Source organism: Aythya marila (assembly GCF_965140915.1).
Source record: "Aythya marila genome assembly, chromosome: 4".
NCBI lineage: Eukaryota > Metazoa > Chordata > Aves > Anseriformes > Anatidae > Aythya > Aythya marila.
The window spans coordinates 51,826,905-51,971,083 of record NC_139045.1 but is presented as its reverse complement, the minus strand read 5'-3'; the positions used below and the strand labels follow the sequence as shown (position 1 = coordinate 51,971,083).

Genomic DNA, 144,179 nt, shown 5'->3' with positions numbered 1-144,179 from the left:
GTTGCTGGTGTTATATGGCTGTGTTTAAAGCTGGAAAAATTACGTGTAGCACATATTGATTGCCCCCCAAAATGTACACACAGTAGCTCACACTGTATTTTCAGGAATTTGATTGCCTTTTCAAGGTAAGCTGATTGAACATATGTTTTATTCTTTTTATTTATTTATGGATTTATAGTTTGAGGATAGTTTCTGGGTGGTGGTGGTGAGAAAGTTGTTTTGTTTGGGCCTGTTCTGGGATGTAGCCTTTTTAATGAGAAAGACAGACTCTGTAGGTGTTTGATTAACCTAAAATAAAAGTTGGAAGCTGCTGTCATTACAAAGTTCAGGAAGATTTCTTCAGGCTGCATCTTTACTTGAGAAACTCCAGTAGATCTATTTTGGTGACACTGCAAAGACCAAACCTGGCAAAGATCTATTTTGGAAAAAAATATATTTATTTACATATGAACTTCCTAAGGTTTATGAATTTTCATACTTCTAAAGTTGGCTCTCTGGAGGGTCAAGGAGCCAGAGCAGGAGCCAGCCAGTTGCTCTGTAGTTGCTCTGTGGTTTGTCCAAAGGGGTCCTGGTTGTGACCAGGCCACTAAAGTGCTACAGCAGTGAGGAGAATTGCCCTGTTCCTTGCTCAGACCCACTTTCCTTTTTTAAAATTAGCTCCTCCAGACAACAGCTAAATGTGTTTGAACGGACTGACATACCAAAATCTGCCAAAAGTAAGCTAGAATTTGTAAAGTAGGAAATATTGTTACATCTGAGAGGATGTATCTTCATGCTATTTAAAAGCACAGTCTGAGTGATCTGCAGCTTGGCTTTGAAGGTTGTTCTGCTGAGGAGTGGTGGTGATTTGTGACCCTGGGCTACATAGGACACTTTCACGTGTCCTGCACTTCAGAATGCCAAAGAAATTGGAAATTCAGAAGTGGCCACAGAACCAGAGCCTTCATCTTCATGCATAGTTTTCCTGAAGAGGTAAGAGGTAGATAACTCTACTGATAATATAACCAGATGCCCAAAATGCATTTGTACTTAGGCAATCTGTGTTGTATTATGTTCCTGAGAAATGAGAATGTCACAGGAAAATGTCTTTGGCAAGAAAAACATATTAAAAAATAATAATTTACTTCCAAGATAAATGATGCTGGATTATATCTGGATGGATTATGTTAGCACTCACTTTTGGGGAGGGTGCTCAGGATTTGCACTGAAGGCCCACCATCACCTGGCTACCAGCAATGAGTTTCATTCTTTCTTCTGAAATCTCTCCCAAGTGCAGCATCAGGAGAAAGCCCAGTACACAGAAGCACATTTGGACTGTACTAGGGCAGTGTTTTTTCCCCAGTCCCCCTCCTGCCATGGGATACCACCTGACAATGCCTGGGCAGTACGTGTAACTTCCCTGTCACCCCAAACTCACCTGGCATTTCAACTTGCACACATCGCAGGCAGCAGCATCCTTTTGTTCATAAGGAGCTCCTGCAGCCCGAGCAGGGATGAACACAAATTGGTGCACGTGGGGAGTGCAACTCCAGGCATTCACGATTTACTGAAGGGGCAATTATTTTGGCCTGTCCAAAACCCAAAGCACCTCTAGAGGGCACTGTCAGACTCCTTTTGGAGCCAGTTTGCCTCTGTCGTGTTGCAGTGGCCGAGCAAGATCGCTTTTCTTTTTCAGCTAATCAGGTAAAGCATCTGGTGCAGGCATTTTAAGGCACCGATTTTAACAGAACCAAAATGTGCATACGCAGCCTATCCGTACCCAGACCACACTTACTAATGAAACCTACTGGCACCAGCATCCGACTTTACATAAAAAAGCAGTAAGATGTATAGGGAAAATAATAATAATAATATATATATAAATATAAATATACATATAAATATATATATATATTTCATTAAGGACTGTAGTTTTGATTAATGAACAAAGCTCTTGAAATATTTGGAGGATTACTGCTGCAAAGACCATACACAGGGAAATGGGGCACAGACATATTTCCATAAACACTTCATTTCAATAAATAACCCAGAGCAAAAAAGAAGGAAAGGTGGTCATTTTGGACAAACATATATAATTTATACTTTCTAATTCCAAAGTTTTTCCTTGTACTAATATCTTTGGGGTCGATCTTACTGGAAAGTTTTCCAGCCTTTCATCTGGCAGTGTATGGAGTTGAGCTCAAATAAATATGGATGCCCCTGTCCTGATGGTGAATTCAAAGCCTGTCAAGGTAGTAATGGGGCTGTCTGAAAATAAAGGAATATCAAGAAAAAGTCCACAGCTTTAATTTATTCAGACTGCAAACAATGCAGCAAACCCCTGTGAATGTTTGGGATGTGTCATTGTTTCCCTGAATCTGCCAGTTATGGCTTTTCAGGGCACAGCTCCGATTTGTTTGCACACGCTGGCAGGGGAGACGGCTCGTGCTGACGAGCGGCAGGCACAGGCTGCTCCAGCAGATTCCAGGGATTTGCTCTCGCTGTTTATTCCAAAAATAAGCACATCTTCCCCTAATAAAAGTTGTATGCAAATATGGCTCAGTCATTTCTACACAAGCTTCTAATTCATTCATTTAAAGATGTTAATTTTGTAGTGTATGCAAATTTGCATATGTAATTCAGCAAAGGCAGGAGCAATCTCTTATTCTCATCACTTCTGACATTTTAATCAATGATTTATGTCTTATTCTTACAGTTATTAGCCCTCTCTCAGAATGCTAAAGCAGATTATTATGCATTGATATTTCCATACATATATAAAGCTCATTAAGACTCTCTGATAGAGGGATGGCCAAAGTGCAGGAACGGGGGGCAGGCATTTGGAGGCTTGTGCTTTACCTTCTCTCTGGGCTGGTTGCACTTGTTTGATAAACAACTTCCCTGTGTCACCGTTGTTCCAGCTGTACAATAGAGATAGCATTGCCCGAACTCAGGGGTGAGGCTAACTGGAGTTTTTAAAGCTTTTTGAGCTCCTTAGCTGCAAGCCGCTGTGTAAATATTCTTCTGGTCACAAAGAAAATTAATGAGGTGCAGCCCTACGTAACAGAGATATCATCCGTTATTTCTATTTCTCACCTGCTCTTAAAGGTGGCTGCGGAAATGGCATCCTCTTTTTTGAAAGACTGCCATTTGTAGGTATTCATCATCACATACCTGCTGGCTTTTTGACAAAATACGGCTTTTACTGCTGTTTCCTTCCTCTAACTCCATTGGCTTTTCAGATCTGAAGGAGCGAACTGCATTTTTTTACCTCCTAGGCACCATGAACAGAATAATTTATCTACTCTCAGTGCCAGGTGGTCGCTCCTCTGTGAGTCCTTGGAGGGAGGTTGAGCTACACGGATGATTGGGAAAGGCTGGACTGTAAGGCAGAAGTATTGAGGAGTAATTTTTAAGGCCTAATTTAACCTACAAGACCTTCATAGCTGGGATGACTGTGTGAATAGAAAGACAAGAGCTTGGATCACAGATCCCATTTTGAGTCTGAACCTATTTAAAATAGTTATCTGTGATGACAGAAAACAATAAGAGATTTCTTCAAAAGTATAACTTCAACTTAAAGAGTGTAGTGATAGGACAAGGGGTAATGGGTTTAAACTAAAATAATATAGATTTAGATTAGATACAAAGAAGAAATTCTTCACTATGAGGGTGGTGAGGCACAGGTTGCCCAGAGAAGCTGTGGATGCCCCATCCCTGGAGGTGTTCAAGGCCAGGTTGGATGGGGCACTGGGCAACATGGTCTGGGGGGTTGGAACTGGATTAGTCTTTAAGGTCCCTTCCACCCCAAGCCATTCTGTGATGCTATGAGTCTGCAAATCTGGCTCTGTAATTTGCTCTGAGCTACAGCTTTGTTCATGAGAGTTTTGGAAATATGTTTATTTTCATATATGCAATAAAGTCAGCTCTGTGGAATCCAGTTTTAATCTCCAGAAGTGTAAATCCATTGATAGTACTTATGAGAATCAAAATCCCAAACGTATTTACACTTGGAAATGGAAACAATAAACATACACTTTGTGCATGGAGGTGTGCGTTTGTTAACCAGCACACCATGTTCTCAGAGAATGCACACGTGTAAGAAAACTGTTGTTTATTCAGCACAGATGTTGTCACAGCCACCGTGCACCCTACAAAAAGAAAATTTCTGGAGGACATCTGAAGTCTCAATTTAAACTCTTTCAATGGAATAATGTATGAATTGCCCATATGCATACTCCATTCTACATCCTTTGTTTGAGTAAATCCATGTGACTGCAGTTACTGACACAGCTGACTAGTTGTTCTGAAGTAAGGATGACAGCCATGAGAGACCGAGAATATACAACTGAGTATTTTCATTGTAGGAAAGTCTAGCCCGACATCTAACTCTTCTCAAGTATTTTTATGGGTCATATGGCCATCAAATACACTCAGTTTTGATGCCGTGATATCAAGCCTAGGATAATGGGGATAAGTAGGACAAACAACTTGCATTATGAGTTTCTTTCTAAGAACAATGTGTAACTATAGTGATACTTACAAAAATAAGTATTTTTGACATTCCTGGAATGCTAAAGGTCCTAAAGAGAGATATATGCACAACTGTCAAGAAGTGTCATAATATTTTGCCGATTTCACTTTTAAAACAATTAGTCGGGACTCTCCTAAGCAAACTATTGTAAGAAAAGCCTCATTCTACAACTCCAAGGCTAGAAATGCAACTGGAAAAAAAAAAAAAAAAGTCTAAAAAAGAACTTGATTCCAGGTGTTGGAGCTCTAAGAAAGCCTCTCTCCTCCTCTGTTTCTGCCCAGGTAGGAAAAAGCATGAGTATTTCAACCAGAAAATACACCACTGCCCCCTTCTAACTCCCCAAAAAATCTTCCATAAAGCTGTTACCCCACCAGAGGAATCTTCCCCAACACTTCTCAGGGTTTCTCCAGTCTGCAATTAAATAGACAGATTTGAAGATCTGAAAGACAGAGCTGCAGATCTGAATTAATAATAACCATAGCAAATATAAACCTAAAGGAAAAGGAGGGATGGATATGGTCTGAAGAGAATACAACAAAGGACTGACTGGAATACTAACACACTGGTTGCAAAGAAACAGTTTTTCTCTCTGCTATGACGAGGCAGACTCACAGCTGGATCCCCACAGAGGAAAAGGCACAGGCAGTGTAGTGCAAGCCACCAGTAGTTAGCGTTGTTCTTATCTTTGTTTTAGAGCATCCACCATCATGTGGACACCTTCAAACATGCTCCAGGCCAGAGGCAAGATTGCACCAAGATGAACAACGTTAGTGTGTTACCAGAACTGTGGTGTGGTTCCACTGGTCTCCACCATCCCACAGGAGGGCGAAGACCCTGACACATGCCCTTTTGGCTCATTAAGTACCTTATGAGAAGAAGACTTTGTTAGTGGAAGTCAGGAGTCTAAGGATGAATGGAGCCATACCTGAGCATGGACAGCAAGACAGAGTGTGGACCTCAGCTGAGTCCTTGGTTCCTACACTGCAGCTTTTCTTCTACTCTTCTCTTCTATTCTTCACTTGTCTCTCTTCTTCTCAGCTGTGGTTTGGCTATTAATCTAACATAAGTCACAGCACTCTCACTTCAGGGTCTGCTTCTCTGGTGCCAGAAAGGTCCAGCAGAGCAAACACCAAACTTCCTTTCAATGGAAAAACAGCATAAAGAAAGAGAATTGGACTATTAAGAATGAATTACAAAGTGATTTCTGCTTCTGTATCAGATGCCATCAAAATAGACACATCTTCAGCCAGGTACCCATGTTTTGAGCTTTTAATTGCACAATATGTGGTGTCACTGGACATCACACATTGAGCATCAGGTTTTGTGTGGCTGCAGAGCTTGTCCAACAGTGTACAAACTTCTTCAGCCATTCAAACATTTCATGAAAGCTGCATTTTCAGAAGGTTTGATATGTTTGCCAGCATCTCCACAGGTCCTAGCAATTTAAGTGCTACTCATTCATTTAACTTCAGGGTTTTTCCTGTGTGGTTTTAAAAGTAATTTGGCCAGAGGTAAGAGCTGCAGGCCCCATGGTCTGTAGTCAGCATTTGCTTCACATAAATCATAGCTTGCTTTAGGTTACATTCTTTTTTGAACGGAAAGTTAATTTATTTAGTTATGTTAGTCTGAGAGCAGCAGATTGGGCCATATTGTCACTAGTAACAAAAGGAAACTTAAAGGTTGCTTGAAACTTCAGCAATCAATCAAATAGCTTCATCCAGGCACAACTCTAAAGGTAGATTCCTGATAAGTTAAGCCAAGTTTCACCTTTCATGAGTTGTCAGTTCATACATCACCCTTAATGTGAAAAGGGCCTCATTCCCATAACCTTAGCATCATATTTTTTTTTTTTTTTTGTGGTGTTTTAGTCTTAAAAACAACATCTGTGCACAAGATAGTCTTGGAAATTTTATACCAGCAACTAATATTTTACTAAATCAAACCTTAAGGATAGTTCTCCTTGAGTTTATTTTGTAATTGTACTACTCATTCACTGATTTGATTACCTTTCAAGTCAAACCTTACTATTACATCCAAACAAAATTATCAATCATGTTTCCAGATTCTAACAGTAAGATGAAATAAGTTGAATTATTCAGTAGAATTGCTTATGGGCAAGTGACTTAGTAGCCTCTGTCATTATTATGTCTCAGAATAACATAACAAATTTTTATTAAAAATCACTTTTTCATTTATTAATTATCTCCTTTTAAAACTTAAATGCTGAACTTCACAGATTGTAAAGTAATTCTAAGGAAAAATACAATGGTCTCATTTATGGTTGACATGAGGATGTTCCCTCTGCTCCACAGCAGGCGTTACTAAAACCCTGCCGGTGACCACCACCATGTACATTTTCAGTGGACTCCCTGTCCAGGTGTCCCAAAGCTTTCTTCCTTTACGTTAACATGGAATTAATCTTGTCAAAAAGAGCTATCTCTAATACATACTACTGGATATGGATCCAGATATCTTGATCCTCTCCTTAAATTGTCTTTGCTGAAGAATTAAAATTCAAGAAAAGAAGTCTCTGTGCACCAAACTTGGTTATCTTCAGAAATGAAGTACCACCATGGTACCTCCTGATTACCTCCTGATTTCCTTCTCCTTTTTTCTTTTCTTTTCTTTTCTTTTCTTTTCTTTTCTTTTCTTTTCTTTTCTTTTCTTTTCTTTTCTTTTCTTTTCTTTTCTTTTCTTTTCTTTTCTTTTCTTTTCTTTTCTTTTCTTTTCTTTTCTTTTCTTTTCTTTTCTTTTCTTTTCTTTTCTTTTTTCTTTTTTCTTGCCTTGACAAGCTTTAATAGGTATGGTTGCATTGATTTTGATCAAATACTCCTAGAGAATCAAAGGTGTTAATATGACCCTGACATTGTACAGCAATAAATAGTAAAACAATCTACAAGTTTCAAATGCAGGAACTTCAGCACCATTATTATGATGATCTTTTAATGTTGTAAGGAAAGAAACATTAGGTAAAGTATATGAGATGTGATTCATTAAACTTTTTTTCTAACAGCATTCCTTATAAATGTTTTCTAGAAATAAATTAAATATTTTCTATTCTTTCATATTTTCTATGCATCTTTTCTTTGACAGGAAGAAAGAGAAAACTGAAGAGAGAACAGAGAGAAGAAAAAAAAAAAAAAACACAAACAAACAAACACAAACACAAAACTAAGCAGTAACACTAAGAAACCGTTGTGTGTGCTGCCACTGGAATCCCTTATTCTCTTGGTGCTCAAACAAGCAGTCTATACCCAGGGAAGGAGAGAAAGTCGAAGCAAAATAGACCTAGTACCAGCTCCAACATGCAACCTGGGGAAAAGGGGGTGTACTAAGCGTTCCTGGCAGCTTCTCTGACTCCATCGTGGTTGGAGGGCCATGAGCAGTGGCACTATCGGCTGCAAACTCAAATGCAAGGGAAAATCATGACAGACCTTGAGTACAATCACCCCCTCTGATGTCTGGCAAGCTTATTCCAGTCAAGCTGCTTGCAATACTGCTTATGGTTGTGCTCCCACTCACATCAAGTTTTATCTTTTCCTTGGATGGAGTATTTTCCTACAAAATTGTCTAGTAGGGATTTTTTGCGTGTCTGTTTCATATGTCTTTCAGAGTTTGAAATGTCCAATCCCAAATCATGATTAGAATTTTCTAATTTTATAGCCACCACCTGCTACTACTAGAAGATATAGTGAGCAACTGCTCCTGATTCATTTTCTCTGCGCTATTCACACTTCAACTATATCCTCCCTACATATTTTTTTCTGTTCTATGCTAAAAAGCTGTTCTGTCATTGCTCCTTGTAATGGAGATACTCAATCTGTTTACCCATTCTTGGCACTCTGCTTTTTTTCTTTTCCAGTTGTCCTGTTGTCTTTCTGAGTCTCAGATCATCACTTCTAGCACATAGCTATTTATATGCCTGCACCACACAGTTTATAATCAAACTACTTTGCATGCATCATTTAGTAGGAATTCTGTCTCCTTACACATATTCTAGTATTCAAAGGATGTTACTTCTACACTAATACCCAAATATCCTAATGATAAGCAGAAATGAACAAATCAGCAATAATATACCAAACAGATCTCAGTATGCAAGTCTTGTACATAGAATTTATTGGACTGTATATAGAGAAATTGGAATGTTTCTTCCTGAAAGTCTACTATGTAAAGTATAATTTCAGCTACTACACAAGCATCTAAGCAGACAATAGATGTGAGGCTTTATTACTCTCTTCTTCAAAGTTGGGGTACAAGCTATTGAAAACTGGTCAAAATATTAGGCTTTTAGTCCTTTCCATTAGTTGCTTATTACACTTTTCTACATGTTTTCACATTACAACAACTCATTCCAATACATGATCAGGAAAAGAAAATGGAGGCATTACAATATCAGGGAATTGCTCATCTGAGCTCAATAGCTCTATCTTAATAATTATTGATTAAAAATTAGTCTCTCTGAGGGCTGCTGAAATACATTTTCATGATAGATTTTGCACCAGAAATACCAATACTTACTGTTCAATAGTTTTGCCTTCAGTTTACCTAGTGCCTCATCATTCTAACTTTGAGATCAACAAATGCTCTGGAGACACACGTTTAATGACCACTTGATAGTAGCCGTACAGGAAGAACTCTGTGCTTTGATTGCATGTTTGTGCTGCTGCACATCATGAAAGACACTGAGAATGATCTGTTGTGGAGATCTGTGGAAAAATATCTGTTGAATTGATGGATAATATATATCTCTTGGATTACTGGAGCTGTAGCATTGTGTACAAAATGCAACAGTAATCCTTTGTTTAAGGCTGGGTGCTCATCTCAACATATCATGTTTCTTGGAAGCCAGATTCTGCCTAGTGGAAATGGGGTCCCTTTGCCCCTCCAAGGACATGAAGGACATACTCATCACTGCCTTCCTCTGTAACATCAGCTTTCAACCTGGGGAATATATTCCAGCTGGAGTGTGAAGTGTGGTTACAGATCTGACAGAGAGGGTGGTGTTATGCAGCTGGGGGTACTGGTGTGACTAGAGGAGAGCAGACAAAGGGCAGTGAGGAGGACAGGACCCACAGTTCCCAGAGCCAGGCTGGCACTGAAGAAGCAGCTTTTGGCATGTGAGGTTTCATGCTACCTCCGTAGTAGGAAGCATAGGGAAAATCACCATCCGACTGCTAGCTAGAAAAAATAAGTGAACCAAGATTATGTTTCCTGTTTCTCCAAGCATTGTAGAATATTTTCAGGTTTCTTTCTTGCTCCTTCTGTACATGAGGAAGTGATGAAGCCTCTACTGGTTTTGGACCAAGAATCCTATGCGGACACAGAACTGGTTAGTCTCAAAAAGCATGCTGTTGTTGAAGATTGTCAGGCATTTTAAAATTGTGCAGTCAACAGAAGTTTCACTACGTACCTGTAATTTTTTGGAATGTGCCCCAAAAAGCTCTTCTCCCAAAGGATGTTCATTAAAAATGTTAATAGGGACTTTAACAGCCAAGCAACATGAAAATGCACAGCCTTTAAGTACTGTCCTCAGCATTAATAAAATTAGCAGGATACATGCTGCATTCGTGTAACAATTATCCCCCAGTTTCTATTTTTTTCATCTAGATCATCTTGCTTGCTTCAAGTTTTCTGTCTCCATGATTTATTGCTAGATCTGCTTTGTCACCATCTGCTCTGCTGTTGCTCAAGAAAGCACAAATCCCCAGAAAACATTACTGTCCAGACTAAGCACCATATAAGCATCCTTTGCACATTCAGCCAAACATTGACTAATGGAGAGCTCAGCTATAATCACAAATTCCCTCCTTTCCCATTCACTACAGTTCAAATTCGTATCAAAAACTTGGTGGAATTCAGCTATCCTCCTTGGGGATATAGGTTACCATCTGCCTGGTTTCCAGTGGTACATTTAAAAAACATTTGTCCTATTTTCATAAAACATCCTGCTGCACAGCAACCACTTTAATATCTAATTACACAGCATTATGTATCGCATGTGTCACGACCAGAATAATTTGACCTAAGTTTCTCTTATCTAGTCTAGTCTGTTTTGCTATTTTAAATTAAGTTATCCAAACACCTACAAATCTAAAAGTATGCCCGTAGGTAATGTAATTAGAAAAAAAAAAAAAAAAAAGTAAATATTGAACTGCCTGAGGAATATTTGGGATTTAATTTTGTAATTTATATAAGATTTCATTTCAAAAGCAAGCCTGATTTGAAACTAAAGTTGAATGTACTTAGCATGGCATAAAACAAATAAAAAAAAAAAAAAAGAAAAGAAAAAGAAAAAGAAAAAAGAATCCAAGTTCATAAAAGCAAGTAAGAGAACAGCAAAAGATATCAATTTTCACGCTGCCCACATAAATGCCAGAACCATAGCAAAACAAATGTTTCTCCACTCCTGAAATCTTCCTGGCTGTCCCCAGAGGCTGGTGCAGAGAACAGGTAGTCCAGACCTTCTGTGGCTGGCCAGAGAGGAGCATCCTCCCAAGCCCATCTTCCTAGGGTGTTTGACATGGAGCCAGCTCAGGTCTGTGGGAAGCTTCTTGTTGACTACACCAAGCCTGGGCATTGCTGGGGAGCCCCGAAGCAAGGCTGGAGAGAGGCAGCCAGACCGCCCCACAGCAGTGTCCCTCCCCCCTGGCCAGCCACTGAGCACCTCTGAACTCCTTTACAATGCAGCTAATGATGATCCAGGCACAGATGCAATGGGATCACTATGATTGTAAGTGCACAACAAATTACTTGATGCCAAAATCCCAAGGGGTTGTGGAATTCATCAAAGTTCTTTGCCTTGCACTGCCTTGTTTGGCTGTGCTGTATTTCTCTCCTGCTCATGCAAGGGTGGTGCTCCAACGGTGGAGCCTCCCCTGGCTGGCACCTTTCTTCCTCCTAGCCATGTGTTGAAGCAAAGCAAAGATACTGTGAGCATGGATCTGGGGTAATGGTCTGTAGGTCCTTTCAGAGATGTTGAGGGTAGGGGTTAGGGAGTGGAGTGACCCTTGTCTTGGAGACCCCACTCAGTTCTTCTGGGAGAGCTCTCAGCCTAGGAGCAGGATGAGAGTCTTGGGAATCAGCAAGAGGAGAAAGAAAAACACAGGGGAAAAACAAAATCTCTCCCTTTTCTACCTATAAACTCATGCAGACTCCTTGGCCAAAAGTTTTGGTATCCATTACTTAGTCGTGCCATGATACTTTTTTTCTGCGGTGAAGTCCTGGAAGATTCAAATGGTGTTTGCACAGGGATAACAGTTGCAGCAGACCACTCTAGAGATGATAGATGATGAATAGCAACATTATTTTCTTTAAGTACGTATTCTTTTCCATCTGTATCTAGTCAGAAAACAGCTATCTCATTCACAGCTATTTGTATAAAAGAAGATATAAATTTAACTAAAGTTCATAGGGAACATCAATTTTTGGGGAGACGTAGTAATCACCTTCACCTGTAATCACATCAGTTCTGTCTGCACTGAATCTGAGACAAATTACTCAGAAATGTCCCTTAATTTCTGAGTCTTTCAGACAGTATGAAGTAATTAGTCCACAGAACAATGCTACTGATGGAGATAACCCACTGCACCGTGAGTCTGTAGTAGGATTCTTCCCAAAATCTCAGCACCACCTCAGAATAACACACAACATCATGAAGCTTGTCCTGAGAAGAGCCAAGCTTAATCAACTGGCTGGTGTCCACAAATAAAAGGTCCATTCAGAGAAGGTTGTTTGTATTGTTGGAGAAGGGGACAGATGGGGTGGCTGAATAAACAGAAATAACTAGAGAGACTAACTCCTTAATTCCTTGAGCATAAATTACCTTTACATAAGGTGCATAACAGAGTGAAGGAGGCTCACATGCCCTGGGACTGGTCATGGGCTGGTTGAATGTTACAAACATCAGTTGCCTGGTAGCAATGTCCTGAAGGCACTGTGGCCATCAGCCAGATTCTCAGACTCAGAATGAGAGGCAGATGGGTCAGCAGTACAGGGCTGGAGGCACACAGGTAGTTGGAGCTACCCATCTTTTGCAAATGATGATAGTTCTCATCACATTATTGGTGTTAAACTGAAGGGCTGAGAATTCACAGTAGTAAATGATAGATTTTGCAAAAAAAAAAAAAAAAAAAAAAGAATGATGCTACTTAAGAAATGGATACTGAATTCCAGGAAGAATTACAGCAAAAAGGAAAGTTTTTAAATCACACAGTTTTTAGAGAACTTGTTCTATTCTACAGACATCCCAGTAGGACAGAAAAAGCTCTTTGTAGGAAATACTGCACAGATATCATATAACACTCCACTATACCGTTGAGCTAGTCAATGAGATACAGAAACTATTTGGACATTGATATCAAAGCCTATTTTATAACTACCCCCAAAGGTAGTATTTATAGTATCAGGAGCAGCTAGCTGCAAGAAAAATAATCTGATACTCATTAAAATTTATCTTCTGTTTCAGGACAGGTTATCTGACCAAGATCAGTATGACTCCGAAAGTACCTCAGAGGAGAGCTCTTCAGCTTTATGATATTCAAACCAACATCTGAAAGAGCAAAAAAGAAAGCAGGTAAGTATAATACTAAGGAGACATTTCATTATAAGTCTATCAGTGGACATCTTCAACTAGACGATAAATGAATAAATACAGAGGGACTGTGATATCTGTTTATTGTAGTGTAACTTTTTGCTGGGTGACAGAATTTGTAACCTTATGTCTAGACCTTCATGTAAACATCCCCTTTCGAGCACATTTGCTCATATGCCCGTGATTGCTGAAACAATCATGCTTGCACCCAACATACGAGATAACCCTCTGTTCATGACTTGTCCATGAATAGTGGTCTAAACACTTCAGTAAAGACCAGATTTAACAGCTCATCCCATTTCTCATCATGAAATTAATCAGAACAACTAATGGTAAGGCAGGTTCGTATTTAATAATCAGATAATAGCCATAAGTTTTACACATATAAATAAATAGTTTCTGATTTCCCTGACCTGTACAGTGGGGGAGAGAGATGGAGAAATCTGCTAAAGAAAACTGAATGTATCTTATCTTTCACCCCTTACTAATGTGAATACAGCTTTCTTTGCATAAACGTGAAGTGTGCACTAAGACAGGAAGTTAATTCCATTTCATGACTGCTGATAAATGGAAGACAGCGAATACACAATATATCATCTCAGAACATAAGCAATAATAGTAAAGATATTAACAAAATAACATCAGTAATAATGAAAACAACAACAATAGACTTTGAGTTTTAAGAGACTCAGACAACCAAAACGGAATGATGTAAAGTTTTTTTTTTTTTTTTAAATGATTTTCAAAACTGATAATTGTTTCTGTGTCTTAAGTCTCAACAGGACTTTTCCAACTAACCAAAATACCCCTGCTGGTACAATGAACTTGAGAATATGAAAAATGTCTTTAATTTCAAACAAGGTTTCTGTTAAACAGGTTTTCAAACAAGGCTTCTATTAAACAGGTTACCCAAATTGTCTTTTAGGAAACAATAAAATTTTCTTGGTTAGTTAATAAGAAGGTATTGGAGTGAGTCCACAAAACACAAATGTGACTTTGATTACAAACTAGTAGGACAAAATGAGCTGTATTAGTAAAAATGAATCTGAACATTTCTATTTTGACTGTGATTGCCCAAAAGCATGATTGCAATCCCTGCAGGATATTTGAGGGAGGGTGTGAGAACAAACTGCTTTGAAATCTGTGAATGGTCTAGCATATTCAGCTGAAAATGCCTGATGACTGGGTAGTGATGGAAGAACTACCCATGTTTAATGTAAAGATGTGAGAACAGACAGCTTATATCCTGTCTGAGCTCTTAGGGGTAAAGACCATGCAATTTGCTAGCAGAAAGTTTTGCAGAAGAGTTTCTTGATACTTAAACTGAACTCTTAACTGCTTGTGTAATAGAGTAATAATGATTAACCATATAGCATGTGAGCTGCAGAACTGAAGTTTATGCTAAGAAAAAGACAAATAGGTGGCTGTGGAGAAATGCAGTAATTCATAATTTGAAGACTGTACTAAAGAGTGAAACAGCTTTAGAGCAAATAAAAAGCTTCTCACAGAAACATGAATTTAACTCTTAACCAGGTTAATCTGTGTGGCATTTAGCTGTTTCACTCCTTGGTACTCTAAATAGTAGGATTTGCAATAGGTCTATTAATCAAAGTGATGGAAGAATAAAATCTTCACACTCAGCCAGGAAGGCATCAAGTCAATATCAAAATCATAACATTTTAAGTTAAAGCCATCTATCTAGGCTCTGGAAATGTTTAGACTACACAACTGAAAGTTAGAAACCAAACATTCTAACTAAGCTGATAACAAATGATCATTAATTAAGACTGAAGTCAACAATCCGGCACTGAAGAAATTTCTAGGACACTGAGCCAAAAGTCTAAAGATGTCCAGAGTAAATTCATAATAATTCATCATCAATTCAAAATGAGATAAGCTCACTGGAAGAAGCCAAACGTGGATAATACAGGGGACTATTGGCTGTCTGGATGACAAACATTAGCTTCTTTTCTGTGAGTAAAGTTAGCAGGGACTCAGGATTCAGCTAATTTAGGACTGATTTTTACGACTGAATAAAGAATACTTTAAGGCTGAACCTACTATTTATTACTGATATTCGTTAAGACATGTATTGGGATGTCAGTTAACTACCCAAACCAGTTGTTGGACCTGGTTGTACTAGGCTTCGTCCCAGCACATATTAACACCAACCCTTTTTCCACAGGCCTTTTATTCTAAAACCCAACAATTTTTAGTACAGAAGAGCAAACAGTCTGGGTAATAAAGTAATAACACAGTAGGATGTGCTCAGTTTGTAGCTATTTGCTAGTAAAGATCTCAGCAGCTAGGTCAAGAGAAGATGATGCTCTGCTGAGTGCTGGGGATTTTCTGTATGCAGAAATGTATACAGATACATTCAGCTAAGCAGAAGCTGAACGTATCACTAGTTCTTTTGCCCCATGCAACAGTTCCCAATTCCTTTCAACCATCTTGTGCCCTTCAAAAACCCATTTAAGAGGACTGTTGTGCATAAGTTAGAAGACCCTGGGGAGCTGAAGAAAAGGAGTTGAAGGCTGGGAAGTTGAAGGAGGACTATGCCTTGATGTATTTTATCTTGAGCATTTTCTCTTGCAAGAGAGAGAACTGGGGAGAGGGTAAAAGGTTGCCCAGGCACTATGTATATAAGCTATGTGCACAGTATGCTAGGCACCCTCCTGCTTCTCTTCCTTGTCACCATGTGAGAAGTCCCTATGGAGCCAGAGGCTCCTGCAGATGGTGCAGCCTTGTGGCATGGATAGCCTGTACTTGGGGTGACCCCAAGACTGTCCTCCTGCAGCCAGCATAGGCCATCTTGAGAGGCACCTGCAGAAAGCCAGAGACCATCGAGTGAGCACTGTGGCCTCAACCCACCTCCTCCAACCACACCTGAGGCCCACCACCCACCCACCACACAGCCGGGGCTGTGAGGCCTGCAGCCCAGCGGCCATGCCAGGCCCAGGGCCTGAGCTCCTCCTTCCCTCCTTCCAACATGGTTCATTCATATGCCATTCATATCATAAACCATTCATATTCTGTATAATAACAGCCCTTCTGCTGAGCGTGCTCTGCACCAACAGAAGCTGCTGCCAGAAAAGGGGACAGATTGGGGACATTTTTCTGTTATGGACACCCCCATCACCTTTGCTAACTGTAAGCAGCTACTGCAGTACCCCTGGCCTGCACCACAGATGATGGTGTGCAGTCACTTTCCACGGCACTTTCACTTTTTAGCCAGTTCCTTGACATTTGCTAGAAAACTACTTCACTCAGTAAACAGCAAAGACGATAACATCTGAGACTATATTTAAACACTATTAATTTCATATCTGAAATAGGAGTATTTGTTAAGTGTTTGCTGTAAACTTTACTGTAGCATAAATCCAGTTGTTTTTATAGGTCAGGTCCCAGAAGAAATCTAAGCAAAGAGACTGAAATGTAGATAAGGAAAAGAAAATTTCCTCAGGCTGTTATATATAAGAATAACAAGTAATACTTAGGAGCAAAGTTATTAATTCCCCAAACACATGACTACATTCAGCCTATGTAACTATTGTAAGTCATATTCAAAAGCTATATATTTTAAGTCAACATTACTACTCTCCAAAATAACTAATGTTTTCACCAAAACATTTTATGAATCTACTCATAGTTCTTGAAAGATTTAGTCCTTGTTAGGTCTCCTACATGCAGTCTTTACTTATTTTGCATTCAAAGACAACTTCTTATTCAATATTTGTCATTACTATTATAATAGTAATACATATTTCTAGATAGTATAATATAATAATGTAATATATATATATATATGTGCATAATACATAGTAATAGCAAATACATATTGACTACTTCCTACTCAACATATGCTATTACTCAATAGCAACCAGACTTTGTAACTGTATTGTACCTGCACTATGGTAATGCTCTAAATTGCAAAGGGTGAAGTGGGCTCAGGTTTTGTTCAGCTCGTTGAAGGTGGGTCAGTAGATGTTCCTTAAAGCTGACCTACAGGACAGTCAGCTGATGACTGGCAACCAGGCAGAGAGGGATAAATAAAGCTTTTGTTCCTTCTCCCAAGAAGGAAAACCGCTATGGAGACCAAGCTGGGAAAGGACAGGGAGTACCTGGAGCTGTTTGGCTTGAGCAGTACCTGAGGCTGACTTGGGAGCCACTAACAGCAGGCTTGTGTTAGTGGCACCAAGTTACCACCAAGCGTGTGGTCATTGCACTCACACACAAAGGTGGAGGAGCAGGTGGTCCAGGCCCCTACAGGAGCAGGCACAACATTTGAAAGCCACTGCAGTGACAGAAGAGCTCCTCACAGCCATCGTGCTGGGGACACTGCAAGGCAGCATGTCTCACAGGCACCCTCCAGCTGGGGAGACTCCTGTCCTGCAGCTGTTAGTGTGAAGGAAGGTGCCATGGGATGCAAATGCAGCATCTCATGTCCCATTTCCAGCAAAGGCAATGGACAACCACTGGCTAACAGGAGAGGTTGCTCAAGAGAAACCTGTGGTAGGAGGCAAATACAGACCATGCCTGGCACTGCTGAACTGGGTTTGTGATGGTGGTGGGAGCCAGTTTGCAGCTTATCAACTTGTCTGAGGATGAGAGATCTCAGGAGGCAGCCAAACAATGCAGACAAGTTTGGAAGAACTTGTAAAGAGACCTTAATAAGTTAGGTGAGTGGGGAACGCAAAGGCAAACGAAATGCAGTGCCCATTAATACAGTGTAATACAGTTCAGAGAGGCACATTCAGGCTTCAGTTTGGACACTTCACAAGACTTTCACTTGACTGTATTATTTCAAGAAAAGGACAGCTCAATGAAGACATCTGCTCAGTGTTCAGCTGCTGTCAAAAATATTACCAGCAAAATATTTTGGAAAGAAAGTTAGTGTGCCTGATGTAGGACTTGAGTTAAAGCCAATTGCCAATTATTAGTGACCCAAAGTTTAAAACTATTATGTATTGGGCTGTCTAATATAAGACCTATTTCCTGCACATCAGTTTTGTTTGTGTAAAACTAGGGACTGTGCACTTCAGACCAGAAACCCCCAATATTTCTTCTACAAGGCCCTCACTCAGCTGTAGAGCACATGGCCACCACAGCTTGCTCAATGCATATGGGAGCTGGATGTGGTGCTGCTGTGGGGCTGTGATGCAGCTGGAGTTGGCCAGAGCCAGAGAGGTTTTTGGTTAAGGTGAGGGGCTGGAGCCCCCGGTTAGGGGTCTGGAAATGCAGCATATCAGGAGCAACAACTTGTGGAAGTTCCTCTGCAGTTTCTCCAAAAATTATGCCAGGGTGAACCAGTCCCTGACTTGCCTTAGACTGGTGGGAGCAGAGGAATAGCTCTTTCATCAAATCTTACCTTCATGTTACCTTAAATCCTGCCCACTTGTGGCCAGAACACAGAATATGTTTCTCAGCCTTTAAACTCACCTAATACTTCACTCACTGAATAGATCTAATTTTATATCATCAAGTGCTAGCATTTTCAGACCTGGGCTGTATTTGGGGGAATCAGCAGTACACAGGAAGTGTTAAGAGGCTGTACCAAAGGTGGGACAAATGCAACATATGAAAAAAATCTAAGTATCTTGAATGAATCTGAAATGACATAAATGTAAACCTGAGTGGATTGTTTTCAGATGGGTGAAATGCAGCCTGAGGAAGCAGGCTCATGAGGACCTGAGCCAGAAGAATGGAGGGAAAAATCCCATATTCAAAGATGCAAGACTTGTTCCTGTTTTCTAGCATTGGACAGTGGCTATTTAATGCTCAGAATAAATTGTTAACAGCAGTAACATAAGTATTTTTCAAATTCATGTTTGTACTACTAAAATATTAACAAAGTTATCTAATTGAGTGAAGTGTCAGGGAGCAATTTAATTTACCGGGTTCAGTGCTACAAAGGAATTATTCTTTCAGGTCAAGAGGATCTGTTACTAATGAGCTATTTGTGCAGAACTTTGGCTTGTTAAAAACAATCTACTTGTGCGAGGGATTAGCATATCTTATAGAATTTGTTCTCCTGTACTTCTGTGAAGGATAAATCTTGCTTATGGCTTAGGGAACTTTTCAACTGATCTGTCTGAAGGTTTCTTTACACATTAATTGTTAGTTATACTCATGCATTAGTTTCATAACAAAAACAACAAACAACAAACCAAAACAAAAATCACAAAAAACTTCAAACCTTTAAACTTAGGCACATGTAAATTGCTAAATTAGGACTAAAACTGTGCCATCATGTTGAACACTACATATTTTGAAAAAAAGAATTGCATTGGTAGGTTTTTCTTTTCATTACTCTTTTCTTTTTGAATCTTCAAATGTAATTTTTAGTTGGTGAGAATGAAAAACAACATTCGTATTCATGACCTGGTAGGAACACAGGAACACTTTTTCTATACCCAAATATCATGTTTTCTCACATCTTTTTTTTTTTTTTTTTTTTTTTCTCTCTCTCTCTCCCTCTTTGTGTGTGTGTGTGTGTCAGTGATTCTCAGGGTTGTCAGGAAAAAGAAGCACACAGTCTGCTGCAGAGTGAAGCAGGTCTGGCTGATGTTATCGCTCTTCTCTGCCCTTTCTGTAGCACTGTTCATTAATATGACTGCAGCGCGAAGTCTTCTCTTCAGGGGATTAGGAAATTGCAAGGCAATAGCATGTTGAGCTTTCCCCCTCTAGCTGGTAAACTTGGTAGTGCTTGAAAATGGTTACAGTTATGAAAGTTGTTAGAAAACATAGTTATTTACAAGCAACAACTCATTCTTTCACTGCAAGTTACAGAGGAGGAGCTATGTGCCAAACTGTAGCTGATAAAACATTTTTTCTACTAAATCAGTGATCAAAATGTGGCCATTTTTCAGTCTTTTTCAGTTCTCAGTGTATTTCTCCACATTCAAAGCTTTGAAAATAGCTGTCAGAAATATTAAAAAATGGTCAATTCTACATTTCCTTTTTGGCCTTTTCTTTATTATTATTGTTTTTTTTTTTTTTTTTTTTTTTTCTAATTTTAATTCTAATTGTATGTTATTTTATTTGGTTCTCACTGTACTAATGATCAGACTAATTACATATATACATATATATTTCAGAATTGAGAAATGTCACTTGGAGAATTTGTTTCTGAGTTTAACAGCACAGGAACTTCAGGTCTAATGGCAAATTAAACACCTCTTCAGAACACCTGGAGAAGAGATCACAGTGCTTGTTGATAGAAGAGAATAATAGATTGAATAAATTTCAGCATTGCTGTGAATTTGTGTTGCACTTTGCTTGGTAGCCATAAAACGGGCTATTTTTTAGCAGTAGCTGGAGTGAAGGAAGGGTAATTGCACGCCCCATAAGGTCACCAGTTCCTATCTCTTCCAGACATCTGGCCTTACTCCTGTGCCCCTAACAGCTCTGTGTGCATCTGGATGCTGAAGCAGAGAGCAGCAGGCAGCACTGTGGTTGTAAAGAGGAGATACAGCCAGTGCACAGAAGTTGCTGTATTTAAGCAAATCTTTTCCTAAAAGGGACCTCCCAAGGGATAGATGGGGGTCTGGGATAATATGTCCTTTGAACACCAATGGACACATTGATGTCTTGAAGACAGCTTCTGCTCTTGATGCCAGAGAAAGAGAATAATGATGCTGAACCTGATGGTCTGAACACAACCCGTCTGCCAGCAGTGCTGCAGTGCCAGGTGAGGGAGCAGTGCTGAGCCATGCACGTGTATGGACCTATATCCCACTAACCCAGCAGCCTGATTATTGAGTGAGCTCTGAGGTATTTATATCCTGATTAATCTTATCTACCTGGACAGCCATTAGGCTGAGGTAGCCTGACTCCCACATTTTCCTCCAAAAGCTCTAACTGCCTTTCCCGGTGGGTTAGTTCTGTGCAAGTGGTCACATTGCATCCCGAATTTCTTGCTAGTCAGATATAAGTCATAAACTGCAAAGTGCAAGAGCCTGCATCTCCCAACCCACACAGCCCAAAGTGATCCCTCCCTCTTTGATATGTGAGGATACGACTCATACACTGAACCAGAAGCAAGGCAAAAGAAAGAAAAGCACGTTTCCCTCAATTAAACCACCCAAGACACATCCTGTGTGTTTCAAGGCTCTGTATGGTTTTGCTGATGAGCTAAATGTCCTGTCCTGATGATTACATCAAGCAAGACATGAGCCAAACCTATCCTCATCCTAGCCAACATAGAAGTGTGCACTTACATGTATTTGTGAGAGTTGGATGACGCTGTCTCTAGCTGGTCTCTTGCAGCTGGACCAAATTGACAGGTCTTTATGCCTGTGGTATGGCCCACCTGAAATGGCAATAAGAAATGACAATAAATCTCTCCTGCTACAGCTTCATGGCTCACTGTCTTGTTTTACACTCTGCAGGAACCCCAGAACTATCACAGTGGGAAAATAATAATAATAAAAAAAAAAAAGCCCAAACCCAGAAAACCAAGAGTAGTGAAATTATTAGTAGGAAAGATGAATCTGACTAAGGAGTTTTTAATACCTCTTTTTACAAGCCATCAATTTGGCAGAAGTGAGATAATTACTGCAGGCATGGATACAGTGATTTCAGAAGTAATTTAAGAAAAATCGTTTGATCTTGCACCAAAGCATTGCTATAATGAGTTCTCCCCATGGGTTTGCTGTGGGGACAGTGAGAAAAGCCTGATGGATAATAATATCTTAAACTACCAACAGAATTATCTCTTCTGCCTTTTATATGACTAATCTCTCCTCTATTAGTTTTAATACTCAGCCTTATAAACAACAACAGTAATCAGAGCAATAGGTATATGGGCATTTAATATCAGTATTTTTCATTCAAAACAGATGAGGGCACATTACCTGGAAGCTGGAAGGCTTCAGCTAAGGATAAATAAGCAAAATCACTGTGAGTACTTTGCAAGAATGTTACCCAACAAAATGCAGCCTAAACGAGGTACTTGTAGCAACATGATGTTCTCAAACTGCAGGTAAAGAATGCTCACCAGCAGTCTGGATGACTTTTTCCCTGTATTCTTAATTGTTTGTTTAAAACCAATAATATAAATAGACAGGAAGAAATATGCTAGCAACTGAAATTCTTTAAGTATGGGATTGCACAGATGATACAACCTTTACAAAAGGAAAGCAGATCAAACATTTTGCCTTTCCAGGTCAGAACAACTCAGTTCACCTGCGCCAAGCGTTGCATGACATTCTGTCAACAGCATCAGTATTTCAGAGAAAGGGAAAAAATAAGCCCAGAGAAGTCAGTCCTCTGGAAAACTGTGCATGTATCTTCAAACATTCAGAGTTCACAGTGTGTGCAAGAGCAGTACCAAAACCTGCCTCTGATTTCTATTTGGCACAAGTGTGATAAACCACTCAAGTGAGTGAAATGCCATTTATTCCCACAAATATAAACCAACCACATATGCACATTTGAGCAAATACTTGAGCCCTTACAGGGTTTTTCTTGCAAGATGGGGCAATTTGGGATTCAAATAAATTGCTCAGATTTGATAGAGCTGCCTGCAGGTTACACCAGAGGGGAGCAGAGAGTAGCCTCTGTCCAAAGGGGCACAAAGACTGACTGATAACATTTTGTTAACCATCCAAGCACAGGAGGTGTAACACAGGAGCATAAAACCAGGTCAGAGGCTTGCTGATGGCTGTGGATTAGGAGTGTATCCCCCTCCAGCTCCCCCCACTGCAAAATCTCTCTTCCATTCCCGCAGTGAAACAGCTAAATATCTAATATATGTCTGTTGGAATGATTTTTTTCAGACCTCCGTGTTTTGTAAGCTGGTGAATTAATTAGCACGATCAACTCCTGTATGAACTGGGACACAGTTACTGAGTGATTCCTACCAAAGGTGACTTCTTCCAGGAATCCAACAGGACGGACCTGTTGTCTGCAGACCTACAGCACAGCAGAGCACGGGTGAAGGCACTGTGCAGCCCTCGCCAAGCTCCAGCTCCAAGTCGCGTCCTGGTCAACAGCGAGGTTCCTTCTGCCCTTCCTGGAAGCTGGATTAAGCCTCTAAATGCCATACATTTTCAAACATCCCGTGGAGGCTGTGTTTGCTCTGAAACCACAGCGAAGTAAATGCAAAAGTCTATTAATATTTAACATCAGCCTGTAAAAACTGGGAAGTCAGAGTCGGGACAGCTGGTACAAGTTTAATTCACATCATCATTTCAAAATGAAAATGCAGAATGGGACAGAATATCACATCTTTGTGTTAAGAATCTGTTTTCTTTAATATCCAGTTTTGTTATTTCTGTGCCTACACCTGCTAACTAGCCATGAAAAATATTTTGCATTTATACAATTTTCTATTTGCTTTTCCTATCCAGTAGTACTGGTCATGTTTAAAGAAATCAAAATTGGGGGAAAAAAAAAAAGGTCAGAGAAAAAAAAAAAAAAAAAGACAGAATAGTCTAGTTAAAAGAAAAACAAATACAAATATTGTGCTTGTGGACTGTATTTGGGGTTGGCCAGAAGTCTAAGGTCTTGATAGATGGTTCTCAGCGCACAGAGTTTTATTGCTGGTACACAGCACACTTTGTTCCTTTTGTTTCACCGAACCTGCCAACTTTTGAAATTAGTGACACGGGCATTCAAAATGGGTGACAAGCGGTCAGCCTCGGGTATACATATTCATACCCCAGCAGTAAACGATGGCAGGAGGTTTGAGACGCAGTAAAAATTCAGTCATTGCTCCAGCTCAACTTTAACGTGATGCTGGTTTCGTAAGCACTTCTGCTGTGAAAGCAGGAGCGCCTCTTGGATAGCACACAAGGGACGCATCATTTAGAGAAATGTTTCTCTGCCTGAACCAGAAATCCAGATCTGCTCAGTTCATTTAAAATATATTATTTTTCCCCTAGAATAAATGAATAAGCAGTTCCTTTTGTGGTTTTCCCGGTGCTTGGTGACTTGCCGTTACTCCTCCAGCCGAAAAGGATCAGACGATCCTACGAACAGATGCGTCCCTTCTCCCCTGCCCCACACTCTCCCTCTCCGTCTGGAAAAGAAAGGTGACAGGCCTAGAAGAGGCTGTAAATCTCACGCGGGTACGCGTTTGCACTGAAAAAGCATCGAGGAAACGAGTTAAAAAGCGAAGAGTCCTAGCAATAAATAATACGTTTTGCTTGTGAATTTTCTTTCCCAACGAGCTTTCAGCGATGTTTAACGCGCTCCTGGCCCGGCCGGCCCCGCGTTTGGGCGCTGCGGGGGGCGCAGCGTGGGGCCAGCCCCCGCGGCCGCCCCGTCGGGGCTCGCCGCCGCCGCCGCCGCCCGGCCCCGCAGCCCCGGAGCTGCTCGGGGGGGGCGCGGAGCGGCCCGGGCCCGACGGCAGCGCCCGGGGCGGGGGCGGCAGAGGGGAAAGCCGGGCTGCGGGCGGCAGGTGAGTGCGGGGCTGGGGCAGCTCGGGGGGCGGCTCCGCCCGCGGGGCGGTGGCGGGGTCGGCACGGAGGGGGGCTGCCCCCCTTCCCGGCCGGGGCTCGGCTCCGCACCCGGGGCCGCCCCCTGCCTGCCCCGGCGGCGGCGGCGGCGGCGGTGGGGCGATGGCGGGGCGGCGGCGGCGGCTGCTGGTGCTGCTGCCGCTGCGCTGCCTCCTGCTGGGGCTGCTGGGCGGCGGCGGCGGCGGGCAGCCCGGCGGCGGGGAGTACTGCCACGGCTGGGTGGACGGGCAGGGCGGCTACCACGAGGGTTTCCAGTGCCCCGAGGGCTTCGACACGGCGGCCGCCACCATCTGCTGCGGCTCCTGCGCGCTGCGCTACTGCTGCGCCGCCGCCGAGGCGCGCCTGGAGCAGGGCGGCTGCACCAACGACCGGCAGACCCCGGACCCGGGAGTCACCGCCCGTGAGTGCCCGCACCGAGGGGCTTGGGGCGGGCTGGGGACGGACCCCCGGGGGCAACCTGGCTCGGCCCGGCCCGGCCCGGCCCGGTCCGGAGGCTCCAGGTGCGGTGGGGCCGGGGGGGCTCCGGGAGCGGCCCCCTCCGGGAGCGCGAGGCTGTGCCTCGACGGGTCCAGCGCGGGACCACGCCTGTGGCCACCTCACGGCGTGTAACAGCACCTGGGGCACCCGAGCCTGGTTACCACAGGCAGCTACACCGCCAGCCCCAATTTTGGGGTCTGAGGGGGTGGGAGAGGGGTGGGAGTCTGTGAAACCTTAATAGCCGTGTGGCAAACGGAGTCTACTGTCGTAACTGCTAACACCGTCAACAGAGAGAACTTCTGCCTCGTGGCCCTAGGGTATAAACTTTAATTTAGTTCTAATGAGAGCGGTCAGGAGCTCTGCGAGGCTCAGTGTCTAGCGGGACTGAGCCAATGATGTGGGGCTCCATAAGCTCTTATTTCTAAGTAAGAACACGGTTATTTCCACAGGCTAACACGCACGGCTTTTCCTCTTCTTTCTTCTCCCAGAGCCCATCTACGTGCCGTTCCTCATAGTCGGATCAATATTTATCGCCTTCATTATCGTGGGCTCTCTGGTGGCGGTTTATTGCTGCACCTGTTTAAGACCTAAGCAGCCTTCACAGCCAATACGCTTCTCTCTCCGGAGCTACCAGACCGAGACTCTTCCCATGATCCTGGCCTCAACCAGCTTCAGGACGCCGTCGAGGCAGTCGAGCACGGCCACCAGTTCCAGTTCGGCCAGCGGGTCGGTTCGCAGGTTCTCCTTCGCCCGGGCAGAGCCGGGCTGCCTCGTGGCATCGCCACCACCGCCTTACACATCAGGCTGCTTCCAGCCAGCCCACGCCGCCCACCTGAACCAGCCGCCGGGATTTCTGGTGTCACCGCCATACTTTGGGTACCCGCTGCAGCCGGAGCCTGCCCTAGCTGGGAAGAGCTGCTCTGATTTCGGCCAGAGCTGAAAGGAGTCGCCATGGGATAATGCAGCCCTAGGGAGCACAAGGACTGCTGCCATGGGTGTCATATGCTGACATGCTCTGCAATGCCAGAAGTTAGAACCATTCCCATGGGTGAGCTGCCCTTGAAAAGTGCAAGATTTCAGAAACCCAGCCTTCGGTAATTTCCTGAGCTTGGATCGCAGTGACAAATGAATTATAAAATGTTCCAGCCTTAGTTCGACTGCTCTGATAGTTCAGTCTAATGCGTTCAGAATATATTCAGAGACAAATGGAAAAAAAATTGGGATAAAGTTACTCATTTCATGGAACTAGAAATGATGCTTTAACCCTAAATGATATTAACCTAGTTAACAAACTGGCTGTATTCCACGGACCCAATAATCAGAATAGTGCTATAAAGCAGCAGTCAGGCTGAGAAGTAACAGAGAAGTAACATGTACTAAACCGAAGAGTTTGTGGATCCTGAAACAGCTGACTGCTTCCACTTCCACGAGCAATGAAAGTAAGAGGAGGTATTTTACTATAGATACGGAAGCACGTGGGATTTTTTAAATACAGATAATATACCTGAACTTACACTGCATATTTGTATTAGTTAACTTTAACTAAGATAAAAATAGTATGAATTAGGCTAGTTGAAAACATGCCAATCCCAAGCAGCCGAATAATTATGTATGAGAAAGGCAGAATGTATTCAATAATATTGCTAATAACTTCTCAGCATAAAATTCTAAAATTGGCATTGTACTGAAGCCTTCTTCGGAAGGAAGTATTTATTGTTGGCCTCTTGCTCAGCAACACGTCTAAGCTGGACAAACTGATCTTAAAGTCCTATTTGTAAAATTAGCCATGTATAAAATGTAAAGACAGGCTTGTAATTTAAAATGTATTTACGACATTGACAACACTAATTATTTAGTAATCACATCAAAAAAATGTATCAATAAACTGTGGTTGGAATCGAGTGTCACCTGTATGTCTTTGTGGAGATGCTGTTCAATGAGCAAATTTTCACTTTTCTGGTGTAACTATACTGCATTGTTTCCTGTTAAAAACAGTAAATTTTGCTTTTGTAAATGATTTACATCTTTAACTGTGCACCTGCTGTGCAGATTTAATATAATGTAAATTTCTCTATATAGCTAGCTAATAAATTAATTAATATCTTTTTATATGTAACTTGAAACTTAATGTGGTTAAAACCACACTAATTAGTTGGGAATTTTAATCTAAAACATCCTGCCGTAGGAACAAATTTTGTTTGCCCTTTTACATTCCTTCATCCAAATAAGCCAACAGACCAAATGGAAGAAGAAAAAAGGCATCTAAAACAAACACATGCAGCAAGCAAATGGAAAATACACAAGAAAAACGTGCAGTCATTAAAGGGCTTCCCTTTAGACTTATTGTTGTGAATAAATGTAGTCATTCTGTGTGGCAGATTCTGTGATACCAGAGGATCAATTTTCCTATTTTATGAGCCCAAAACACCCTGCGTATAGGATTTATTGAAGTATGTTATAGCTGGCCTATTTTACAAGTATTAGCATATCAATGAGTATTAACATTGTAGCACTTCTAGTCTGAATTATGACATATTTCACTTTGTATTTTAGAAAAAATTAGTTCTTAAGAGTAATTTCTTTTTTCTTAGCAAATATGTAGCAATCTGTATCTTACCATTTATGGAAAAACATTTTGAAAAAAAGATTATGTTTTTTTATTGCATAATTAATGTTACAATCCAATAGACATTATTGCTGGAGATGCTAAGGAAAAAACAACTTAATTTCCATATAATGATGCTTTAAGTAATAGGTTTTGACTTGTTTATTGTAACTGCTAATTGTAAACTAAAACAACAATACACAATGGTGTATATGTTTTATGACATATAATAACAACATAATAATAATCTGTAAGTAGCTGTCAGATACTTGACAAACTACTTGAAAAGTGCTTGCCATTCTTTTTAGAAGCAATCTTCAAGAAAGGGAGCAGGTAAAGTTTTGCCCATCTTTTTAGATGTTTTGTAGGGATCTGTTCTGGTTCCACTGTGCATTTGAGGTACTATGGGTCTGTTCAAGAAATACCTTTCTGGAAAACTTACCCCCAGAATCCAATATTGCAGTAGGTGTCATCTGTGTTGTTTGGAAGCATCCTGCGTGATATACTGGTCATTCACATATACAGCAGAAATAGATATTAAACTATGCTAATTAAAGTATGGTTTACAAATGTATAATAAATCCTTGGTGGAAATATTTTTCATCTAGTAAATCAAGGCAAAACAGATACTACAGCTGGAAGCATAAACTTGATCGATTTTGGCTAGGAAGGAACAATTTTATTTCCCTTTAAGCACTAATTTGTCATCAGTACCATTGACATGGGTAATGGATAGCTGAAATTCTGTGTTTTCCTCAAAGATGCACTGTACACACTGAGAAACTGAGTTTGACAGTCATTGACTAGTACAATTTATTAGCGTACACTAAAGATGCAAGGTTTCGTAATAGTTGCAGCAGGCTCTAAAAAAGTCAAATTTCTTAATGTATTAACATAGGGAATGATTTTTGCTGCACTTGAATTCAGTCTTACAAATTTTTGGGATTATTCAGCCCAAGTAAAGGCTGTAAAGTTTGCTGTGTGTTGTGGAATTCAACCTAGCAGCAAAGACCTGTCTGAGCTACTTACCTCCCTTCCTCCTCTCATGCCGCATAATGTCTTTGACTTCATAAAAATGCTTGAAAAACTTGACACACAGGAATAATTCCTCCGAATCAGACTTGAAAGTTTATGGAGTGCTAAGGACTTTAAAGATTGGTGGCCAGAGTGCAACAAATCTTGCAGACAGGGGGTTGAGACTGTGGGAGCGATCAGCTGAAGTTGAAATAGCTGTACCGGATCACCTGTATGCCAGGTGAGGTGGGGATTGTGCTGTGCAAATAGATTGGCCTTGAAGAATTGTAAATTACTGTTAATGGAGCTAGTGACAGTGACTTATATAGCTGAAGGGACAGGAAAGGAATTGGCAAGAATACAGACCCAAGAATGAAATGGTCATTGCCCAGGCTCATCGCTTCCGACACGGATTTAGGCTCCAGCTTAAAGTCTGAACTTCCTTCCTAATAAAAAGGACCTTATGGCATGGATGCTCCTATGATTTACAGAAAAAAATAAATTATATATATTTTAAAAACTTTCAGACAGAACACAAATGACATTCTGATACACAATTTTAAGACTAATGAAACACTTTGAAGGGTTCATATATGCTTGAACTGAAAAGAACATTTATACAGTACTCACTGAACTGCTATGCCTTTTTTTTTTTTTTTTTTTTTTAAACAGAGCAGGTTTAATTATTTCATTTGTAATCGTGGAGCTATTTCATATTCTACTAGAGTGACAGCAATCTAAGCTATATCAAAATGAAAGAAGAATCACACTCAGGAAACTGATTATTGTCATTCACACACATTATGCACAAAGTGCTTTGATTACGATTAGCTGGTAATTGCATGTATAAAAACCACACCTTCTATGGGCAAAGAATAATGAATAGTGACATGAATTAGATCAGCCCTTCATTTTGTTTTCCTATACTAAGGGTTTTTTAACCACATATCTCCAAAATGTATCAAAACCCTTTGGTGCCAAGGAAAACATGACGTGTGCTGGCAGGAATTTCTGAAGGATTTATTTGAAGCTAGGTAAGCAGTATAGCAAAAATGGCTAGGTAAACTAACAGACTGCTTGTAACACTAGTCCCCCAGGAATTTAATAAGATGATATGACAATTTAAAAATGATTTCATTGCTGCTATTAAAGCTTGACAGTAAAGATACGGAATCAATCCTTGGCACTGTTTTTCCGTGTATTGTGATGTGTTGTGCAGGCTAAACAGAATGACGCAGAACAGACCTGCTTTTGAGGGGGCTGCTGCTCTGCAACGTTCATACAAAGTTTTTGATTTGCAATTACATTGAGGCTGCAATTCCACAATATGCTGTCTTCACTCATGGAGCTAGAAAGAAATGCCTTTCTCTTTTCATTCTCTCCAACTTGTGAATTCAGGGGACTGTAGTGTAAGTCAGGTTGGTGAAATGATTTTGCTTACAACTAACATTTTCCATAAGAAAAGAGGGTAGGGATTTGAAAGGGTAGCTGTATCATTATAAGGATTATAACCTGATTAATTTTAATGGCTTTATAACTGTCAGCATAGTAGAGAAGTTGACATACCGTGAGGTGGAATCTCCTTAAGCCAGCTCCAGCATTTAAGACTGGCATCATGAAACAGCTTAAAAGATGCATCCTTTATTGAGCCTCGGAACACAAAATCTACAAGAAATTAATTGCCTAGTGTATAAAAAGAATCAGTCATCTATCTACAACCCAAACACAATTTAGGGGATGGCTATATTGGTATTTATTGAGTGGGTAGGCACTGTTAGGGAAAAGAAGTATCTGCTACTATTGTAGCCATGGGATACAGTGTCCATCACTGTCATATGAAAAATGAGATGACGTTCCCTTATTCCCACTCTACCACTTTTGTACTGCATAATTCTCTTTCAAAATACAGCATCACCACCAGAAGTATCTTAGGGCTCTGCTGCAAATCACTAAATTGCAGGCTCCCATACTCCTTTTTTGCTTGTTTGCTTTAACGCCTCTCTGGACTTCACATGAGAAGAGAACAAGACATTTGAAAATAACTATAAAAAAATCAAAACATTTTTCTATTCTTCTTTTTGGTTTACCAAAGTAACATGAGTAGTCTCTGATACATAATACTATTTCTGAAATGTCCTATTTTAGAAAAATTAAAAACAAGAATAATGGCATATGTGTTTTCTTCTTTGAAAGCAATCCCTAGCATTTGCAACCAATCACTTCAGCTACGAGTTTTCATTTAATGGCAAAGTTTATTCATTTTTTTTTTTTTTTAACAATTAAAAGACAAAACATTTAAAATTTGCAGTTCAAAACATGCACATTCACCAAATGCCAAGTGACATGTAACACTGCATAGAACTGAATGTGTTACTAAAAGAGAATAACTATTTATAAAACACAGTGCATTTAACATCCAGTTAAAACTAAACCTGAGAAACTACCATAAACACCGACTCAAAAAGTCTTCATTCATGCAGCTTCATAAGTTCCACAACAGTTTCAGCAGTAATGGCTTAGTGGGGCTGTAAAACCTCACTTTACCTTGAATGCAAATTTTGCTTGTACATAGTGACTGCTTTCTGCAGCGGTTCATACATATCAAACACTGAAAATCTTAATGAAAAATTAAGTTGAAGTAGAAAAACAACATTAGTGCATTTATGGCTTCTATTCTACAATAAAGAAACACCATAAAATATGATTTAAAAAAAAATATTATTCTGGTTGCAGCTTTGCAGTTACAAATCACTCAATATACGGAAATGCTTTTATTTAAGCAACCTTCCAAAAGTCCCAACCCTCCAAAGTGCCCGGCTTTGCACATCGTTACTCAGCTGAGCAGTCCTTATACTTACAAACAGTCCAATTGAAGCCTATGTGAGTAACGGTTTGCATAAGCAGGAACCAGGTTTGGAATGCTAAAATATTCCTTTGTTTAATGAAGATCTATTGGTTAACAGCGAACAAACTGGGGGAGTGAGGGCAGAGGGGGGAAGGAGAAACTCATTTGTTGAGTTTTGCTACCAATGAAAACATCCAGTACCAAGAAAGTTGAATTGACAAAAACTCATTTGCTTACAGAGCGCTAGCTTCTGGCTATATTATGAGGAGACTTTTAACAAAGGCATTAAAAAACAGGAAGAGCAACAACCATGCATTGCCTCCGAACACTGAAAAATATCACCTCATGCAGACAGAATGATAAATTCATCAGAACTACAAGTGCTTTTACGCAACATGGAAGAAAAAAGGGAAACAACATCTTTCCTTAAATTTAACACATACTCCAAGTTACTAATCATTCAAGATGAAGTTAAACATAATGAAAATGTCCTAAGATACTTTATACGCATCCTTGTAACACAGGGAATTTTATGGATGTATGTTGACATATAGGAATCTTCAGCTATCTCTCAGTGTTTCAAAATACTTTATTTATTTTATACAAATAGAATGATGTTCAAGTATAAATCTGTTGAAACTGCCTTGCAAAAATAAGTGTAAAATTAGGAATTGGCAAGAAAATTTTCCAAATACAAATTATCAATAGGTTTGTTAAAATTGTTTCCTGTTACTCTTTTGAATCACTCATACACACACATATATATATATATTTAAAAATAATTAAGCAACAGTATTTATAGAAGATATCTGATTTCTAAGTGGCACTGCTTCAACTTTTTGATGTTTAATTTTTAATACTAACTTGTAATTACACAGTGCACATGAAACAGATGGAAAATTCCATGTGAATTCTGTATTTAATACAAATTTGAATTTTTAAACAATAAGAACAAATGCATTCTTATAAGTATTTTTGCCTAAACTGTTTTTTCTTTCAATAAACATCTGCACAATCCCCTTACTTTAACAAAGATATGATTTATGAACCAGATGATAATAGATTATATTACTGTGTACTTAACAAGAAAATAAAGTGCATATTGTATACCTGACCTGATTTAAAAAATGTGCACACATAGCTAGGATGATCTTATATTTTAAAATTAAGTTGCTTACAAAAATCAAAAAATTAAGGTGTTTACAAAAATCAAAAAACACGGTTAGAATTGCCACATTGTCTTTTTACTATTTCCATGAAGCGGTATCTTCCTATCACTAATCACCAGACAATAAATAACATATGTCTTGTGGAAAAAGTAAAGAGACAAGGGGAAAAAAAAAAATAATGAAAAATGTACTTTGTGAAATACTACTTTCAGTTCTATAAAGATGTAAAGATGAAACATTGTGATAAATTTACACTACCTTAAAAAAATAATCACCATCTAAATTAGAACTGTTTTCATTTTTAATATATATAGAGTCATTTTCAACAAACTTTTACAACTGGGAGATGCTTTTTTTTTTTTTTTTTTTTAAATAATGTGCGTTCCTGTAATTTTGTCACAATACATTACAATGGATTTCTAGTCCTCATGTAATTTCTGTAAAATCAGTAAATAAATCATTTAGAACAGAAAAATAATATAAAAATTAGCCAGAAAGAGAGTATGTATGGATTGGACCATTTTATGAGTTAAGTACACTGAAGGATTACAAAAGAACAACAGTGTCATGGTTAATTTCAGAAATGTTTTGAAGTTGGTCATTGTCCCTTCGATGACAGAAAATAGGGAACCCCATTTTAGGAAAGGGCCATGCCCCCAAATTTTTTCTTGCCTTAGGTCAAGTGATTTGCCCCTCCCATATTGATCCATCTATTTATCTATGCCTGAAATGGCTTTTCGGAAGGCAGTTCTTGTCTGCATGACTGACTGGCAGTACTGTTTCTAGTGGGATACGTCCCCTTTGTCCCTATGTCTTCTGTTTTCTCTTCTGTTTAGAGATCACTCCGGGAAAGCGAGAGGAAGACATTGCATAACATGCATATGAAATGCAGACTGCCTTCCCATTGATACGCCTTCCTAAATATGTACTTTCATATAGTGTCTTTTGTTGGGGTTTTCATGTATATTTGTAAGCTTCTCCAAGAATGGAGCACAAGAAAGTTGGACGGTGCACTAACATTACATGTCAAGTGTTTAGTTTGTGGAAAGGCAAAGAGCTAAAATCACCTTTAGTAAATGGTTTTATAAAAATTAGTAAGACTGATCAAGGAAGGTTTAAAAAAGATGTGAATGTAGGACCTGTTACTTTTAAGTTGAAACTGGATGAGTTGGAGAGCAAAGAGGAAACTCTTAATCTAGCAGATCACTAAGGATGTCATTGTTCTGCTTTTCCATCTAGCTGATCTCCATTCAACGAAAAAACTGTCATTTCCACATAATACACTGAAATTTAATTAAAAATAAAAACATCTGTTACTACAGAATAATGTATTCTAGATGCAATTACGGTGGCTTTTAAAATCAGAATTGAACATGGACTAAACAGCTACAAGATTTAACTAACTTCTTAAATTAAAACGTAGCTTTCTCTTATTTGAAACCTGATGGTCATTGGGTGGTAAGCTGAGAAATACCAACTTTTACTACTTAAGAACATTATCATCACCATTTTCCTAGTAATAGATTTTTAATTTACACCCCCCCCCCCTTTTTAAATAAAAAACATAAGTATTTTTTTCTGCAGTCACTATCCTTCTCTTTTTAATTAAAGGTGAGTATATAGGTATTCTGCTTGACCATTAAGTTCTAAAGAGACTGCTGCAATGTAATTCACATCTTTATAGGAAGTGACTTCAGTGCAAATAAAACAGTACATATCACACAACTGAAGGTCATGGTTTGCTCTGTTTCAATGTAAGCATTACTTTAGTATAAAAATGTTGAAAATGTAATTAAATTTAAAAAGTAAATTAAAACAAACTTTCTTTTGAACTTACAGTATAAGCAGATACAATTATCAAACTAAGCATTGCAAAAATAATTCAAGTTTGACGAAGGGAAGTAAGGCAGAGCAATTCTTTAAAATTTGAACAAAAATAACGTGCACTCAATTTTACAAGGTGGTATCCATTTTCAACATATGCACTATTGAATGAAAATGAGGGAAAAGATTCTATAAGGCCAAGGGTGCAATACTTGCAGTTTTGAAAGCAAATGCCATCAAGGCCACACAAATTAGACTCACTGCACAGTAAATCTTTCTTCTTGAGTACAGAGACTCAAGGCATGCAGTTCTGAAATCAGGACTGGAGTTCGTTTCCTTTCAAATTATTTCTGACAACAGAAAACATTTATGGAACTTCTTTGGCAAACGTTTGTAGGCTAGTTTGACACAAATATCTATAAACATCTTGACTCAAAATCTTTCATAAAGAAGGTGAGTGAACACCATTAAGATACTATTTTTTCAGCACTTGTTGAAATCAAAGGCTTGTTATCAACTGTATTTAAATATATCACCACTTGAAAACCTCCACAGATTATAATGGTCTGTCAATGTAAAGCATGTTTAGCAATCTGACCATTACCTTCCAAGTATATGACCAGTATTGATTCAACTTCATTGTAAAATAAGCAAGCTGGCAAGATACAAGGTAAATTCCAATCTGCTTACAAAGGCTAAGCAAATACTTGTTAAAAAATTTAGAGATGGTGTGTTACAGTATAGTTGCACAGTGCTTATGTCTACTGAATACACAAATCCAAACTTTATGGAATAAGATCATCATAGATCTTAAAATCTCTGATAACTGGGACATGGTTGTAGCTCCCAGCAAAGATCTAGTAGTCTGTCTCACAAAAGTAACTTATGAGGCCTAAATCTTGAGCTGTGTTCCTTCACCATTCCTCAGGCCTTTGTTTTGTGGTATCATATGCTCTTATTACTTCAGACTGGGAAACTATTCCATTTTCATCTTGAGAGAAAGCGTAGCCATCTGCAGATACAAACCAAAATAAAAGTTTTAATTGGATTTCACATAATCTTCAATATTTTGAAGCTTTAACGAAAGGAACTTAACAAAGGTCAATATAGATGAATAAGTCTCTTTTTAGTTTCTAGTAGGTAGAAAACCTACACTCTTTCTTACATAATTTTGCAATTGTAAAATAGCAAAGTATCTTAGGAATTAATAGAATCCTAACCACAGGCAAAGAATATAGTCTAACTGGGTTTACATTCAAATACAAACATGGTCACACACAATGTCACTTTCACAAACACAGTATCTAATACTTACACTCCAAACACATCTTCCTTTTTTTCAAGGCAGACTGAATTAAAACAACTTAAAGGTGCTTAAAGTTTGAAAAATTAACTGAAAAAAACTATAAAATTTAACAAAAATTATTGACTAATTCATTTGTGAAAGATAATGCTAAGATGTTAAAAAAGTCCTATCCAAAGCTGTGATACAAAATAAAAAGAGAAATTTTAAAAGGTGCATTCCAGAAAGATGTACTGAAAGCCACCATGACAAATATTAGGATACTGAATCTTTACTATACACAAATGCAGTGAAAGGTAGTGTTTTACCTCCATACTATTAAAATATACTACTTTTTCTTTGTAAGTGAACACTTACGAAGCAAATTTTGCTGCAGAGAATCAGAGCGATACAAGTTCACATGGTTCTTCTTAAAAACATTCTTCAGTAGTTGGGCTCTTTCAGTTAAGCTAGAAAGAAAGCAGATATATGTGAAAAAATTACTCACTAATTACAGTATCCCTTTACCTTTGAGTCCGTTAAACAAGAATTAGTTATTACAAGAGAAATGATCTTTTAAAAATTATTTTTACCTGTGCCTGAATTAATTACTAAATGGATGATTAAAAGCTTGTGCAAGGGGCAGAATAGGATGTCCAGATCCCTTGTATTGTTTTTATTTGTTAAAGTAAATGCAAAACATCTGTCAGAAGTACTGTCGTGCACTGACAAAACAAATAAGTGAATAATATTGTAAATATTTGAGCATGACTCCTTTGGAAACATGTGGTGTAAAGGGAAGGCATTGGGCTCTTAGCTTCTACTGAAACAGTACCCCAGAGTCGAATAGGAAAGGAAGATGGAGGGAAAGTCACACCTGTTGCTATCAGCTCTGTGTACAGTATTTCACATATTTCATATCAAAATGTTTCATATTTTCCATGAAAAGTGATTTAACAAGGTATATTTTCCATTAAACTCTGGAGTTTGTTTTTCTGGAGGTCATACCCAAATAATGGGCTACTATTACTACTGGAAGTGGGTCACTTCAGCCCATCTCCTTTCTAGAGCCGACTTTACCGACTCTGCTATTTTATGTGTTTATTATGCTCTGATATGATCCAAGAGGATTTCCATTTCAGCCTACATAGAAAACACAAGAAGTATTACACTGGTTTTAGACCAACTGAGGCTCAAGGGACAGCTGAATCCTGTGAACTGTAGTGAATGTGTCAGGTTTCATTGCAGTTCATCTCTCTTACATTTAAAGTTCTTTCAAATAGGATTCTACATTACTAAATAAGTAACAGATGGAGTAGCCATAGCAAAGAAAGTTCACAATTTTGGTAATGTATGGAAGATGCATAGGGACTATATTAAAAGAAAAATGACAACACAAAAAAAAAAAAACCACACAACAAAAACACTTTAATCTCTTGCTCTAAATTTGATATTCAATGTGAATTAAAGCTTGTGTTTCAGAAAAACACAAACCTGTCATTTAACCATTTCCAATGCTGGAAAATCCAGCCACTCCCTATGTAAACTGGTCTAAAACTGATTTAATTTACTTATTCATTCTGAGTGTATAGTGATTTGATTTTGTTAGTTCTGCTAGATTATCGAAGTTGTCTCTGTGTAAGGATGTGGCATGTATAATGGATTTCACATGCCTAACTTCAGTGAGTTATGATCAGTCAAATTACTCCTTAATATTACCGCCAATTAGCTAAATAGACTACCTTCCCTAACTACTTGCCAGACTAAATGGTAGGAATGGAACTTGATTCCTTCCCTTCCTAGAGTAGCATTCAAACCATTATATTAGAAATGCTTGTTTTTCGTTCATTGAGCACTTAATTTTTCTAGATAAAATTGAACCATTGGCTTAAACTGGAGAGACTGGTGGTCTGTTTCCCCTTTCTGTTTCCGTCCAATCTCATGTTTAAAGAATATGCCAGAAGGTCAGAGCCTGGCTCTTCTATGTTGGAACAGGGAAATAAACTTATATCCCCACATGCATAGAGGAAGGCTAACTGTAAAATCTACAGGGTAAGAGGATGGGTGTGGTAAACTGTTTCTTTGGCCATGTTTTGAATAGAATGGGACTTGTAAAAAGGAATTAGGTACCAATTGCAGGAAAGCAGTCAGCATCTGCTGAGCCAAAGTCCCAAGAATGGAGAGGTCAGAGTATTGAGATACATCATACTCTCCATGTTTTCATAAGCTTTTTTTTTTTTTAAAGTAATATTTTCCTCTTCACTGCTCCACTAAGTAGTGTAGGTTTTTAGTTCACTGCTACAACTACTAAAGTGACTAGATTACTAAAAAACAAATTAAGGACTGAAGTTTAAACCATAAGGACTCACAAGGTAAATAAATAAATAAATAAATAAATAAATAAATACCTTTACGTAAATGGGAGGGCAAAGAGGTGAAAGACCATATGAAAACATTGTTAAAGGTGTCAACTGTATCTCCTTTGCAACACATCTGAGAAACCTTTCTTAAAATTAACTGAAAACAGATTTTTTTTTTTGTTTGACAAATTCTGTTTTCTAATACAAAGCTATTTTTGTAGGCACAAAAGCACAGCAGACCTACTGCAGCATTTTGGTATCATCACCACATACCCTTATTTCAGACTGAAATATTCAGATTGCCTAAATGCTAACCACTGAAAATACTGCCTTAAGTTTTACATGAATATAAAGTATGCACATTTGTTAGTTTATGTATAATGAAGTTTCCATTGCATAGATCCAATTGCTGGTACAGAAAATACAAATAAAGTAGGAAATATATTTTGGAAAACAAAAGTGCTTCCAGCTATTCAGGCGTCAAATTCTGATCTGTTTTTATACTTGAGGAAATAGTGAAAGCCCTTTATTATGAATCGCCTTGTTGCTATCCTAAACTTTTAAAAATCTTCATGTGAAGTCAAGAAAACATGTTTTCATAATTAACCAATGATAAATCAGCAACTATATGACTATGTTCATTATGCGTACCTATAAGGAAAATCTGAATATTAATTATATTTGAACATATCATATACACTTACAGGAAAAAAAATTACTACTTCATATATTCCTGATCAACCATTTGGCTGGTTTAAAAAAAAATATTCAAAGTGGCTTGAATGAAAAACAATTACTGTATGAAGCAGCATTTGTGGTATCTCCAAAGACACAAGTTAGGGCCGTTACTTGTGTTATTTTTAGTCTATTATGTTACTTTTAGTCTATAAAATATAAAAAATATTTCTATAAGTATTAATATTGTTGTTTCTACTTGAACATTATATACTAGGTATCAGAAAAGCTTTTTTTTTGAACCATGGTTTGTACACAAAAAATATGCTCTTATTTTAGTCATTTCAATTTTAAGTGTAAAAGGCTTTGTCACATCTGTTACTATGTCTTTAATTATAAAAATCATACTTTTGGTAACATAAATTTGCTACTTCACTGAAGCTGGTCTGTTCTTTAAGCTGAAGTAAATGTTATTCCTACATAAAGTTTACTTTCTATTAGAAAAGCTAGTGCTTTTCTAGGCTTTTTTTTTTAGGCTTTGGCTGTGATAGTGTTAATTTTCTTCCTACTAGTTGTTACGTTGCCATGTTTTCGATTTAGGATGAGAATAATGTTGATAACACACTGATGCTTAGTTGTTGCAGAACGGTGTTTACACAGAGCCAAGGGCTTTTCAGCTTCTCATGCTGCCCTGCCACCCAGGAGTCTGGGGATGCACAAGGAGCTGGGAGGGGACGGAAGCAGAAGAGCTGACTCAGACCAGCCAAAGGGATGTTCCATGCCACATGGAGTGATGCTGGACAATAAAGCTGGTGGGGGCTGGCCAGGGGTGGGGTGCTGCTGCTCAGGGACTGGCTTGTCATCAGTCATCAGGTGGTAAGAAATTGCATTATGCATCACTTGTTTTGTATATTTTTTTATCAGCATTTTATTATTATTAGTTTCCCTTCCTTTTCTGTCCTATTAAACTATTTTTATCCTAACCCATGGGTTTTACCTTTTTCTAATTCTTTCCCCCATCCTTCAGGCAGGGGAGTGAGCAAATGTGCGGTACTTTAGTCTGCCAGGCTAAACTACAACATCATGTAAAACCTACACCTTCTTACTCAAGATATGTTCTTACATAATGGCTAAATATATGTGACAAAAAACATTTCAATGTATTACCTACATAAGGATAGAATAAATTATTTGTGGCTATTTATTGGGAAAAAATCTGATCACGTTCTTTACCAAACAGGAAACAACAGGGATGCTCTTACTGAGTCTTCAGTGGTAATGGCTAAAATATCTTTTCAAATCAGCACTGGTAATATATGAAGGATGACAGATCTTAAGATTGCATCAGCCTGTCCTACTTAAAAAACATATGCTAAAATACAATCAGGATCCTTAAAGAACAATACTTCAAATTATTTCAATCTAAATGACATTTTTATTCTAGTTTTAAGAAAACAGATGAAGGTGCAAATTTGGAATTTAAATAGAAAATTCCCATCCCAAGACTGGCAGGAAAACATCAAAAGGTTAAAGCTTTACCATCTTAGTTATAGAATCACATAATCATAGAATATCCTGAGTTGGAAGGGACGTACAAGAATCAATGAGTGCAATCCCACTGGCTCCACGTATTTAAATGTGTGCCATATCAGGTCAGCACAGTTCTAAAAATTTTGAAACAAAAATATTCTAGCTGAAAAAAAAGCAATTAAAATTAACACTAATATATTTCACTAATAACATGAAAATTAACACTAATATTCAAATGCCATCTAATTGTAGCATCTAGCCAATGAAAGAATCCTGGCCAGTTCTTTGTGGAAGCTGACCCTCTAATTTTGTGTTGTAGTATTTTTAAGATGAGAATGGACAGGGTGAAACATTTCCTGAATTATCTTTCTTACTATTTCAGTTTTGTCTTAATCAAAGTGTTTTGTATCTTCTGAGAGCCTGCATTTTAGGCTACTTGGCATTTAATGAGAACAAATCTTTTTCTATTACAATATAGAATGGTATTTCTAGAATTATGCACACTAGAAAAATATTAGTTGGTGTTGAAGAATATACAATAAGATTGTCAAAGATGATTAACTGGACTCACACGACAAGTGCTACCACTCAAGAATATAAAAGTCCCATGTGCATATTTAGAACTGAAGCTGAGGACATTCCTTGCCAATTTAGTTAATTACTCTGCATTGTTAACTAATTAACCCAGGTTTCCGCAACGTAGATGCTAAAACAAAAAAGTTAGAATAGTTCAATCGAGTTTCTGAAGGTATAAGTAATTCAGTCCATGAGACCATCTCCTTAACAAAGGAAACATTCTCCTTAAAGAAGGAAATTTTGGCTCTATTGCCTGAATTTATAACAATAATAGAAAACATTGATGAAATAAATCCCTAGAAGATACTAAGATGTTTAACATCCATTGATTTTGCACGAGAGGCAGATGCTTATACACTTCAAAGAATACAGGTTCAGCAAATGACTTAGTGGAGAATGAATGGATCTAAGGAAGATATTCGGGCAGGTAGATCAAGCAATCTTCATGAAGCCCTTCTAGCTATTTAATTGTCAGATTAAGAAATAATTACAAAACCATTGGTGAAAACACCAAGTTCCTACTGCCTAAATAACAAAGACGTGGAAGGAATTCTGTGGGACGAAGGAATAGCATACTGCCTACACAATGGAAATACCTGAGTTTGAGAACACGGGAGAAGTCTTGGGAATGCAAGTTCAGAACATTGAAAAGGTACAATACCCTAGTTTCTTTTACATCTATAAGATGGTCCCCTTTCAGTACTTTCTAGTACTAATATCTGCTTTCTTTTTTTTGTTATTCTTTTACAACTTTTCTCTTTGCAAAAGAGAACAAAGCATATATTGCTTTCTGGCTCGGAGCTCAATAACAGAATTCTTGTGGGGTGTCAAGTTGAAGTTATTTCTTACCTCGTATAAATTAGTCAAACTAGTTTGCTCTTGACTGGCATTAGATACAATGCCAGCTTGTTCTATTTAATTTCAGCAGATTCTGGACAGATTTTGCTGGTTTTCAATATGCTACCAAGAAGGTAGTTTTTATTTATTTATTTATTTATTTATTTATTTATTTATTTATTTATTTATATTTTTTTATATGCTTAGGCCCAATTTATAACTGTATTAGTAAATGATGCAGGTTTAAACTCCCTTTGCCTTGGCTGTTAATACAAAGTGACAGAATTAAAATTTTATCATCTAAGCATATGAAAAATCACGTAGGCTGAGTAGACCTGAAACCTTTTTACAGATACCTACACTGAATTTGTTTATCTCTATTTACTTGAAAATTCTACTTGATTTTGGAAAATAACCTTTTGCCTTTGATACATGTATGAGCCTGATGATATTTAGCATTATTATTATTATTTTTAAATGAAAGACAATGACCTACAGATTTTTACAGTACCTCTTGCCATGCACAACTGCCCCAGGGTCCTCAGACTTCGCTTCCAACTCCTGAACTTCATCTACCAGTGTCTTAAAAGTAGCTCTTTTTACCCTGTAATACAAAATACTGCCAGATTTACTTTTTGAAAGTAAAAGATCACATTGTTTTAGCACTTATCTAAGCATTCAGTATAAAAATCCTTTTTTCCAGGTAGCTGAATTACACTTTAAAAGAAGAAATGTAATAAAGCAAGTCTAAATAATATATTTTATCAGCTGCTCTTGCAAAGCAGACACAAATATTTTATTTTTAAAACACATTACAATTACTGAAGGATTTAAAATTAATAGCATTTGTAACCAGGTTTGTCTAAAACAAGGTGAAAAACAGTTTTATATAATTACCTGAGCTGATCTTTATTTGCTTTTGTTATAGTAGTAATTAGAACACATGCTTAAAGTCAGTAATTTTTCCCATAAACATCAGCATTTCTGTACTCACACTTTGTATACTACATCAAAAAGTAAAGCTGTCATAGGAATACATAAAAGGCCCATCCAAAATACTCCAGAGCTGAACATCATAGCTGCCTGGAAAGAAAAAGCACAAAATGTGTTGAGGTGATGATGAGAACTAGAAAAAAATAACAACACACAAATAACCATAGAAATATTAATGATTTGATTGAGGGCATCAAAATCAAGTTTAAATGAACCTCTGATGTAAAATACAGCTTTAACACCTTTCTAAAATCCCTTGACATGATATAGAAATCCAGCAGACTGTAAGAACTAATTCATGTTAAGAAGCTGGTAGAAAGATCATGCTGCTTAGCAATTTGAGAGAAGGAGAACCTACCCCTCCACAACACTGCTCTATACCACTATGCTGATTGTAGACATTTCAGATTTATTGAACTCCTTGCTCCCGTTCCCCAATCTTTTTCAATACATCATGAGCACCATCTCTCATTTGCAATCAACCCTAGCAGGTATAATGAATACTGAACCTTGCTATGGATACTGGACACTGTTACAATCATTTCACATTATAATTCAGATTGAAGTTGAGCTATCTCCATTGTTCCCACACTGCTACAGGTTACTGTGCAACAAAATACTTAATAATGAAATGTAACAACTAATTATAAACTAAGGAAGTATGCAACTTCTTAAATTAGTCTTAAATGAAGATCTAACATGCTAATGCATGGTGAAATACTTGCAAAACATGTTACTGTTCTATGTAGTTGTATGCTTCCACTTTTATACCCTGTCCTACATGTATATTACTACATAAATATTTCTTTTTATAACTTGTCTGTTAACATACTAAAAACTAAAACCAAAACAAATATCATAACACATGGACATTAAAAGAAAAAAACGTTAATTGACCCTTGTAATACAAGTATGGCTGCAAGGAATTAACAAAGCATATTACTGACAGATTGTTCTGCAGACAATATAATTCAAAATAATTTTGTAAAAATTCAAAATAATTTTGTAATGGAATTAATGCACAGAGATTGGAAGTAACATTGCTACAACAGTGATACCCTTTCTAATCTGTGTTTCATTACTGTGTGACTAACTCCTTTTAAGGAAATTTAAACCTTAGTACCTGAGTAAACAATCTGAAATTTTATTAATATCAATGAGCAGAAAAATGAAGGTAGCTTGTGGCAGCTGAAGTCTGCCTTCTGAATGCACACCCCTGAATATTTTAGAATTACACTTGGTACGTTATGTGTGTAAAAACAAAAACGAATTATTTTCAGAATAAAAATCTCTTTCGCATACAGGCAAAAACTCTTATTCAATTTGTTTTTGTATTCAAACTCCTAGTGATTCTTTGTATTGTATCTGTAAAGTATTAGTATGTATTTGAACTTAAAGTCTGGTAAACTTCTGACAGCTATAGGACATAGATACTGCCCTGAGATTTTAGCAATTATTTTTGCCAACAGCTGTCAGCAAAGGTATAAACAGTGAGCAGTGACAGGTTCAAAAAAACCCAATTCACAGCTTCAAGGCGAAGGGGGGGAGAGAGAAGGAAAATTTTCTATCAGGATGTGGAGAAAATGTATTTACACAGTCCTTTTATAAGCAAAACAAGACTTATGACATACATGATTAAATACTAATTTCCTAAAACAACAGCTAAACAGCTTATAGGAAATGTCTATCACAACTACGTTTTGCAATATCTTTTCTAATTAAGTAATAATTCAGAGAGACTAACAGTTTCCTAAACAAAACCAAAATGCAAAAAAAAAATGCAACTTGAAGGAATTAGAACTGTTACTTCCTATTATTAATAACATTTTGGTAATTTATAGGAACACAGCTAAGAGCTGTTCTAGCATTAGTCTCCCTGTATTAAATGTTTGCTGGTGAAACAGCAAAAGTGATAATGTAGGTCTTAGGATGTTAATTCTGACCATTGTAATGCTAACTATGAATGAAGGAACAACTGGCGCCTACTATTCAGTCTATCCAGCCTTTGGCTTTACAAATGAACAACATGAATTGAGGAAAAAAAAAGTTTTTCTGTGTCATATTTGAAAGCCTGTCAGATTTTTTTTCTTTTACAGAGTTAATCCAAACCTAAAAGATTTAAAGCCGACATTCGCATTAAAGACAGAGGGCCTCTTTGTATTTTTTGGACGAAGAGGGGAAAAATAAAATCCCACAGAGGTATTTCCTTCCTTTCTGTACAAGAAAGCTCCCCCCTCACTCTGTAGAAAACATTTTTGTCTCTAACTTTTCACATCTCTCTACACATAGGCAGGTCATCTGGGAAATGGCAAACCAATCCTTTTCAGACAATGGCACTAACAGGAGCAGCCTGTTCTGGGGCCGGACTCTGGCTGCCTCTGTTCGTGGTTTACAAATTGTTCCTAATGTGAGAGATTTGTGGTCTATGCCAAGTTTTAGGCCTTGTGAAACCAAATGGAATCTGCCACAAAAGTGGCTCCCAGGGGAATTCAGAAGTAATCCAAAATGAGAGCTGGAAAGCCTAGGTTATTGTAGAACTAACAAATCCTGCAGGGAGGATAAATAATTTGTTGTCTGCATAGCTCATGCTCAATATTAGGACTTTCTAAAAATGAAATAAATTTGCCTGTTCAGATTTTTATACTGGTTCTCTCTCTCTCTCTTTTTTTTTTTTTTTTTTTTTTTTTTTTTAAGTACTGGAAATTATCCGCTTTCGTGATTTAGTGGCGTTTTAGAAATCCTGGATGTAAAATATTTTTATTCACACATGTATATGTACTATTAGGAAATTACATGCCAAAACTAACAGAAAATATTTCCTTTCTCTTCACTATGAAATGTTCTGCTGAAACAGCTATCTCAGATTTTAGAAACGATAGTCTTCTAAAAGCAAAGAGAGAGATGAAAAGAACAGTTGCAGTTTATTTCAGGTACCATCTATATACATACCCTCTCCCTATAAACCAGAGAACTATTAAAATAATACCTCCTCAACACCATCAGACCAACCGTTTCTGTCCTCAACAACCTACAGAGACTTCTTCACTAGTTTTAGTTATCTGCACGTGTTTGTCTTCATACATGTCAAAGTACTTACTGTTGTAATACTAAAACAGATTTGCATTTAACTCCCAGGGCAGTGAACTCCCTGCAAGGACTTATAGTCATGCCTGTAGTGTTTCTTTGCTCTTTAGAGTTTAAAAAACATCTCACAGGTCCCATTCAGTAGAAAATTTGCTCATTAGGTATATTAAAAAGGCAGTCATCCCATATTCTGAAAATGCATTCAAAGGCAAAACAGAAAGTAGCACACAGTTAAGAAGCGGGTAACTGGATATTTGCAGGCAGAATCTCTAAGTTTTTACTTGAACAAATCCCCTGTGAAACAACAACAACAACAAAAGTACAGTACATGCCTTCATTTTTTCCCTAGCTCCTCGTATTTTCTTCAGCTACGGATACTACTAGCCCATTAGCGAGACCACTGATTTTTCTCACTGCAGATGGGTAATAAAGGGTGAAATGTATCCCTCAGAGGGATGAATTATGGTCCCAATTACATAAACACAAATAACATTATGAATAATAAGTACATATATAATAAAGCTCAAGGACACATGCTATAACTCCTGAAGCTTAAAGAAGCATCACTGTGGTGACACCGAGTATATAAACATAAATGAAACCAGACAGAGCAATACAGAGACTAAACTGAGACTTAGGTCTGTCATCTACAGAAGTGTCCTTAGTTCAGCCACTTTCAATTAATATTTTAATATTCTAAGTATCTGTTGGAACACATCCTGCCTTTTCCTAGAGAGTACCTTTGTCACTCAGAGCAAAAGCCAGCATCGTTTCTTCTAGTCCAAAAAATATTGGATTACTCCACAGAAAGTGGAACAGCAGAAGACATCTATTTCAATTTTCTATTCTATCATCCTTTCAGCAAAAATAAGCATTACCCTGAAAGCACAGAGAAACTTAAACCTGGCTCTTGGGTAACGTTCATTTTGAGTGAGTGTTCTTGTCATTTAACTGTTATATAAATGGATGCTTTAAAAAAAAAAAAAAAAAAAAAAAAAAAGTGATATACGGGTCTAACTGTATGAGGTAGTTGAGGTTTGTGGATCATCAGATTTGCATTCATCTCTAACCCCAGTAAAGCACTTGAGTCCAGAAAGAGATTAAATAAAAGACTGAACCATTTTAGATGTTCTTGTGACTAGCTTCAGAGTGTTTGTTTTTTTTTTTTCCTTTGTGAACTAAATTCGTTGATACTTAATTCTGTCCTTGCATTTTATGAAAGCCTAGGTTATATGAAAAAGTATTTAGCGTTTGAGAAAGGATCTCAAACCCATAATGGTAAATTTTGGTGCCAGGAATAGCTGTTATGAAGAGACGTTATCAGTTATTATTTCTGTTGACTTCAGACAGAAATAGGGATGAAAGTGCTTTCAAACGCAGAAAGCAAGAAAAGAATAAAGAAAAAAAAAAGCCTTATAAGAAATATTAATACTTGGAAATTTTCCCCAAAAATCTGAGAGAAAAAAGAAGTTTCCCAGAATTTAGGAAGAGAAGCAAGTTTTTTTTAGCAAAAGTTTGACAAAGAAGGTTGTGCTGCAGTGTGAACTAAAAGCTCTGAAAAAAATAATCAGAAAATTAAAGAAAATTAGCCACCTGGTTTTGATACTAAACATGGTAGAAAATTTTTGCAAGGTGAGATTTGTTACATTACTTTTAATGGTGCTTGTATGCAGAGAATGTAAATTATTTGCAAAGAAAAGGCTAGATTTTCCTTTCGCCTCAGTTGAAAAGATTCTATAGGGGACCCATCTGAGTTGCTTGAAAGACAACATATAAGATCTAGCAAGGGGGATGTAGAGCCACAATGAACAGATGAATTCTCGTGGTTCTACAGCTTTGTTACCAGGATGTGGGCTATCCAAATTGTAACAGGAATAAGGAGTAGGGAAAAAAGTGACAAAAATAACTGGCTAACTTAACATAACTACACCAAGTATTAGACATTTTTCATAAATCTGGAAATAAATTTTCCAGAGATCTGAGAATGAAGTGACTTCAGTATTTGTTTACCTTATGGGGTTCAAGACAACTTTTAGAAATACAGATTGTCAACTGAATTATCTCCAAAGACACCTTAAAAGCAAGGCAGAGTGCCCTTCATTAAATAATTTCAAGGGAATCATTACTTTCTGAATGCTGGGGGCATTATTTATAGTTCCCCCTGTTAACACTGAGGAAAAGCACCATCAAAATTTCCTTAAAAATGTCATTCCAGCTTATTTACTATGCTGAATTCCACAAAAGTTATTAAACTAATACTCATCTGTTTTTAAAGATGCAAGTGACAAGAAATATCCATTAATAGCATCTCTGACTGCTGAAGCAAGAACACAGCAAAGCACAATCATTAGGTTCCTGGAGCTCATCAGCGACAATGTCCTGACCCAAGAGAAACAGAAGCCAATGAACAGAGGTGGACTGTCCAGCCTAGAGAACGCAAGACTCAGGAGGTATTTACTAACGTAGACAAATGTCCGAAAGGAGGGTGTAAAGAGGACTGCACCAGGCTATTTCCAGTGCTGCCCAGTGACAGGACAAGAGATAAAGGGCACAAACTGGAATACAAGAGGATCCACCCAAACATCAGGAAGCACTTTACTGAGCACATGATGGAGCACTGGCACAGATTGCCCAGAGAGGCTGGGCAATCTCCATCCTTTGAGATCTCCAGAAGCCACCTGGACGTGGCGCTGGGCACCCTGCTGTGGGTGTCCCTGCTGGAGCAGGTGCCTCCAGAGAGCCCTGCCAGCCTCTGATTCTAAGATACTAGAATACTAGCTTGAATACTGACTTTGATTTCCATTAGATTAAAATAAATTCCTCTGTCAAATCAGATTTTAGACAAACTTCTCCTTTGAATACCTGAATGAAGAGCTGTTCATGAGAATTTGAAATATTTAGAGTTACATTCATTTTTTTTTTTTTAACATACAAACACACACACACAAACCAGCAAAACTTCTGTAAGGGATCAAAAGCTGAATATTTAATATTTTAACAAGTACAATTCCATGTAAGTTTGCAATGTTCAATAATAAAGAAGGAAGCAAAATTTAAAGAACTAATACTGTTAAAGTAGTATATTCTAATATATCTTTTCTACAGCTAAATCACCCAACAAGGAGTTTTATTGTTTTTCACAAAGATTCTGCAAGCCTCAATCAAATAAGCTGAAATTCTGTACAATACATGTTTTGTTCCTTAACTTCAATTTCTGTTAATTTTATATAATCCCCTGGGTCAGACAGAGCAGAAAAAGATGGGGCTCTGGAGAATTTTAAAGTGCTCTTCTACAGTATCACAATAAAATTAAGAAGTTCTGCAGATACTGAACTTTTGATTTTAATCTCAGTGTCATACTTCTTCTTTCAATATATAATTTTACGCTACTGTATTAATCAGACAGGTGTATAAAAAAAGCCCTAATAACTCAGGCACATGTTATCAAACCCAAAAGAGTCAGGAGTTAATAGTGTGAATCTCACAAGTTGTTTTTTTTCCCCTCCACATTTGTTTAAGCAAGATAACTTCACCACTTTATAAACTTATCATTTTTAATGCAATTAGTTATTGCAAGAGGACGACACAGACAAAAATATAAATCCACTGGATCATAGATTTGAAATGCATGTTGTTCAGCATCACAGATCAGTTTTCTGTGTATTGGAGAGTCTCAAAGGAAAATACCTCATAAAATATGAAGAGATTTCCATTTACTTTTACATATTTATGCAAACTATGTGTGGTTTCAAAGTGAGAAAATACTGCAAATGTGTTTAAAATACTGAACATACAATCCACTTCTTCTCCTTGCTAATATTCTATGTGAAAGAAAATTATATCATCATAGAAGAGACTAATATAGTTGATTTATTCGGGTCTACAATGAAAACGTTCTTTTTGTAGTCTGTAGAGGCACCTTTTTCCAACTTAAATGGCATTCCAATTTCAGACCAGGTAAATCACAGTACTGTAAAATTAAAGAATGAATTTGGACCCACGTCATTGTTAACAGTTTGCACCACTAAGTTAATATTACATGAAATAAGCAGTTTCTATGTATAAAGCTACAATTTGTAGAAAACAAACAAACAACACAGAAATTCCCTTCAGCATGTTTTATCTGATCAGGCCAAAGCAAAATAGACAAAGAGCTACAGAAATACAGGTGAGCTTGTTATCTTAAGTTCTACCAGATGTACTTGGATAGTTCACTTCAAGTGTGAGTCATAACTTGAAGAAATTTGACAAACAGCATTTTAGTTTGAATACTTATGAGAGGCATGGATTTGCTTCAGTGAAACCCAGTGAATTCTGCCCTGCCTGTGAGAAAGCTTCCAGGATAGCACAAAAAAATCAAAAAAAATGGGTTCCTTCCTGAGCCACAGTATTTGTCAACAGGACTGTCTTTGGCCACACAGAACACAGTTCAAAAAGACAGATAAGATTTTAAAATGAGTGCTTAAGGTCTGTGTGTTAGGAGACATCATTCTGATGTTAAAGACTTCTTTCTTAGAAAGAAAAAACACAACCAGAAAGCAACACCTCAAACAACTGTGTGCATGTACACACATCTAAAGCTACTATATATGCATATATGAATAACCAAGCACACAAACTCTTACTAACTAAATAATTAGATCCATTTCAAGTATGGATACAGTTTTATCACAGCAAATAAAGGAATTTGGATAGATCAGATTTCTTTGGTGTTACATTGAATCCAAAATGTAAGAGTATTTATTTTTTGTTGGTAGAAAACTCACTTTAAGAGCAACAATTTTTCAAAGTTTGTAGGAAAGGCATTCCTTTCAACACCATCTTTTATTCACAATTCCAGAGATGGCATACATGTTAAGTAAAATATTCACCTATTTGAACAATGAAGTATCCACATTTATGTCATACCAAGCATAACACATTCTGTTGCTCCCACTGTGCTACTAAGGTTATTCTGTCTTAAAGAACAATCAGACAACACACAAACAGTTTTGACAAATATCTCTTAAAAACAACAAAAAAAAAAACCACAAACTCCAGAAACATTCTAAGATACTTCTAAAAAACACAGTTTATAAATATGAAGAAAAATGCTTAAGTATGATAACTTTAATTACTTTAATTTAGAATAATGGACATAATTTTTTTTTGGAGTGATGGAGGCAACAAGATAACATAAAATTCACCTTTACATAGAGGGGTAGAGGTTATAATAGACAGGAAAACCAGCATGAAATTATATGATTTCAAATTCATTTTTTCCATAGGTGTCCTAGTACTTGAGTTAATTCCTTGTGTTTTCCATTATAATGTAGCAGTCACGTAAATGCCTATATGTTATTTTTCCCATAACTACTTATGTGGGAGGTGAGAATAGTGGCTCTGATTTACATCCAAGCAAGGAAAGGATATTCATTTAAGTTTCCCACATCCTGCACGTTATTTTAAATTGCTGAGTTAAAGGCATCCACTCTTCTACTTGGTGTATGGCTTAATTTACTTGATAAGCTTTGAGAAGAGAAGCCCTGAGAAGAGTATCTTTCTGAAACAAGCAGGTATTCTCAATTTCTGATTCCCAATAAGACTGCACACCTAACTTTTCAGCTCAGGAAATACTGGCCATTCCCAGAAGCAGACATGAGTGTCTGGGAAATTTATACTAAGCGTCAGATGTTTCTGGAACTGAATGGATTTGAGAATTTTAAAGTTCCATTGGATCCTGACAGGAAATTGTGCATCTTTTGTGGATTCAGTCCTATTTGCAATAGTCAGAGTATTTTACTCTGTATTTTACAGAGTATTTTACAGACTATCGCAAATAGTCAGAGTCAGTATTTTACATAAATAGGATAATAAATGAAAGAGAAACCAGTAATTACTGTCAAAAGATTAAAGATACATTACAATAATAATGCACTCGAAGAAGCACATTAATTGAAAAGTAAACATATGCATGATGATCAGCTGCTCATGCAACGTTGTGGCAACTCAAATTTCTGAGATATACTAGTTTCAAACAGTTAACAAATTTGTAAAATTGAAGATGTAAGGACAGCCTTAACTGATGTACTACCAATGTACTAACCAATTAACTACATGTACTACCTCATAAAAAATCTCCCACCGACTACGTGCTGTAATTCTGAATTCGGATTCTCTGTAGAAAATTAAAACTTACTAAAAATATGTAAAGCAGCTTACTTGTCTAGTCTTCCTTCCTAGACCACATAAACCCAATCTGTTACAGAAGAGTAAAAACTCACTGTATTTTAAATAAACATGACAACCACACTGAAGGTATATAAAAAGCAAACATCTTATATAGCTCTTAGCTAGGAGAAGGATCCAATAAAGATGAGGCCTGTACTAAAAACTGAGACAATGTTCTTTGCACATATTCAGAGATTAGTTAAAATATACTTTACCTCTCCTGACATATCAGGTGCCATAGGAATGACTGGCCACAAAGAAGAGTAGATTCCAAAAAACACTATCCAAAGTGCTATGCTGCCCCAGATAGCTATATGGCTAAACTGTTAAAAGAAACAAGGAAAGAAAGAAAACAACAAAATCATCATAGATATATTATGATACAAAAATCTTTGCTACTTGGTACTTACAATGTGTTTCTGATATACTGGGTGAAATTTCCATGCCTAGTATTTTAATTCTGTTACTTCAGTTCAGTACTTCAGCTGTTACTTAAAGCAAGATGATACTTTCAGCAGTAACGTCACTGAATTTTAAACCAATTTAAACTCAATTACAACCAGTTTATAGTCACTTAATTTTTCTAGTTTAAGGATTATTTTAAGCCTTATCCCAAAGTCCTCATTTTCAGTAGTCAGCATTATTATTTGTATATATATATTCTGTCTTTCCATGCAGTCACCACAATTTAATTTGATACTGTGGGGAAGACCAGCAAATTATAAGGACATAATATAATAAGTTAGAAGAAAACACAATTATTTATCCATCATGTTTTATTGCACATTTGAGAATATGATAAAGACATTTGCTTACCAAAGTCCAATACGAGGTCTCTAATCCCGCCTTCAAACACACAGTAAGAACCACAAACTTTAAAAAAAAAAAGGAAAGAGAAAGAGAAGAGGGATTATTACTTAATGGCAATCTTACATAACACATACAAAATTGATTTGTTTGGTTATATTTCAGGAGAACACAGAATAAAAGGTTTCATTATTTTCGTACTTTATGCGCATTTACTTGCATAAATGAAATAAGAGAAAGAATGATCAATATCTTCAATTTAAATGGGATTTCCTTAATAATATTCAACAAAGTACTGTGTGCAATGCAGTACAATGCACTGATGCAATAGGTTTGAATGCACCAATGCATTAGGATCCAAACCCAGGTTAGTAAAGCCAAGTGAAATCATTTCTATGGACCTGCAGAAATTATGGAATGGCCCCTCTGATTTAATAGAAACTGCTCCAAAAATGTAGAACTCTCAGCAGGTTGAATGCAAAATTCTTTTAGACCACAGGTAACTGTTTTTTTGCTCTTTTTGGTACATGTGTAAGTTTAGATCTGAGGTTTAAAAACCCATTTGAAATTACCACAGTAAAATGCCAGTATAAGATTTAAAAGTATATCCAAGTAATGAGCTAGTAATACAGTACTGACAATTAGCTTCCACTAATAAACTTCATTCATTTTATTTGGAAAACTCTTCATTTATATTAAGAATTTTAAATGTTACCCTTGCCTCCTAGAACTCTGGAAGTCTGCCTTTAACTGAGTTGATAGTTGCTTATTCTATGTTATTTTGGTTACACAGAAAGGTTTGTGAAAGCTGTAGTCCACTTAATCAGAGATGACGGCTACACTATAGCTATTGAGGAGATGACTACGACTGTCTACACAAAGACAGGTTTGGAAGATCTAGATGCAGATTCCCTTGAATCTTGCAGAATCACTCTATATAGTTAATTCCTTATGGTTTTGTTGCTCCCTACTCCCCTTGATCCAAACTAACAATAGCTCACTGAATCCTACCAGGAAACAATATATTAAATTGGTATTTTGTACAAAACATTGAGTTACAAAGACCTCTCAAGCATATTTGTACATGTATTTTCATCTTATGCTACTCTTATTTGAAATTTTAAGAAGTAGTTCCAAGACAAGATACGAATCTGTGCATGTTCTGGACTTTGTGGATCAAAAGAACCTGTATTAATTGCTGAATCCCTTTCCTACTGATTTTTGCACACGTGATGAATGTAGACTTCTTAAAAATCTATTAAAAGCTGTAAGAAGAATGAAGGGTAACTTAGCCTTATTATTTTGATTTTCCAAAACAATGAGTGACAACTATCAGTGTACATACAACTTCACATTGCAAATTTTTTTCCCCCCTCAAAATTTGAAAGTCTCTCAAATCTTCATGTGTGCTCCAGACCTCCTTGAATTCCTTCCTGTGCAAGGACAGGAATACATCAATTGCAGTGATCATCCCTCCCAGAACTTTCAATGTGAAGGGAAGGGAAGTGCAGAACCTAGAAAGCAATTGAAAAAGAAGGTTGTTCTGGACTTATAACGGTGAAATAATGGTTTCTTGGGAATTCTTGGCCATTCTGTAGGTTAATAACAAGCCATTAGATTCTTAAGATGGTGAAATTTCAGCTTAAGATGGTGAAATTTCAGGTGGCTGTGAGGGAAAGGTCACTTCATTTAGGCCACGATAGTCCACTGTTAGTCTCCACTCGCCACTAGACTTTCGCACTGGCCATATGGGACTATTGAAAGGTGAATGAGTCTTGCTGATCACTCCTTGGCTCTCCAATTGACGAATTAGCTTATGGATGGGAATCAGGGAGTCTCGGTTAGTGCGATATTGCCGCCGGTGCACAGCTGTGGTAGCGATTGGCACTTGCTGTTCTTCGACCCTCAGCAACCCCACAACAGAGGGGTCCTCTGAGAGACCAGGCAAGGTAGATAATTGTTTAATGCCTTCTGTCTCTAAGGCAGCTATACCAAAAGCCCACCGGAACCCTTTTGGGTCCTTGCAATATCCTCTTCTAAGATAGTCTATGCCAAGGATACATGGAGCATCCGGGCCAGTCACAATGCGGTGCTTTTCCCACTCATTCCCAGTCAGACTCACTTCAGCCTCCAATACAGTCAACTGCTGAGATCCCCCTGTCACTCCACAAATATAGATGGGCTCTGGTCCTTTATAGCTCGATGGCATTATAGTACATTGTGCACCGGTGTCTACTAAAGCCTTATACTTCTGTGCGTCTGACGTGCCAGGCCATCGAATCCACACAGTCCAATAAACTCGATTGTCCCTTTCCTCCCCCTGGCTGGAGGCAGGGCCCCCCTAATCCTGGTCAGAATCTTCTTCATTTCTGTGTTTGAAGGACTGTCTGCTGGAAGTTAGAGCAGCAAACTTTTCAGAGAATCCCTTTTTCTTGATTGTTTTCTTTTGCAACTCATGTACCTGTGCCTCTAGGGTCGCAGTAGATTTTCCATCCCATTTTCTCATGTCCTCTCCATGGTCTCGTAAGTAAAACCACAGGGTGGCATGGGGTGAGTACCCACCATATCGTCTTCCTTGTGTGGATGAACGCCTACCCCTGATAGCTGAGACACTGCTCTGTACAGGTGCGGAGGAGAATAATCTCTCTTCAAGTTGGTGAACCTTTTCAGAAAGTTTCTCCCAAGTGTTCTCTTTTGGTCGGTGGACACTGGTTGGTTCATGTGGGGAGGATGATAGATTCTCTTCAAGTTGGTGAACCTTTTCAGAAAGTTTCTCCACAGCTGAGACGCAGGCCTGTAAGGAAGAAGAGAGACTTTCTTCGTACTGCCAGAGTTGTTTAGCCGCTTCATCCACTGTGGGTTCCTCATCCTCTTTCCAGGCCATTATTGCCAATGAGCTGGCATATGATGATGGTGCACTCCGTACAAACTTCCGCCACATGGGTCGCGTACACCTGACTTCATCTGGATCTTTGGATGTTTGTCTGAGGTCTGGATCCTCATAAATCACTTCCCGTACGGCTAATTCCCTCAGGTACTGGATTCCCTTCTCCATAGTGGTCCACTTGCCTGGTAGACATAAAAGTTCTTCCTTGAAGGGATACCTTTCCCTCACAGCTGAGAGGAGACGCCTCCAGAGGCTGTGAGATTGTGCTCCATCTGCAATTGCTTTGTCAATGCCTGCGTCTCTAGCAAGGGATCCCAGTCGCTTGGCTTCCCTGCCGTCTAATTCCACACAATTGGCTCCAGAGTCCCAGCATCGGAGCAGCCAGGTGACAAGCTGCTCACCTATACAGCGACCAAAATCTTTTCGCACATCTCGTAACTCACGCTCGTTTAGGCTTCGGGTAGTTACTGTTGATTTTTCGGCATCCTCATCTTCCTCCTCCTGAACCCCTGATGGCCCAGCGTCGTCGTCGTCTCCGTCGTCTCTATACCTAGATTTGGCAGAAGATTCTCTGCGTTCTAAATGACCTGAATCTCTATACCATTTTTTCACCTTCTCTACAGGGGCAGCTTGCACTGCTACTGCTTGTTTCTCTGACCTTGTTACAGGGTCTGCCACAGAGGTTGGAATACCCTCTGCAGGGTCAACTTGCACTGCTACAGCTCGTTTCTCTGACCCCGTTACAGGGTCTGCCACAGGGGTTGGAATACCCTCTGCAGGGTCAACTTGCACTGCTACAGCTCTTTTCTCCGACCCAGCCACAGGAGCTGGAGCGGCTGCAGGAGCTGGAGCAGCTGCAGGAACCGGAGCTGGAGTGGCTGCAGGAACTGAAGTTGGAGCAGTTGCAGGAGCTGGGACTGGAGTAGCAGCAGGAGCTGGAACTGGAGCGGCTGCAGGAGCTGGAACTGGAGCGGCTGCAGGAGCTGGGACTGGAGTGGCTGCAGGAGCTGGGACTGGAGCGGCTGCAGAGTTCACCGTAGGGGTCACAGTGGCCGTTGGATCTGTCACAGGGCTTGGAGTGGCCACAGGGTCTGTCACTAAGTTGATAGCAGTATCAATGGCAGCTCGATAGGCATGAGCCAGGCCCCAGCATGTTACAATGATTTGTGTTACTTTGGAACTGCCAGAATCATGACACCTTTTTCTCAAGCATTCTGCCAGTTTTTGAGGATTTTGCAGTTGTTCAGGGGTGAATTTCCAAAACACTGGGGGTGCCAACTGCTCTAGATGCCTGCCCATATCCTCCCATACTCCCTGCCACCCACAACTATACTGCCTCCGGGCAGATCTCCGGATGAGCTTCCTAAGTAGTTGTTTAACTTTAAGCAGAACCTGAAGTGCATTCAGGAGGCAGAACAACAAGACTATGCTGGTCTGAGTATCCCAAGGATATTCAATATCTTGGAGAGCTATTGTAGCAAGCTCGGAGGGTAAGAGGGTGGTGAAGGAAGAAGGCATAGTGATCCAGGAGGATACAGGGGTGGTGAAGGAGAAAGGGAGAGTAATCAAGTAAGAAAAAATATCTTCCCTTTTCCCCTCCACAGACTGACTCCCTAATGGAAAAAAACAATAGGTATAATTGCTAATAGTTTCCAAGATACAGTTTCCAAAATACAGAGTCGACGATGTTACTGAGTACAAATACCAAGTTAGAGTCATGACCAGATATCTCATCGTCTCATAAGCCATTGCTACAACACACAGTACCATAATGATCTGAAACCAGGGCCCGGAGAGGATAAACAACATGACAGAGAGCAAATACGGAAAATAATGTACTATAATACTCAATTTGGAAAACAGGCGCAGCAGAGTTGAGATTAAAGCAATCAGCATTATGACAAGTGACTATTAAGCAGGTCTAATACTTACACCAATTTTAGTTTAACACACTCTGGTCAGATCTGCCGTTATCTCAACCTTTCGAGCCCCACGTTGGGCGCCAAAAAGACTGTCATGGTTTAACCCGGCCGGCAGCTAAACACCACGCAGCCGTTCGCTCACCCTCCCCCCTCCCTCTCTGGGACGGGGGAGAGAAATGGGAAGTGAAGCCCGTGAGTTGAGATAAAGACAGTTTAATAAGACAGGAAAATAATAATAATAATAATAATAATAATACAATGATGATAATAGTACTACTAATAACAATATGTACAAACAAGTGATGCACAATGCAATTGCTCACCACCCGCTGACCGATGCCCAGCCTAACCCTGAGCAGTCCGGCCCCCTCCCCCGGCTAGCCACCCCTATATATTGTTTAGCATGACCCCATACGGTATGGAATACCCCTTTGGCTAGTTTGGGTCACCTGTCCTGGGTCTGTCCCCTCCCAGCTCTTACTGCACCCCCAGCCTGCCTGTTGGCAGGACAGAGCGAAAGGCTGAGATGTCCTTGGCTTGGTATAAGCACTGCTCTGCAACAATTAAAACATCGGGGTGTTATCAGCACTCTTCTCATCCTAAGCCAAAACACAGCATTCCACCAGCTACTAGGAAGAAAATTAATTCTGTTCTAACTGAAACCAGGACATCTATGTTGAAAACCAGTTATAGAAAGTGACAGAAGAATTGCACTGCCAGTTGTGATCTCTGATTCAGCATTTATGGATACAGCTTGACAAAGAGTACTGTGCAGCTCCATGTTACTATATTGAAACTATTGGAAGTTAACTGATTTCCAAGGCAGTGGAAATGTTACTGTAAATCTGAAAAAGAAAGCTTTACTGTTTATGAGTCACCCGACATCACAGATGACACTCAGATGTTCTCCACTACCCTAAGATTTCAAGACTCAGCCATTAGTTGATGGGCAACAGTCCAAATAACAGCACTTTTTGAACGTTCAGTTCCATAGCATCTAGTGTAATCCACTAAACTCTCCGTACAGCATATGGAACTTGTTTTCTCCTGGTGCCAAGCCTTGCTTTCAGAAGGAAAAACAGCAGAATTACTAGTTAGGATAAATTTCTGAGATCATTTCAGGACATAATTTCAACTGTGGTTGCAGCGCTATGTTGAGTAATTGGGTTTAACAACAAGTGTACAGTGTTAATCCACTACATATGACGGCCACTATAAAGGATGCTTTAAGGGTGAAAGTGGATGCCGGCTGTCAGAAAACTTGGCTCAGGTCCTAGGATAGGTGTAATTATGCAAGTCATATATACATACGTAAAACTCACAAAATAAACTGGCTGAACTGAGCCAGGTTGCAGCTTGTAGGTAAAGTAAACAATGAAACATCCATAGGGTCCAAACCTGGTGCAGAGAATCTCTCTCCCCAAGAAAAAAACATTTCACTTTGAATAATAGGTTGTTCTGGTAGATACTCTTTTGAAGTATTTCCCAATATTGGAGAAAGCAGTGGCAGACAAATACATAAATGACTGACTTGTAAACTCTCTGGTGTTACAAGATCATAATACAAATAGGTGATTTACATCAGTTGAGCTACAACTGTCTGGACTGAGCTATGACAATGACTGTGACCTTACATCTTAATAAAATAAGACTTGCACAGGAAACACATGGGATATTCAATCCATCCCTAATGGAGATCAGTTCATCATATGATAGACTACATGATCAAACATGACTACTGCTGACAAAATGTGCTGTGCTTGCCTTTTGGGACAGGAAAAATATAGAGTGGGTGAACTTCTAGCAGAATGTGTTAACAAAGAATTCTTCAGTGTGGCCTGAAACAGTTTAAAGTCCTTGTACAGCCTGGCAGAAGAAACATTTTAACTGCCACACCAGTAGGAAATACACAGATTGGGCTCTGGTTATTTTCTTTATGTTCTCACATGGAAGTAAAAGGAACAGGATTGCATGTGCCCTTGCTAAGAAGGATGACGGTACTCTTGGATGTATTACACAAAGTATTGACAACAGTTCAAGAGAGGTGATCCTTCTCTACTCAGCATTGATGAGGCTGCACCTGGAGTACTATGTTCAGTTCTGGCCCACTCAGTGTAAGAGAGACCTGGACATATGGAAAAAAAGTCCATGGAGGGCCACCAAGATGTCCAAAGGACTGGAGCGCCTCTCCTAGGAGAAGAGGCTGAGAGAGCTGGGGCTGTTCAGGCTGGAGAAACGGAGGTTCAGAAGAGTGGGGGGACCTTATCAATGTGTATAAAACCCTGAAGGGAGAGTGCAAAGAAGATGAAGCCAGGTCATTTTCAGTGGTGCCCAGTGACAGGATAAGAGGCAATGGGCACAAACTGGAGCACAGGATGTTCTGTCTAAACATCAGGAAGCACTTCTTTACTGGGAGGGTGAAGAGCCCTGGCACAGGCTTCCCAGAGAGGCTGTGGAGTTTCCTTCTTGGAGATGTTCAAAAGCCACCTGGACATGGTCCTGGGCACCCTGTTGTGGGTGTCCCTGCTTGAGCAGATGGGTTGGACCAGATACCCTCCAGACGTCCCTGCCAATCATAACCAGTCTGCAATTCTGTGAAAAATTAATTACGTTCAACTTTGAAGAACAGAGGAGAGTGAGCACAAGTTTAATTCTGCTTCTCAGAGAGTTTATGGAAAACCCTCACCTGTTGGTTAAGACTGATATCTAATAACTGAGAAACAGGTATTTAGCTTCACCAATTTATTCAATGATATATAAAGATTAAAAGAAAAAGCAATAATGACTAATAAGTACAAGTGTAAAAGAGGATTGCTGTTAGGTGTGAGTCAAGTGTAATTAACTTTGGTACTTTGGTTGCCTTGAAAGAAAGATCCTATGCCCTAGTTTATTTCCATGCAGCTATACCTTTCTTTCAAGTTCCTATTATTAACAACAGAGGAAATACAGAACTGCATCTTCTTAAGTCCGCAAACCAGCTCCACATCCAGTAACCCAGGATTTCTCCAATGAGGAAACTTACCTTAAATTAAGCAACGTATTAATTGGGGAATTACAGTTCCTGCTATTTCAAAAATAGACAGTTTCCAGTAACAGACAGACGCATGCTCTGCATCTTTATTTTATTAAGCTACTCTGTTTTGGAATCCGGAATTAGAATGCAAAAGACACTTCAAGGTTTTTCAAAAAGTCACCCAAGTATTATTTCTTATTCTTAAGGTACTACAGTGATTCAAGTCTTCCATAGAGAGGATTACAAAAACAAAACAAAACATCACAAACACAACAAAACATCTCAGTAAGAGTTAAAGATGGAGCCAATAAAGGTAGTCAGCTGATAGAGCATTGTATAACTGTAGCAATACTTACAGTATAAACAGTGTTTCCCAAAAGCAGATAATCTGAAGTTTTCCCATTGCCAAATACAGTACCTGGGAAAATGAAACAGACACTTAGGTATCCACAACAGCATTAAATATATATGAACTCTTATCTTTGATACAAAAGAGGCAGCAGCAGCTTCCACGAGGTAATAGCAGAGGATGTCACTTTGAACTGTAGTAAACAGAAGGAGATATACAAGTTTTACAATTTTTAGTACTTTAAAACTTTCGGTGATTTCTGGAATTACCCTAGAAATGGGAGCTTTTCATAACATAATATACCAGTATGAGTGATATCATACCCAGTAATAATTTGAGTGAATTTTAAGTTTAGAGATACAGTATTTTACCTTCAGAAAGGTATGAAATGCAACAGTGTACTTTGTACCATATGAGTAAACAGAAAATTTAAAGAATTGGATTTTCACTGGTTCTGGATATTTTGGTATAGAAACTTATCTTTGCTCTTTCTGCAAATCAGGATTTCTGAAATTAAGACTAAAACAAAATATATATTTGGTTTTAATTTTTGAGGTGCTTGTTGTTTGGAACATTTTCAAAATCTACCTTTAAGCTTCAAACAGAACTTATGATGACTGATAAGAGCATGAGCTGTTCTGATCTCAGTTCAGTGACAGTTCCTAATAGATATGGGACACTATATTACTAAACTATCTACTGGGAATTCCACTTTCTCATTTAAAAGTATTGGTCTTGCTAAACTTGTGTGTTCAGTTCAGAAATGCTTTTAGCACTCAAGATTGCTCCTATACTGCAAGCAAACCAGAACATTTTCTCTGCTGTAGAGGTCCTAATCACTATTGCTTTTTACTTTATTATTAATGGCTATTGCTTTTTTTTTTTAATCATATTGCTTTTTTACTTCCATCATATAAAAATATAACAAATACTCTTTATGCAGGAAGGAACAAATGTTGTGATAATGCTGAGAGAGAAAAAGGAGGGATGTTTTTAATACATCTGCTTCGTGCAAAAGAGGAATAAAATGTTGGTTTTTTTTTTTTTTCTATTTTTGTTTGTTTGTTTGTTTGTTTGTTTTTTAAATCACTGGATTGGATAGGCCAGAGGAAGGCGGCAAGCTGATAAAAGTGATCTATAGCTGAAAACATTTATTTTTCCCCACCATCCTAACCTAGCATATGGTGTATTAAAGGTTGCTAATTAAGTGTGTTTTCGTATTTGTGTTGTGTATTATGTCAGCCTTGATACCATCTTAGCAGATGCTTGAAATGAAATTTACTTTAGTTATGGATGAAGAAAGCTCCTTTCTAATAGCATTTCTGTGATGCTAGTTTACCACAAAAGAAAGTTCTCCAATTTATTGAAGAATAAATTAAAATAAACTCAACTCTGGTGGTACTCATTGCCTTCCTGGCATTTTACCTATTTAACACCTCTCTTTGTATAGACCTGCACACCACAAGGAACAAAAAGAGTTCTGGAAGCCTGAAAACAAGACTGAGAACATGGCTAATATTACAGCAGTTAGAGGGGGTACTTGTATGTATAAATTTTGCTTCTACCATTTACTGCTATGTTGACAAAATTGCATCAGAATTTTCTGTGAAGATTTATGTCTTTGTTGCTTTTTATATCCAGCTGACACTACATGGAGTGCAAAGACTCTAGTTTTGTGTAGTGTCCAATGCCTAGGTCCAATGGAACAAATCATGACAAACAATTCTTACAAATTTTCCACTTAGTCTCACTTGTCCCTATCCTTCTTGTCTCTAAAGAGAAAACAGAAGAAAACACTCGAAGGAAAAGGCTGTGAGCTCTGGAGGATTTTCATGATCTTCTAGATTTTCAATGTTCTAACAATATCTGCTCAAATTTATCCTCTGTTGCTTAGCAATATATACCTAGCAGTAAAGAGCAGAATGAAATAAAGCAGAGAAATAGGCAGGCAGCTAAGTCTGTTTCCATAGGTGGGACTGCTAGAGCTCAGCACTCATGCACTCTTAACACACAAAGCTGTGCTATTTCCCATTCTTCCTCCATTACTCCTTCCTTTTCTCTCAGAATTGTCCTGCACTGACTCTTCACTAAAAAAAGGTAGAAGCTAATAACTGTTGGCAGTAATCCCTTTCTCTGCTGAATCTCTGGTGCTTGCAAACTCTTCCTTTGAGAACTAACAGTATTCTTTCTTTCTTCTTTATATACACAGTTCTGTTTCTGATGACTATCAGCAGCTTCTACCCTGCATTCCTCTCTCTGCCATGCAGAACTCATGCACCAGTTGGTTCCAGGTTGTACACTTACAGCACACACCATGTACACAATCCAAGGTCTCATTTCTGCTCCTCTTGCTCACCCAGCCCTTCCCTAGGAAGGGAAGAGGAAGGCAAGGCATTTTTTTCAGACTTTAGGAGGGCCAGTTGTTGACTGTCAGCAGGTCATGGGCTGCAAGCCTGAGGGGCCTGCATGGGAATGCTCTCTCAGGAACCCCACAGCCTTATCCAAATATCTCAGCTTTGCTGTTCACATATCAACTCCATTCTGCATCACTGCATACACTGAAACATTTCTGCATTATGTAATGCATCAATCTCTAATGTGGGTTGGCTACAGCTTTGAATTTGGATTGTAGTTTGGATTTGAGGCTGTGGTTTTAGCGTATGAATTAACATTTTGGGACCTTCTTTTTCCTGGGCTGTCTATGACCCTCTTCATGGCAATCCGCTGCCACTGAACATGCATCCAAATGCCTTTGTAGAGAAAACAGGCTGCTACCTACTTTCTGGTACCTATCAGAAGTCATTATAGAATACTGAAAGAAGTTTTTCCTTTAACATTTTTGGGCATAAGCAGCTGTGACTGTCTCACTCTTTAAGGTCAACCACATACAGTCCCTACAGTTCCTAATACCATTCCTACAGTTCCAAGATGTCCATGAAAACATTTCTGTCACCTGTACCAGAGCAGACTGCCTGGTGGTTATCAGGGAAACTGAGACAACTACTAGATGTACAGAAAGGTTGCTGCATACACACTATTGTTATTATTTAAATTGGAATTTTTCTACAGTGTGGAAGCAAAACCAGCCCACCCCTATTGGAGCTCCCATACAGACAAGTATTCCCAGAAACTGGAAAGAGTGCTTTCAGTCAGCTCTAACAAATATGGTATATCTCCCAACTGTCCCATTTCCTTCTGCATTTCAGGTGCATGTATGGCAGCTGAGTGACAGCACCGAGACATCAAAGACGTCCCCCTTGCACCTGTCACAATCCTACTGATACAGATGTTAACTAATGGGTTGTTATGCCCCTGAAGTAACAGGAGAGATGGTTTATATAGGCAATAAAGGCTTAGAAAAAGAGACAATGCAAAGGACTGTAGTATTTTATGATTTTTTAAGTACTTAACACTGATTATGACATAAAAATCACAGAATCTCAGAATTGTCTAGGTTGGAAGAGTCCAACCTCTTACATAATTAAATAACATAACAATAACATAATTAAAACAATTTTCTCCATATTGTTTCAATTTACTTCAAACATATTCATATAGTTTTATGTACATGATTATATGTACGTAACATTACTCCTACTTTTAAACCTATTTTAAGTAAAACATTTTAAATAGACCGCATCTGCTTGAGTTCTAGAAATGGTATCTTTACACTTGACCATACAAAACTGTTAGTATTAATAAAGCATTACTAAGAAAAAAGGTATTCAGAAATGTAGTACCTTTGAAGATTTATATTTTTATTTTTTCATAACACTTACCATGCTGGAGGGCTTTTAGTGGAAACCAAAATAGAATGAATGAGTGGAAGAGGCCATTTAAACAATGAACCCAGAAAACCTAAGGGAAAAGAGAAATCCATGAGAACCATTTGCAATAAACTAGCTCTGTGAACCCTGACCTTTCTTTTTATCTGTGTGTTAGATTCACAAAATGTGTTTCTGTCAGGCCACCACTGTGAAGTAATATAACTGACAGGCACTTTCTGCCTCTTAGCTCTTCATGGGTCATTTGTTTATTTTTTATGTTTTGAAAAAAAGTGTGTATTATCTCCTCCTTTTAATTTCAAATCAGAAGGGAAATTAAAATGTATGCATATGGGAATACCATCAGAAAAAATAAGCTAAACCAGACAACTGGAACTATTGCTGCATTCTAATTAGGGAACTAAAATTACTTCAGTTTTTATAATTTACATCTTGTGTAATAAGAAATAACAGAACAATAACCCCAAGTTCTGTGTCTACCTGTCTACATATTTCCACATGCAAAGAAATCAGAAAAGGACAAATAATTATATCTTCCTAGGATTTCTCCTTACAAGCTCCATTCTTGAAGTGCATAGCTTCATCATATTGAATTCCCTTTAATGTGTTTGCCAAATAATTTGAATTTCACTTTCAAGCATATTTTATGTTTTATAAAAAGATCTTTCAAAAAGAACTGTATTAAGTTTAAGCAGAAACAATCTACTGATGCTTTCTACAATATATATCGTACAAAGATATAAAAAGACTCAATCAAAAATATGTAACCTGTGTCCTTCAGGATAGCAATCGTTTTTTCATTAGCAATGCATTTGACAGTCATAGACTTTGTTGTAACTAACTAATGTGTATTATGAATTAAGGTGTTCAAACAATTGAAATTACATTGCCTGCCTCACAACATTTTCCACAACATCTCAGCCCTTTGTTAGACTATACAACTACATTAGGCTGAATGATCCAATTTACACTCCAACATTTTGCACATTTGAACTTGTGCTACTCATTAACCTTTGTCTCTCCCTCTTGCTATGTCATTACCAGAAGTTTTTATTTGACAGAAAGCACAGGTGGATGCAAGAAAAATTAGTTCTACTTTTCCATTTTCCTGACCAACTCTTATTGTCACATGCTAATCCTTTAACCTCTGTCATGACCTCATAACCTTTGATCCCTTTTACCATAACAAACATCTGCATCAACATTCAAGGCAGTCATGTTTCCAAATCTTTAACACCAACTATTCAACTTATATAGCTGGGAATTTTGTAGACATTTACTCCTAATGAGCATTGTATGGGAACAGCCTCAGAATTTCCAATGAAGCCAACAATACATCTGTGCAATAATAAAAATTGTATTAGAGTTATAATTTAAAAACAGAAAATCCAACAACTGTATCTCATGACATACATTATTGTATTTAAGCTATCACAACACAGAAGTGGCTTTAGCAATGGACCGTGAAAAGTCTTATATTTGTAAAAGTCTTAAGTCACTGTGAAGTGACAGAAACTATTCCCTGGTTTCCTTACAATTTTCAGGTTTGGTTTTGTGGGAGAAAGGAAAGAGGAAGCGAGGAAGAAGAAGAATCTAACATGCTTCTGTGAGTGGGGATAGTTTAGATAAATAATTCTCTCCAATTTCATAATACGTTTGGCACAGACATGAATCTCAGAACGCTGCATCAGCTCTCCACATCTACTACAAATCATCGCTTATAGGCATAGCTAATTCAGTGAAAAACTAAAAATGTCTCCCAGGTACATTATATAATGACATTACTTCAGATGTCCTAATTATATGTAGAAAAATCAAATTAAATCAAATTAGAATGAGCTCATACAAACATCACAGTATTCATGAAATTGCAGATTCCGGAAAAAGTTTAATTCTTTTAATACAGATTATTTATGGAAAAGTCTAGAGAAACTATGCATATTTTATATATAACCCCTACATTCTTGTCCAATTTCACATCCAAGATGAATGTTGACCATTTTCCACCAAAAGTGGCCTGATTTCTTTTGATCCACGGTGATGCATTTTAACTGCCCCAAGTTTTTTTTCCAAATCTCAAAATTAAACCGTAAAATCACAACTCCAAATTGACAAAGAATAGTACGGAGTCCCTCCCTCTACAAATCTAACGACAGTTTTTATTGTCCTCTGCAACACTTCTCCACAGGCTTCAGCAATCCATTTCCATATAACAGTACAAATACATACACACCAATGACAGAGAGGTCTAATCACTTCTGCCTGTAGAAGACAGCTTTATTGCCAGTAGAGGAAAAAAAAATCAGAGCTGAAAAAAATGCTTGCTGTCTCTTTCTAAAATTGGATAAATACAATTTGTATTATTTATAGACAAGTATACATCTGGAAACAGTAGCAATAAAAATCCTCTCAATTTTTAAACTGTGAGAAATAAAACAGATAATTATACTGAATTGCCATTAACTTCTGCTTTAATTACATTTGATTTTTTTTATCTACCTTGGTATTAAAGTCCAGTGCATTTTGGGAAGTCTTATATAACTCGGGATATTTCAGCATGTTTTCTTTCCGGCAGGATCTCTCAAATATTCCAAGAGTTAGTGGTGGCATTGCTGTAAACATCTAGAACATAGATTAAAAAAACAAACAAACATATAAAACTTGAGAGGTGAGGACTTGCTTAAGGATTGCTTGGTAGTTGCTTACTCAAGAAACTTTCATAATTATGGTCCAAAATGAAAACACAAAAATTATCTTACCACATTGTAAAGACCTATACACCATCTTTCAAAAAGAATTTGTCCAGAAAAGCCATTGACAAAAGCAAACCAGATCTGAAAAAGAGGAGAATTGTATTACTCAAATGTCTTACAAGGTCTGATAAGAAGATTTTTCTTGAGCTTCACAAAAAGGGGTATTTCTAGAACACATTTACAACACAGCTGAGAATGTTTTGGTTTAAACCTATATGAAAAAAGTAGTACAAAAATGACTTGCTTTCAGAACAAATGATGACAATCTAGTCCAGTATGTGAGCAATTCTAAATTTCTAAATATGAAAACATTTCAGGGAGGTAGCTATTTTCAGATGGAATTTTCTATACTTTAAGCAGTTAACAGTAATTTAGCTCACTGCATTTGTATTGTATTATAAGTCTTAATGAGTTCTGAGAAACACAGAGGAAATAAAAGAGAGGAAACACCTACAGAAGCACTCATCTTCTAATCATTAACAAACCTCCTAACTTACAGAATTCTTAGCAAGCTGTAGTTTGGAAATGAAAACTATTACCAATACTCCTTTTTCACAGAAGCAACTCATGAGATCATGAGGCTTTACCAGAGCACTAAATCAACTAAAATGTAACAAGCTCAGTTACAGAATATTGTAGAAGCAGTTGGAAATCTCTTCTGTTTTATAAGTTTTATCACTTTTTGGTTAATGAATAAAAAATTTAATTTGAAAAGAATGCTGACACACTTTCTCATGTTTTTCAGCACCAGCATACAGCATGACTGCCTTCTTATACTTCTTACTTCACGTTTATATTAGTTCAATGACAGTGGAGAAGAAGCATGTCACTGTGCAGAGACTGTGCTACACTGCACATTTCAATCGACTTCATTATGAAAGTATGAATTACTACAAATTAACTGTTTATCAGTATGTACACAGGCTGGCATCCAGATAACCAGATCCTATGAACAAACTCATATTCTCTTATCACACGGAGGAATGTCTGAACATTTTTGTAAATACTTTGAGATAGAAAAAGAATGGAAGTTAGCAACTATTAGCACTAAAAAGGAGAATAATAATCCAGTTAAAACTGCTGTTTGTATAACCAATAAAAAGTATATATATTTATGTCCAATTATTGGAACATGGCATTGTACAAAATTACAATAATTAGAGCCTACAATACAAAGATATAAAATACAGTTAAGTTTTAGAAGTCTTAATGCTAAGTAACTTTTGTTGCAACAAGCATTCTTCTTTATTATGTTACAGTGTATTCATGGAAAAAACAATATTATTTTACAGAATTGCTTTATAGCAGTTGATGAATCAGATTTTTATTAAACCCTGTGTATTTTGATTTTGGATTTTTGAAACAGGAGTTATGATTCCACTGTGGTAAATGTAGAAGACATTTACTAGCAGCATTTTCTCAGCAGTTGAGTAGGAGGGAATGAGTGTTCCTTACTAAACATCAGCAGAAGTTTTTTGATATTTTACATTAAGCTAAAAGTGTGAATCTAATCCAGAACCTCATCACTACTGTTGGATACAAGTTGTGTTCCTCAATTGCCTTCTCTCTTTTCAACCTTCTGATTACAAGTAGTTCCTACATTATTTTACTCCCGATAGGAAGATGGCTCTTGAGAGGGGAATAAAGGACAGACACCATTACATGATTTACTCCTTTTTAAGATTCTTAATTTGAAAGGGTTTAAAGTGATGGAAAAGGACTGTATTAAAAAAGAACACATGACTCAGTAACCAGGCATAAACATATATGCCTCTTTGCTGGTAATTTCAGTTTAACAGAAGTACAACACTAGAAATAAAATAAACTAAAACAAGTAGACATATATTTGAGCTGTCATAACCAAGGAGTATCTGTAAAACAAAAACAAAGAAAAAAACCACCATGAACTTTCTGTTGTGATTTCGCTATGCCTAAATACATATAGTGAATCTATTCCACATACTCTCTACTACTAAATGTAAGTGATGCTAAGTGACAGTTTTAAAGAAATACAAGTATTTTAATTTACCACAAAATGCCATATATTAAGTTGCTAACAAGGCTCTTTGAAATGTTATATAGCACTTCATTCCTCAAATACCCTGTTGCTTTCAGTTTTATTTTGTACATAATTTAAATTAAAATTTTCAAGCTATTAGAACTCTGAAAACTGCAGTTTTACTGTAGACTTGTAAAGAAATCCTGTAACGAATAACATTAGCTTCCTGAAAGCTTAGCATTTACTTTCTTCCAAAGAAAGCACATAAGTTACAGGCATTTCAGTTAAAACTTTCAGTGTAAGGAACTGGCACAACTCTTGGTCAGAATTCCAGATACAGTCCAGGAAGAAATGAAGTTTGGGTTCTAAAGTTCATGTTGAATCTGTCAACAAAATGGGCAGTGAACCCTTCAAATGTAGCTAAAAATCGATTAGTGCCCTCTAGTAGAAACCCTACTATTTAGTGGAATACCAGATAGGCTACTATAAGAGTGAGTATTTTTAATATCTAAGAAGAAACATGGATTTACTTCTGCTCCAAAATAATTAGCAGCTCCATAGAGGGTAGAGGTTAAGGGGAAGTAGGAGCAAGGGTAACTACAGCCCTCATCTCAAAATGCAAGAGGGGAGGAAAGTAAGTCAGATACTTACTCTAACTTCTGAACCTTTGACCCTAGCAAATGACACCCTTAACCTTACATGGCAAACAAACTCTACAGAGATGAGTACAGTATTAATAGTGACAAAAACCAGTTCCTTGGTTCCCAGTTGGAAATTTAATTATGGACAAGTGTATTTCATCCTGATTATGATGGAGAATGAAGGCAGCTGTATCAGAAAAATATGAGTTTTTATGACATATTGTACATCATGGTAATTTGGGGGCAGATGCAGATACTTAGGGCATATCAAATTACTAATCAAGCACCACTATAACAGAAGGAAAGGAGATGTGTGTCTGAGAAGCAATTTAGACTGTATGTTGGGAAGAAGTAGAGGTTCAGATCATTTTGTAGTTCAATGGTACAGACCTTCTTTGGATAGGAAAGACTTAGCTTTGCAGCATATGCAAAATGAGATGGACCTCAATGCAGGTCTTTACATTGCTAAGTTTTCAATGCATGTAATACATGAAAGTGGGCACAAACACTACAGGCTGCATGCATATATAACTTCTGCATTCAGTATATAACTTCTGATGTTATGTGGACTACTTCCATACTAAAGATAAGGTACATATTTAAATATATATTGAGTTGTAAGGGAGTGGAAGGAAAGTTATTACTGACCACTTCTAATTTCTTATCAATAGGAGTTTAAATGTTGATAAACACTAATCAGTGCGCATGAAGTACTACTTCAGACCCTTAGCATTTTCTAAACCAAGAAACTAATGGCGCTCAGTTCATATCACCCCATAATTGCTTAGGAAAAAGGTTGTATTTTAGACTACATGGAATCTATTATATTACTCCTTTGATTAGTACTGTGCAGATGTTTAAAAATATAACACATATATTAAGTAAAGGTAGATATTATGAATTATTGTTAGCTGACAAAAAGAAACCTTAAACAAACAAAAACTTCCAGACATGTCTTTCATAGTACTATTTTCTAAATTTCAAGACAGAAGAGGCGTGGTCACAAAAGCTTCACAGACGTTTTCCTGATGTAGCATTTCTGCATATTAAGCAGCAGCTTACAAATACTCATTGAGCTCTCTGCTCCCACGCCTGATCTGTACAAAAAACTGAAAAGAGAGATTCAAGACTGGCAGTTGTCCCTTCCAGAGACATTCAATGATGAATTTCTGCCCATTCACTCACAGTATTGACATGAGCTATTAACATCTGTGAAAGATTTTGAACTGACAAATGTTGGGTACGTAGGAATTGAAGTAGAAGTCTTCTCGTCTTCCAGAAAAGGAGTATATGATAAAATGTTTGTACGCATTATATATAAAGGGTCATAATCCACATTAAAATGATCTCTTTGCCTTTCCATCTGTTCAGCAAGTAGAGATTACTTTTTCTAGTATTTTGTATTTTTACTCTGTGATGCCTGTACCTTGCATTTAAGTTTATCAGAAAGAATACAAGTGGTGAGATATTTAAATTTATAACTTAAATAAGATATAAATGTTTGCGGGTGACAATGACATTTAGACAAATTAAGAAAAATAAGGAATATTTTCTAAAGCCCAGTTTAATAACTTTTTCTATAAACGCAAAATATACATTAATAGTGCTTTGACTAAAAAGTTGAACAATTTGAAAAAAATAAATATTGATATAAGAGCTACTGCTTACTTTTAGAAGTAAGATCATTTAATTAGATATTTGTAAGTTTTTCTAAAGAGTCTATAAACTTGTTGCTACTTGCATTGAAATTTATTTACATTAATAACATGATAAAGAAGAAAGGGAAACTTAGAAAAATTTAAAAACATGTTAAGAAAAATGCATACTTTTTGGTTACACTTACCCAGAATATATTTATTATAAGCATAATAAAATACCAAGTTTTAAGTATTTTCAGATATTGCAACAGTATAAGATCACCTGCATAAATATCAAAATCAAAAGTATTAACCTAATGTTTAGATCGTGTCTAACAGAAATATTTTTGCATTTTTAACCCATAGCATCATTGTTAATTTAAACTTTCAATCAAACATAAATATTGTTATTAGACATATTTGGTTATAAGAAAGCAAGGAAGAAGAAAGGAAGAGACTGTTGAAAGAAGAACAGTAAATGAAGGGGGAAAAACATTTTAATAAAACTGTTAAATGGTATATTGAAAATTGTAAGGTTGCAATGTGGTCATGAAAACTACAGCTGTACATGCTGTCTTAACTATACAAACCAATAGGCATATGTTTATCACAGTACAGTCCTCTCGTACTACAGGATTTTTCACAAGATCCCATTCTGCTTAAAATCTCAGGTGAGAAAACTAGGCCAGCTACCTTAAGTAAAGTATTCAATTCACAAAATGGAGTCTAAAGAGGCATGGTTACCACAACAACAAGTAAAAAGTATGTCTCTGTGTAATTAAGCATGCATATAAGAACCCTAAGGATTGTTCTGAACAGCATCGTGAAGTTCAACAGTGACCTGAAAAAGGTCTTCAGTTTGCAATTTAGACAGTTAATGACACCTACTCTATAAAGAGCTTAAGAGTACAAACCTCTTGGTAAATTTAAGGCTACTTAGGTACTGAAATGATGTGAAAGGCACAGAATTTTAATAAGTATGTTGCAGTACAAATATTCAGTACTAATACTAGATATTTAGTACTTAGTAATAAGACTACTGCTGGGATTTTTTAAAATAAAAAAAATAATTCTAATATTCATCGGTTTATTGAAGATTCAGTATTAGTGTTTACTGACATTTAAATGCTTCTTAAAAATCATATAGAATAACCAGAAGCTCAAAATAAGATTTTAATTTTATAAAGTAAAATTTACTTTACTGTAAAATTACCTCGATAATATAAAGGACTATGTTCTTGTAGAAACAATACAAGATGCATTTAGCTACTCTGTTATAATTCCAGGCACCATGAACCAACAACAAGTTCTTCAAATACTTGAACTGCAAAAAATGGGAAACAAACATACATTTAGAACACGTATAGACTGATATTTATCCAATATTAAACTTTATTGTAGTATTTTACAGTGTAATGACTTACCTGAGCAATTGAGTAGTCTGAAGAATTAGCAGCCTGTAGACCTTCATTTCCACTAATACCAACACCAACATGTGCTGTTTGTATCATACTAACATCATTTGCTCCATCACCAATTGCTAGAGTTACTACCTTAACTTGTTTTTTGACCATTTCTACAACTTCAGATTTTTGAAGTGGAGATACCCTGAAGTATAACAGGGGAAAAAAATAACACAGAACTTTCAAATGAATGCACTTGCTAAACATACATATTTCTCAAAAAGGCAATAAAAACAGGTTAACTAACATTGCAATCAGCGACATCATCTTGTTGTTGGCCTTTAGGCTATATGCTAAAAGCACATTTCCTAAAAAATTCACAGAAATCTTGGATTTGTGGAAGCAAGCTATTAATAGGACTAGAGATACACAAATCAAACAGCAATGGGCCCCTAAAATGCAGTACTGGAAGAAACCCCAACACTGCCACTAACAGTATTAACTTTGCATAACTGTAGATTGTTTCATATTTAACTTTTATGCTTTTTATTTCCCTCTGTTAGAATATTTATTTTATAAATAAACAATAAGATTTTTAAGAAAGAGATGTCAGAATAAACAGGAACAAATGACAAGTGTATCTATGCTTGCCTTTGCTCACATACAGTATTCTAATCCCCATTGAGTTTCAGTAATGTCCTTGTAGTAATTCTAGTTCTCCTCTCCATGTACCAGAGAACACCTCCTCAAAGATCAATGTGGGTGATGCCCCATCAGCTGAAAAGAAACCCAATTCCTATTCTATGCTAATTAAGTAAAATTTCTTAATCTTTAAGTGCAGTAAGTCAGAAAGAGGTTTCATAAAATTTAATTGTAAAAAAATAAAATAAAACAAGTGAAAAATAATACAGACTCTGTATAGAAGGTAGCTATTTAGTTACTTTATTCATCAGCTTATGTAACACATGCTATTAGATTTTTGAGAAGGGTACTTGGGATGAGTACAACCTTGTGGTGAGCTTGGGATGAAAGCTTCTGGACAACAATCCTTCAAAAGAATTTTCATGGTCTAACCATATCAAGAGGTATTTCTAAGATTTTTTTAAATTTTATTTGAACACTGCTGATGAGTCTCAAGACCAGCCCTAGCCAGCTTCTGCAGAAGATTCTTTAACTGAGAACTTTTTAATCTTTTCAGCTTTCCAGGAACAGTGGCTTATTTCCCTTTCAGAAAACATTATAGAGGCAGCTGGAGGATGGCACTTTCATTGCCAGGTGAAAGCAAAAGTGTTCACTGGATACACCTGAATTTATGAAACCAATAAAAAATACCTTCTGTTCAATTTGTTTACTCTTAGCTGTACATTTTTTACTACAGAATAATCAATTCAACATTCTTGTTGCACACATTAGTTAGAAGCCAATACAGAGTTGGAGTTTAGTTTGTCTAAGTCTTTAAGCCAAACATCTGCTTGGAATTAATAACATACGCAGTTTTTTGAAGTGAAATGTCTACTGAGTATTTGTCAGCTTCATCTGTGTTATGGCTACTCTTATTAAGAATTCATTGGTAATAAATGCCTCTGAACAAGTGAACACAGTCTGAAAACTTCAAAGAAAGTGATGTAATTTGTACTTTTAAAACCGACTGCTTAAAATTTTCAGTGCTTTTACATGGATAGAAAAGAGGCCTATGCTTTCATTTAGTCAGAATGCCATATTTAAGTGATTTATATTAACTTAAAATGTTTTTTAACATTTAACATTTAAAAATCAGTATTTTTAAATGTTTTTTTAAAACTTAAAATGTTTTTTGTTTTCATGCTCAGAAACAAGGAGAGGCAATTTTATTTATGGAAGATGGAGCATTAATAAAAAAAAAAAGATAGAATTTTGATTTTTCTGAAACGTGATATTAAAAACGCACATACTGGAACAGTGAGTGCTACAAGCAAATATTTTAGTTTGAAACCTGCAGCCAATTTTTAAACAACCACAAAATATGTCAGAGCATATACCTAGACATGCATTGAAACCAGATGATCTAAATGTATTATGGAAATACAGAAGTGGTAAGGAAAATGCTACTAGAACAGAAACCTTCCTTTTGTTGTTTTATCACAGAAAAGTTAGCAATAAAAGGCAACAATACGTACAAAACACCCTACAATGGTTTCACAGTTCAATAAAAACAACAATAATGTCTCTTCAAACAGCACAAAAGGTAGTTTCAAATCGAGGAAAGAAGAAAAAGGAACAGTGTTGAAATAGCAGTTCTACACCCATCTACTGCTTGTTATGTGTTATAATGAGCAAAACTGGAAACAACAAAACAAGCACAAGACTCCAACTTTCCCTCATTGCCATGACAAGCATGTTTATACACAGGATAAACTGTGATCAGTGTAAGACCTTAGTTTGAAGAAGTGCTTGAATCTTGGAGCTTGACTACAAAGCTAAGGCTTAAAAATAAAAATAATAATAAAAAAACACACACACACACAAAAAAACAACACTAAAAATCACAAACAGAACACACTACTTGACAGAAAGGATAGGAAGATCATATGATCCAGGTATCTATTTGGATGCTACAAACCCATTTACTTTTCCTTTTGCAAGGCAGAAAAATAGGTCTACTTTGAACACAGCAATTTTGAGATTAATGTTTTATTTTAATGAATATCATTAAACTCTGTACCTGAACACAAGCACCTTCTACTTACTTATTAATCAAAAGACAGCCTACTAAGGTGTATTTACAACAGTTTTTACTTTTATGCACTCCAGGCCTCTTCCTTTAGATAGATAATAAATAGGTAGATAATAGGCAAGAAGCTTAATTTATTGAAGGAAGATCTGAATTTTGGAAGAAATGATGCTGAATTCCAAGAATTACTTTGTTCTTGTACAAAATCCAGACTTCCTTTTCCATAGATTCTTTTTCTAAAGCAATTATTATCAGAGTACCCTACATAAAACAAAATGGAACTGCATGTAACAAATACACAGACATCTCTAAAACTTTCAGAAGTACATGAACTCTAAGAACTCACATTTACGGCACTTTTATATTGAGAAACAGCAGGATATTGGGCTTGTAGATGAGCCTGAATACTTTGTTTCTGAATTTACTGCTCCTGTTTTAATATACCCAACAGCTTTTTCCATACTACTACAGAGGTTAAAACATTGAAAAATGTTCTGAGAGCATTAACTGGTAATCCTTCTAATAGTTACCTCAGACACTGATGAAAATAACATCTACAGAATCACAGAATTTTCTAGGTTGGAAGAGACCTCAAGGTCATCGAGTCCAACCTCTGACCTAACGCTAACAGTCCCCACTAAACCATTTCCCTAAGCTCTACATCTAAACGTCTTTTGAAGACTTCCAGGGATGGTGACTCCACCACTTCCCTGGGCAGCCTGTTCCAGTGCCTCACAACCCTTTCAGTGAAGAAGTTCTTCCTAACATCTAACCTAAAACTCCCCTGGCTCAACTTAAGCCCATTCCCCCTTGTCCTGTCACCAGGCACGTGGGAGAACAGGCCAACCCCCACCTCGCTACAGCCTCCCTTGAGGTACCTAAAAAGAGCGATAAGGTCGCCCCTGAGCCTCCTCTTCTCCAGGCTGAACAAGCCCAGCTCCCTCAGCCGCTCCTCGTAGGACTTGTTCTGCAGACCCCTCACCAGCTTTGTCGCCCTTCTCTGGACCCGCTCAAGCACCTCGATGTCCTTCTTGTAGCAAGGGGCCCAAAACTGAACACAGTACTCGAGGTGCGGCCTCACCAGAGCTGAGTACAGGGGGACGATCACCTCCCTAGCCCTGCTGGTCACACCGTTCCTGATACAAGCCAGGATGCCGTTGGCCTTTTTGGCCACCTGAGCACACTGCTGGCTCATATTCAGCCGACTATCCACCATCACTCCCAGGTCCTTCTCTGCCTGGCAGCTCTCCAACCATTCCTCTCCCAGTCTGTAGCTCTGCTTGGGGTTATTGCGCCCCAGGTGCAGGACCCGGCACTTGGCCTTGTTGAACTTCATGCAGTTGACCTCAGCCCATCGGTGCAGCCTATCCAGATCCTCCTGCAGAGCTTTCCTACCCTCAAGCAGATCGACACATGCACCTAACTTGGTGTCATCTGCGAACTTACTGAGGGTGCACTCGATGCCCTCGATGATCTATTTCCACAGTTCTGGATTTTTTTTATTGCATTTCTAATAAAGATATCCTATCTGTGTTGCCAATGATCTTGTAAAGAAAAGTCCTCGCTTCTGCTTTCTGATAGATAAATCGCTTGGGCTAAGCCAAGTTCTTTGAAAGTCAACAGGAGCAGTTTGTATTTATCTAGCTACTAATCACCCAACTTCCCTTTTAGTTCAGTCATTTGAATGTAGAAGAGGTGATGTACTACTCAGGAGATGTTTGTGGTTTTTGTGTTTAAAGCCATAAAAATGCAAGTAGGTCCCAAAACGCACAAGCTATCAATTATACAGTCCTTAATATAAATACAAGAATGTTAAAAGGCAAGCCAAACTGCTTTTATATTGTTTATGTTTGAAAAATGTATATATTTCTCTTTAATCACAAAAAACTTCCCTTGTTAAGGTAAGCGTAGAGCTCCAATAGTAGATGTTTACAGGAAAAGATTAAATGCTTGATTGCATTACAAGAACTCCAAAACAATCAGGAATAATAATGATAATAATAAAAAGGTGTTTCCATCAACTTCAGGAAATACAAATCACTCAACATAGTACCTTTAACATTTTTGTGCACTTTCTGTGCAGTGTAATCTGTGGCTTAGAGAAAAGGCAGGGTTATAAAATCTTGCCTATGGAGAAAACTCTACAAAAGAAACCAGATGTATTGAAACCTGCAGTTAACTGCAGTAACAATTTAAGGTTAAGATCAGTGTCTTAATCTTGCTGAGACTATTCTTTATGGATAACATGATTTTCCTGCATATATGCAACCTCAGTAACTTGGTTTGGCAGGTATACTCCTGTTTCAGGCTTCACTGCAGAAATACTTTGCTTGAATGATTGTATTTGAGAATGTTAGCAACTACATTTTTTTTTTTATTCCATGGTTAGAAGACCTGGATGTAGATATTTGCTCTGACACAGAAACAGATTTTTAATTATTATTTTTCAATAAATATATTGTAGTGAAAGAATAATGTAAACCTTACCTGCAACAAATAACAGCTTTGCATGACAAAGCCAAATCCAGGAAATACTGTCTCACTCCAAATGTCAAAGCATATTTCAGGGATTTACCGTCAATGATGAGAGCAAAATCATTTTCCTTCCTTAAAGCATCTCCAAGAGTACTGCAATGATGGCTAAGTGTCTCCCTTGTTCCCTATTGCACAAAAAATGTGTTGATTATTTTTAATTCCTACTATTTGTAGGTCTAATAATTCCTTCAGCAATCAGAAATACTGGCATACACTTGAGGAAATTTTCTTTTGATTATGCTATCAAATAGATGGTATCCATTAAAAAACAATTTGCAAATTTGCAACAGTCGTGCCATTAGAAACCACAGTACAAAAGGTATGTAGGATTGCTCTCACACTGCCAGAAATATCTAAATTGCTGTGGAACCTTTAATGCTCTTTGAATGGCAATAACAGTTGCATAAATGACTGCAAAAAGATATTACTAAAATGCGTTTTTTTTATACCTATGGGAAGGAAAACTCACAGATACTGCAAGAAAAAAAACTGTTCACAAACACAAAAAAAACCAGTCCTAAACACATAGAAAAAAAGTAAAAGAAATTTCAAAGATAGTTCACAATACAAGTACATGCATTATAACCAAAAGCTCTACCCATTAGATTAAATTTACGTTTTAAGGTAAGGCAGTGTCAACTACATGTCATATTTCGCATTTTTTCAATTGCTAAAGGAAGGTTTGACTCATACGTGCTCACGTCTCTGTTTTGTGAGCCAGTACTAAGAACTTCAGATTATATTCAGTATTCATCTGTATTCATACAGCAGTATTTTGTATTTAGCCTTTGCGTAGGTCTAGATAGTTACAATACAGTTCTATATTGATTGTCATGAAGAAAAAATAAATAAAGTTGCTTGTTTTATGTTTTTCAATGTATGGCCTTCATAGAGATACAACATATGCTTCAAGAACAATGAAAATTTGTGCTTATAAAAAAATTCAGTCTGACAAATTGTCACATCCTATGACAACAACATAACAACCAAACAATTGTGCTACTCCTGTGATATCAGGCATATGTAAATAGAATTTGGTGTAACCATCTAAAAAGAAAACATCAAGGAGAATTACAAATCTCAAGCATTCTGCATGATACTGCTTTCCCACCCAACTCACTCCCATAATCTCGACATGCTGCTGTCTGTGGTCTTGGCCTAATTAGCTTCTACTGGCCTTCTAAAGATTCATTGGTTTATCTAAAAGAAGATAAGACTAATGGGAAATTCTGCACTTGAAGTTCCCTGTCTCCCCCTCTGTAGAAACTTCAAGGGAAAGGAGGTGCCACTGTGACACTTTTTTTTTTTTTTTAGTAACACATTACCATGTGTTAAAAATGGACAACTTCTGTAACTGTTTTGCGGAGTGCCTTCTTAAATTAAGAAATCTTGCAATGTACAAAAAAGTATCAATTTTTCTTTATCTTCATGGCTTGCTTAGCTTCTGACAACACTTAAGCAATGCAATAGCCTGTACCTTCATATTCTTCTTATCTATTGTTTCTCCATCATACATGCAGTATAAACTCTCCTGTTTAAATTGCTTTTATTTTTTGTTTTATAATCACAAACAGACGAGATGTCAGGCAGCTCCTGGCATGCTACAAGTTAAAAAAAACAGCCCCCTCCAAACAATACAAATCACTTACCCCAACCGTAAAATTCCTTTGTGGGCTCTATGCTCTATGTCAGATCTATGCTGAAATTCAGTTCTTTCAATTAAAAGCATTACCAAAACATCCATTCATTTACTTCTACACCACTCCCATGAAGTGTTTCCCAGTGAAACTGAAGGGTAATCAAACTATTTTCTAGTTTCAGTTTGAAGCTCACAATTAAAAGAATAAAACTGTTTTCTGTCCATGACTAACAGTAATATACTGACATTTAGCAGCAAATGAAGTTAATGTGCAAAAACCAATTCCAGTGTTCTTTTATATAAGAACTCACTACCGAAACCACATTTTGTTTGTGAAGCTAAGATGATGTTCCTGGGAGCAGAGTCTCAAAACAAATGTTGCAAAAAAATAGAAATATTTAAATGTTTTCTGGAAGTGATTCCAGTTCTAATTCACCTAAGGGATGCTAAAATGGGTGGATGAACTTATTTTTCTTTTAATTCCATAAATGAGGCTGTTTCTTCATATAAAAAAATCTCTCGGGTTAGAAGAGATCTTTTTTTTTTTTTTTTATTATTATTATTATTTATTTTTGGAGACAGTTCATGAATCTGGGACAAAAGTAAACAAACTTTTTTTTTTTTTTTTTTAACTCTGATTTCCTGTGTTTTGCACGCTAAGGTTGTAATAATGACCAAATTGAGGATACATTTGTTCTGTTAACTGTCTTAGGGACAGGGGACTCTGCCTCTCCCTGAAGGATCAGCATTGAGCTAGTTCCTTTTTAGAAGACACCACTGGTACATAACAGCAAAGTCAAGAAGAATCCACTATCACTGCAATGCCATAAAACAGTTCTTTAAGGTTGTAACCACACAGGTTACACTGTGGGGCAGGGAAGTTCTGGGCAGTCCATGATTCTTACAACATGATACCACTTGTTCTCCAAGGTTTCATGGCTGCTCGGTTCCCCCTGTTCCGAGGGAGCTGGGCTGTCCAGCAGTCATATGGAATTACAGTTCCACTGCACAGTAGGGCAGAGTCTCAGTATGAAGGGTGGATCTATGCTGCTAAAAAGACAAAGTTTTGGCCAATATCCCTTAACACATAATATTACAACTAATCATTATTGTCTCTTGACAGCTGTTTTGGCATGCAGAAAAGAAATAGAAATTGTATCCACCCTTTCAGCTGCATTGACTGAAGGTTCTGTGATCACAGAACCTCTCTCACCATCTACTAAAGCCCACTTTGCTCCCACAGAGATTTCAAGGCAAATTTTGACTCAACTAGTCACGCTAAAAATAGAGACTGACATCTAATCCCAACCATACCAGTAAGGGAAAACCCACAGGTAGGACACAAGTTATATATTAACCAAATGGTAAAAACAAACACCATCAAACAAGGAAGAAAACTTTTAACACAGTTACTTCCTAAAATATTGGCACAAAAGTACTTTATTATTATTATTATTTTAAATAAACCTCACCTCTTGCCCCGAAACTGATTACCATATTTACTTATTCCTGAAAAAACATGACATATATCTTCAACACAGATGGATTTGCAAGTGACCAGTTTGCAAATGCAATTTCAGTTGCCATGACATCTCCATTTCCATGTAATGGGAACTTACTTCATGCATGTAGAGAAAGATCTCTACACAATCTAGATACTTAAGTTTGAATATCATTATTCAGTATTCAAATTCAGTTTGAGTACCATTATCATATTAGATAATTCAGTTTAAGAATAAAAAAAAAGTAATACATAGCTTAAAATATATTCATTCGATTTTTTTAGTCATCACACTAGAAATAGTTAACATGCAATGCTTGGTTTCTGAGTTCTTATTGGACTCCTTTTAACAGTTAAATAAAACTACCTCACTTTATTTCATGCCATATGAAGACGCATACAAAATAGTCAATTCTTTGTATTTCGAATCCATTGATTAAGTATTGCAGTAGTTCTGAAATCCATTCGTCAATGTATTATTAATTCTTATAGATTGGCTGAGGAGTGAAAAACTCAAAAATTAAGGGTTTGAATCAAAAAAACAATATTTTTTTCATACCAACAAACAGTGATCACAATCCTTCATAAGATATTCAAATAAGTAAACCAAGAAAAGAAGAAAATCACCTCTCACAAGCTATTAGTGTCAGAAGTTACTTACTATATCAGACTGGTTCCAAACATTAATCAATAGCTGCTGCCTGTTCTATGTTTGGGGGTTTATTTTCAATTTTTATCAGGAAAAATATATTGCTTAACATAAGTCGTATTTAAAATAAAGTCACTGTGATTAAGTTCACACTTCAAAGTTGAAAACATGTTATTTTAAGTTGCTCAAAATATTTAAAAAAATACTTATTAATTAAAAAAAAAAATGTACAAAGTATTTTTAATTCACTTTATAGTCTACTTTTACATGCCAGCACTGAATGGTACAGTTAAAGCATTCCCCTCTTGCTGATTCCCATACTTCCCTTTCACTTTTCTCTCCCTTTCTTTCCCTAAGTCCAGTCTTAAGCAACCCAATTAATATAGAGTAAGGCAAGCTTAGTATAATGGTTTCTCCTTAAGCCTTTTCAACAGTAAGTTTTCCTGATGAGGGAATTCTTCCACTTTTAAACTCATTTAATGCTCCCTTAGAGGTAGCAACAGGAGTTATATTTCCCCCTCCCACTCATGGGATTTTTCACTTAATCTTGCATTCTTACCTTATCGAAAGAATCTCTTCTCTATGAAGCACTGTTGGTGGTTTTAACCCTTACCTGTACTTCAAGATTTGATTACAATTCCAGCTGTTAAACCACACAAGTACTTTTGCCAGATACTAGGTATGTAAGGACCAGGAAACAAACTCAGGATTAGTTTGTCTGAGTACTACTACAAGCACCTAGCTTTGTGCCTGGATGGATAGAGTCATTATACTATATGGAATTAGCTCACTAATCATTCTGAAGTCCATTTGTTTATTAGCTACACTTTGTTTCTGGCAGCCATAGCAAAGTTTTGCAGTTATTCATCAACATTTTGTAACAGAGAACATGGTGTCTTCCAGTTGAGCAATCCAAAACAGAGAAGATTAAAAAACACCCCCTCCCCACCCTGAACAAACAAATAAAAGTCCCCCTTCCCCCCCCCCCCCCCCGACTGGTTTAGCAGAATTTTCTGTATTTGTCCAGATAAATGAATGCTCCAAGTTATTTTTCAAACCACTTCAAACATGGTATCTTGATATTTTAAGCAGTAAAAAACCCACAGTGTTTCATTAACTGAAAATTTCATGTTTTACTTACGTCAAGAGAGCCTTCATTTATAACAATTAGTCCCATGTTCTTTCTCAAGAGTTTACAGGAGTGACCTGTTAAAAACATTTTGTTTTTAACAATTTGTTTAACTAAGTCCATTAAAATGTAACAAAGCATTTTTTTTATTATTTATTTTTCCTCTGTGGGGGACAGAAGACGGCCCCATCTGAAATGACTGGTAAAAAAAATACTTTGCATTCTATAAGAATTAGACATGTAGGTAGTATACCAGAATGGTCAGAACTTTCCTTGTTGCAGTTTGTGACCGTTGTTTCTTGTCCTTGTGCTGAGCACATCTGACTAAGGCACATATTTTCTGTAAATTCCTTTCAGGTAGTTGAAAACAGCAAATAGATCTCCCTTAACTTTGGAAATCTCTGGAATGCAAACTGCATTCCCATTCTTTTCTGTTATCTTTGATGCTTTAAGCAGAATTTGTGCTATGAGCTAGTGATGCAGGCTGCCCAGACAAATAAATATATGTTATTATTCATAAAAAAATGACAATATCGGTATGACATGTATTTCCTCAAACCTCAAAGTACTAATGAAAATAACCACAGACTAACTGTATCATGGGCACATATAAAGTTATTTAAGTTTAAAGATAATTATACTAATAAAAAGAAACCATATAGTCAAAATTACATTTTAGGGCACGCTTAGGCTACTTATTACTGAAATACTGATATGCTCACATGCAAGGAGTATTAGCTCTTAAATGCAGCTTTCATGTATTACTATTTAAAAACAAAGCTTTATCACTGTTTGACTTAGTTAATTCATTATTTCCTTCTCTCCCCCCCCCCCCCCAATTTAAAATGAAAAGAAACTACAAAAGGAAACCTCTGATTGATGGTAAAGATTATAGTATTCCGGTGAACTAACTATATCCTTTAACATAGTTAAGATCATGGTCATCAACAGCTTTCCTTGAAAGAACAAGAAATATAGGAAGGAAACTACATTTTCTTAACATTATTCCCCTTTCATTGGCAAAAAAAACCCAAACCATATATTCTTCATCATTTTAGATGCTACAAAAAGCACAAATGCCCATTTTTTCCTCCTCTTTAGGATAACATGAGTTTTTCTTGCTGTTACTGTTGTAATGGAGGAAGAATCTACCATTCCCCACTCTCTCCCTACTGGAAGACTGAAAATTAAAATAGTATTTAAATTCTGGAAAGCCATATAATAGCATTATTTTTACAAGATACCTTTCCATTCTGAAAGCAGTTTCACTCCAGCAACTTCTAAAATTTCTAAATCTATCGACATAGTCATTAAGTAAAAGCATATATAATACCTATGTTAATGGCAGTCTCTTGTTTGTCCCCAGTAAGTATCCAAATTTTTATGTCAGCTTTCATGAGTGTCTCTATGGTCTCAGGCACTTTATCTTGTAGTTTATCTTCAATTGCTGTTGCTCCGAGTAGCTGAAGATTCTGTGGATAAAAAATATTCGGTACCTGAAGTTTTTCCAGTTTAAATTCAGTTTAAATCTTTCAGTTTCCTTTGTTTAGCTTTTCATGTTTATGAAATGATTAATGTTCTTAAAATTCATGAATCAGATTAGGTAACCACTAATAAAGTTCTTCAAGTATATTCTTATGAACTTTATGTTAAATATCTATGTGTTGTGATAAACTGTGAACTGTATAGCATGAACACTACAAATTCACCCAATTATAGGTGAATACCTTGTTCTGCAAAAGCTGTCCCAGTGCAGGGACACAAAAGTAAAGCTAACAGGGTGATTCACATTCTGTCTTCTGCTAACTGAAGAGGGCTTACAGAGAAGCCATTTTTTCCCATGATGTAAACAGTGAAAGAACAAGTGTAAATAGTCACTTTCTGCAACAAAAGAAAAATAAATTCCTGAAAAGGGGGAGAAAAACAGTTCAGCACTAAAAATAAAAATTGTCTACTGTAGCTGGGAAGACTCCCTCCTTGGAGACACTCGCAATTTCATTAAAGTGCTGGACAGCTTTAGAATTAGCCCTCTTTTAAGCAGTGGGTTATGACTTGATGATCTTCTAATCTTAACTTTTCTCATTCACTATACTTTACATTATACAACATTATACAACAAAGCAGATGTTATTTCTCTGTTAACCATTTTATTCAACAAAACAGCAACCTTGAAAAAAATAATTAACAGTAGCTCAATGCAAAATCAGTACTTTCTGGGAAGCAAGTTACTTGCTGCAAAAACTTTATCAAATTAATCTTTCCTTCATTTCAACCATCTCAACTGCTAGGACTACATGATGTATCTGTCAGTATACTGCTAAAGCTTTTTCTGTCAAAGCGTTTTTTCTCAATGACTTGGATTTCATGGTACATGTAAGGACAAATTCAGAAAAAAAACATCAAACACAAAAAACATAACAAGCTACTCCCCCTGAAAACAAAAACCCAGAGAAATGCACATACTTTTTCAATTAGTTCATAGCTCTCCTCAAGTTTGAGTGCTCTGTTCTGTATAGCTGTAGAAGCCCGGTGATAGACATCTAACCATTCTTGATAATCACTTTCTGAAATCTCAGCTACAGCAAAACACAGGGTTCTTAAGCCTAAAGAGAAAGCAGATAGTATGATTCAATATTTTTTAGTTCCTTCCCTGAAATGTCTACAATGAGTAACTATTAGAAGTTTTTTTCTCCTGTATTTGATGTTTGTTTGTGTCTGATTTTCAACATATTGCTGCACATCTTGAAGAAGTTTATTTCATGTATCTAAAATATAAAATGTGATAGAAAGAGAAATTTATGCAGGAGAGTAACTCTTCCAAAGAAGCTGAATTTAACACAGGTGTTACTCTTCAGGAAAAGATGAAAATTTTGCAAAACGTTCAACTTATCTTAAACTGTAGAAGAAACATGAAGCCAATTACACTTGCTGAACAGATAATATACATTAGATGTTTAAGAACATCATAACTGTAAGATTGAATTATACTTCTGAGCAAAAATATTATAAACTTTAATTTTGCTATGATGGGAAGTAATAACTCTATAATGAGTGTTAAAATACATCACCACAATGTTACAATTTCCCCCTCCTTTACCTCTTCCCTAAGGTCCTTATGAAATTATCAGTTGAAGTCAGAAATTTGCCATCTAGAAACCAATTGTGAATCCCATCACATTTATTTTCCCATATCACAGATTATTCTAGCTTTCCAAATTCTTAAAATAAAATCTTTGTATATGGGCAACGTTTAATCTAGTAAATACTATATACATGTAAATATATATACATATATATACACAGACACATATATGTACTACTTATACTTTGTAACAGAATTTTTCCTTCACCATAAACCTATTATTGAACACTACAGTGATAATCTGAGACTCTAAAATAAAAATAAATAAATCTCTTTTCTGACAATACAGACTTAAATTCCATTTAAAGAGACAGGTGTCAAAGTCCTAAGTTTGTTTTCACGTATCATGAGATTCTTATGTTTCTAGCACATGAAGTTGTATTAACTCTTTATATATGGAGAAGAGCATTGCTCCAGCCAAATGAAATCTCTTGAAGCCACAGTTTGCAGGCAGAGAGATTGAGGAGGGGGATTGGCAGGACTATTGGCTATTTGGTTATTTACCCACTATTCCCAGGAGATGAAGAGCATCTTAACTAGGGATGGCTAAACACAATCTTTATTTGTTCACAGGCTTCTGCTGTGCACAGATCAGCATCAGCAGCAATTCTGAAATAATCCAAGAGGCTGGGCATTACATGTCTGAAATTTAAGATAATAATATAATATTGTCAGGACATAAATCACTTGTAATTCTAATATGTTAATAACTGAGCAGTATTAGGAACACTGCTTTTTACCATATAGACCTACAGAACAAAAAAATCAGATGATTTTTTATTTTTTTGTTTAATTTGAATATGTTAGCAAGATTCAAATAAATGAATACGACGTGAGAGATGACATGAGGGAGAATTATGACTAATAGCAATTTGGTTTCCACGATTCTTTCAAAATATTTTAGGCAGGTGATAAAACAAAGAGAAGAAATCATCATGTATACAATATCAGCAAACATGTTACTCAACACATTTTTCCTTTTAAATCAGAGCCTTTTTTTCTATTTTAATTTTTTTTTAAAAAAAGTCTCTTTTCATTTTAATTTAAAGGAATCTTTCATATAAAAAGTGGAAAACATATCATTAAGTCTGCTTCTTAACAGACTGGAACAACAACACAGAAAAATTATACACTTTCTCTATTTATCCAAGCAGGCATTAACACTCAAGCTTAATAAATGCTTAAATATAAATGCCAGCCATGCTAACCACTTCATTTTTGAACAACACACCAAGAGTATGCAGCAAATGCCAAGGACATACTGTACTGCCACATGAAAGGATACACATGAGAAACTTTGCAACGTCATTGGCTGTAATTTAAATCTGATGCAAAAATAAATACCAATTTCATTAATCGATTCCAGAGAGAGGTGTACTTTTTTTTTTTTTAAATATTAAGTTTAGTGTTTTTGAAAGGTTAGCAATTCACTTCTGAACAGTAAATCTTTTCATCTCTTTAAAAGAAGTATAAAAAAGCATTTGAACAAATTTCTTAACACTAATAGATATGAGCACTGGTTTTAAAGAAGGGCAGGATTTTTCACTTTTTATTTTTATTTCATTCAGTCCAATCTGACTGCCAAAGAAAAATGGTATCATTTGTTTCACTGATTTAATGAAAACAGTAGTTAAGAATTGGATTTAAATTCTCATATTAGTTCACACATGATAACAGTTCCTGATATATTTTTATTTTTTCTGTAACCAAACATACAGTCTTACAACCCAAACTAACCGATTGTGGTTTGACTGTTAAGAAACTGTCCCAAATTTGACACTTAGCTCACATAACTAGATTCATAAGGTCAAAGTATACATCTGAGGCTTCATGTTGTATTATCAGTCAAATTTACTTGGTTTTAGTTGTGTTTTCAGCTTTCTTGCAAAGAAGGAAATTTATTCTTCTAAAGAAATAAATTTATTTTAAGTTTGAAACTCTCTAAGATTGTTTAAGGTTAACCAAGTGTTTCCTGTAGAGATCTTGACACAGAAAACAAGCAAAAGAAAGATCTCTGGCTTGTTTCTGCTGTCACCAACAAACTCAAGAGCCTGAAGGTGGTGACTACAACACTAAACAAAAGGCGTAATTCCACAATAAACCACAAGAGAAAAAATCAGAAAAGCCATAAAAATAACAAACAGAAAAAGGATCTCTCCTGATACAACAACATTTGTTCAGACATCAGTTATGAAAAGGTAAGGAAAGTATTTTAAGTAAAGAAAATATTTTAAAGTTTGTTTTCAACTATAAGCTTATTTCTTAAAACACAATAAAACACTTTTAATGTTCCATTAACAATGTATTAGAAAAAAACTGATGAGATAAAAAAAAATAATTGAATTTCAGATTACCATAACTCTCTCCCAACTCATAAATAAATGAAAACACTATGATACTTCACAGCACAACTCTATAATTCATGCCCTCCCTCTTCTCCTCCCCTTTCTGCTATCTTTGTAAAAAGGAAGAACTAGGAGCATTGATGGAAAAACTAATACCAAAACAGAAAATTTTCCACAGTTTGCTTTCCTTCTCATCTATACCGTGGAATTCACTTTTATTTAATAATTGGCTGTTTGTATCAATAGTTCCAATTTCATAGTCTCTTACATTTTACTTACTACTCCTACTTCATGAACCCTAATGGAGCAAGTGCTTTGAAAGACTGGTTGCTAAAAAGTAGCATATGGAAAACTAGTGATTACAATTCCTCTTACCGTGACAGAAAAAATATATTGTAAAGCTGCCTTAGAAACACTGTGCTAGTCATATGCAGGTATATTCAATTCAATTTGGCTGCTGTTTCTTATGCTACAGCATTCATTGTGTGAGGGAGACTAAAATGATCACGGAAGATGAAACATTCACTAAGACAAAAATTGTACAATATGTTTTCTGCTCTTTGGAAAAATATATTTTGTTTAAAAGCCTCTGAAGTGTTGTTTTCTTTCTTTTAAACTTACTACTGAAGCTTTTTCAGAAGAAGATTATCTTTTAGGGAGGTATTAGTAAAATGTAATTTTCTAACTTCATGTGAAGAAAACATTACAGCATCAGAAAATTGAAAAACTGAATAGTTGAACAGTAACCACAGTTGCATTTAGTTTTAAATTGAATAGTATCACCCACCTTCTGTAGCAAACTGCTCTAGATGTTTTAAGGTGATTTCTTTGTATTTTGAACTTTCAGCAAGGCGGTCATAAATTACAGTATCCTACAACATAAATAAAATGAACACAAAACAATTTAATAGAAAAATGTGTTTTGTAGACAATAAAAACACATAGGAAAAAGTGGCAGAAAAATATGCAGAATTAGATTACTTCAGTACAAATATATAAATAAATAAATTTATTTCAGTGGAAGAAAAAAAGGACACTCTAAACCCTCTGAATCTCTAAAATTAAAAATTACATCACAGCAGAATTTGTCTCTCCTACATATTTTGCTGTTATTTCCCTTCATTTTGAAAGGTACAGTATCTTTTGTCTTGCCACGTGGATTATTTTGATCTTTTAAAATGCTGTCTTTGTTTCAATATTAAGCTCAAAATGTAAAATTAGCTTTGCATAACTGTCATTCATAGCCTTTTGTAACCGTCTTGATATACAGAATGCTAACGAAAGCTTTTTGTCTTCTCTGGAGAAGATGCAGAATGGACATTTATATTCCGTCAACTTTAGCTTTTTAAACCATTCAGGAATTAGATTTGCATCACCATCCCTCCTCCCGCTATCAAACATGAATTTAGATATGGTCCAAGAACTAATGAGAAACCCGAACATTCTTATATGTAAGTGTGATTAGGCTATCTTCTGATCTTATCTTCAGGAGTTACTTCTGGCATAACACTGATGATAGGCTAAAATTCATACCTAGTTGTTTATACTAGATTACTATTCCCACCTACTGATTCATGCTCAACAACCCCAGCAAGTAAATGATATGAAACCATACCTTTACCTATTTTCTTGGAGTACAGAAAGAAACAATTAATAGGAAGTATAAAGGCATTAGTCAAAGTACAAAGAACACCTAAGTACAGAATGCACAGGTCTCTTACCTTCTTACGCAGTTAGTAAGGAAAAAAATAAACTAGTTCATCACATTAAACAACTACATAACAAAATCATGTAAACTGAAAAAGGCATCATCCTCTCCCACCCCTCACCATTTTCAATGTTTTGAAATTCTACCATTCTAACAACTTTCTGCTTTTGTACGTGTAAGTGCATGTTCTTTGATAAAGTGAAAATACAGTAAAACTCACAGCTCCTTTGCAGTAGAGTCTTAACTTTCCTGTTGGCGTGCGAACTATCACTGACATTCTCTTCCTAGAGCTGAAAGAGAAATAAATGCCCAGTAAGTGGGTAATTCATAAATATATTTAACAACATTTTACCTACGAATATTAATATATAAGTCACATAAGTTACATTTTCGCAAGGGAGGTAAATGAGGAGAGAAGGAGGTGTAAGAGGAGCCAGCAGCGCCCCACCCCAGGCCGTTCAAAAGCTGCCCCTAGGGAGCGCGAGAGACCAGGAGTGCGGCGAACAGGGCGGGCAAACACGGCATGGCGTGTCAGAAGGGAGTGGTGCGGCAGTTAAAAGGACGGGCAAACAGGGTGTGGCATGTAAGAAGGGCATGGCACAGCAGTTAACAGGATGGGGAAACAGGGCGCAGCAGTTAGCATGGCAGTTCACACAGGCAGGGTGAGCAGGAAGGGCAGAATGTTTCCCCCTGCCCATACGAACACCTCCTCTAACAGTGGTCTACTGCTAGCTAAACTGCAATGGTCTCCACCAGGCACAGTGCGCTCTCCAGGAAGTCTGTACACACCCAGACTGCCTGCTCAAAACTGCAGCAGTTCAGGTCTCCGGGTGCAGGGAGTGCCTGAGCCTGTTGCTACTACCTGCGGGGGGCAAAGAGACTGTGTGCGTGAGGTGCGAGCAGGTGGACGACCTGGTCCGCCTCGTGACAGAACTCGAGGAGGAGGTTGAGAGGTTGAGGGATATCAGGGAGCGTGAGCAGGAGATAGACTTGTGGAGCAACTCCCTGCGCTGGCTGAAGGACAGGTACCGGGGAGAGACCCCCCAAATGGGGGTGGACCCCCTGCACTGTTGCTGTTGGGCAGAGGCAGGGGACCTAGGAGTTGAGGAGGAATGGAAACAGATCCCTGCTCAACATTGCAGGTGATGCCGCCCCCCACCGGCTCCACTTTCCCAGGTGCTCTTATGCAACAGGTTTGAGGCCCTGGAGCTTGAGAGACCGGTAGCTGAGGAAGAGGTACAAAGTCTACCCAGGAGGATGCCTAGGGCAAGGAAGTCGACTCCACGCCTCAGGACTGTTGCGAGGATGTTGCGAGGCAGTGCAGGGACAAAATTAGAAAGGCCAAAGCTCATCTGGAGCTCAATCTGGCTACTGCCATCAAAGACAACAAAAAATGTTTTTACAAATACGTTAATGCAAAATGGAGGACTAAGGAGAATCTCCAGCCTTTACAGGATGCAGGGGGCAACTTAGTCACAAAAGATGAGGAAAAGGCGGAGGTGCTTAATGCCTTCTTTGCCTCAGTCTTTAGCGGCAAAACCAGTTGCTCTCTGGATACCCAGTACCCTGAACTGGTGGAAGGGGATGGGGAGCAGAATGTGGCCCTCACTATCCATGAGGAAATGGTTGGCAACCTGCTATGGCACTTGGATGTACGCAAGTCGATGGGGCCAGATGGGATCCACCCGAGGATACTAAGAGAACTGACAGAGGAGCTGGCCAAGCCGCTTACCATCATTTATCACCAGTCCTGGCTATTGGGGGAGGTACCAGTTGACTGGCGGCTAGCAAACATGATGCCCATCTACAAGAAGGGCCAGAGGTCAGACCTGGAACACTATAGGCCTGTCAGTTTGACCTCAGTGCCAGGGAAACTCATGGAGCAGATTATCTTGAGTGTCATCACGCGGCACTTGCAGGGCAACCAGGTGATCAGGCCCAGTTAGCATGGGTTTCTGAAAGGCAGGTCCTGCTTGACGAACCTGATCTCCTTCTATGACAAAGTGACGCGCTGGGTGGATGAGGGAAAGGCTGTGGATGTGGTCTACCTTGTCTTCAGCAAGGCTTTTGACACCGTTTCCCACAGCATTCTCCTCAAGAAACTGGCTGCTTGTGGCTTGGAGTGGCGCACGCTTCATTGGGTTAAAAACTGGCTGGATAGCCGGGCCCAAAGAGTCGTGGTGAATGGAATCAAATCCAGCTAGAGGCCGGTCACTAGTGGCATTCCCCAGGGCTTGGTACTGGGGCTGGTCCTCTTTAATATCTTTATTGATGATCTGGATGAGGGGATCGAGTGCACCCTCAGTAATTTCGCAGATGACACCAAGTTAGGTGCGTGTGTCGATCTGCTCGAGGGTAGGAAGGCTCTGCAGGAGGATCTGGATAGGCTGCACCGATGGGCTGAGGTCAAGTGCCTGGTCCTGCACCTGGGGTGGAATAACCCCAAGCAGAGCTACAGGCTGGGAGATGAGTGGTTGGAAAGCTGCCAGGTGGAGAAGGACCTGGGAATATTGGTGGATACTTGGCTGAATATGAGCCAGCAGTGTGCTCAGGTGGCCAAGAAGGCCAACAGCATCCAGGCTTGCATAAGAAGCAGTGTGGCCAGCAGGTCTAGGGAAGTGATTGTCCCCCTGTACTTGGCTTTGGTGAGGCTGCACCTCGAGTACTGTGTTTAGTTTTGGGCCCTTTGCTACAAGAAGGACATTGAGGTGCTCGAAAGAGTCCAGAGAAGGGCGACGAAGCTGGTGAGGGGTCTGCAGAACAAGTCCTACGAGGAGCGGCTGAGGGAGCTGGGTTTGTTCAGCCTCAAGAAAAGGAGGCTCAGGGGTGACCTTACTACTCTTTATAAGTACATTAAAGGAGGCTGTAAAGAGGTGGGGGTTCATCTATTCTCCCACGTGCCTGGTGACAAGATGAGGGGGAACGGGCTAAAGTTGCACCAGGGGTGTTTTAGGTTGGATATTAGGAAGAACTGCTTTACTGAGAGGGTTGTGAGGCATTGGAATGGGCTGCCCAGGGAAGTGGTGGAGTCACCATCCCTGGAGGTCTTTAAAAGACGTTTAGATGTTGAACTTAGCGATATGGTTTAGTGGAGGACTTGTTAGTGTTAGGTCAGAGGTTGGACTCGATGATCTTGAGGTCTCTTCCAATCTAGACAATTTTGTGATTCTGTGATAATTCAAAAGAAAAGGAACAAGGCTGTTCTGAATGATGTTTTCAGGTGACTGGGATGGAAAAAACAGTTTCGCTGTCTAATAACTAGAATTAATTCAGTCTTTCTGTGCACTTCTCTGTAGGTCTTTTTCCTGCAAAAAGGAATTTAAGAACCTTTACCTTGTCTACTGATCGCAGAAAAGCATCTTATGGCATAAAGCATATGTGACGAAGATCATAAAGACCACTTCAGCATTTTCTTCCTTCCCAGCCAAACAGAAAGTGTCCCAGGTATACTGTGCCGCATTACTGTCATCAAATACTTCAGAGTCCTACTCCTCACACATTATTTTAAGTATGATGAGATTTAGAAGGTGCCTTGCCTCACTACTCTCTGACTCTCAGTTGTTAACGAGATCTATGTTTTTTTTCTTTCAGTCCTAATGACTGAAGTCAAGGTAGGAATGGGAAGAAAAGATGGATAAGATGGTCACGTTTGCTTTGTCTTCCCTTTGAGAGCCTCCAACAAACCTACTTTAGATTCAATATCGTATCCAGTCAAAATGTGTACTTATACCATAATTCTTTCAAACTTTTTTTTTTTTTTAATATCTCCACAGGAACTATTTAGGGAACAAAAATAATTTGTCATGCATAGAGCTCACAGTAAAATACACAAAAGAGATTGAAGTAAATGGTCCTTTTATAAGTTCAGTTCCTGTTGGGAACTGGATCCCATTTATAGATCATCAAATAGCATTGTATGAATGGTTTCTGAAGTTCAGACTGCCAAGGAAAACATCCCATAAGTGGAATATATGGAGATAGGTTAAGGAAAGAATTTTAAAATTACTCGTGAAGTAACTGCCTGAATATTATCTTCATGAAAATATTTTCCTATTCCACCTATGTGTGCACTTTACTTCAAGCAGCGATCTGAGCAGCAATATTTAATTACATTTCTACTGTGACTATTGCATAAGACAGCATAAAAAGACCTTAGCTGCTGCAACTCTTTCTCTACTTGATCTCTTATCTAAAAACTCTCAGATAAAACCCTTAGACAGTGTCCAGTTAGGGATTTACTAAGATAACCATTAAGAAATTCAGATAATCTAAACTGCAATTATGTTGCTTAAAGTTTCTTTAAAATCCTGAGATTCAATTGATTCCCGGTATAATTGTTTAGCTTATAGCTATCTTAATTCATTACATCAGCCTGAATGTTCAGCTAAGGAACAGAGGAGGAACCTAACCTGCTATTTATTAATTTATTTATTTCTAAACATATGTGCATATATATGTGTGTATATATATACATTTCCTGTTTATACAGACACAAACACACATGCACACTTCACAACTAAAAACTAAGCAGTTTTTTACTTGTCTTGTAATACAAGAAAATTGCAGTCCTGAAGTTCTGCATACAGCTGCATGCCTATCAATCTACTGAAGATGCACCAGAGAATAATCAATGTTTTCCTGTAGCTTTCCAAAACTTGAGCTGTGAAGACAGACATTGAATCTTGACTGACATACACTCTTCTTAACAAAACTGCAATAAAGCTTATCAGTGGGACTTACTGTCAAGGACTTCTTTTTATGAGCCTTTTCACTGCAGTGATAGTCTTATGTCTGATTTGTGGTAAAATAAGAAATCATAAAATTGCGCTATTACATGAAACTCAATGCAATACCATTTTTTTTGTTTTACTTTCTTCACATAGGAGAGACAATAGCTGGTAATTCCCATGGAATTGTCATGGGATTACAGCACAGCTGAATCATTGTGAGGGGACAAAAACAGTCTTACAGTCTTGATGGGCCCTTTGTTATTTTGCAAGACCTATCTACAGCTTAAGATGAAATTTTCATCAGAGTTTATCCACACAAACACAAAAACCAAATATTGCTACCAAGGTTTTGGTACCTCTTCTGTCAGCCACTTTTTTTTTGTTTGTTTTTCCTTACATTTACAAGTATCAGTCTTCAGTCAGAAGTCAGAACACGATCAGTACATTCTGTCCCTCTTTCAATGATGGAGAGGAGATAAGATTTGAAATGCTCTAGAAGGTGGCCTTCTGTCTGCACAGTACAACAGCCAAGGCAATATACATTATTCATAAAACTGATTGGGTCTAAGACTTGTCAAGCTATTGATGCATTTCAGACAAATTACAGTGTTATTCTACATCAAAAATGTTTTTCTCTAGACAAGGAGCTTTACCCTGTAGCTACCACAGAAGACTTATGCTAGAATATGGAGATGTGCTCCTGGGATGCAGAGGAAGATCAGTCATTAAATCAATAGATGATGCATACTCCAGATATTGAAATACAATTACTAGGTCTATAGTCATCAGTGAAATTAATTCTGGTGCTAAAAATTCAATTCATTCCTCTAACAAAACAGATACAATCAAAACCTCCATCAGTAGAACTGTGTGCATAATGACACATTCTTGCACTGATGTGCAATTTCTACACTGTTAACGGACATAGCTTATGCTTGCTGAAACAAGGAATCACATACTGAAATTCACGCTACCTAGCCCAAGTGAAAAGACAGTGCATGTACTCAGCACAGGAATGACAGTAAGCATAAGATTTTCTCTGCTTTTGGATCCTTAACTGACACGACAGACTTGATTTTGACTTGTTTTTGGCTCCCAAGAGATAGCTGCAGTTTTTCTATTTTTATAATTTCAGGTGACAGAATATGAGAATGCGCACAGCGTTTCCTTTCACAATTCCTTCTCCTGACAGCATGGGGAGCCCTGAACAGCACAAGGTTAGAAGGGGTTTGAAAAACTCTTCGGTTCCTTAAACTTGGAGTACCACAGCAGTTGTGGCATCTGAGCAAAGTATCTGTTGGAGACAAGCGAAACTGAGTATAACTCATAAGGACACTGATTACTCCAAAGACATTAGCACTACATTTCGGGAATAATTGCCAGTTGCTTTAGAATTATCAGCTGTTTTCAGTATGCTCACAAGCCTGACTAAAAGCTACTGCCTTACGAAGGATAATTAGCATTTTGTGTACTTCTGTTTTCACAGGTACACCTATGATCACTGCAAAGACTGAGTACCATAAAACACAACTCTATCAAGCATTCCTGCAAGTTTTACTTCTGTAACTTCTCTGAAGGACTACTCTATCAAATATTGACACTGTTGCACTCTTGCTGAAGAGTCTTATCTGGTTTGTACTGGAAGGCAATAAGAAATTAGTTTGCATTTCTTGGGGAAAAAAACACCTTAGAACACCTGGAAGCTCTTAACTCAGGAGGAGACTTAATTGTCAGATTATTACTCTGAAGGTAGATGCTGCTACCCATACATATGGTGTTAGGTTTTTTAGTCAAAATTTCTCCTGCTATGGAGCAAGGGTGACCTCTAGTGCTTCCAACAAGTCAGTTCCAAGCAAAGCTAAATCTGGAATAAACCAAAACAGCTATAAAAACAGTATGCATGGTAAAGTTCTGGTGATTGGTATCCACTGAAAAGCTCGGTCCTCCAGAGGCTAAGCTTCAAAAGCAATTCTCCATTATCCATGAAGTATCACTGTTTAAAATATGGTTTTAGACTGACACAGAATTTTAAGATCTATGAAATGAAGATAAAGAGCAAAAGTAGGAACAAAATAGGAATCTTTTACTGCTATCCCATGAATAAAGTATGAACTTACACAAATGTCAAACTACCAATAAACAAGCAGATGTGCAACATGCTTGCTAAATTTCCAGAACAGAAAGTGAAAAAAGTGCCTACAGGAAAATGAAACAATGGCGGAAGTCTGAAAAATGTCTAGTATGTCCTCTATAATATAGAAGTTGTTAATGTTAATTGCAAGAACTCATTAAAATACATTCAGAACTAAAAGCAAGTCTGTTGCTTTTTTTCCCCACTCTGCTGATTCTTCTGTTATGCTATGCATTATTATTACTATTATAATTATTACATTATTATTACAACTATAGGCAACTATTTCTCTCATTTCACACAACCTATCCATCTACAGCTCCTTTCCTTTTCTATTGCTTTGGATTTTTATTTATTATTTGATCTTTTAGAATCCTCAACGTAAACTCAAGGGAAATGTAAGGGGACAAGGAAAGGCAAACAATGATCACATTCTGCAAGCAAAATTAGAAGGAAGTTTTCTAATAAAAGAAGAGCTTCCTCTACGTACAATTCTCTTCCCCATCCTGTGCCAAAGTAAGCAATAGAACTACGTGAATACTTAAAACACAGACTGCATTCATAGATACAATTTAGAAAGATTTATACAACAAATGAAATGGCATCTTATGCAGGCCTTTATAATTCCAGTAGCTTGGACAGGAAATTTTTACTGAGAGTAAAATATATGTTAATCTCATTTTCCAAGAGAATCCACTAGCCAGTGCTCTAGTGGTGCTGCTCAGAAAGGACTGGTCTTTAGTCTAGATTATTTAAAGAAGTAATAAACAAGTACATTCAAGGCCAAATGCAAAATTACACTCTATCAGTCAAGTCAAACACAAGTTCTTTCTAACATTTTAAGCTTTCCCCTGCTCGCAAATATCAATTATTTTTCTATTTCAGATGGTGCTAGAGCTTTCAAAAATATATTTAAAAGTTCAAATATTTTACTATACTGCCTTTTCACATCAGTTTTTGAGGTTTTGAGAGCAAATGTTTTTGAAACTGAGCAAACGCAAAAGTGGAAAATATTAGACAGAAAGGAGATGACAAAAAATATATGCCTCAGGAAATATCTTGGAAGAAAACCAGAAGCATGATCTTAATCAAGTGCACTATTTTGCCTATGGTATGATCACATGCTATACGTTTCATTACAGAAATAAAAGCCAAGCCTGCACACATTGCTTGTACAAGTATCAAAAATGCAAATGTTTACCCATAAGGTAAATTCATAAGGAATTTTCACAAAAAGACAATAAGTGCTCAACAAGCTGCTTACCTTGTAAATTCTAGCACGTTTAGCAGTTCATATCTCTCTTCTTGTCCCAGCTGAAAAATAAAAAAGGTGAAAATTAATGCAAAAAAAACTAAAGCAGAACAAACAAAAAGAAGCAAAGAACTTCTCAATAGATATGTACTATGATGCAGTTATTCAGAAATTATTTAATATGGCAATAGTAAATACAACAAATTATAATGGTACCCCAAAATACTTACAGACTCTATGATTACTGAGTCAGGTGTCCTTCCAGTGAATACAAAATGAAGATGCCTGGCTGCTCTGACCAATGCTCCTTCATCTGCAACAAGTCAATCAGTAGTACTTATTTTACAAGATGTACAAGAAAACTGTTAGCTTACCCCATGATTTAATGGATTAATTTAATGGATGTTTTCAATTTCTTTTTCCCTTTAAAGATTTGTAAGACTAGACTTGATGCTGGTAAGTACTCTTTGTTTCTCCTGTTAAAAATGTGATGAAATTAATTTACAGTTCACAGAAAATAAGCCCCCAAAAGAACACATTGCTGTGCCAAAAAGAGCACACTCTCCAAAATTTTAACTTGCAAACTAATAAATTATGCATTCCAGTAGATGCAATGACACTGCTTCATTGCAAAGACAGAGACAGCCTTCCTTCTACCCCTAAGCATACTTTCAGGGACTCAGTTGTTTGGATGCTGACTAAACATTGCTTAGAGAACAAACCTCACAATTTCTAAGTGCCTTATTCACTAGGGAGCTGCACAAGGTACTTTCCCTTTTATGTAAGTTGTGATTTAGAAGAAAAGAGTGATAAATCATTCCAGTAAATAATAATAACTTCAGTACCTTCAGGAACCCAGTCTCCAATAGGCATTGGTTCTCTCCAAATGGTTTAAGACATCAGAACAGAACTAGTTCAATGTTGCTAAAAAAAAATGCTGCCATGGCTGTTAGTTTTATTTATGGGCCTACCACTGTTCGTGTCTTTCAATTTTTGAAGGATAGAATTTCCAGATGGATGGCGATCTAGGAGTCGGGGCAGACAGGGATGACGAAGACTGAAGAATATTTACTTCAAGTCATATATTTCAAAGATTTTGCCTTGCTGCGTTGTGTCCCAAATTCAAAAGCTGTCTATAAACCAAGGTAGCCTTCAACTACACCTTTGTGCTGTAATCTTTTCTCAGTCTCTAGTAGACTTGATCACTACTTTTATCCTACTAACCCATTTCTTGTTCATTTTTGATTACAAACAGTCTTTGTGCTAATTACCATGGTTATAGCATAGGTTCACAAGCAAGGACAGTTTATCTCCTGGTTTGCATTTGAGCACTTCCTTTGGACTTCTCCACCAACCTGATGACAGCACATGAATGCTATATGGTTAATTACCCTTTGTCCTCATATAATCCACAGGACATCTGTATATATATTCTAAAGCAAATCAGAAAAATCTACATTCATATTTTTAGACAAAACTGATTCTAGCTGACACTTTTTTTTTGAGGGTTATGTTTTCTTTTTTAATTTCAGAAGATGCATCAAAATAAACAATACATTTTAAATAAAATTTGCTTGATGAATAAATAGTTTTTATTATTTTTCAAACTTTACTATACTTTCACTCAGTTATTTGACTCTCACCTGGAGATGCTGCTTGATATACAATCTTATCACCTTCTCTTTCTGGAACTGCTGTATGACACACTGCCATCATTGTCAAAAACTCACATATTATAGGTGCAGTTGGCTAAAAGAAGAAGTCAGGAAATGATTAATAATTTAACAAATAAGTAATTAAAATGTAATAATATGGATAAACAGTAACCAAGAGAATGTTAATGAAAGATATCTCTCCCTTTTAAACTATCAACAATTAAATAAAACAGACATTATCTATCTGTACACCAATTTCAACATGCAAAATAATTTCTTGCTTCTGTACTTTAATACAGGCAATGTAGATAGAGTTTAGTGGCATTCACTATCATACAATCAAAAGCAAATAACCAAAACCAGAATAATTTAAATACTCATTTTATAGGGAAGGTAAATCTGAATGCTGTATTGAAAATGTAAAATGTTTCCATAGATAATTTTTATTATTTACTGAAGTCTCTTTGAATGTTGTTGTTCTTATTAAAAACTATTCCTTCTAACATTACTTTTGCCTAACACCTTATTTCTTAACATACTTTCTTAACAAAGGTTCTTAAAACCTTTGGAAAGATGTAGCAACTAAACCTGAAAGCCATTTGGAAAATACCACAAGGTCAGGCAGACAGTTTTTAAAGGAAGATAATAAGATGACTATCTCAGGCACTTCAAAATCTACAAAGTTGAAAGAATTTCACATGATTTAACCAAGAGAGGGGAAAAGAATGTATCTAAGCAGAAATAGTTGACTGTTTTTGACTAAAAAGAACTAATACCCCTTATTAGTACAGCTAAGTTTGCAAAATGAATGAACTGACCCCTGAACGATTGCTGAAAAGAAACAACAGCATTCTACCACAACCAAGATTTCTCATAGCATATTTGTAGTATTTCTTTGTATTACTTTATAAAATATAATAATATCTGAAAACCTAACCTAATTCTACAGTACAAAAACACTAATGGGTGACTTGTAATACTCAGATGAATCCAAAGATTTTCATAATCAAACATGGGAGTCGATTTCCTGTCCTCATCCACTGAGGGCCCTCAGATGCTCTGACGATGTATTTAAAAGGCTGAACTACAGATTCTTTTCCAAAACACTTACAAACACATTCAACATATATTGGTGAAACCTCTTTGAATTCTTTTAATTTGTGACTGAATTTTAAAGATATACACAAACGCTTTTTTTCTCTTATTAAAAAAAAGGCAAATAGCTCATTAGATCTTGCTAATATTATACAGACTTAATACTATATATCTACCAGAAAACTCTAAAGATTCAATCACCTGTGCATCAAGGACTTTCTGGACAACAGCACCAAAAGGATGATGCGTCTTCAACACAGTCCACATAACTAGCACTGAAACTGGCCCGTGCAGGTAAATAAAAGAGCCCCCTCTGCTTTAGATACTCTTGAGGGTTGCACTAGCGTACCAGGCATTTAAGGCTGCCCCATTTGTACGAATAAAATGCTTGATTGCCTACCAGTTACCCTGAAATTACCCTCAGGGAAAGATAAAATTTAAGGAAAAAAGAGTAATTTATTTACACTCTTCAAATATAGAACAAGAACACCTACATTAATAGTGTAAATGTAAAGTGTGAAAAAAAAACATCACTTGTACAAATGAAAAAATAAATAGTAATGGTGGTACTGCTTCTTATACTTATGAACTTAAAGTTCATAAGTTATGAGTTTATAAGTTATGAACTTATAAAGTTCATAAACTTTATATCATAAACCTACTAACTTTCTGTTATATGTATTTCCTCTTTGGCACAAAGATTGGTCTCTAGAAACACGTCACAGAATGACAGAATGGCCAAGGTTGAAAGGAACCTCTGAAGATCCTCTAGTCCAACCCCCCCCGCCGAGCAGGATCAGCTAGGCCACACTGAACAGGATGGCATCCAGGCAGGTTTTGAATATTTCCAGAGAAGGCAACTCCACAACCTTTTGGGGTAACGTATTCCAGTGCTCTGTCATCCTCACACTAAAGAAGTGATCACTCATATTCAGCCATCTGTTTCATCTCATCATCTGAGCTGATGATCTAACCTTATGTAAGCGTGTACATAAAAACAATGTATATAGTTAATTCCTGATTCTTGCCAGAGCCTGGGCACTGAAATAATTAGTCATGTCATGCAAGAAACTTAATTGACTGATCCTGAAAGCTTTGATGGAGATCATGACGTTGTATGCACAGCATGAGTTAAGATAAAACACCCATAGAATGAAGAATGTAAGACTGTTGTATTTCAGGCTTAGAAAATTCTAAATCAACTCTACAGAAGGTAAGATTAGATGTTATTTCCAAGTGGATACAATTAACATATATCAACAATGAATAATATAAAAGTATGCATGAGGGCATGCTGATTTTGTGTAAGTACATTATTTATTTTCCTACAGAGGACATAATGTTTTGACTTAGTGAGAGCAATGTTCTAATTTCATAAAACAACACTAATTGTTTCTATATCACTTACATGATTGTTCTGAAGATTCTCCAATAGTGATGAGTCACTAAATGTCTTTTCTTCTCCATTTTGTGAGCCCTGCCTAGAAATAATAAAGTAGAAAAAAAGATCACCATTAGCATATTCTTACATGATTTGCATATGAATTGTTATGTTACTATGCTAGGGTCAAAACACAAATTTTAGTTTGTAGATGTCACAATAAAAGGATGCAGTCACACATGCTGAGAAAATGAAGCGAAAAGGAATTTGTTTCATATCCCCAAACTTTATCTAATTTTAATAAAACTTGATTTATATAAGTACAATCAAATCAAGGGAAGTTTTTCTGCTCACTTTAGATAATGCAGGATCAAGTAAAAATCAATCTACACTATAAGACTGGCTCCTGATCTCCACAGGACAAGATTATTGGAACAATTCAGAACAACATACACCTGGATAGGTTATACTTTGAGAAATTAGCAGCTTTGGAATAGGTTTGCAAGTGTCTGTAGAAAAGAAAGTCAGGTACCTGAAAGGGGTAAGCAAACTGAGTTCAAACATTATGGAAGCCTGGGCAGGGATGGTTTGTTTCCTACTGCTTGTGACCAAAAAGGAAACTATTAAACTGATGTATGAAGACACAGCAACAATGGTGAAGTAGCAAAGGATTGAAGAGACACAAGGTGGAGACAGTTCTTGAGAAATGAAGTCACACACTAACTTTCATATTGCATAAGTCTTGTGGCTGAAGCTGAGAGCTCAAAAGAAGTTACTTCTAGCAAGATCTGTTACTACAGCTGATTGTTGAGTATCAAGACAATCCAGTTGAGTTTGGAATCTCAGTGAAACAATACAGTACTGAAAAGTGAACCCACTTAGAGGAAAGTGTTCATTATTTTTCATTTACTTTGGATTTTGCCTTGAATCTTAGAAGAAACTGAATATATTCAGTGATTTTAAGTATAAGCCACACTTGTCTCAACAGCAGTCTAAAGATCTACGAAAAACGAAGTGAGCTGTTTTAGCGAGCATTATCACAAAGGAATACAAAATGACAGCACTCTGTATAACTACTCAAGGACTGCTTTTTCCAAAAGCCTATTATGAAAGTGAGGAATTCAAAGCATCCTCAATCACCAAGATTTTCTTTTCTATTTTTTTTTTTTTTTTATGCAAAGCAGCTGGATATTGTAGTGCTAGAAGTTAAAGATTTCAGATACATTAAATTTATTTAGAGCTTAAGGCAAGCTTTGACTGTTTAAAGCTTTCTGACAGAAAGACTTCAGGACATTTTTCAGATTCTCAGTACCAAAAACACTGAAAAATATTTGCAGATATTGCTGTTTTCCAGTAGGACAGAATGTATTTCTAGTACTAAAAATAAATATTCAAAAGCTTTGGAATTTGGTACATTATTCATTTTAAGTCTAGAAATGTTAGTCAGATTTATTTAATTATAATATATTTATATAAAAAAAATAATTTTCCTAAGTAATTTATTTTGTAAATATTTACACAAATTTAACAGCTTACAAAAGGGTTATTTTTAACTAGTATTCAGGCATAGGTTCAGTTTCCTATTTTAGATGTGCTTATTGGAATTTTGATGTGTATTAATCGAAAATAGCCTTATTGCATAAATATCTTATACAAAAACGTGCTTTATTTCACTTAAACATTGCATTAATGAAACCACTAATTTGTGCACAGTTAAGAACACTTTTGCTTGTAATAAACAATAATGTGATATTATTAAATTATAAAATAAAAGATTAAAAAGTAATTACAAATAAGAATGTTTGTAATGATCATGTCATAACATCAAATAAGGATCATCAGATCAGGTAAGATTTTAGGGTGTGTATATGTACAATTTTTTGGAAATGTGGAGGAATTTTCAAAAAAAAAAATCTAAAGAAAAAAATTGTTAGTTTTAAGCTATCAAATCAAGCTATTTATTGCAAATCTTTTAAATATAAGGAGACAACATATTACAGAGTTTTGGATGATGTATCTTGCAAATGACTTTCAACAAATACAATTAAGATTATTTAAAAACTGTAAATAAAATTTTGTCCTGGGTTTATCTCACTTTGTTTTGATTGTAAATATTTAGTTTAAGAAAGAATAAGAGGGAAGTGTAAGCCATCATGCAGATGGCAGCAGAAAGGATGCCTGTACTTAGCATTTCCTGAAGTCCCTGTTAAGAGACTAATGTTGGCCTCAAGTGTAATTGTGTATTTTAATTATAGTTTCAGATAAAAATTAGGCAGTACTAATACTCTAAAACTACCAGCAGGAAGGAAAACATTAACTATTATTTTTTTCCACTTTCAAACACAGATTATTTTTCAAACACATTAGAGATTATTACTGAACTATTGCTAGATAACAGTAGAAAATTGTGATTAAAGCTACCATAATACCAACTACCTTTATAAATGACAAAAGTCTCTCCCACAAACAATTCTGACTTGCACAGGATAGGAGCAGTAACCCTCAATAACCCTACTAACAAATCTTCTCCAGAGTACACAACCTAACACCATAGAATTCTTATGTCATAAATTTATGTAATACTTGGTTGGCCTGCATCGACTTGAAACATAGCTTCTGAGTAACATACTTCACATTTAGCTGTGTTTCTAAAAATCTATCTCATCAGCTTTAAGCTTGAATTTTAAACGCCACATACTAAATGACTTTTAGAGCTTACCAATCATCTGAAGGAACACTATAGTCCTCAGGCTCAGGGCAATGGCTGCACAAGAAGCAAAGGAAGAATAGAAACAGGGAGAGAAAAAGAATCACAAAGGCTACAAAAATTTGATCACGTATAATAGGGAAGTTAGTTAGTGAAATTGAATGACCAAGAAAAGTTTTAAAAGCATGTCAACTATTTTGATAGTGCCTAAAAAGAATAAAATATGCAAAAATATTATGTTTCTCTTGAGACTACAAAATATAAATGATCATTTCTGTTTGATTGGGAGCATGTCTATTTACTAACTTATACCACCTCATATAAAAGCATTAGCCCACTTTACAATTCTAGCTTTATATTTCAGTATACATTTTAATAATGTTTTTGTTTGTAAGCAAAAGTATGTTTTTTTTTTTTTTTTTCTTTTTCCCTATTATCCAAAGCTACAGTAATGCAGCTTATCTGCTGAGTTCACAAAATGTTTAAAAACACAGCTAGCCATTGCACATTGGGATTCAGCCCTGTGATGACACAGTTTTGAATATATCACAATTTAGAATATATTAGAAAGAAGAGGCATAGGAGACACAACTACTTCTATCCTTTTCCATTTTCCAGTCTCTCATCTGCATCAATACAGATATGATACTGCAGTGGATACTTATTGTAAAAAGAAACTCAGCTTTTCAAACAGTGATGCTTATCTGACAAGCATCTGATATCTATATATTTTCAAAAAGATGTGGATAGGAGCTATGAAGTACAGGAAAAGAATCAGACCAAATTATTATTATTATTTTTAAAGTAAAGTCATATCCAGGTTTTGTAAAGGAGAAATTTCAGAATTTGTGCTATACTTACTGCAGACGAAGATATAAAACAAACCAAATATTGATTTTAAGTGCCATTACCGTTAGTGTATTTTTTTCATCTTAGATCACATGGTTGAAGTTGAGACATACATATAGGTGTGTGTATGAAACATCAGGGTTGGATATTTATTTTATTACAGCTGTTAATTAAAAATATCTATGGTTAATGCATTAAGGATCTAAGTTTTTAAAAACAGAAAGCTTACGTTAGACTCTGCAAAATTAGTTTAGTATTTTCAAAGGGATCCAAATGATAAAAAGCCGAAACATCACTTTTAGCACAAGTCCAAAACTTAATTTCACAACCTCTGCCTGGTTTCTGCCCAGCTCTACGGGTGTCTAATTATCTGCTTACTGATCAGCCTAGGTCCAGCATCTCATGTACTGGTAAGGCATGTTGACATTTACAATGTAGGTGCTAGAGCTCTATTCATTGCTCTAATGAATTTCTTTGAAGTAAAAAGCGTTAGAAGTTTGAGGCCTTTACAAACTCAGTTGAAGAAGTTGGCTGCAACTGTTGACAAGTAAGTAATAAAACGCTTTGCATTTAGTTCAAGAGGTTTCTTAATAGCAGTATTGATACTAGGAATTATAACACTTAAACACCATTCATAAAAGCCATCTGGATTAAATGCTAGAGCATTGTAATTCAAGTTCTTGTTCATCCTGTGTTTTGTCTAGTGCAAATGCATGTGCCTACATAAAACATGAAGCATGGACTACTAAAGTAGCTTTTTTTTCAAATATGAGGAAAAACCTTTTTTAAAGAAAAAAACATCAACAGTTATCAGACACAGCAACAGAAAAAATAATAGGCATACTGAAGTTGTGTTACAGCAGTAAGCCTATCTAAACTTCATTTTTGCTCCTGTTTACAAAAAGATGTGCCATAACTGAAATGTTCATACTTCCTCTAAGTACCATCTGATAGTCACAAATTGACTCCTATTTGTATTTACTGCCAGGTGTAAGTTTATTTTAACTGTGGTGTTAATTTAGTGTGTACACATATACATAGGCAAAAAAAGGAATACAGATAAAGCAATAAGTATATATTAAAATACCTACCCATAAGCAACTCCTGCCACAGTACATTTTTTAAACTGCATGACATTGCATGTCAGGGTACCCGTTTTGTCAGAAAATATGTATTTGACCTAAATGAATGATAAATTCATTATATGTTAATATTCAACAGTTATTTACATCTCTAGTATAATTCAAGGCTATTAACATACTAAAAATATATATATATATATATATATATATATATTTTTTTTTTAAACCAGTACCACAATCTTCACAGAATGGTTTGGGTTGAAAGAGACCTTAAAGATCATCTATTTCCAACCCACCTGCCATGGGCAAGAACACCTTCCACTAGATCAGGTTGCCCAAAGTCACATCCAACCTGGCCTTCAGCCCTTCCAGGGATGGGGCATCCACAGTTTCTCTGGGCAACCTGTTCCAGTGCCTTACCACCCTCATAGTAAAGAATTTATTCCAAATATCGAATCTAAATCTACCTTTTAGTTTAAAGACACTACGCCTTGTCCTGTCATTACAGGCCCTTGTAAAAGTCCCTCTCCAGCTTTCTTGTAGGCCTTCTTTAGGTACTGGAAGGCTGCAATAAGGTATCCCTGAAGCCTTCTTTTCTCCAGGCTGAACAACCCCAACTCTTTCAGCCTGTCTTCATAGGAGTGGTATTCCAGTCCTCTGATCATCTTCAGATGGTGACCCTCCTCTGGACCTGCTCTAACAGGTCCAAATCTTTCTTGTGCTGGGGGCACCAGGTCTGAATGCAGTACTCCAGGTGGGGGTCTCATGAGAGCAGAGCAGAGGGAAAGAACCATCACCTTTGGTGGTTCAAATTTCTGGTCATGTAACTTTTGATGCGGTCCTGTATACGGTTGGCTTTCTGGACTGCAAGTGCACATTACCAGTTCACGTAGAACTTCTCATCAACCAACACCCTCAGATCTTTCTCATCAGAGCTGCTCTCAAACCATTCTCTGCCCAGCCTGTATTTGTGCTTGGGATTGCACTGAGCCAGATGCAGGACCTTCTGCCTGGCCTTGTTGAACTGCATGAGGTTTGCACAGGCCCACCTCTCAAGCCTTTCTAGGTTACTCTGGATGGCATCCCTTCCCTCCAGCATGCCAACCACACAGCTTAGTGTCGTCGTTAAACTTGCTTAGGGTGCTCTCAACTTCACTGTCTGTGTCACTGACAAAGACCTTAAATAGTGCTGGTCCCAGAGTACTGACCTCTGAGGAATACCACTGGTCACTGGACTCCACCTGGACATTGAGCCATTGACCGCAACTCTTTGAGTGTCACCACCCAGCTAATTCCTTATATACTGAGTTGTCCACTGGTCAAATAAATTAATATTTACATAACTCTTTCTTTCTTTGGGCTTTGGCTTTCCTCACCTGACCCCTGACTGCTTGGACAGTTTCTCTGCATTCGTCCCTTGCTTCCACCCTTTGTGTCTTTGTTGAATTTATAGGAAATGAATATATATAGTATGTAAATGCAGTAGATGCACGGTCTTGATACTAATTTCCCAAAATGGCAATCGATTGACGTGACTTGAAACTTATGCTAACTTCAATACATGGTGGTATGCTTAACTATTTCCTACTCTACATACTTTCAAAATACAAGAAACTAGCAAAGATCAACGACCTTTTTACTTGCTCTAGGTCTCCTATTTCCCTAACATAAAGCTTTCCTCTCTTGAAGTATTAGTACTCCATAAATATTAGATGAAGTATTTGAATACTTGAAGCTAAAAGAAATGGATCTGTGTATCTTTAAATCTAATTCAAATGCAATGGAAAGAAAAAAGTTTATATATGAAGAAATGAAATGGTCTATGATGAAACAAAAGGCTCATAAATTCTCAATGGAGGCTCAGTGAAGGCTATTAAAATCAAAGACAAACTTCAGTTTTAATTCATTAAAAGTTATTTTCATGAAAAATCTCTGTATTTTTAATTAAGAGTTAACTGCATTATCCATTATATAGATGGAACTAGTAATGGTATGTATTACTAGATTAAAAACTAGATCTAGTACTAGATTACTGGTACTAAATTACTAAAATATACTCAGCGTCTCCAATTTAAAGATTCTATTTCTGAGGGATTATGATCTAGCCAAATCAGCAGTTGAGAGAAACCTTCCATGCCAAGTTTACACCTCAAAATGCACTTTCTCTTTGTGGGCACAATGGGGGAAAAAAGGCAGGAACGGCAGCTAAAAACTCTCAACTTTTTTTCAAAACTAAACTTTTGCCTTTCTTAAAACCTGGAGACGTCTTATGGAGAATCTTCTCTTCATTATGTGAAGCTGACATGTACTTCAGAGAAAAGACTTGCTCTTTTTGTTAGCACATTGTCCTTTGGTAGATTTCCCTACAGAAATTTACAAAGTTTGATGAAGAAAGAATCTGTCGAAAAAGTGAAAACAGAGATCCAAAGAAATCTGACTAGACCTTGGTAAAGAATGAAATTCTTATGAGAAACTTAAAAAAAGAAGACAAGAACTGCTGAGGTGGAAAAGTGGGGATATGAATGACAACCAAACTCCAAAGAGAAAAAAATAAAAAAAAAACAGTTTAAAATGAATATGAAAAAAAAAAAAAAAAAAAAAGCTAAGATTTGGAGTCTCTTCACCACTAAGGGAGAAGTACCTTCTGTTCCTTTAAGGTCAGGAACAGAACCAAGTTTTTTGCTATCTGTACATATTTCATAAATCCAGTAAGGAAAGGTCTTGTCCTCCACTCTTTGTAGTCTAATATCAGAACATGTTAACCTACAACTGTTGTTTTCCAAAGAGGCAGATCTCTTAAGCTTTAGTCCCTGAGACTTGTTCACTAAACAGTTAAAATTCTGTTTGTAGCTTTACTAGAACAATAAATAACTTTTACATCCCGAAACAATAAATTAAAGAGTTAATTAGTTACAAACACATGTAGGCTAGAAAATGCAAGAACGTGTATACCTATGCTTATATATGCTTTATAATGAAGCTCAGTTATACATGTACGAGCACGTAATATTTTTTCCACACAATCTGTCTACCAGCACCACTGAGTGTAACAGAAAACAAAATATTTAATACAATTGGCTGAAAAAGCAAATGTAACATGCAGTTCTTTTAGAAGTGTGCCCTATACCCTAGACAGTTCTACAGAAGTCAAGCTTTCATGAGTGAACTCTTGCAAAATTGATTTTACAGTATTTAAAGGGAACTCTAAAGCAAAATAAAGAATTAATCTGACAAAATTAGTAGAAAAGAAATAAGTAAACATGTAAAAATGCAAGAATATAATTCTTGTTTGTTTGTTGAAATAAGTCCTCACATGATCTTAATAATTTGGATTGTAAAACCCACTGAGTTAGAACCAGTAACTTTTTCTACCTGTCCAAGTTCTTCATTGAGATTGGAAGTGCGGGCCATTGCAGCAGTGTCTGTAGGTTCATAGTGCATGTCTATGTCCTAAAGAAAAAAAAAAGTATATATATATTATATAGTGTATATACATGTATATAGTATATATTCTATATATATACTACATATATATATATATTATATAGAATATATACTATATATATATTTTAAAATTAGTCTTCCATAACTTGTTACAAAAAATAAATAAATCTAGTATGTAAATAGAAAGATATACAACAGCAGACTGAACATAAAAATAAGATATCTACTTTGTGACTGCCATGTTGAAATAAACAGAGACACAAGAAGATCACTTCTAAGAATGCCTCAAAGAAATCAGATTTCCTCTTTAAAACAAGAATCTATATGACTAAGATTTTACAGGTAATAAAGAAGTAATCTGAGAATTAACAAAAAACTGTTAAACCCATGTATCTAAAATAGATTTGGCAATAAGCAGAAATACTTCATTGTAATACTTAGTGGGAAGTCAGTCTTAAATATTTTTAATGTATTTGCAACCAATCCTTTCTAAATAATATGATAAATATTCCTTGAGATAAATTTAATAGTACACAATGGTACTATTTACAGTACACTGTAAGTTTTCTTTCTTTTATTCCCCGTTTTCAAAAACAAAAAACACAAAAAATACCAGAGTTTATTTTTAAATAAAATAAAAAATATTAAAACATTGCAAGAGTATGGCAGCGTAGTGCTACAAATTGTGGCAGACTAAATTCCCTATACCAACACCATATACACGCACACATAAAGATGATGTCTAAAATAGTAGAAGTCTATAGTCCTGGATTAAGATTAAATTGATTTAAAGACAACTAATCCCTTTTTTTTTAATGGGGGAAAAGATGACACCAAAATGATTTGTAGCTATTTTTTAAAAGATAAAAAGTCATTGGTTTTGTACAAAAAAAAACCAACAAATTACAGTGGTACAAAAAAAAAAAAAAAAAAAAAAAAAAAAAAGAGGGAAAAACACGAGCTAACTCAGAAGAAAGAAATGAAACTGGACAAAAATTCCACTTCCACTGGACTGTACTTTCTTCTGGTCATTCTGGTTGAAGGTCTGAGACCTCAGTATTAGTGAGAAAGTACAAAGCACTGGAAAAAGTTCTCCAAAAAGCTATACTGTATTTATATAAAAACACTAAATAAAGCTATATACCATGACCTTCTCTGATCCTAGTTATAATAAACTGCATACTTAAGTATTTACATTAAGAAATGTATACATAAACAACATCATTTAACTTGTAAATCATTTGGTTCTAGAAATCAATGTATATTATAAAAATATTTACCCAATTTATGAAATATGCTTGGATAAATTTAACAACTTCAAGTGTAACCAACAAACTGATTGGAATAAGATTATTGAAGAGAATGATAAAAGTCAAGAAATTCAATCCAAAGTTGCTCGCACCACCATCTGCCGAAAGACAAAGCAAATTAAAAAAAAAAAACAAAACACAACAACATTTAAGACCATCCTTAAAAGCATGTGTATATAGTACATTCAGTGTACTGTCTTAACTGCTAATTTTTATAATGTTTTACGTCTAAAAAGACACTTGAGAATGAATTATAATATCACTTGCCTATAAATACAACCTTGATAACAGTTAAGGGTTTCTATTAAGATAAAGTGGAGTTCTAATTTGGAGATTTTTGCTATCTTCCCCACTTTTTGAAAAGCAAACTTTCCAGCCTTTCCTAAATTTTAAGATAATAATCAAGGAATATCTATAGAAAGGAACCAAATTTTTTAAACTTTTTTTTAAGTGGGAAACAAGCAGAATGAAATTATTCTCCTTCTATCCGCACACCTTTCTACTTCCTCCCCCAATAAAAACAACAAAGCTTTATGAAAAAGGTAAGTCCAAACCACAGGAAAAGGAGAGATGAAATTAGAGATTAATGAAACATTTTGAAGAATCAGAAATAAAAAAGCAGTTTTATGCTCCTTCTCCCTTTTAAAGTTTTAAGTAACACTAGTAGCTTGGAATTTAAAATTTATTTCCTAAAACTTATTGGAATACACAAATGCTATAGTATTTCTAGCTATTCTGGTGCTTTAACAGTGTCCAGAATACCAGACACTGTTAAGAATACTACAATAATCAGCAGTGTACTTAAAATACTTAAGTTTATAACAATGCCAACAACACTAAACTGATGATGCAAAACAAGACAAAAAAAAATAATTGTATTTGTAACTAAGAGAAAGCAACCTGCTTTGATTCCTTTAAAAGTAAGTCCTGCAGAATTCAGATGTCTTGACATGAAATGACAATTATAAAAAAGCAGTAGAGGAAAATAGCAATTTTCTGTGTAAGAATTTTAACAGCTTAAATGCCATCTGTTTCTGACCAAGTTAGAAGAGGCCCTGAGCAACCTGATCTAGTGAGTGGCCTTCCTGCCTAGGGCAGGGGGATTGGAACTGGATGGCTGATGAGGTTCATTCCAATCCAGGCCATTCTGTGATTCTATGCATCTACTGTGAGTAGTGCTGTCCATATATTATGTTAGATGAGATTGTTTTCTCTTTTAAGTTAGATGTGCCTGTTTTCTCTTTTTTTTTAGGAGCAGCCCGCTAGGATCTGACTTTGGCAGCCAATACTTGGATTCTCATATAGTAAAACGTTATAAAGTCACAACATCATTTCCCAGGATAAGGGAATTTAAAAGTCACCGCAGCTTTAAATATAGACATCAGTAATAGTTGAAAACTGCTTCAGTCTGGTATCTAGGAAGTTGACTGTGTTAGTGGAATGCTGATACAGAACTTGCTGAGCTGCAGAGACGTAGAGGCTTGAACAACGAAGCTTTCCTTCCTGAGTTTAGCAGCAACTTACATTGCACAATCAGGTAAATTTAATATGTGCTGTGATATGACTACTAATGACTTTAGTAAACAATCAAAAAAGAAAAACTGATTAAAAAGAACAACACTACGTAAAGGATGGTAATCATCCACCTTTCCAAATATGAAAGATTTCAGGACAACTAAACAGTAAAACATTAATACATTATTTTACAGCTTACAATTTAGATCAAGATACCAGTCTCTTTCAGTATGCCTTCGATTCCATATAGCTGAACCAATAGAGCAGACCAAAGACATAGCGATAAGGATGCAGAATAAAATCAAAATCTGAATATTTGTAATTCGTTCCACATTAGACATTTTAAGAGGTGGACTTGTTGAATTCTGTAAGAGACAAAAAACAACAGTGGCTATTGAAATTAAAAGATGTACACACACACAGTTCTCATTCTCCAAATTTAGTGTTATTGCACTTATTTCTAAGCATTCTCCCAAATATATCATCATCATAAATGGCATAACTGTTTCACTCAAAGAAAGAAAGAAAGAAAGAAAGAAAGAAAGAAAGTTTATAAACCCAGGAATTTGAGGTTTAGATTTGTGTCACAAGCACTTTAAACAATCACACAGAACACTCATAACACCAACAGCTAACAGTAAACATTTAAAATATATGTGCATATGTACATTCTATCAGAGCTATAGAAAACCATTGTGAATTAATACAATCTAACTTTCAAATTACTGCTTTACAAATCAGAAAAGCGATGAAACATGCATGACCAAACTGAAAACATTCTTTTTGCTCAACCAATTTTGATATTTCAAACATCACTAGGAAAAGTAACTTCATAATTCAAAAATGTTTCTCTTCCCTTCTTATTTTGCAAATACAGTTTCACTTTATTTTCTAACAAGAATGCTTACCTTTGTACTTGAAAGAAAGCTCCACAAGGGGACAGTTTAGGAGCAGTCAAAAATAAAAAAAGATGAACAGGCAAACTATAATGATCCAATTTGCTAATAGAATAGTTTTCAAAAACATAAGTGACAAAAGAAAATCAACAAATATGCTTACTGGTGGAAAAACTACTCTGTGACTAAGCAACTGGTAACTGTAACAGCTCTAACAAGTAACTGCTTTGTTTTTATTGGTTTTACTTCATAAGAAAGATGCACTGTTACTGATTTCTACTATATTCATTCTAGCTATGTTTTCTTAAAGATTTTTTTGTTCTATGAAACAGCAGTCTAAAAAGGTAACAAAACAGGTAATCAAAATAGGACCAAGTGACAAACCTGCATGAGTTTTGTGTCATGTCCTGTATAGACAACGATCCCATGAACCCACTGAGTATTTCTCAACTGAGCTCCTCGTAGAAGAATCTGATCAGATCCCAATGGAACAGTACTAGAAAGAAGCAGTTTTGTATTTTAGCATCAAAGAAATCAACGTCAATTAACAAATACAAAGAACAGTTGTTAAAAATTGTTAGCTTATTTCTCAAAATTTCAATGATTGTTGTAAATACAAAATCATTTGTAAATAGAACATCATTTTCAGAGTTAACTATTTTGGTATGCTGACTTAGAGAAAACCTGAGACTTTAGGGCAAGTTGTAGTAATATTACTTACCATTTAATTTTGACTATGGATGATAAAGATATGGTACCACTTAGAAAACACACTGAAACTACAAAGGTTATTTTCCCTCAGATTTAAGATTACAAAGTCTTTTCTAATTGTATGCCAAAACAAAACTACTCTTATAAAATTGGTTTTTCCAAAGTAGTTCTCAAATTAGGTTTCTCTGAATTCTCATCTTAATCCATTCTTCTAGTCAAACACATTCTCTTTGTCAACATGATTAACTATGTAAAATTTCCAGAACATTTTCTGCATATTCTTTAAACTGCAATTTTCCTGTGCTCTTCTTTTAGAATTGCACTAACTAAAGAGGAATAAAAAAAAATCATAAGATGTTGGAAATGTCCCACGGTCTTAAATGTAGACAACTGACTTTATTCATATACTGTAGGTCAGGTTTTCTTAAAATAAAGAAGTTTTAGATAATTATCAGTCTTTTCCTGGGATTATACATTTCCTATTTTTGGCCTTTTCTTTCTATAAAAACTAGCTACTAGTTCAGACCTGTCAATAGTGCTTTAGTGTTTGCCATTCTCACTTAGATCCACCGTCTTTAGAGTTCTTTGAAACCAACATGTTATTAGGAGAGCATATAAGCTGCTTAGAGACAGCAGCTATACCTCTGATATATAAGATATAAATTGAAGAAGCCATGAGATTTGGTAACACTTCTGGTAGCACAGAGAGCATACGGTCAGTCTCAGCAAGTTTCAGATAGTAATTTCTTCTGGACCCTCATGTCCCTTCTCTCTTTTCATACACAAGCTTTAAAGATACAAAGACTGCAAGTAAAGAAAAAACAACACATTCTTCCTCTGCTAAAATTAACAGTGTCAATTATTAACAGAGTAAAGTTGTTTTTTGTAATAAGTTCTTGCAGAAATTAGGTAAGAACTTGTTCCAGAAAAAACAAAAAACAAAAAACAAACATGTTTGAATGCTTTCCCATATAAAGCAAACAAAGAACAAACTCTACCCCACCACAACGTACTGTCTAGGACATTACTGTGGAACATACTGTATGTTTAAGGCATCATTTGCCCCTCCCACTGAAGTGTTGAATGACATAACCATCAAAAACAGGGGATACTTCAAGGTGCATGTACGCCATCATAAAAAGAATCAGGGAAAAAATACAAAATATACAACATAATGAAATTGACTTGCTATCTAAATTTGAACTGTGTTCTTTTTGTATTTGTGGTGTATTCGTATCATGGTAAAATTAAAAGAAAATAAATTTCCTTTCAGGCATGAAAGGAACTGCTGGGGTCTGAATTATCCAATAATCATGAAGAGAGACTCCTGTTCTCAACAAAAATTGGTCTGCACTGTTTTTTGTTCATCCCTTGCTCTGATTCAGAGTCTTTTAGATCACCCATCAGCACAAAATCTAGACATTTAAATAATGGATTACATGTCATTCCAAAAATAACCAGGTTTTTCAGTCTATTAAGACTAACAGGAATTGAACAGATAAAAGATGAAAGGCATATAACCAAAAAAGTTATTACTAAGTTAACTACTGATAAATTGGAAACCTTTTCAAATATGGACCTTCTCTGAAATGCCAAAAGACTGTCTTTCCTTAAAGAGTCTGATGAGTTCTAAGATTCCTCCTGAGTTCTGAGACTGCTCTAAGTAAGACTCATGTGAGTTCTAAGACTGCCTTCAAACGGGTACCTCTTGTGACAGGAATTTATTCTCAAGGATCTGTTATTAGGAATACAATCAAAACAGAATGATGACTGCAGCCAGTTGTTTCCAGTAGAACTGGTGTACAGACCAAGACGATGAAGATTGACAGCAAGACAACCAGGAACATAGAAAGCCCTGATCTGCCAGGTGTCATGCTACTGACCATCACTGTGACTGCTCTGCTATGGCTTGCTGCTATGACTTGTCAGAGCTGTGCTATTTATTTACTCTGCTATTTACGCTGCTACAACTTGACAGAGCTCTCAGATCTGTATTTCATGGCTTCAGCCTTCTCAAAGCTGCTCCAGCTTATCTGATTCTTCTTTTATACTCTGTAACTAATGGTCCCTCTGCAACACACTTTGCTTATATTTAGTAAGGGATGTTCTCAGTCTCTTCAGCACACTATCCAGCCATATTAAGAGCTACTAACTAAGACAGTTTGAAAGCCTATATACCAAAGTGATTTTGTTATCATGCAGACTGCGTTTTGTTATACATGTATACAATTTCCTTAAAATAGCTTTCAAGAAAATGTTTATTTTAGGTCTGTCCTCATTTTTAACTTGTTCACTCCTCCTTCTCTGGGTCATTTGTTTAATCATAATTTCAAATTCATCCAGACTAAAGAACTTTTCTCCGTTCTCCCAATAACAGTCTTCATCTCCTCAAACCAGCTGACATGATTCTATATGTTTATGAGCATAACAAAGAGCTGCACCCCTTGCAGAAAGTTAACACACTAAAAAAAAGAAAAAAAAAAAAAGAAAAAAAAAAAAAGATACCAGGAAAACTATTTTGGCCTCTTTTAGTCTACAGATCAAGCCAAGAAGCCAAAAATTGTAGTAAGAGTTATAGAATCAGAGAATCACTTAGGTTGAAAAAGAAATCCAAGACCATCAAATCCAACTGTCAACTTAGCACTGCAAAGTCTATTACTAAATTACGCCTCTAAGACATCTGCATGTCTTCTGAACACCTCCAGGGACAGTGACTCAGTCAATATAGGGAGAAAGAGAACTCATCCCTGACTTGTCAGTTTGGAAATAAGGTCAGTGTCTGAAAAGAGTTACTTACCTGCAATTCTTTTTCACTGAAGGTAAGTATTATATTAGAACCACACTTCTGGAACTATTCTACTGCACAGGAACTATATTCTAAACTGAATTTCTCAAATGACAAATTGCTTGACCAGCAGATGGCATGCTCCTACACATTCTTGAGGCATAATAGCCATGAGCACATTTAATGTTTCTTTTTACTCAAATTTAAAATTAAATAATTCAATTAAAAATAAAAGCATGTTTTCTCCCTAGCCAGGGAGGAAGGACAGATGTGTGGATCTATTATAACTATTACCTTCAGAGAAGAATTACAGGTAAATGTTTTTCTCTTCTTAACGACAAGTACAGTGGAATTATAATAGATCCACACTCTTGCGACTGACAACTCCCGGAATGCATCTGTAAGAAATCAGTAAATAAAAAATGGAATATAAAAAAAAAAGGTATTTAACAAATAGTTAGTAGTATATATATCAGTCTAAAAACAGAAACATGGATAATATTGCATATGGAGAAATAGGAAAACCTATTAAACTAGAAAAGTCTGAAGCACATACTACTTCAGTTCCCCTCCAAAAACATATTTTATATACACACACAAATAAAAGAACAACAAAAACCCTACAACAACAAAAAATAAATAAGAAACTACCTATATTCAGCTTCAATAATAGAGACAGTCAAGAAATGAGACCCTTACAAAGTGAGTTACTAGCTATAAATCCCCAAACTATTAGAATTTGATTCATACTCCTCTATTATTGATATCTATTGGTTTCTGAAGGTCACCTAGTATAAAAAGTCAAATTGCAGACATCTGATTTTACCCCTGTAATCTTGTGAAGAATGAAGACTAGCACAGAATACATCAGAAATATTTTTTTTAACCTCTCTAGTCTTAACAGAATAAAGACTTCATAATTTATATTTTAACTTTAGTAGTTTAACAACATTTACGTATCTAGTGATAGATTGAATCTATTAAGATCTTTTCCTTTGCATTTACATACCCATGCCCATCCAGTCTGATGTTTCCAACAAAGTCATAGAGATGTCGGTTTGGGCTTTCACATTCAATTCTGCCTGAAAGTCTCATCAAGCTTTCTATGTCCTTTATATCTGATGTAAGAGGCAAACCCTGTAAACAAAATTCGTTTGTCATGACATTAAAAATCACTTTCCAATATAAAATTCTATGTATTATAAATCTGATATGGCAGCATTCCTACATGAATAGAATAGGACCACTACATTTTGCTGTCATATTGCTGGATGCTAGAGAGAGTAAAAAAAGTCACCTTGGTATCTTAAAATATCATGAAGATGACAGGGTCACAACCAATCATATAACTCAGCAAGAATGTCCCTGCACAGTCACTGCACACTCAGCCAAAAACTACCATCCCCTACCTGCTCCTCAAATGCAATACTGGCACTAGCAGCTTCTTTCTGCAGTGCTTCTCACTCTTTTATCCTCTAAAAACAAAGCAACAACTCAGACTACAAATCCACCTCTTCTCCCAAAGGAAATTCCCTGAAGTCCAAGAAATGACTTAGAAATAAGTATTCATTCCTTCTATTTAATGCATTGAACGAAAACATTTATGAGATAGCAATAACCAATAACTTTTTTAACTTCATCTATTAAAATCTCAGAGCCTTCTAAAATGAACATCAATGTTTTAAAATGTTTTATAAACAATAATAACTTAAAATATTGGTAATATTCTCAAAAATGAAATTCCTACCTGTCGAATTTTTAAGTTTGTCTCACCATCTAAATTAGATGTTTCGATGTAGCACATAGCTTGTGGTTCACTATTAAGAGAAAAAAATCCTTAAATTTATATTATAATGCCAAAATCCATGAACTTTCTTTAATCTTTTAATATCTATTTAGGCAATCAGCATTTTTTTTCCCCTTATCAAATCTTCAGAACTAGAATAATGTATAGTCAAATCTGTAAAACTACTACTAATACTTCACATTGTCAGAAAAGTTTGCCAAAAGTTATCATCTTATATCATAAAAATGCTGTATAGATTTTATTTATTTGTTCATTTTTAAGTTTTTACATGAGATTATACAAAGGTACAAATGAAGTGCAATCACAGTGCCTACTACTGCATGCAGCAGTAGGATAGATATGAACATTTTCTTGTAAAGGGTTTTCTTAAATAAAAGTTCATATTATGGGCTTTTTTTTTTTTTTTTTTTTTTTCAGTTTTGAAATATATCCATTATTTCCATGCAATTTGAAAACTTTTTTTTTGGTGTGTAACACACAAAAGTGATCTCATGTGTTGCATAACACTAATAGATTTGAAAACATGTAACCATTATAGAGGTGATAACTAGGAAAAGAAAAAGAAGGACAAAATGACTTTTCTGCAAGTAGATGGTAAACAAGATCAGATCCATTCAGACTCCACTCAGCTCCCATCTTCTGGGCATAAGAACAGAGCACTTAATATTTATATTTGTGATATAAATTAAGATCCTGCAAAGGACCAGTTATCATGAAAAACCTTTACAACTTAGAAGAATTAATATTTACTCTCTATACCACTTTAAAGATAATATTTTTTTTTCCTTCTTTCTAGCAAGGAATTCAAAAATCAAGAGTTTTTTTGAGTTTGTTAATGCAACAGTGGCTACTGGTAAGTGACTTAACTTTATCCTCGAATCATTCTAAAACGGTGTCGGTTATTCAAACATTCAAACATAGTATTTTTGCAAAATGAAACCACTAAAATGTGCAAAATCATTATCATAAATTCCTCTTAGAAAGTATTTTCTTCTTGGCAAACTTTTCTAAAAATGTAAATAGCTTCTGTCTAGATTGTTTGGCTGGCATCACCTGTGTAAAACACTACTACAATTCTAACATTCTAATTGGCAGTAAAGACGATATTTTTTGTGGAGCACTTAAGAAAGACTAAAGCAGCAAAAACGTCTCAAGTGATACACATGCTTAATTATAATTACTTTAGCAGATAGCAGTGACCTCCAAAGTAAACAAATTGCAGTTAGATCAAGGCAGGCCCATTGATTTTTTAGGAAAAAAACAAAGTCCAGCAACAGCGTAGATGATAGCATAAAGCTGACATGTCTAAGAAACATGCATTTTGACACAGTACACAAGAACAATGCTGCTTTTGCCATTGCATGCGGCAGAGATTGTGCAACATTCATGTTTGTGCAGAGGGTCCTCTACCAGTCCTATCAATAATGAACTATATTCTTTTCTGAAAATGAGTTGGTATGAACGTGTCTGTTTTTAATTTGCTTTAATGAATTAGACATACTTATCCCAGTGTTTTACTGTGTATTTACTTAATGACAGCTTGTCTGATAAAATTTCATGGGGATAGTGTAAAAGTTTAAAAATAAGGTCTGAAACAAGTTCTCATTTCTTGGAATCTTACCACGTATTTACACTTTAAAGGATCTGCACTTTTATCAACTGAACCTTTTCTCATTTTATAAATGTGTGGGTTTTGTCCAAGAAAGATGGACAGTAAAGCAAAGATTATCAACATATCAGTGTTCTTCATATTTGGTATACGAGGACCCACATACACGTATCCTGTGCAACTAGTTTATTCTAACCTTGATGACAGGCTGATGAGATCAGCTGGGAGATGTTCCCCATTGGTCACTTTCACTACTTCCCCTACTGCCACCTACACATCCCAGTTTGAAAATGATTAGAACAGAAAAATAAGTGATAGGGGAAAACAAAACAAAACAAAAACAAATGGACAAAGACAAAAAGACAGAGTTTGAAATTATTATACAAACAATACATGTTAATTAAAACATCTGATGACAATTTTTTCAAAATCTATTTTAATCAGGTCAAAGAAGCAAAACAACTAAAATATTTCCATTTCTATTCTAGTGGATTGTTTTACTTTAAGGTACCAACTTTAAGCTGCAGAAAACACTGACATTTAACAGTACAAACAAAAAGCTGTTATTTCTGACCTGACAAAGTTTCTAGCCACACCATATGCTATCAAAAATAAGTACATAAAAACCATTAAGGTTTACACCAACATTTCCGAAGAGTCAGGCGACAAGAACCCTTCTAGTCAGCTTGCAGAAAATGATTTTGTATTTGGTTTCAGTTTTGTTATTTTCGATCTTCAGTGAACTTGCAAGAACAAAACAGAATTAAGTCTCAGTGGTTTGTGCCTTTCCACTGTAAAAAATAGCAGGATCTTAATTATCTTAGGAAACTGTAATTCTCCAGAAACTGCTATTATTGGTAAAAAGAACCAAATAACATTAGTTTGATATAAAACCAAGCCCACAGACTTGCATTGCTGCTGAAGCCTAAAATGCAAATGACTATCAATAAACACCTGCAAAGCAAAACTGATGAGACTGTCTGCTTGCAGAATGCAGGGCCTTGGGGAGACGAGAGCTGGAAAAGAAGAGCATGTGGTGGTACACACACAGAATTGCAGGTAATGTAGTAGCACAAGGTCGTCTCTTGGCAGGAGAGCTTCCACAGACCCCCAGTTACATAACTAAGGAAGATGTTTCAGCTGGAACAAAATGCCAGAACTGGACCCACAAAAGCAATCAGTATTAAAGAAATCACCTTTGCAAACTGGATCCTAGAAGAAAAGCTGGCTGGAAAATTCAAAGTGAATAAGTCATGGTTGGGATTGTTTGTTCTGACAAGAGTGAGGCAAAGCGAGGTGAAGCGAAGAGGTAACATTCCCAATAAGCCCAGTAGCAGCTAAGTATTATTTCAACTTATCAACGCAAGATACAGCATTCCCATCGAGGGATAAGGCTTGGAAAGGCAGCTTTGCAGATAGGTGGATTTTTCTATGTCTACAACTACAGCTGGAGAACACTGTAATGCAAATACCCTAAAAATTAGAAAGGGCAAAACAGGGAAGAAATCTAGGCAAAGAAACAAATGTAGGAGTTTACTCAGAAGGATTATAAAGAATGTGCTCTGAGAGGATGTAATCTGTTTTGCCTGCAAGACACTAGAGTTAGGATGAAAGAAGCTGTTATTAGGCCAAAATGTTCTTGCTGCATGGTATATGGTCTGTGAAGATCTTGGTGGAGTAGCACCACCAAAACTTATAAATGCTTCTCAAAATGCAGAAGTAAAAGCTTTATAGAGGCTATTGAATAGAAAAACATCTGAAGTAAACATTAATACTGAACAAAGACAGACTGGGGGAGAATTTACAGAATTATCTGGCAATTGTTTAACATGATAATAATAGAAAGGTTTCAAAACCACTACACTTAATTTTGAGATATTATGGAACATGACATAAATAATGTAGTATACACCACAATTTGTCACAGAAATGTGTAGGATTCTAACTTAATTAATTGTACCTATTCATTAACTTCTGTGGTAGATGGTTTACAACTAAGCCATAATTATACATATTACAATAATGCTGCCACTCATACCAGAAAAAGGTAGCTATCATTGCATAGTAAACATTGAGTACTAAATCAAAATACAATTGATCCTATTTAGATAATCTTAAAGCAAATAAAAAAAAGAAAAAATCTTAGAACATATTGTCAATTGACCTGATTAAATAGATGTTGAAAAATGTTCATCTTCCACATAGTAAGATGTGGATTTCTTAAATAAAACTGTCCAAGGAAATGATGATAAACAACCTCTGATCCATGTAAAAACAGTTATATTACACACTATACATTAAGTCTTGCTTTCAGTGCTGAAATTATTCAAAAAATATCTTAATGAATAAAGTGATTGTTCAGCTCAAAGACAAAGCCAGTTTGATGATTCATTTTTTATGTTCATGTTTTGTTTTTTTCCCCTCTGATTCAACTACCAAACGGGTGACTGTATCTATTAAACAAATTTCTGTTGTCCGCAATATATTCATTTCAATTTAAATATAAGATACAATTTGTTATGTACATATCAAAAACCCAGCCTGGTAAAATACAGAATTTGATGTCCAAGTTTTAGACAAATCAACCTTTTTTGCACTACACCCAGTAACAAAATAACATACTTCTTTTTTTTTTTTTTTTGTAGAAAAAAATGAATGGTAAACAGAATGGCAGCGTAGTTTTAGAACTGCAATTGACACAACTTAATGAAATACTGCCTGAAATGATAAATTCCCAAATGAAAGATTATACTCAAAAGAAGCAGGATTTTTGTTTATTCCTTATTTCCTTGGAGCAATCACAAACAAATAAATAAATAAATAAATGCAGGGTAGAGAAACCAGCCTCTACACTATAAGCATCAGTGGGCATCTCTACCTTGATGAGAGCAGTACAGTGTCAGCAGGTATATACTCTTTGCCTTTTATTATAACTATATCTCCAACATCTACCTGAAAGAAAACTGGGAATTGGTTAATGGTCTCAAACAAAATATGTTATCCCTTTGTTTTAAGCATAGTAAATATTTACCTTGCTGAATTGCTAGAAAGACTGTTAGAAGTTTAAAACACTTCCAGAGAAGCCTATAGGCATCAGGCACTCAAAGCCTTTGAATTACTTGGAAATCTCTTCAATAGGCCTTATCTTGCTGTTGCCAATTCATTTTTTTTTAATTTTGTTAGTTATTGTAATAAATATATCTAATATTTAGAATACTTAAGTTGAGTTAAAGATCAAATTAATCTATAGTGCTAATGCTATAGCCCTTACCCTGGTTTCCATAAAGGTTTCATCAGAATTTTTACCTGAATCTTATCTCCAAATTATTGTGGATCAAATTTTTGTTCAATTTTTCAGGTTTGGAAACCAACAAAACCAAGAGACTAGATGGAAAGCTTAGTATTTACTCCCTGAAAGTTACCTTTAACAGTCCCCTCCTCTAATTACTACTTAACAGCCTTTCTTATGCTTTAAGCTGAAGTAATTAAGTAATTCTGAAAATACACCAAGTAACTAGCATCTAGAAAGAAGCTTATTCCTTGGAACTCCAAGTAATACTAAGGAACTGTACAGCTTTGCCATATATGAATAATCCTACACCAGTAATACTACTCAGGTGATTTTTCACTGAATTTAAAGGCTGCCTTTAAATGGTAGTTCTGCCTGACTCATGACGTCAAAACTAACTTAATTTAAAAGTACATTTTAAGAGACAAATATTAACAAACACAAAAAAATAAAGTACAAAAGATGATATATTTCCCGTCATAACAGTTAATTCTTCTCAATGATACACATTTGGAGAAATAAAGCAAACATTAGATCTGTATTCTGCTCCAAAAGTCACCTTGAAAATGTAAATACACACCTTTTCCCAGTGGACAATCTCCCATGCACCATTTCGTAGTACTGAAACAAAAAACAGTATAAAAGAAAGAATTCTCCAGTTGTATAATCTAATTGCAGTATGTGTCAGATTCCTTATGGAATGCCATGAAAACATACCACATTTACTGAAAAATTTACAGCATGCTTTGTTTCTGTAAGTTCAGGTCAAGCATCCAAATTATACAACACTTTCTTTATATGATATATTTTGTACCACAGAAACTTATTACGAGGTGAATCAGAACAGTTTACAGGGTTTAATTATCCGTTAAATCTGGTATCGATTGTATCATAATGTGGTGTTACGAAATTAGTAATCGGAATAAAAAGTTTCAAAGTAAAAAAGCTTTTAACCATAATTAACATGCATGACATTAAATTAAATCTGTTTTCTTATGAGGAAAAAAAATAGAGTGGTGTTGCTGTGAGATTTTTATATTATAGAATACTTGCCCCATAAAGTCTTCTGAGCCTGGCTTTCACATTCATGTCTCCCATTTTTCTCTTTTGTCTCTAACAAATATCTTTCAAAAGCATGCTCCATCTGCCCTATGCAAAATTACTTCACCACATTGCTTCATCGCATCAGAGTGCATGACAGTGTCTAGTGTCTATATGTGCAGCTTGGGAAAGCAAAGTTGTCCCTAATACAGCCTAGCACATTAAAATCCTCTAAGTTTTTTTTTTTCTTCTTTTTTTCAAATAGTAACAAAAATTTAGAATTAATAAAAAAATTAGAATTAGTTAATAACCTAATGTTAACTGAGATACAGACGGTCTTTTATGAACACACATATGAAGGAAAACCCATATACAGAATCCATACAGGCATGTGTCATTTCATTAACAATTTTGTGCGTTTAAAACACAACTGAAGGTAGAGCTGAATATATAACACACTACTGACATTGCTATTTTTCAGGGTTACAGAATTGCTGAATAGATGAAAGCAAAATTATGGATTACTGTACTGATTAACTTCTTAATTATTGTTTTGACACTGTATTTGACAATACACTCAAATATTGCTTTGAGAGTACACTGATATCAGTGTTATGTTTATGTGAATCCTGCATTAGCTTAAACTAGTTTCTCAGCGCTAGCAATACTTTTGTGCCCAATTTTGACGAAATCTGCACAATCAATTTCCAGCTCATTTACCCATGTACTCAACAGTTAGGATTACATTAACGTTCACAAAAAACATCAAGATCACCCCCCTACACAACCACAATCAATAAGCTTTAAAAAATTTCCTACCTTGAGTTTGTTTCTTGTTCACCGCATTATCAGCTTTATGCCTTTTCTGAATTAAAAATGCACAGTGGTTAAAGGCTTCTGCTGAAATAAAACTTTCACGTTTAAGATGAAAAACACATTTATTACTCCCTCCTATTTATCAATTTAATACACAGATTTTAAAGCATTTTAGACAGAACTATAGATTATTTGCATAGTCTTGATTATCAAGAAAGTCATACTCAGTTCTAGGCTAAAAGTGTTCTAGTAACTCTCACATACACAATCACTATTTGAACAAATTCCTTGATCAAGAATGTGGTGTATTTACGTTCTGTAACTTTGCCCTTCCTTGCAACTGGGAGACAACTCTAACAGAGCAAGGATCGTGAAAGAATTCTTCAGGTAAGCACCAGATATAGTCAAGCTATGACTGAGTAAATTAAATTTACTTCTATATAATTACCTGCAGACTTCAGGAAAAAGACATAAAAAACAAACAAAATCAACTCAACCCCTCACCCCAATGTCTCTCAGTTTTCATATAGGTATTAGAAGCTTTTTGATAAAAATGTTTTGATGCGGCTACTAACAGCAGTATTTTCATGATATAATCAAACTCATATTAGCTACAAAATGCTTAGGAGACTACTAAAACAGATTTTTCAATAGAGGTACAGAATTCAATCCTCTTAAACAGAAAAAAAAAAATCAGAAGCAACATTGTAAATGAAAATGAAAATAAGCTGACCTACTTAAGAGCCATATTTCTAATAAAATGCTGGTATAACTCTGAGCTGCCAGGTCTTAAAAGGGCACCTTATCACTTTACAAAGACTAAGGTAAGATATTATTTTTGAAATGTTTGTCACAGATTATCATCAGACTCTTTGCAAAAAGATGGCTGATTTTTGATAAACAGCCTTTGATTGACAAGAAGACACAGTAAGTTGACCAAAGCAGGTAGTTATTTGCCCAGAGGGAGAATCTCCTCCAGCTTGAAAAGTAACAGTTTAATTTTAGTTGCTTTCTGAGCTATGCTGGGTGAAAATCATTGGAAACTGTCAATAATTTTGCACTGCACATCACAAGTTTTGCTACCGCTTTTGAACCATACATGGAAAACACATGCTGTTAGTGAATAATGTCTTCTGCTTATATCTTCTACTTCTTGGGATTACACTTTAGAAAAGGAAACATTTGGTTCTTGAGTTGAAAGTATAAATAAATCCACTTATCAAAATAATATCAATATATAAAGTTTGTCATCTAAAAGCAGATTAATCCTGCTTTAGTATCAGATGAAGATAACCATTCCTGAAGATCTGAGATACCTCACTGTGTAAAGAAAGTAAAATGTAATTAAGGATGGAAGGAAAACATACTGAATGTTTTTTACTATGGAGTAAGTGGTAAGCTTTCCCAGGAAAAAAAAAAAAAAAAAGTACAGCTGTCACAGCTGAATATTCCTGCATGATATAACCAGGAGGCAATGTTACATTTCATATCTATTTCACTAGAAAAAAATAAGATTTCTTTTTCAGACAATGGTCTGTAAAACTCAGCTGTGTATGTGAGAAATTCCCGTTATCATCAGCTACACACACACACAAAGCCTGTTGATTAGCAGCTCAGTTCTCCCCGTCAGCTACTTCAACTCATTCGGTTTCAACTAAGCACTCTAGGAATTAACTACATGCTGAGGCAATGTAAACTTAACAAAAGGAAAAATAATATGTGAATTGTCTTTAGGTAATTCTGTAGTAACTAGTAATAAGAACTTTCATTGTTTAAGCTGATACATGGCAAAAGCAACCAAATAAAAGACCCAACCCACAACATGTTGCTGACTTCTGCTCCACGCCTAACTATACAATTAATGTTGTAAAGCGTAATGATAGAAAGAAACAAAATGACATAAAAGAGGAGGAAGATGAGATAATTTTAAAAAGGACACTCTGTACAGTAGCAGGAGCCTCAGTTTTATATTTGCCTAGACACTGACAGATGGTGTAAGTCTGTAAGCATGAACAGCAGAATTGTTAAAAATATCTGAAAGAGCATGAATTGATTTTATGTCTTTTTAAAAGGGATTTTGTTTATCTAAATGGAAAGCAACAAAGACATTTAAGGGGAAGCTGACTATAGGGCGGCAAACACTGTAAATGCAAAACAGAACGAACACATTAATGGACACAACATTGTCTCTTGTTGGACCTCTCAACTCTTTGGCCCAGGAACTTCACAAAACCCAGGGGGGCAATGTATCTTGCCTACCATCCATTCTCAAGGTTAACTGAGTAGACTAAGTGGAGTGTCAGCAGAAAAGGCTGCTGAGTGCCCAGCCACTCTCCATTTCAGAACTTCTTTGTAGCTCTTCACTCCTCTTCCTGAACATGTTTCTACACATACACTGTAATTCTGTTCAAACACAATACACCTGATGTTCCCAGGAAGCTTACTCTTCTTGTGCTTATAAAGATAGCACTACCTGCAACGCTTTACAAAAGTCATGAGGAGCAGCCCACAATACCAAGAACGAGGAACCTTGTCCTCCACATGACAAGGCACTCTCTGATATATTACATCTAAAATCTTATCCTCCATATAATTTATCTGCAGAACTAGTACAGAACCAAAAAGGATGAAGAAACTCTTGATATCTGAAGAATGATTTGGTAAATCAAGACTAATTCCTTAGATACAAATGATGCAATCTAAAGCTAACTCATTTGTATTACCTGAATTAGAGAGACATTCTGTGATATGCTTTCAAAAAAGAACGGGCAAGAAGGTACTGAGAAAACCTCAACAACCTTTGTTGGAAGTGAAACAAAGATTGACATTCCTTTCCCTACCCACAAAATAAGAGAAATTAGAATGGACGCTGCCAAGCCATGACAATATCCTGGCTCTTTTAAAATTTTCATTCAATAGAACAAGAAAGCAAAACAACCACTACTGTATACAGTGACTCCAGGAAAGCTTGGCATAGGCGGACACCTGCCTAACAAAGATAAGCATTCCATTTGTGTTCCTGGCCATGAAACATCAACATATCACATTTATCAACAAGATATTAAAGACTAACAATAAATTGCACTGGGCCAGGACAACAGGAAAAACTGAAAAGCCTATTCCCCTTGCTTGTCTACAAAACTGTGCAAAATTGTAACAGTGAAACCACAGATTTTATGCATCTGACCTTAAAAAAGGACTCATCAGATGCACTGACCTGGATTTCACAGCTGCAGAAAAGCTGTTTTTAAAACTTTAAAAGTGGCAGAGTATTATTCAACAGGTTTTCTGCAATATGATCTATGAAAACAAAACAAAACAAAACAAAACAAAACAAAACAACAAAATATTTAGAAAATATTGCTATTAAATACTTACAATATCTTCTATTATCTCCTTCACTGCAGCTACAGCTAAAATAAATAAAAGAGGGACCAATGTTGTGTAACGGCCTGTTGGTGATACATCTGGAATTTGCTATTAAAAAGAAAAAAAAAATTGTTTGAATTCCTGGTTCAAAACATGCTTTAATACAAGAAGCAGAACTTTCTGTGCAAACACAGATGAAAACTGGTTTCATTATTTGGCCAGGGTGATGATTATTTCCAAGTAAGGTATTGTCTTTTAATCAAACAAAGCTGATACAACAAAACAATGTTTACATTTTAGATAGAACAATGTTCAGCAGTTACTTTCAGAGGGTTTAGTATCTGCAGAAGATTCACCTTCATTTTTTTTTGTATTTCAAATTAAATTTAAATACTTATTCGTAACATACAATTGTTTTTCTTTTCAGTTTAGATTTTTGTTAAAGTGGACACTACTCTAAGGTATTTTAAATTCCTTTGGTTTTCAATTTCTAAAAGATTTTGTGTTATACAAAATGTGTTATATGACAAAAATGTGTTATATGACAAATTTCAAACAGCTAAGACTAGAAGAAATTAGCTTTTGCTAAGCAGGTATAGGCATAGATAATGCAAGTGCATGTGTGCATAAAATGAATGCAGAGAAGATGTTAGTTATGCGATATATATCGATAGCTATTCATAATTATCTTTATATTGACTAGAGTTGTTAAAGGCTACATTGATAGGGTAGAGTATTCCCGCCTTAATAGGTTTAGAACAGGCAATGCAGCCCATATGACTACAAGATTTTGCAAGAGAAGAGTAGAGTAATAAGTAGTCCTTGATGTGGTTAGAACACATCTTCAACTAAACATAAATGGTTTTGAAAAACCGACAGTATTATTTATGAATTATATGAATTTCTTTTTGCTATGGCCACAATGGGCATCTGAAAGAAACCACAATGTTATATGCATGTATGCTATTTTTCTTGGAATAAGATGAATATATATCTGTTTTCAGAGTTACTCTAGATTACATTTTCAAGCACTTACATGGAAACCAGGCAGAAACTTAGTAATTGTCTATAAGTCAGCTGCAGGTCAAAGCGACCTATCAGTTCTCCAGTTATTTCTGCCCTTTCATTCCTCCATACACATATACCCAAACACCCCATTCCAATTACACATTATTTTCCAGGCAAAATATGAAAGCAAAGGGGCACCAGTTCATACCTCAGTTCCATTACACTGTATTTGTTACTCCTGTTTCTGTGATGTCACTGATGGTTTGATAGCAGATGCTGGTCTTGTAACTCCATGATTACTTCCTATTATTCCTCTTCCTACACCCAAATCACCCACCTGCCAGGTTCTCATCCAGTAATGCCAAGTCTCAAACAGTTTCAGCCTCACATTCTACATCTACTAGCTTGAAGTACAGTGGCACCACAAGCAATGCTGCTGGACTACTGGACTAGCTGAGATGCCAGGTGGGGTCAAGAGGTTGTATGTTTAGAAACCACAGATTTCCAGATGGAGAAAGATAATGAAACCCTGAACTTCTGATTTTTTTCTTTTTTTCCCCTCTATAAAATAGTGCGAGCTTCCTTTGCAGAAGCATCCTACAAAGCTGTTCCAAGCACTTAGAGCAACAGCAAAGAAGTCTGTATGAGATGTTTCATTTGCTGAAACATCTAAAGCAAAGGAGGAATTTTTGTTTTGTTAATGCTCTCTCAGTAAGTTTCAAACATTAGCATCTTGTTGTTGATCTTACCTGAAGTAATGCAATAAAAAGAAAAAATGCATTAGCAGCTCTTCTGAACTGGGAATAAAGGAACCTTGGCAGGAATGTGATTATGTTGTACTTTGCAGTGCTAAAAGACAAAGAGAAAACCAAGTACAATTTTAATAGTAAGAAAAAATTTCAAATGTATTCCTTTCCTCTCAGTTATACAAGCTTTCAAATACAGCAGGATCTTTTGTGATTTCCATGTGAGCAAACAGATTCATTTTGACTAAAAAAGAAATCTGAAGACTTCCATAGACATTTCCACGCACTTCTATGATCTAGCTAACCAAGTAAAGCACCCATCATCCACAAAAAATGTTGTGAGTTTTAATTTTGAAGTAAGAAATTTCCTTGTCACCTCTGTGTGTTTTGCGGACAGCAGTCAAGCTCTGCTGCAACTCCGTTACAGGCAACAAGGAGAGGGAAAAAATGAAGAGGAAGAGGCAAGTGGTTGCACTGAGGAAGCAGGTAATACAAGACTTAAGCTCACAGCTCTGATGTCTCAGAACAGTACCTTACCCAGCAATCTATGGCAGGCACTTGGTGAGCAATTCTGCACCATGACTCAAGTGCAGACAAAATTCTTGAGCAAGAATTATCAGTCAAGCCAGCATAATGAGAAGGGTGCTAAATCAAAACTGAGGAGCTGTGGGGCTTCTGTGCTGCATATGAATTTTCATGATTTAATGCATCTTGAAGACTAAAAAAAATTAATAGGATCAACTGTATTTAAATGATGCAATATATTAGAGAAAGTAATAAAAATCAAAATATTAAATATAAAACCCTGTATCTTTCACTGAACTGAAATTTTACCTCTTTAAAAAAATGAAAATATTGGATATTGCGTAATTTTGAAGCCTGGAGGAGCAGAATATAGCTTATCCTTGTGTAAGTATCTTGGCTAAGCCATCAACACAAAATATTTGAACACCCATCCTTTCACCTGCCTTACACTCATTTAAGAGCAGACTGTTAACATCCTAAAAATATAACAGTTAAAACAATGATACCAAAAAATGATAGACAAAAGACTAATAAGAGTATTTTGGACTCCTTTTAAAGTTAATAACATTTACTTTAACTTTGCATAAAATACTCAATTTAAAGGTGGAATTGATATATCATATACAGAGCTAAACACTGTCAAGAAACAAAGAAAAAGGCAGAAAAGGTAAGTGACTCAGTCAAGAGTGACTTAATCAAGATAAGTCACACAAACAAAAAGCTTTATAAAGTATCTCAAGTCCATGACAAAAAGACACCACATTATTCTTAACATCTATAAATTTTCTGCATGTATCAAATGTACCTTCGGAAAACACACCTGCCTGAGACAGGAGTATCTTTGCCATTCAATTACTTTGAATTTTAACAACAGAACTGAAGGACATTATCAGATCTAGATATATGTTACTTATGAGCATTCAGTATATTTCGTAAAATTAAATTTAAAAATTAAAAAAAAATAAAATCAGCAGAGTCCTAAAGACCAACCTGGAAATTCAAAACTAGTTTCATAAGCAGCAACAGCATCTTTGTAGTTGGTTGACTGATAAAAAGCAGAGTTTCCAAAGCACAGAATTACATGTTCAAGCAAATCACACCTACACTGGCATCCAGCTACCAGAAATATGTTTGAAAATCAAAGATAAACTGAACTTCAACTAACCCATACCCTTAGGGATATGCCAATGGTGCAGCTGTAAAGGTCCCATGCAGAACTTTCCCCACTCAGTTCTTAAAAATTCTGAAGATCAGGTTTGTATATTAAACAGGTTGGATATTATAGTCATTGAACTTCATTCCTCCCTCCAGAGTCAGTGACTGCTACTAGTGGCTGGAGGAAATGGCAGAGGTGGAATAAACAGAATCTTTTCTTAAATTTTGCTAAGCAGTATGCAACACTCTGGAAAAAAAAAAAAAAAAAAAAAAAAGTATAACAAAACACGAGTTAATACCTGACATGGTTATTGCAGAATTTGGTTAACTGGGGCTGATTGATGAATATAGTTCTCAGTTCTTCTTGATCAGCTAGAGAAGTTTTCTCTGAAACATCATCTGTCTTCTCATAGCCTGTGGACATGGAAGGATTTTTAATATAGAGAGATAAATGGACAGGAATACATACACACAGAAGACTCAAAGCACTTCATAATAACAAAAATACGTCTATCATGACTGTGAACTCTATCTGTTTCTTACAATAAAAGCAATGTTAATTAAACAAATAAAGTTTTAGCCACTTAAACTATAGATGTGATTAAGAAAGGAAGGTAAAAGGCATGTAGTGAAGAAGCTTTGTAAAGCTATGATAATGAACAATAACTGTAACATCTGCTCAATTAATGATTACCCTCAAATAGCTTGTGCCACTTCATGGCAATATGAAATTAACTATGGTCTGTTGATGCATTTCAATCCAGAAGAGAGCATACAAAATAATAACAATATAAATATATCTTTCCCCTTCTCAGCTGAGTGATCTTACTTGCAGTACTGGGGCAAGTAATTATTTAAAAAGGTAGACATTAAAAGAAATACACAAACAGCAACATAAGAAAAGAGCAAGAAGTTCAGGACTAAACTGCTTTTTCGTTACTGGTATTATTGGTAATCTGACAAGTATGCAATGTAAACTCAGAAAATCTTCATATTGTAAACAGATCATTCAGCATATTAGTTTCTAGTTTTGCATGTAAGCTTTTTCTGCATTGCTTGTTGCTGAATTTAAAAGAAAATCAAATATATAAAGGGACATTTACTATAGGTTTTACATGACTCATTCCATACTTCTTGATCTATTTTCCTGCTTTGCCACATATACATGTAACACACTTTCCTCTTCATGCTTCTTTTAAACTAAATTGTTACACACATAACTATTGTAGTGTAACAATTAAGAATTTGCATAAGAATAGAGGTAAATTTCCTACACAAACCTTGCAAAAGTTTAACCATTAGTCTCAATGTTAGAAAAATAGTTCCCTGTGAGGATGTCCGAACAATGAAATTAAATACAAAAAGTATATGTCTAGTATAGCTATCAAATCAAAATGACTCACTAATTCTATTTATTTGCCTAATTCACCTGTTCTGAGAAATACTCATAGAAAATTCTTTGTCATAACTAAAGCTAAATAAATGCAAAAAAACAATGCAACCTACCCTACAATTTGATCAACTGTACTCTTCCAGTCCTCAGAAACCTCCCCAGACCACCATGAGCTTTCAAAGACAACTCAGAGTGGCCTGACAGTGAGATCGGCACTCACAGATACAGCCCAGGAGAGCCCACAGCCTTCTGTATTTCCCATTTGTGATCCCTAACCCAATTTTATCCCAACTAGGTAAGTCTCTCTTGATGCAGACTTTCCCACCAGTAACATGAACCTGTGGTTCCTGGTATTACTACACTGGAAATCCTTCCAGTTCCCCCAACGAAAGGCACACATCTCACATTTCTAGGCAAGCTTCAGGATCCATCTCAAGAATTCCCTCCACGAGGACGAGCAGCCAGCCTAACAGACTTGCCCCCCCAAACAGGTGCCCACACACTACTTTTTGACTTAATGAACTACACAAAAGCACTTGGCAGGCTAAGCCAGACATTTCCTATTTCAGTCATTACCCACCCATAGAAAGGCACCTCCTGTGCGTGACCTCCAGTACACGATTCCATGAGCACACACAGGTTAACACCACTGGACACAGGCACATCACCATGAAGGTGAGGTTGTCAGTCATCACAGAGGCACAACCAGTCACACCAAGTCTGAATCCATCACATGGCGAGTGTGATGGATTTCATCCCAGATATACAACACCTTCCAGTTGAAGGAACGAACATATCAAATAGAATATATCAAATAGATCCTGGGAGAACTTTGGTGGATCAGTTGGAAACTATTCTCTCAGTACCAACCTAGCCTGACTAACTTCAGGAAATAAGGGAAGAGTTTACACATTCCTAGAATACTATTTCGATTTTGCGGCATTAGTTTTAAAGCTTCTGGAAGTACAAACCTTGAGTACTAACAGTGATAGAGTTAAAGCAAATGTTAGCAGGCATTAAACATGTATTACCTGTTTGTTTAAAAGACAAAGGAACTATAGATATTTATTTTTGTATGTTAGTAATAATGTATTTATTTGTTCTTCTTAAAACAAAAGGTCATCAACAAGGCGCTTGGAAGCTTCATAAACATTTACTGACTTCCTTTCTTTTATCTTGAATTCACGTTCTTCAATCCTTACTTAAAAATATATCTTTGGAATAAGTTCTGAGCCTCACATGCAGCCCTTTGTAGCCCAGCAAAGGGCGTGTTAGACTATCTTCAAAGTTTTAAAGGTTACACATCTCTCCCACTTTGCCTAAACTTTGAAATATATCCACTAGAGTACAGGCTACACTCCCACACAAAACTCAGTATCAAGAAATTACAATTTTTCTTCCTTGGTTGTGTCTGTATGTGTACACACATATAAAGACTCCTAAGAGTTCATATATTACTGAACTTATTATGTTGACTAAGATGGCAAATATGCTTAATTTAAGTGACTAAAATGTTTTCCAAGCAAAAAAGACACAGAAATCGTTTTGAACCGCTCTACTTTCAGATGTGATTATCAGAAAGAGTGTACAGAGAAAACAGAAGTGTTGAAATTTTAATTCAGCATTTGATAAAGAGCTGCTACATCCCACCCTCCCACAATGCCATTTCTTTACAATATACCACTCTTGGGAATAGTATCACTATGTCTTGCTTCCACTACCTACCCAAAACCTTCTGTCAAGAGTCAGCACACCCAGGTTTCAGTTACTCTGCTGTGTGTTTTTCCCGGTTAGTACCAGATGCCTTACGCCTGGTCAGAAATCGGACACGCTCTTCTTGCTGTGAAGCTGCTCATTTTCACAACTGCCCGAGGTTAAAGAAAATTCTTTGCTGCACAGCTGTACAGCAAAAAAAGCCTCAGGCACTGTTTCTGGGCTCTCTGCATGCCAAACATCTTCGGGGACACCCTACCACCCTAGCCTACATGTGAGGCAGACCTAGCCTAGAACTTTTTTTTCTTTTTTTTTTTTTTTCTGAAGCCTACACATTATGTTATGTAGGTGAAGTTTCCCACTAGTTTCACAAGACAAAGGACCAAGTATTTAATAGCTACCACCTTGAGTGTGAATGGGAGTTTCTCTATGATGCATCCACTAGAATTACAATTAAATATCTGTCTCATTTCCAGGGTTTGTTTGTTTTCTTCAGAAAACCATCACAAAGCATTTCCAGTTTCTGCAGTCTCACCCACACTCATCTAGTATAAACAGATTAAGTCACCAAAAGCTTTCCTTAATTACAGTAACTTATTCAAATACGACCTGCATGGAAATCTTCAGGACACTTTATTTACAGTAGGTGAATAAAGAATTTGACAACAAGTTGTTTTTGAAATTGACAAAAAATGGCCCAAAATAGTGTCAGGCACTAAAATTAAAAAAGAAGGGTATTACACACCATGGTAGTACATACATTAAATTGTATGCCTACCAACCTACAGTCAAGGTGACAGAAACCAAGTCCACAAATTTGTTCTACAATTACAATGCTTCATTCAGTCTAGCACCTTATGGGAAATCACGTCTGATGTGCATTACTTAAACTACTCACATTCAAATATGAAGTAGGACATCCATCAAAGTACGCTCACAAACTTGACTCTAACTGTATTATATCACACCTAGACTTTTAAGAGCTACATCTCTATGAAATTTTAAAAAACAGGCTAGAGCTCAACTGCTGACTGCCTTTCAGTGCAGCAGGTTACACGAAAGCTGACCACGTTGCAAAAAGGAAGCTACTAAGTGCTGTATTTCTTCCTCAAGGAGAGCGAGAATCCACTGGCATCAAACCAATCTGCATGAACTCAGCCTACTAATGAAATAAGCAGATGCCTGTCTCAAAAATGTTGCATACAAGTAATCACAAGAACAAGTGAAAGGACATCCATGCTTGAGAATGGAAGGAAAATTTCACCAGATCACCTCTTGGTGAAAGTAGCTACATTTTTAGCAAAGGGGGTGTAAAAAGATGCATTTAACACACAGTAAGAATAAATAAATAATCAAGTTGTCTACCATTCTGTAATCTATTAGAAAGTTCCAAGAACACTGACCCAAATATTCAGAAAGTTGACAGTGAAAAAAATAGAAAACCGTGAAGTACAGAACCCAGACAGGAAAGCTAAAAACCACAACGCATGCAAAGTCAATAGCAAAGCATCAGCTGTTGCATATATCTGATTATGAAAAAAATACTGTGAAGTTTATGAGTAAGCACATACAATGAAGCAATCATTTTAACCTTCTTTTGAAAAAGGACATGATTATTGCTGTGCTACAGATGTTAAACTGGAGCCCACCTAACTTGTTTCTTGTCTGTTCATCACACCAAGTGATCAGAAAGGCATTGTTTGAGGGCTTAGCATTAAAAGTAGCGTCACTCCATATTGGTTCTTATCTAAGGTAACAGCAAATCCTAAAGTACCACTCAGCAATAATTTTGAAGTCTTCTAGCCAGCAGGAGTAAAACTGCAATTATCACACTTCAGTCAGGAACCATGGTGCTGCTCTAAGCAAGACCTGTCATTTGGGAAGAATAAATACGTTGCGAGATCCTTCTTCCTCTTTTGCAGTCTGTAGCACTGCTGATATTTAACCAGAGCTGAATTATCATACAGGTTCTATGGCATACGCTCTTATCTGTCCCACTGCCAGAAAAGCATCTGACTTGAAAAAAGTTGCAAGTCAGCACTTTAAAAAGAATAATTGGAAAATATGGAAGAATTGGAACAAGTCACACTACTCTGACAATTTATTATGCAGAACTGGCAAGTTTTAAAGCTAATTTGCACTTGGGAATCACGTCTGATTATATATATATATAAATTTTAGTTATGCTGCTACAGGGACAAAACAAAAATAACCAATAAAACAACAACAACAACAAGCCAAGCAACTGACTTGCGCTTTCTCCAATAAGAGAACCCATTAAAGACCATACTTTGCTTCCAAGATGAAAAATCCAGAACAGGAAACTATATTCCATCATACGGTATTTGCAGGGACTCTTTCTAAATCAGTTTTGATAATGACGTTTCTAAACCAATAGATAAAACAACAACAATAAGTTCTAAACAGTAAACACTGTACAAAAATTTTTCATATTTCCAATTTTTCCTTGACCATAAATACAGATAGATCATACCATGGAAAGAAAGTGGAGGGAGAAAAAACTCACTCAAATCACCAAAAAGATTTTAATACACAGCTCTTAATCATTTATTTTATAATCATTTTATTCTCAAAGTATGGTATTCAAAAGCTTTGAAAGCTGGTTCTGTAGCCAAGAAATTCTTAGACTAGCAAGTCTGCTAGCTCATGTTCCTGTAGAATACAGCACAGTTTAAAGATGGTATCACTATGAGAAAAGTGTGCCTTCAGAGCTATTAGTCCCAATGCCATGATAAAACTTTGATAACACAACTGGCACTGAGAAGCTGCCCTCTGTACCTCTGAGGAGTCAAAGTACAGGAGGGGAATTGCAATCAGCTGCTCTAACCTGCCAGCACCGCTGAAGCTGACAAGCCTGCATGATAACTAGACCCAATTTTTCCAGTCGTGAAGCACTGGGAATCTCAACATGGTCTGCAAAACAAAATTGTTAAGAAAAAGAACAGACTCAAGAGACAATAATGAGCACTACACTGATAAAATGTTACATAGTCCAACAGTCCAGTAGTATAAATGCTTGAGGATATATTAGGAATTACAAAACTGGACAGTCTGCTGAAAATAATCTGATGATTACTACAGAATTTCAGATCACACTCTTCTTATGAAAGTCATCGCAACTTGCACAAGTTCAGCCTCACCTACCTTTCACACAGGCATTTTCCTCCAACAATACAAAGAATTTGTTATTAATATTGCTGGCAGACAGCACAACAGCAACTCAAATTTCTCTACAATCTAATATAGTTCACTGAATTCTATCAATACTTGAAGGAAAGGATTAATGCTTCTATTTTCAGAAGATTAGAGAACCCTAATAAAAGCTGTCAACCCCGATTCCACTCTCCCAGAATACATCAAAAGAAAAAAAAAATAGCTTTCAATAATTCAACTTCGTATTATTTAATAGATACATATATTAACCATGTAGCTATAAATAGTTAAAACAAGCATAGTTAATTACTGTATTAACTAACTGTACGTCAGCTACACTACTCAAAGATTTCCTCATGGGTTTTGCAACTGCAGAATACATGACATGGATGCTATGTCTATAGCACCAAACATCTGAAGCCCGGGACAGATTCAGAATTAAGGTTACTGGTGATGGGAACACATTGTAGAGATTTCCTAAATCAGTTTAGGAGGGCCAGACCTTCCATGCCTTGAGCAAGACTTCTTTGGTGCAAATGCCAATTGCGTAGAACTGCAGTGTTTCCTAAGGTGAACTGCAAGTGTTCTTTACAACAGGAATAATAGGCAAAAATCTATTAAAAAGGATCATAGGCATACCTGGTTATCTTTTATCAGCCATGAAGAGTAAAAGATCCTGCAGTGGTTTGGCAGAATACTGCCAAAACAGTAGCTGTTTTTTAACCAAGCTCTTTTCTTGATGCAGGTCATGTGTTGTCTTACAGACGTAAACACACCTACAATTTTTATTTTGTGATAATTTACAGACTATAGTATTGCATCCTCTGTGACTGCCAACCAATTCTTGGGAATGATACATGTGTGCATCATTCTGACAGGTCTTGGTTTATTCTATCTGATCACAGCAGCCTATTTTCTCTAATAACAGTATTACTATCTCTTTATGCCGGAGGAGGGCTTAGTTCTGAGATGATGTCAAGGCAGTCCAGACTGATAAGGTAACTCATGATCCATGGAAAAGGTCTCTGAGGCAGAAATTAGCTGCTGCAGTGCCAGGAGAGAAAAATGAGGTTTTAACCCCATACAACACAGAAATTCTAGAACAAAGAAGGTAATATTAGGTTTTCTATCAGATCCCCTCCTGTCTCAGGCTACTCTAAGGAATGGCCCATGCTATTACAACGCTTATGAACACTGCTCTTTGTGATTACAGTATTAACAGTGGCTTCCAAAGAATGTACAATGACCTTGCCATTAACCAAGAGTTTCCTACTCTACGCCATAGATAAGACTTCAGTGGAGGTCCCAGAAGGCTGCGCTATCATCACTTTGCACAGTGCTTATCTAAGAGACTCTGATCATGGCCAGAGCCAGGGTCTTACAGATACTTTATGTCAATTTCAAGTGCTGGGGATATCACTCACATTGCAGAACTCTCAAGCCTCTTAGAAAATAGTGACATTTACTTATGAAGCACTGTTTAGAACCACAAGCCACACTGTCCACACAGAATAAATTTGGAAGCTATTTATGCCAAAAAGAACCAAAAAAAAAAAAAAAAAAAAAGTAAAAATCTCATGGAAATCGATTCCATTGTGAATGAACTGAATGGAAACGAAACAAACTAGGAAGGTTCATATTGATCTATGAGTGGAGACACAGTAACAGTTTTTAAATGTCTTCTCTTTGAGTAATGGTATGGCTAGTACAGCATGATACAATGTAGCAGCTCTATTGTTATGGTGAAAAGCTATCACATCATTTCCTTAAAGTTGTATTTCTTAAAAGAAATTTCATATCTATTTTCAGTCCTAACAAAGGTGTTTTGGAGAAACCTATTAATCCCTGTATTCTATCCCTGTTCTACAGTCATCCAACCTTGAACACTGTTCATATAAACTAGATTTTTTTTTTCCCCTTTTCAGTACATCTGTACTTCTTAGAAAGACATTCGCATTTATGGAATGTCACGTTTGCTCATTTAATAATCCTCAAGATTCCTGTAATTATTTGATTAAAAAAAAAAAAAAAAAAAAGAAAAAAGCACAAATAAATTGGGAAAATCGATGCTAAGTTTTCAGTGAAAACCAACTGACCTGGAAAGAATGACTGGAAAAAAAATGAAATTAAGCAGTGTTTGGACCTCTAGCCAGTGCCATTATACGCCTCTGCTAATGACAGTGGGTACTGCATCACAGCTGCTCTGGCCGTAAGCACATTTCAAAAGCATCCCTGGAAGCATGCATCTTCCTTATTGCTTTTCAGAAAGATGTATTCCTCCACTTTCTTGGCCAGCTAACCTTGCCTAGGAAGTAATAGGTAGTGCCAGAAATCTTGCAAACCTACTTCTGGGGAAGAAAGGCACATAAGATGGTATAAACAGGAAAGAAGGTCAAGAAAACATCTTATTTCCAATTTTTTTCTTCACTCTCTTGCTAGCATAGGGAAAAAAAAATCAAATATATATATAAAAAATAATCTGTTTGGAAGAAGGTTGAAAGACACAAGGAGAAAGTTTTTACTTCCTACATGACCAAACAAAGACAAAGGCTATTCTACGCAGCGCAATGGCCTGATTTATGTGCAAAACCTTTGACATAGCCAAAGGGATAAAGGCTGCATGCCCACCTCACCGAGCGCGTGTCATTCCGGTGACACGACTGTCATGATGTACAGCAGCACAACACAATAAGCTATCCCAATGCGCTGCTGCGTTCGTATTTGTGATTTTCACGCTTTATTTCGGCATGCAATAATCGTTATATTGTAATAATTCACTGCAGCAGTTCTCTCTGCAAGGCAGTTATGGGCACGCTGCTGCTGCCTCAAGGCTTAAACCCCGACCCTCGGCCGGGCATTACAGACACCGGCACAGCCCGAGCCCTTCAGGTAGGGTCTCCCCGTGCTGGGATCGCCGCCGGAGGACAACGACAAGCCGACAAGGCGGAAAAAAGCGGCAGCACCCGGCCGCCACCGCAGAGGCCCGGCGGGAGCCCCCCTCACCGCCGCCCCGTCGCACAGCCGCCCCCCTCAGCCCGGCTCCCCGCGGCGCTGCGGTACCGGCCCGGCCGGGAGGCGGCTGCCGGGCGGCGGCGCTTACCCTCGGCGCGGGAGCGGATCTCCGACACCGTTTTCTGCACCGCCGGCATGGCCGCGGGGCGGTGGCGGCCGTGTGGGGATGATGGTGGCGGTGGTGAGGCGGCCGCCCTGCACCTGCTGCCCTGCGATCGTGGCCGGCGGCGGCGGGGGCTCCCCTCAGAGCGGCGGCGGCAGCCTCACGCCTCAGGCGCCGCCGCTCCCAACCGACCGCCGCGGCGCCAGCGCTCCCCGCTCGGCCCCTCCGGAGCCTACCAACTCCGCCCCGTCCCCCCCCCAAACGCTTCCCTCACGCCGCCTCCTGGCTCCGCCGCCTGCCCGCCGCCATCTCACGCCCCCCAGCCGGCGGCTCGGCCTCAGCAGCGGGCAGCAGCCGAAGGAGAGGCGTGCGGGACCCGCTCCTGCAGCGGGAGGAGGGTTTCTGAAATCGCCCCCTCCCCGTGACGGGAGGGGAATGGAACGTGCCAAGCCTTGGGCCGCTGCCCGGCGCTGGGCGAGCTGGGCGGGCGGGGAATGGCCGCCCCCGTCCCTGTCACCGCCCCCGCCCCTGTCCCTGTCACAGCCCCGCGGGGGGCTGAGGGGCAGCGGTGGGCTGCAGAGCCCCGGTCAGGCTGCGGAGGGAGGGCTGGTGCTGCCCTGCTTCACGGGAGGCTTCCAAACTGTCGCCCAGCTTTTTTATTTGTTATATTTTTTTTATATGTTTTCAGCCTCGTAATTCCCAGTGTCGCAGTCTGCCAGCCCTGAGCCGCTGTGACTGCGAGCTGCCCTGCCGTGCGGGCTGGTGGAAAGGAGGTCCCAGCTGCAGGTGCCTCGGGCTGAGGCAGCAGTGGTGGTTTTACTTCGAGGCTGTTGGCGTGACACTTGTTCTGTGCAGCTGCAACAGGCTGAGGAGCGTGGCCCCGGCGTGCTGTGCCTGCGCCTCGGTGAAAACAGCCACCCTCGCTGTGTGAAGATGGAGAAGAAAACAGGAGAGGGGGGTAGTATTTGGAGCTGCAGGTCTTCTTGTCGTGTTTGTGGCTTGCATCCATTGCAGTCTGCCAAAAAGCACAGTCCTGCATAGAGGAAGATGGAAGTTATGAAATAGAAAAACACTACATTTGGCCTAGGGGTTTTGAGGGGTTTTGAGTCTGACATGACCCCTAAAGGTCAACACCGTGTCCTCCAAAAAGTAGACAATACAGACAGATTGCAGAGGAGGGATTTCTGCATCTTTACAGAGTGTGCACACATGCTATGAAAAGATACATGTAGTCTTTCTAAACAACAACAAAGTCTTCTTTCTAAACAACAAC

General features: G+C 36.9%; 2 protein-coding genes across 12 annotated transcripts; one reads left to right on the top strand and one right to left on the bottom strand.

The window, feature by feature from the left end:
* The first annotated feature begins 24,617 nt into the window (after positions 1 to 24,617).
* SHISA3 (shisa family member 3) lies at positions 24,618 to 27,351 on the top strand. Its single transcript, XM_082758789.1, has 2 exons — positions 24,618 to 24,968; positions 25,534 to 27,351. The coding sequence occupies exons 1-2, from the start codon at positions 24,671 to 24,673 to the stop codon at positions 25,983 to 25,985; spliced, it is 750 nt and encodes a 249-aa protein (XP_082614915.1). The 5' UTR covers positions 24,618 to 24,670; the 3' UTR covers positions 25,986 to 27,351.
* Positions 27,352 to 30,902: 3,551 nt separating this feature from the next.
* On the bottom strand, positions 30,903 to 143,097 carry ATP8A1 (ATPase phospholipid transporting 8A1). Of its 11 annotated transcripts, none has more exons than XM_082759462.1 (37): positions 142,892 to 143,097; positions 133,811 to 133,925; positions 131,835 to 131,934; positions 130,087 to 130,185; positions 126,712 to 126,757; positions 125,432 to 125,472; positions 124,441 to 124,514; positions 119,894 to 119,963; positions 119,156 to 119,283; positions 115,035 to 115,146; positions 113,954 to 114,119; positions 112,210 to 112,337; positions 110,858 to 110,935; positions 107,495 to 107,583; positions 105,567 to 105,611; positions 102,875 to 102,947; positions 100,360 to 100,465; positions 98,947 to 99,029; positions 98,729 to 98,778; positions 90,824 to 90,893; positions 89,683 to 89,767; positions 85,872 to 86,011; positions 84,742 to 84,880; positions 83,421 to 83,485; positions 78,443 to 78,615; positions 73,267 to 73,450; positions 73,056 to 73,166; positions 67,572 to 67,646; positions 67,312 to 67,434; positions 64,807 to 64,885; positions 61,035 to 61,096; positions 52,866 to 52,922; positions 52,265 to 52,372; positions 42,757 to 42,845; positions 42,274 to 42,366; positions 36,163 to 36,254; positions 30,903 to 35,514 (listed from the first exon to the last, which is right to left on the bottom strand). In XM_082759462.1, exons 1-37 carry the CDS (start codon positions 142,938 to 142,940, stop codon positions 35,417 to 35,419), a joined length of 3,495 nt encoding a protein of 1,164 aa, XP_082615588.1. In that variant the 5' UTR covers positions 142,941 to 143,097; the 3' UTR covers positions 30,903 to 35,416. The 11 variants fall into 11 exon arrangements, with proteins under 11 accessions (XP_082615588.1, XP_082615591.1, XP_082615592.1 ...); XM_082759465.1 differs by lacking the exon at positions 124,441 to 124,514 and adding an exon at positions 121,759 to 121,832; XM_082759466.1 differs by lacking the exon at positions 105,567 to 105,611.
* Between the last annotated feature and the right edge of the window lie 1,082 nt (positions 143,098 to 144,179).

Excerpts from the sequence above, each read along its gene's own strand:
- SHISA3 (XM_082758789.1), top strand. The coding sequence starts at position 24,671 with ATGGCGGGGCGGCGGCGGCGGCTGCTGGTGCTGCTGCCGCTGCGCTGC. Across the intron at positions 24,969-25,533 it reads GGACCCGGGAGTCACCGCCC|AGCCCATCTACGTGCCGTTC; the intron begins GTGAGTGCCCGC and ends TTCTTCTCCCAG.
- ATP8A1 (XM_082759462.1), bottom strand. The coding sequence starts at position 142,940 with ATGCCGGCGGTGCAGAAAACGGTGTCGGAGATCCGCTCCCGCGCCGAG. Across the intron at positions 112,338-113,953 it reads CTGGTATCTTGATCTAAATT|ATGGTGGTGCGAGCAACTTT; the intron begins GTAAGCTGTAAA and ends GTCTTTCGGCAG. Across the intron at positions 86,012-89,682 it reads AGAGCAGTTTGCTACAGAAG|GCTTAAGAACCCTGTGTTTT; the intron begins GTGGGTGATACT and ends CTTTCTCTTTAG.